General features: G+C 27.5%; 2 protein-coding genes and 1 non-coding gene across 3 annotated transcripts; 1 reads left to right on the forward strand and 2 right to left on the reverse strand.

Moving 5' to 3' along the window:
* Positions 1-236: 236 nt before the first annotated feature.
* LOC129968972 (squamous cell carcinoma antigen recognized by T-cells 3-like) lies at positions 237-109,155 on the reverse strand. The gene is made up of 24 exons (XM_056083357.1): positions 109,047-109,155; positions 39,751-39,993; positions 36,593-36,719; positions 35,821-35,925; positions 33,171-33,364; positions 30,938-31,025; positions 29,417-29,550; positions 28,473-28,628; positions 25,324-25,462; positions 24,033-24,152; positions 21,905-21,970; positions 20,312-20,367; positions 19,476-19,585; positions 17,349-17,461; positions 17,192-17,268; positions 16,497-16,574; positions 14,127-14,340; positions 12,714-12,838; positions 9,186-9,269; positions 8,764-8,877; positions 6,907-6,996; positions 6,349-6,432; positions 2,064-2,227; positions 237-1,467 (listed from the first exon to the last, which is right to left on the reverse strand). Exons 2-24 carry the CDS (start codon positions 39,874-39,876, stop codon positions 1,284-1,286), a joined length of 2,748 nt encoding a protein of 915 aa, XP_055939332.1. The 5' UTR covers positions 39,877-39,993; positions 109,047-109,155; the 3' UTR covers positions 237-1,283.
* Positions 40,801-41,742, reverse strand: LOC129968974 (nicotinamide riboside kinase 1-like). Its single transcript, XM_056083358.1, has one exon. The coding sequence runs from the start codon at positions 41,658-41,660 to the stop codon at positions 40,941-40,943; it is 720 nt and encodes a 239-aa protein (XP_055939333.1). The 5' UTR covers positions 41,661-41,742; the 3' UTR covers positions 40,801-40,940.
* Positions 41,848-41,920, forward strand: Trnaf-gaa (transfer RNA phenylalanine (anticodon GAA)). Its single transcript has one exon. It is a non-coding gene; the product is annotated as a tRNA-Phe (tRNA).
* Positions 109,156-133,496: the final 24,341 nt, after the last annotated feature.

The raw sequence follows: 133,496 nt of genomic DNA on the forward strand, positions 1-133,496 counted from the left end.
TTATTATCTTAAATAATTATAAATCCAAATTTTTAGTTTTCTAATAAAGAGTACAATACTGAATTCATAAAACATCACAAAATAAAATCCTCTTGATGTAAATGTATGTATTGAAACTGCTTAAAACATTTAACAAATGTTCCATTTAACCATTTATGTACCTATCCAACTGTAAAGGTTGCAGCTAAATGAAATGTTGAATGGAAAATAATAATAATAAATGAATCACACATATAAACAGTTGAAACTTTACTTTTAATATATATGTATATATGCTCACAAACCTTCCACGCCATATAACAAGAAAAATGCTTTTAAATCACATATACATAGTAGGAATGGCTGTTATGCATTGTCCACAAACGAAGCATAACCACACTTGTGATATATGTATCCAACGAATGAATATATTAACTTAGCCAAATGCACGAAATATGTAACAATGCCTTTTAAAAATTTATCAATATGTGTTGATGAATCAAACTTATTAACACAACAAATATGAGAAATGTGATGTTAAAACACAAAATTATATACAAATATGTTCTTTATGTAATATTATAAATAAGAAATTATTCACAAAGAATATTTATTTCAATTAAAGAAAGCAAGACCATTTTTTTTCTATTACATTACTATTATATACCAGCAATATTATTAGTGACTTTGTATTTTTTTTCATTTAAAAAAAGGGCTTATTTTTAGTTAAAAGTTCTTAGAACTCAGTTGTAATCCAAATAAGATTTAAAATCAAATCAGAAAAGATAGTATAAAATAACAAAGCCCTAAGAATGCATGGTAACTATATATCACAGATATTTCTCTAATAGTTAAATTTAAGTTGCTTGATATCTGAAATACTTCAGAAATATTTTAAGAAGTGGGGGAAATTTAGCTATTTATTACTCAGTTCATAGGGTTTGATCCAACATTTTTAAAAAGCAGTTTTAAGTACTTCAAAATAAAATGGGATATTTATGAATAACATGCAGTATCAAACTGATTCAATTAGTGATATAATAATGGATAAAAATAGATTTTTAATCATCTATTTAATTTTCAGTCATTTTTTTATATGTTCAACAAATTGAAAAAGAGTAAGTAAATTGAAAAAATTGTTATTAACAAAATCAATGAATGAAGCTAACTTAACTTCTTTCAAAATAATATCTTGAATGATCAATGGCATCTAAAAAAAATGAAGAAAAATGTCACTTCTTCAAAATAAAATGCTGCATTGTTTATGTGCAATGAATATGCAAACAAAAAATAAAAATTTTCTGTTATTTCCTTAACATCTTTGCAAAATCACTATTACTGAGTGGCTTTTTGTCTTCTGAAGTGTCCATTGACTCAGAAGATTGACCATTCTGGACAGTCCCATTGGAAGCACCAGATGTCTTAACTGCAGGAGACCGTGCAACAGAACGAGGAAGCAAAGATAGTTGGGTTCGACCGCGTCCACGTCTGAAATATTAAATGTATTAATCCATCTACTACATAGCTGTTATCCTTCAATTTAACCTTAATTTATAATTCTATATGCAAAAAAATGGTCATTTTGCATTTTAGATCAATAACAATTTTTAAAAAATATATATAAGGTATTGGTGTTTAAAACTATGAAAAAAATCTACTGACACAGGAAGAATTTCAGAATCAACTATGAAATAGGGTAAAATAAGAAAAACATGCATATTAATCTTTAAAAATCAATATATTTTTTACAGATATTGCAATATTCAAACGATGTGTCTAGTGTTGCATCACCATTAAAACTAAAATTCCACCAACTGATTTATAGGAAATCTCTAAATCTGTGATTATACACTGTGCTTATAATGGTATCATAAATTATAACTGGTTTGGGAGGGCGTATTAGTATTTTTTCAGTTATTTGGCAATGATAGAATCTCCCTCATTAAATCTAGGCTGCCTTATATGAGATTCTAGGAAAATTGCCTGTACTACATGCCTAAAAATATTCTTTTATATTCGACAAAATCTATTAATTTTTTTACATGTATAACAATGTAAAAGAAGTGTATAAAAAAATCACTTACGGTCCTTTGGAAGAACCTCCTCCTCCTCCCAGAGAATCAGCAATAGTCACACTAGAAAATTCTTTTTTGGGCTTTCTTGGAGGTGGGTTGCTGATTGCAACTGAGATTATTTTATCCTCAATTTGAGTGCCATCTGTCTTCACAACTGCATTAGCAGCAGCAGTCTTTAAAAAAATAATAATAAATTGTTTTAGTTATATATAATATACAAATAAAGACTGTATATACATATATTTATAATATTATCCCTTTAAAATAAAATGTGGTCTCTCAGTATCTAATAAACTATAGCCAATCTTGTCTTAGCCTGATTTGTTCTACCATTCAATACTGAAAGCCTCGATTTTAACTGCTAGTCTAGCACTTCAGTTTTACTTTCAACCAAGGAAAATTCCCTTTCCATATACATAATATTTTTGTATAGCCCCCCCCCCTCCCTTCTTTCCTCTTCACCAGTGCTGTGTTCACCTAACTCACTGTCCCAAAAATACAAATATTAATAATTAAATATTAACTAAAGGATTTAAATTCATCTTTTGTTATTTAAATATTCGAGTCCTAAGAAACATTATCATGTTTCTTGTCGCTCAAGTGCTTTTTTTTTTTTTTTTTTTTTTTTTTGTAACAATACAATATTTATAATATTAAAGGATAACCATTTTCTTTATTCTTCTTTTTCCATATATACACATATAATCTATTCAGAATGTTTGATATTTAACCACATAATCAGCATTTAAATAGTCAAATATATTACAAGATAAAAATAAACCCATTTTTTTTATACATCAATAACTGGCAACTCTGTTTTTAAAAAATGGTCTCCAGTATGGAATGATGATTACCAACAAATGAATCTTCCATTTCATATACATTCATATATAATATTGTCAATCAAAAATTTCAAATCACAAGTAATAAGAAAATTTAACACAAAAAACACATTTTTGTTGTTGTTGTTGTTTGTTTGCTTGCTTGAGTTAAATACATGCAGAGAACTCACTTTTTTTTAAAAAAATAAACTATAGAAATCTACCTATATTTCCAAAAAAGAGACAAAACTATTCAAGAAATTTAGAATACAAGTAGTGGCAATGATAATTCAATCCACAAGACCAAATTTTAAAATTCAATTTAGAACATTTATTTTATATATTTTAAGTTATTTTGAGTCATTTTCTCATTATTTGTCAGTGATATTGTTTCTAATTATTATGAGGGGGGGGGGGGGATTTATGTGCTACTTAAAATTCAATGTAGGACATTTATTTTATATTTTAAGTTGTTTTGAGTCATTTTCTCATTATCTGTCAGTGATATTGTTTCTAATTATTATAAGGGGGGCTGTATTTATGAGCTACTGAACAGAACAATCAATTTCATTAACAAAAAATTTGTTTTGTTATTTTAACATAATTCTCAAAATATTGAAAAAGTTTAAGAGTTAGAATTAAAATTTTTGCATATGACACTCTAGTTTTGTTACCTCTTTCAAATTTTTGCGAAGTAATTATTCTAACACCTTCTTTGTGTCCCATTAATTTTAAATCAATTGTAGAAAGATTTCCATCGGGTCGGAGGGGTGGGGGGTCCTTCTTTACAAGCTGGCATGACATAATGCGACATTCTAGAAGAGGAAAGATGGAGGAGAGGGGAGGAAATGTTGATACGTATCTGGTGTCAAACTTATTAATTTCAGAATAAAAAATGAAAAACAATGTTAAGTACTAATGTTATTTATTCATTAATGTCAAACATAATAAGATAAAGTTCCAATATCTTTGATAACAAAGCACAAATTGAGTGAAAGAAACAGGGTTGCCACACAAAACTGAAAAAAAAATCCAGTGTTTCCCTGTACGCATATTCAAGATACAAGAAAATGCGCAAATAGCGCTCATGCTAATTATAATGCAATTTGATTTTACACAGTAGAAAAAGCAAAGAAATAAAAGAGCAATTTAACATTATTTGAAATAATAGCGTATTAAAAGATGATTTATATTTACACACAAAAAAATCTTTATTATCTACAATTTAAAAAGACAAACATTTTTGTTATCATGATACAAATTATTTAATGATTACTTTTACAAAGCAAGATTTCTTTTTTTTCATTTATTCATTTATGACCATTCATGTACTTAGGCATCTATCTATTTATGCAACTTCTGCTGATTTTTCAGCCATCAGTTTCATGAAGCTTATCCTTAAAAAATAAAGTAAGGCATATTTGTACACGCTAACCCTACATTACTACTGTGCATTAGTGATTTCGCTATCAGTGAATAGATGTTAAAATATATCATTGCATACATTAAAGAAAGAATGTGATGTAACAAATTTTAAAGCCCATCAAAATTCAGCTTTAAATTATAGTTCTTGAATTAAAATATTCGAAATCCGTCAGACATTCAATTTGATGTTTACAGTTTCGACATGCCATTCCTTCCTGTATTTTCCTCTTTTGACCTGACTTCCCATATTACTCTGCCCTGATATCTTCTTACAAAACGAGAAGTATCCAACAAATGGATTTTGCAGAACTTCTCGAACCCATTCAGCAAAATAGGGATTGATTTTTTTATCTGTCCAATTCGTATTAAATACAGATTTTAAGGTGCTCAATGTTTTAAATAAATTCTCTAATGTATTTTAAAAAGCTCACAGTTTCTCAAATAATAAACAAACTATTCAATAAACTCAAACATGGTAAACTTAACATCACTGTGCTGCTTCGGCATATTAGCCAGAGAAATGTGTTGATCTATTTTTTTAAGCAGTTACAGAAGTCTTGCACATGCACATTAGCTGCAATTCGGGAATCTCATAGAAAAAGAACAACTGTCTCACAAATAGAAACTGAACTGATCAATTTTGTACTGAGAAAAAAAGGGGCGAGTTTTCGCGTTACCCAATCGCGAATGGAATTGTTATGTTTCAGAAGCTGTGATTACAATCTTTTATTATTACAACTGTTAGAGATTGGCATTATCTGGAGGGGGGGGGGGAATTATTAAGAAACTTGAAATTCCCTGTATTTTTCCGGTTTTTATAAAAATTTTGAAATTTCCCTGCATTTTTCCTGTTTTTTTTTCAGTTTTTCTGGTTTTTCAGGTTCTCCCAGTGGCGTGGCAACCCTTAGGAAACAAATAATTCCTCAAGACAAATTAAACAATTAAGAACATAAATAATTAAACATTTAAGAAATTTTTTTTTATGTCATGTCACTTTCACCTAAAATCTTCAAATGAAATCAAGAAAAGTTTCATATGGCTTATTTGCATAATATGGTTTCAAAGATTTTGATCAATCTGAAAAATTCAAATTATCAAGTCAGGATTTTTTTCTTCATGTTTATCTTGGTTAGATATATAAATTTTATAGAACTTATAACTGAATTTGTCTTTTGAAGTCTATAATTCCATTTAAAATCATTTAAGATTTTATTTGGCTTTATTTCTTGAATGTTTTACTTGGTTTTATAAAAGTTATTCCTATAAATCTTAAGAATACCCCCCCCCCCTGTTCCTTATTTTTTTTTTCAAAAATAATTTATGGGTACAGTTATCTCAATTTGAAATCATTGTGTTAAATGGCCTTAATATAATATAAATATCACCAACAATATTAACTATTCTAAGCAACTTGATTTTACAACATAAAGTATTAACTATTTTATTTAATCAACTTAAACTGAATCATTAATCCATTTTAAGGTCATTCTAAGAGTTCAATAAATTTTTACATAATTTAATTTTTAATTTTATTATTTGCAGTAAGCATTTCAATTTTAAAACATAACTTCATATTCAGTTACTCATTTTGATTTTTATCTTTGCATGATATCAACATCAAGAGGAAAAATAAAAGAACAAAACCACTAATATTTTCTTTATTTTTGATTATATTACCATAAATGTATTATATGTTGTGATTTTACTGATATTCATCTTGTCATAGAAAACACCTTACAGGTTCTGCAAGTATGTATAGGAATATATAAAAATTGTTCAACTTAATGTTCATGTCAATTTGTATTTTCTCTTCGCTACTTTCAGATTACCTGTGTAATTCCATTAACTACAGTTACCACATCATTAAATTCTGCAGATAACTAAGTTTTCAGTGTATATATAACAAAAAGTTTACATATTTCTTTATTATGCAAAACTTTGTGTTAGATATTAATTACAAAAAAGGGGGTGGAATTTTCGGATTAAATTATCCCATTCTCATTCCCTCCCCCAAGAAATAAAGGAATCCAAGAAAATTAAGTACTTACCTCATCTTCAAATTCAACATATGCTAAGCCCTTAGAATGGCCATTTCGATATGTTACTATTCGCACTTCTTTTAGAGACCCATACTGAAAGAATGCATATAAATAAAGATAAATTACATATATGATAATAGATTAAAATAAATTATTAATAATGGCAGGTATAATTGCTTTAAATAATAAAATAGGTTTTACCATATTAATTTTTGTTCTTATTAATACAGAATTTTTTAAATATATCAATTTTGGATTAATTTTTTAATTGTTTCATAATTTTATTATATTTCTATATATTCATTACAAAATATATATAATTCGTTATAGCATTAACAACTTTCAACTTTTAAAAAGAAAATTTGGAGAGAGATCTATCATTTATAATTAAGAAATATTATTCTTCCAATAAAACATTTTAAAAGTCAACTTACTATTAATAAAGTAAATAAAGTTTATTATTCTTCTTATGAAATATTTTTATAGTCAGCATATTATTTAAAAAGCAGACAGAGTTTCTATTCAAATCAGTTTTTTTAAAAAAAAAATTGTAATGGTGAAAATTACCTCTTTATACATATTTTCCAAATCTTCTTTGGTTGTAGAAAAAGGTAAGCCTTTAATAAACAGTTTATTCCTTTCCAACCCTGTTCCAAACTATAAGAAAAATCAATACTTAACAATATGGTGATAGAAAAAAAAAATCAGATCACGCTTTTTTCACAGCACACATATTTCTCAAATCACAGAAAAACTTCCAAAATGGAAATAAATCAGAATTATTTATTGTAGCAAAAATAGATGATTTATAAATATTTATAAGCAATAGCTTAGAAAATAGTTGATTCTTATATTAATGATGAAAACTTTTTTAGCAATCAGTTTTTAAAATATAAGAGATAATGAGCAAATTTCATTTTCGTTTTATATTATAGGATTTATTATCATGCCTGGGGATACAAACAAGTGCTTAGATGCTGAATACTCATTATACCCATATCAGAAGAACAATTGGCATTAAACAGATGTTAAGACTAACTATTAAGAATGTATATATAGATATTTGAATTATCATTACTACAGTATAAAAGTAGTACAAAAAATTAATTATTTATTTATTAGACTTCTATTGAGTAATCAGTTTTCTTACAAAACTGTTGCAAATTACTAGTTGATTAAGAAATAATTTGGATAGTGATTACTGAATAGATTATGACTTTTAATCAATCACACTGTTTAATTAGCCTTGAGATAATTAGGGAAACCTTTTTTAAATAAAACTAAAAAATTATCTAAAATGCCTCAGACTGAAAAAGTTGCACATTTAGAGAAAATGAAAACTACTTTAAAAGGCTGTGCAACCAAGTAAAAAATATATTCAAAGAGTACAAAAAGTATATTTCATATCATACTTTCTTACTAAAATGGCAAGTAATAAAGTAATAATGCATAAAGATAGTAATTTCTAATTGCTTCAACAAGCATTTAAAGTAAAGAGCAATGTTTGAATGATTATAATTCTAAATATTCATATAAAATATTGCTAACCAATATAACTGTAAAGTTCATACAATAGATGCACACTAAAGTATTCATCTTAACAATAAATTTTTACACAACACACTACAATAGTTTTTTTATATAAAATATAACTTCATGTTGGAAGCTCTAATATAATTGATTTCTATTAAACTATTTCAATCAGTTGAATTCTGTTTTTTTTTTTTTTTTTTTTTTTTGTAGTAATATAAAAAGAAAAACAGAAAATATATCGTTTTTTTTTTTTTAATCTTATTCACATGCATTATAAAATTATATCCAAATTACAGAAATTTGCAGTTTTAACTCGAACTTCTAAATACCTGATATGTTAGCCTGCTAGTCTTATGAATGTTGCAGTTATCCATTAATCTGTTGAACAGATGAAATTCTATAATATAACATATTCTTTAAAAGCTAACCTAAATTTTGATGAAATTAAATGCAGACTGAAATAATAATTTATTTGAATTCTAATTACTTCCCCCACCAAAAAAAAAAAAAAAAAAAAAAAAAAGGACTCTTTTTAGCATTTACAGTAAATGTTTAGATTCATAATTGTGTATCTTTTATTACAATGTTCACTGTCAATCATTATAATGATGAGAAAGAACTTCTTTGCATAGAAGATAACAAAGATTGCCAGAAAATTGCTAGTTCCTTAACCTTCTTAAAAATAAACCTTACTCCTTAAAATTATATACACATTATTAATCTCAACTGAAGTGAAAATGTAAGAATATTTCTGATATAAAATTAGAAGTAATTACAATTATTTTGTTTATCACAACAATTTCAATAAATTTATATAAAGAAAATTGTATTCATCTATTTCTATATAATACACTTGATGATTTATTAAACTTCATCAAAGAATTAAATTACCTTAAATTTAGACTGAGGAATAGGATTGTTTTTCCTGTCTTCACACGGTGAAATTAAAACTGGTCTGCCATCCAACATTTCTCGGTCTTTCGCAAGAGCTAATTTTACATGTTCCTGAAACAACACAAAATTAAACAATTAGCAAGAGTAATTAGATAAAAATTAAAAACAATTATTTGTATCTATAACACCCACAGTGTAAATATTATTCCATTTATTAATGAATTATTCCAAATAATAATTTCAGAATTGAAATGAATGAATTGTCATTCATTTCAATTTCATGTTGTTTTTTAATTAGTTCCAGAGAAGTACAAAGATTCCACAGCTTTCGTTGATTGAAGTTACACAAAAAAATGGCTAAATATGCAAAGCTGATTTATTTATAAATAAAACAGGAGGAGAAAAACATTTCTTATCACCTGTGATTTATAAACTACATAGCAAAATCCTTTTGATCGTCCTTTATAATCTTTAACAAGCCTGACTTCTTCAAGCTCTCCTATCTGAAATGTAAATAATTTTGGTAGAAAGTATAATAACAAGTTAGCATATTACATTATAAATTCAACATACAAAAAGATTTACTGAAATTTGGAAGAAAGAAAATAGGGGAGGGATTCTTATGAAAGTGTAAATTTTCAATTTAAAAATAATTCTAATAAAAATATCAATCAAACAGTATTTAATTCACAGTATAAATGGGAATTATGAATGCATTCTGCAATCTACAATCAAATTAAGTCTGCAATCATACAATTGACAAATTTAATAAATAAATGAAGAGAAAATTAAATAAAAATATCAATTTATATATTGTTCATTTCAGTTGAGTTTGATATCATATATTTTGCTTTAAAACCATTCTTAAAATTGTTTTTAAAGATCTTTTAGAAATGCATAATGGATTAAAATTCAAGAACAAAATTCATACACGAATTTATAGAAATATGATGAATAATTTTATTTCCAAGAGAGATAAATGGTAGCAAATAAAATAATTTTTACATAATTAAAATGAATTGCTTTGGCAACAAGCTAATTTGCTGTGAATATGTGCATGTCTAAAATCAATGTTCATGATTTTCCCAACACTTTTAAGCAATAGTTACAGGGGTGTTTGTGGGACCCCAAAAAATCCCCTGAAACTTTTACGGACTTACTACCGGCATTTTGGAGTTTCGAGAAGGGGGGGGGGATGAAAAATTACAATTATGAAGTATTGAATGACCTAATTATAAAAGTTCAATGAATTACTTTTTTTGCAAAATTAATAACCATAAATTTTCAAACATATAAACTACTACATTTTATGCAAATCTTTTAAATTACCTGAATTAATTCTTTTAAAAAAAATTATCTAATTTCTGCTGCTTTTTTTTTATTTTCTGATGTTTGTGGGCTTGTCTTTCTTTTGTGGTGAACTTCATAATTGCAGGAAGGTTGACTTTTATTTTCCTCATTTACAGTTGAAGAAATTTTCTCGAGAACTGCACTTGCAGAGGTAGAAGCAGTTTGCTTTTCTGCTAATGTAGAAGGTTTTTCAGAGACTTTTATAGGTGACTCATCTGAAATACATGTTTTTAAGTCCTCTTGATATGTTTTCCAACTTCTGTTCATATTCAGTAAGAGATCTTTGTGAATTGGATCAGTCATTGGATTTTTTAAGCCATATTTTTCACATGAGGTTTCTTTAGAAGCCATTAAATCATATTTAATAGTCTGCACTGCATCTAGGGAATCAATCTTAAGAGAGGTTCTATAGTCAGTGACAAGTGTATCCATTAAGTTGAATGCACTTTCCACTAATGGGCCATGGAAGCAGCTAAGGCAGGCTTTGACCAATTTAGCCAATGTAGGATACTTATAATCATTTGTGAAATCATCTTTTAAATTAAAAACTTTAGACCAATATTTATCAATTGTACACTTGACTTGATTTCCACTTTCATCAGATGTGTAGAGCATTTCTTTGGTGATATCAATATCACTCTGGTATAACCTTATTTCAGCTTCTACTTTTGACTTTTCATTATCACTAAAAATATGGGACATAAAAGATGATAATTTTTCAAAAGCTAATATTGTACTGGTTTTACCTCTTAGCTCTGGATCTAATGCTGTAAAACTAATTAGATATGAATTTTTAAGGGGTAATTTCTGTTTCATATGCTGAAATTTCTAAATGAAATTCTCTTGCGTACATAAATAAAAAAATATTTCAATAAGCGAAACGAAAAATTTACACGTGCATCAATAAATGAAACGAAAACTTTACACAGCGAAGAAAAAAAAGTTGTGAAGCGATCAATGACAAATAGCTAATACGGCGAAAAATCCCCCTTCTCTACTTATTGGCGCCACGCCAGGAGAGATAAGACCTTTGAACCCAGAGTCACGTGATCGCACATCTGGTCGAACGAAGTCTCCCCCTTTTTTTTCTGCCGCGCCTACTTGCCGAAAAGAATCCAGAAGAGAATGTCCGAGAACCGGGGGAATGAGTCATAACTCGCAATAAGGAAAGAACAAAAAAGAAGTTTTGTCCCCCTTTTTACGCATTATCACTGCCTTTGGAGAAAGAAAGCAAAAGTTTTCACCACACACACTGACCTTGCGTTTTCTGCTTTAAAAGCAAACAAAATTACCCAGATCAAAATAAATAATTCATTATTATTCCTACTTCCTTTTGAACGACGATCCCCGGATTCCGGGGTTTCCCCGGAGCACAAACACCCCTGTAGTTAAATAATGTTATTTTATTAGCTTTGGGTTTGTTCTGCTCACTTATATGAACTTTTCTAACAGAGTCAAGTATCGTGACATCACAATGCTATAAAAACTTAATTCTTAAGCTAATTTTATTTTTTATCTCTTAATTTTTTTAACTCATTCAGGATCACGATTCCGTATACATGATCATACGATTCTCCCTTCAAAGGCCACCATATCGTATATGAGATAAGCCTTCCTCACTCCAGGAGCCCACGATAATTTATGCATGATTTCAATTCAGAACGTTTTATTCAAAATTTTAAAATGGCACTTGATGGCAGTTGAAGTCTTATAATTTTGAAGTATATCCCACAGAATGTTAACTTTCAATATATGCTTTCAGTTCTGGGCTTTTTTTTTATTTAATTTTTTACTTGATCCAGGATATTTAAATAATTGCAAGTGTTCAGTTCTTTCAAGAAGATTGGGCATTTAAAATGCCATTTTTTTATTTTGCTCCGGATTTTTGTTTATATTTTTGCCTTCCCATTACAAAGAGTGAAACACTTAACAATCTAATTATATGGCATTGGACCTTCATATGCAAAAAGGCATTGGTTTCTGTTCCGGGTTTCTAGATTTGATAGATTTATTGGTTTAAACAAACTGCTCTCTAAAAGTGCATGTGTGATTTAAAGGGACTCCGCCATTCTTGTTGATTGCTTTGGTTTCTTTTCATAAGGAGAATATGGAAAAGTGCATTCAGATAACTGTTGCTAGAGGTGAGAGCGAAATATTATAGAATTTTTAAATTTATAACTTCGTTTTCATGAGTGTATTTAAAAATGAGTGTTCTGCTTATTTCATTTGTTTCTATCAATATTATAGCATTTATATTCATACATACTAAGTAGTAATATATTGTAAATGTTACTTGTAAAATTGAAGTTATTACACTAAAATAATGATTTTATATGAATTCTTTTGTAAAATTTGGCTTAACTGCGAAGCCCATGGTGACGAAGCACTTTCACAGGACCGAACACTCCCCTTCAGAGCATTTGGTCCTGTGAGAGTGCTTCTTTCCCTACGCGCTGGACCTGAAGGGATTAAAAGAATATAATTTCACTTTTTTTTATTAGATAGGTCGATAAATTATTACATAAACATCTTTTATAAAACATTCGCAACCACTTTACATCAATATATAACCTTTCAAATATTACAAAAAAAATTACCTGTGAGAAGAATTCCTGGATTTTATCTTCTTCTGTTTGAAATGACAAATTACTAATAAACACAGTTCTGTCATCTTTTGAAGAATCATGCCTTACAGACATTCCATGAGAATCTAATTTTTCAGCTATGAATGACAACCAATCAATCTTATTTTTAAAAAATTAACTTACATAAGAAATAATTATAAAAATTTAATAATAAATCATATGTTTAGATATCCAAGAGTAAAAAATTATCTGTTTCATGCATTTCATAACATTGATCTACAGCAAAGTCACTTTATAGTCCTAGTGAGAGTATGTAAAAGCCCCCCCCCCCAAAAAAAAATCAAACCATATTTTTCAACTCAATATTTGCACAGATATAAAAGCATGCGATTAATTATGCTTATTAATATCAGTTATCATGAGATGCATAAAAGTGATTACAGTGGTATTTACTACAATACAAATGAATTTATTCAAAAACATGTATTAAAAAATCGTATTTGAAAATGAGTGAACAAGAGATGTTTATTTCTTAATTAAAAATGGCAGTTAGAGATTTATCTTCATGTATAATAATTTTCAAAAAAATAATGTAAAACTAAAAAAATAAACAGATAATTTTTTTAAAAAAATTTGGTTAAAATATAATTATAGTAAAAAAGTGCATTAAATTTTAAAAATAATAACTTTAATAATACAAAAAATGCATAGCTTAAATTATTTCAATATTATGCAACAGTAAATATTATGAAAAAATTGAAATAAAAGATTTCTTACATAAAATCTACTGCATTTACATGTTCAAAAAAATTCAATGTGCTTTAAGTGCCAAAAAAAAATTAAATAAATGTGTATTCAAAGGATAATCAGCTTTTTAAAAAATCAGTATTGAATTTTAAATGTGATAATGCCCTTATAAAATTATTTAAAAATTTAATACAGAATGCAATGTGTTAAAAATTTTATTTTTAAAAAAGATAAGAATTTTTTATGGGTATTTTTATTGGATTAAACAAGCAGCAATAAAGCAATTGGTAGAATTAAAATTTAAAAAAACTCCCTTACAATCATTGAACACACAAGATACTAATAAAAACAGTTATATAATAGAATATTCAACTAGAATTATAGATCCATTTTAATAACATGTTATTAGCAAAATCAAGACAAACATTTGTCACTGCAAGTCAATTCATAATGATTAAATATACATAATTTCAGACATATCATTTTTTTTTTCATGCTAGAATCATGCCGAAGAAAATATTGTGTAAAAAACAAAAAGTATAAACTTAGAAATGCATTACAATTACATGGAATAAATTACGAGAAGTAGGTCTAAAGTCACACAAAAATGAAGTTTAACGCTTATTTTCATTCAAAAAACAATTTCTTAACTAATATTTAATTAAACCATAGCAGTACCTTTTCTTTTTTTCGATTCTTGTGCTTCCTCACTAACTTCTGAGGACAAAGGTCTTTTTCTTTTTTCTGATTCTGGTTCAATAAGAGAATCATGCCTACTATTTGATATTAGATGCAACTTATTTGGCACAGGGGGTATTTTGAAACCTTCTGCATCCATCTGAACATGTGTTTCAGACTCTTCTGTTTTAGAACTTTGTTCACTCTTTGAACCCTAGAAAAAATTTGAAAAAAAAAATGAAAAATGAATTTGTATAGATAATACAAATAATACATTCATAAATAATAATAACTAGATTTATAAAAAACTTAAACCAGAAAAATTTCTGTAAAATTATATGAATAGAAGTAGAATTACATGTAGTTGTTTAATGACAATTCTCTTACATATGTCACATTTATATGGATCACATAAAATAATAATTTCAAAATAAAATTAAACCTAAAATGCCATAACAAACATATTGTTGTGAAAAATACGAAACGAATAGAGACATATATGTGTATGTGCTTAATTCCAATATCAGTTCTTTTATCAAAAACAATGTATCATAAAAATAACTAACAACAAGACATTACTATGGTCAACAATAAATAGGGGGAGAAAACAAGAGTATATGAAATATAAAACTGAAGTTTAAGAAAATAATTAAGAAACGATTTTAGAGAAAAGTAGGAAAACAATTCATGAGCTTAGACTAATGTATTTTGAATGTATGATACTCTATTAAAAAACAATATTTTAAATTTTACTCGAAATGGGGAACAAACTTTGAGTTATCATCTTACACTTAATATATAACTCTAATGGAATCTAATTGATCTTCTTATTTATAAGTAGATATAAAAAGCAAGAAACATTGATGCAGGATGAAAAATTATATAAAAATATATGAGGAATAAAAAACAGTTCTTTTATCAAGAATAAAATATATATAAAAAATATGAGGAATAAAAAACATCAAAAATAAAGAATACAAATAAAAAAATTCAATGAGGAAGAAACAAAGAAAAAAGTTTAAGAATACATAACAATACTTGGTTTCTGACATAGTATGTCCAAGTTGAAACATTCCTTGCAAATGTTAAATTATGTGACAAGTCAATAGGAAGATCATTTTTAAATAAAGGTGAGAGGAACACACAAAATAGGAGAATCAAATTCATCAATTTCACTCATAGACAAATAAATAATGGATATTTCATATTCTATTATTTATTTTCATTGCCCATTTCTGCAGGGGGAAGGGGGGTTATGTTTTTAGTTCATTTGAATAAATGATCTTTCTGATGAATGAAGCACATAGTAATAATAAAACATCTTGAAAACAGTAAAAACATTTTAATTATAAACAGTTTTTTAAGCATTAAAATAATGACTACTGTTCCAATCCATAGATGAAGAATATATAAAAATAACTCAAATAATCATGATTTTTGTTATTACTTGTATTTAGATATTGTAATTATAAATCATTAATAAAATTTATGTATATTTTATTTCTATTATTTTTCATTGTGTTTTCCTCAATATAAATAACAAATTTATTTGATATAAACACAGAATATCTAATCTAAATGAAGTTAAAGTATGCATTTCAATTTAAATTGTAGCACCTTCATGTCTTATTTGCTTCAATTGAATTTCGCATAGATCCACTATATTCAAAATCAGCATAAATAGTGAAAACCTATGCAAATCTATTTTCTTCCAAGAGTGGACACATTAAATGCAACTTTACAGACTTTCTTCTACTTAATAAATCTTATTGCTATATTTTTGTTAATTCTCACGGGCAAAACATACAGCAGAGAAAAAAAGTTTACACCTTACAATACAGATATTAAAGAACCCAGAATTAGAATAAAATTAGAAATTTGAATAAATAGTAAAACAACAATTATGAACACTATACTTCTACAAAAAAAGTAACCAAAAACAACAAATAAAAGGTGGGGGATATAACAATAATATAAACCAGTCATTATTGTAAATGAGAATTTATATTTATTTATTGATTTATTATTTATTTTCATCATGTTATGGTTTTACAAACTGACATTATTTAAACTTGCAATTTACATAATTTTTTTTATTCAATTTGATGCTTTAATAAACTTATTGACACCATTTTTAATTTTTCAGTTTTAATAACTGCTTATCACATTTTTTTATTTAATTAGTTTGATTTAAAAATTTAAATTATCAAAGTTAGAAAGCTGTCACTGAATGTCATCTAAATTTCTGCAACCTTGAAAAGTAATATTTGCTTTGAAAATGAAAAAGCATTCATATGTAACAACATACATTTAAATAAATATACCTTCAAATTTTAATTGAAGTTCACTAAGAATTTAAACAGATCTTACCTTAGCTTGATATTTAGGAATATTCTTCCTTTTATCTTGTTTTTTCCCTTTTTCATAACTCGCAGCTTCTTCTAATTTCTGAAAGCAATTTTTATTTCAATTCTTAAAAATTTAAAGATAGATCTTACATAGCATTATAATACTTTATTAGTTGACTCTTTATACAAACATAAAACTAATTATAAAATGCAAATAGCACTGTTTAAATTATTTAATGATTCATACAAAGAGACTAACTGTATGAATCAATGAAAGATGAAAAACATATCTTCAAAAAAGAAACGTATAAGACAAAGATTCAACGTGTTTGAAGAATATATTATGCTGGTAACTAAATCCTTTAAGCACATTTAACAAATCCCAGTTCATACATAGATTTTCATACAATATATGTTTAAACATATGTGCCTTAATTTTTTTTTTTTTTTTTTTGTAATATTAATTCCCGGAAATTATCTCAATATCATATAGTAGTATATATATATCAAGAATAATAGAAAATAAATTAATTCTTGCATAAAATCTCCTACTTTTAGATGCCCAAACAATTAAATGTACTCCAAATGCAATTTTCTACAAATGAAGGTGCATCATAATTCTAAACACAGTATAAATATTTACTAAATAACTGCTTGCATAGAAAAAAAGTGATTCAAATTCAATAATTTTAATTACTATGAATGTGGAAATCTTACCTTCATACGTTTCTCAATTATATGTTGCATTTGAGTTTCACATTTTGAAATAGCCTTCTCTAAAGACTCTAAAGAACCTATAAAAAATTACTTTCTATTAATTTAAATTCTATTTACAAATCATATTAAACTACATTTTGAGCATCATCAGGCTTACCTTCTTCTTGTTCAAATGCAAGCAAAAGATCGACAAAAGTTTCTTGCCAGTCACTGACACAAGAAATAGCTTGAGATAGTAACTTTCGATAATGTGTAGCATCCCCATGCAGCCTAAGGAATCCAAAAGAAAAAATTTAGAAAATCAACAACAAAGCAATGTTTAAGACAAAATAATGTACATATTTCTATTATTATCATATGCAACAATAGAAAATAATATTTCAAGGTCAAGATGTTTTTGCAAAACAATATATAAAAAATTCTAATCCACAATTTTCAATATGAATTTTTGCATTATAAATAATCCGTAATACACTAGACTGTAATAACTTACATCTTACGTAACAAAATTGCCAACAGAAAATTTTAAGAAATCCATGAAATTATAATTGATTCTCAAATAGACTGCTTCATCTAATGTGTATAAAATGTTTTTAAAAAAAAGACAGCAGGAAAAAAAAAGAGGCTAATTTCTTCTTAACAGCAGTAAGAAGAATGACACCAATTCATTTTGATTATAAAACCTGTAGCCTCCATCTGCTAAGAATATTTTGCTTCTATACTCTGTCTGGAGTAAAACAATATCTTCTTACATGCAAACACACACATACAAACAAAAGAATTAAAGGTGAGGAATTCACAATATTTTTTTGTAAAACACAGGAGAAAATACATGCAAATGAAATTTTGCATGAAATGAGTCAAGGAAAATCATCAGAAGAGAAGTTAGGCATAGGAGAATACCAAAACAGATGTATATCAATGTCAAAATATACTAAGTCAGCATAGGGTAAATTGTATGAACTCTCAAATAAAGATGAACATATCATATTCAAAATAGGTAACTATATTTTTATATAATAAATAACTGACAATGGTGTATATTTCTTACAACATGAAGAATCTTTTTCTTTTGATTTCAAAGATTATCTTATTAATTTTAGTATTTTTATATATATTATTAAGTATACATAAATCTAAGAATCCATACAAATATAAAGATTTTTCCATGACTGACATATTATATAGTAATATTATTATATGCCGTCTTACAATATATTTATTTATGTAAACTAGTTGCTTTTGTCAACCACCTACTACATAGAAAATACTGACTACCATTAATTTCAGCTAAATTGTTTATTTACAACATCATATTCATAATACTGTGAAACTGATAGACATTCAAGATGTGTTACTTTAATTATCTTAAATTATCTTACATATATATTCAATTCATTACATCACACTTTCTAATGGAAGCTAGTACCATATCATCATGGCGCTCTTAAAAATATAAATGTGTGGTTCATCTGTTATTAATTTTCATGGTACCGTAATTTTACTTGCTTATCCAACTCATAAATAACACTGATATTATACCAAAGCCTTCTTTAATTTTCAACAAATGGGAAAAAAAAATCATGCAATCAGATTGCTGAAGAAACAATGAATATGAAGTTCAGCCCAATTTAATCTATTGTTGGAAATTATATAAAAAAAAATTAAGAATTGCAAAAACTCAACAAAAAATTGTATGATTATTAAATTAGCATAATTAAAAAGACAATTATTAAATTTTCAAATGGCATAAAATTCACTTTTGTGTAATAGTATTTTAAGATGTTATAGCAGAAAAATGAAAAATTCTTTAATAAAAATTCAAATTCAAATTTTTTAAAAGATTGCTCTGGTACACATTTCCTTCTGTGCCAAATTTGGTAGCTGTAAGTGAAATAGTAGAAAACCTATACATGCACATTCATCTTTATTATTATTAATGTATGTATATAAATGAAGGTAAGACAGAGACTTTCACACAATATCAGCTAGTTCTCTGAATATCCAGTTGCACTGAAAAAATTAAGCAGCAAATTTGTGCAACTAATATAATTTATTTCTTAATCTAGCACAAAAAAAAAAATGGTATATTGAGGAATTTTTTAAATACATCACTTCATATATATCACTTTATGTTTTTCATTTTTTGAATTTTTATATTCTAAAAACTATAAGATACTCTGTTTAGCAGTTATAAAAATGATTCCCTTGGTAATTAGAAAGCAAATATATTATTATAATTACTATGTATTAAATAAAAAAATAGTTGTTTAAAACTGGTTACCTTTCAAAATTAGCATAATCCAGCCATACACGTGCTTCTTCTTTATGGCCATGATCAATCAATTCCCTCCAAAGCTGTCGAGCACCAACAATATCCTTTTTATATCTTGCCTTAAGAAAATTTAAAGGCAAAAAAAAATTTATTAAAAAAATTAATTTCAAGTTTCATAGTTAAAGTTTCATACACACTGATAAATTTTTTTTATAAAAACTTTCAAATATGAAATATTAATAAAATATTAATTGAAAATTTATAATGCTTTAAAAGGAATGATTCAGATGATTTCCTGCTGTAATATGATTTGCAATTGTGTTAAGAATTTATTAAACAGTGTAAGCTCTAGAAATGTAAAATATATAAGTAGATTTTTTGTTTTATTTCTAAAATAAAACTTAAGATTACTCTCAGGAATTACAATCAATTATATATTAATTTCAATCAATCATTTGATATTGAATAGGAATAAAATCTGAATTTAAATTCTTAACACATTTTTTTAACACATTAACACATTCTTTTTATCATTACTTATTTGAAATGCTTTTTCATTTTATATATATATATAATTGAAAATAGTAAAAACAAACAAAGAAAATCAATTTATTAAAAAAAATTTAAAGATTAAATAATTTTAAATTTTATTATTTAAATATTATGAACATGATATGCAACAAAACATTTAAACCACTTTTAACTTCTGGAATTGATACTACTCCATACTCTTTTTTTATGATATAAAAATAAGTATTTAAAGAAAAAAGAAAAAGAAAAAGGTAATTTTTCTCCCCTCAATTTAATGAGAAAAAGAAAGGATATGCATTCTACTGCAAACTCACAGTAAAAGAAATCCAAAATTTCATGATGGCATATTCAGATTCACTTCCAAAGCAATCTGAAATCAAACAAAAACATCATTAAAGATCCAAATTATAATAATTTTTATATAAAATAATTTATTCTCATTTAAAAATAGGTAACATTCTTGCAGTTAAGTGTTTATAAAGAAATCACTATTTATTGCTATGATAATTGTGGATAAAATATATTTTATGGATATTATGGGTCAATAGTCACACTGTTTCCAATACAATTACTGCAATTACACAGTATCAAGTTTAGTATTTTGGATGGTGTCCACCAGAGAATATGCTTTTTGAGTCCTTGATTCTTGATCTTTACTATCTATGTTCAATGAAGTAGGTTAATTCATAACAATAGTGCCTGAGCATAAAATATTATTTGTAGGTTAACAACAAATAAATATTATGCTAGGAATTTTTTTTTTTTTTTTTTTTTTTTTTTGCTTATTTTGATCACATGTCATCATAGAGAATTTTTTAAAAAAAACTTATAAATTCTGTAATATTTATTATAAAGGATTATAAATTAAGAATCAAAAATTAGTAATCATTAAAAAGCTTTAATTTTTAATTAGACTAAATAATGTGCATTTATAAAAAAATATTTACTCTCTTTAATTTAAAGCATTTTGAAGCATGGGATGAAAGAAAATAGAATAAAAGCTATTTTTAAATTTATTGAAAAATAATAGGTTTGAAAAAAATTAAGTATTGAATTTCATAGATGAATATTTTAAACATGATTTATTCAAAATTCTTGTTCTCAAAAAAAAATTAGTCATGTGACAAAAAGGAAGGACTAAAAGCTGATCATAAAGGGTAACAAGAATTTGTCACCTGCAAGACAACTAGTAAATACTCTAAATGGTATGACAATCTATATATAGTAATATATAGTAATCCTGTGGGAAAACTTGTAACTACAGTTGTTAATAGCATTGTCTTAATGAAAATTTGCATTGGCCAGTGCGATACTATTAAGTTTTTTTAATTTTTTTCACTTGATTTCCTTTGTGATGAAAAAAGAATCTTTTTATAATAATATGATAGTCAGATCTGAAAACTTAATTTTAAACTAGAAATGCAATCATTAAATATTTTACCTCTAAAAAATTAAATTCAGGAAAATTTTGCATTATATGTTTTCAATGTAATACTGAAAAATGTAACAAAGTAGCATTAAATTTCGTTATATCAAGCACAAAGGAACAACCCTTCAATAAGAAGAAAAAAATAAATGGGCAGGACTGGAAAAATTAGGTAGTATCTGCAAATAACGTTTTATCTATAGGTATTGTACCTGCAAATAATCACTTCTTTTAAAAATATTTACAAAGTGCATTGATTCAGAAAACTTTGACAAAGGAAAACAGAAAGGGAATACTAATGAATTTGCAATTCATAAGAAATTTCAAAAGAAAACAGAATTTTCTAAATTTAATTCAATTAAAATCCATATTTTTTGCAAATATTTAATTTTACTATAATATAAAACAAAGCTTCATATGTTAAAATATGCATCATTGAAAAGCAGATACTTTAATATATATATATATATATTTTACTTACATTCTTGCATTTGTGTTGAAGCTCTATTATATACATCTGATATTTCTTTACAGTCACTTAAATTTTCTGAAATAAAATATTGATAAAATTAAACAGTTAAACCCCAATAAAAACCTGCAAAATTATTTTATTTTATTTTTAGCAGTATATTAATAATGAAGTTGAAGACATTTTGTTATAAAAAGTACTGTGCAATTGTTTTAATCTTTTTCCAGTAGTTTTTCTCATGAAGCTTCCAAATTCATATACTTCAAAACTATTCAACATCTTTCAAGTCAAGGTGTAAATATAATTCATTTATATTTAACTAAAATACATATTTTTTTTCTCGCATGATTATTTTAATAAAAAAAACCTCAAATTAAGTAACATATTCATTCCCTTTAATTTTTAAAAGGAATTACGGATCATATCTCAATAATTCTTAAATAATAATCGATATGGAATTACAAAAATTATACATTATTTATTGCATTAATTGATTTATTTGCAATTATTCTTTAAAATAATTTATACCATCACCACTGAACAATTTTTGCTTGTAAGCAAATATTTTTTTTTATAAAAATTAAGATATGTGAAATGACTAAAATGATTCTTTTGTGTATTTTACATAGATAGTGAGCAATAAAGTCTAACTTTATTTGATAACATTTTACACTACTAATATATTATTCATTATAACTGTCCTATCCTATACGAGCACTTAAATTTTAAATTCATGACATTTATAATTTTTTTAAAATTAAAAAAATTTTTGCAGCATAATTTTTAAAATTATTTGCAGAAAATTTAAGCTGATATTATTTTGGATTACTTCCAATATCACAAAAAAAAGAAAGCTCATTTTAATTTGAATATATATATATATATATATATATATATATATATATATATATATATATATATATATACAAAAAGATTATCTATTGATTAAAATATCAAAATTTAAGAAAAAGATTGCTTTCTGCTCTTTAAATGAGCAAAATGGCTTCCAAAACAATGTACAATTACAAATAAAAAAAATGCAGATTTTTTTTTTTTTTTTTTTTTTTTGATTATACAGCAGTTTGAATAAATCTCAAGAATATTTTTTTAACAATTATCCTTTTATTACTCTAAACTCAGAAATGCTTCAGTTAATAAAAATACACATTTCCAAATAAACTGATCAAAAGAATGTTGGATTTTATAATTAAGGATTCAGATTAATAAATAAGTATATATCAAACTGAAGTTTCAAAATAAATAATTCACATCAAACTCATATACTATTAAAATATACATTACTGAATACAAAAAAAAAAAAAAATAAGGAAAATATAATAAAAAAAAAAAAAACGAATATGCAATTGATTTTAATACCCTTTTCTCACTGAAGCCAATATGAACAAGTGATATAAATTCTTTTCCCTACTCTTTAAATTCTAGTTTCATTTAATAAAATTTATAAAGGAATTTTATCTGCAATTTTCTACTTCATCACATCAATTATTATAAACATATTTTGCATTTGGAAAAAATATATTATGCAATTTCTATTTCATTAACAAAAGTTATTAACACACAAAAAAGTAAAAGTGGTTCAAAGTTGTAATAAATTTAATGCAATGATAAAATATTTTGGATTAAATTCATTAATATTTATTTTTAAAATTTATTCATGATCATATAGCAGCAACAACATGTGCATATAAGAAAAGTATTTAATATTGTCACAAATTGCATGAGTATAAATCCAGAAATTAAAACAATGAAAGTAATTTTGTAATAAAAAATTTATTAAAAGGAGAAAAGAAAACAGTGTAATAATAAAACTGATATCATTAAATAGTTAAACTTTAAACTTTGAAATGTTCCATTCCATTGATTTTTGAAAATTCCATTGATTTTTAATTAAAAATTTAATTACAATTTTTGGTATAATGGTGAGCTCTGTAAAGAGTTTAGCACAGAAAAACATCAATTTACAAACAGTATGTTATCCTATAAATATTATTATATTAAAATAATAAACTAATTGTCATTGCAAATTATATCCATGCCATTTTGCTTGATTTAAATCAAAACATAAAAGATACCATATATTGTAACTATATATAAGTACATTAAATCAGTTCAGATTTACCTAAGGATTCAGCTAGGTCTTCATCAAGCTTTCTCCTTAAATAACTCAAATAGGCTAGCCAGAATTCTTTAAAGTCTTCAGCCTTTGGAAAACCCATACCAAGAGCTGTTTCAAATACTCCTAAAATAATTAAAATAATGTAGAAAACAAAAGCCCATTCATTTTTCAAAAATAAGAAACTAAGCCATTTCAAACATTTAAAAACTACTATTAATCTATGCTGATATTATACTAGAAAAATAAACAAAATTTCAATACAAATTTAACAATTTCATTTAATCATATCTTATTAGCTCATAAACATAATTCCTCTTTCCTAGATAACATATATAATTACTGGCAAAAATTCCTTTTTTCGTTTCATTTCATTTCATTTTATATTATTTTTTTATTTCTCAAGAATATAAATGCTTCATGATTGAAATTTGGCATTTTTAGTCAATATTTTTTATTTATTTATTTTATATAAGTAGCCCTTTATTACTTTTTTGTTAATGGAGAGCAAACTACATTTGTGAAGAGTTCAATTTTCTGTGCACAAAATGCTCACAGAAAAATAATTTATAACAATTTTTTTCATTTAGATTAATTTTGCCTTTATTAATTTAAGCTCGTTGTTCACAAAAAATTAAACTGCCTGTTCTACTGAAAAATAACCAAGAAAATTAATTATATCATTTATATCATTCAAGATTATTTGTAAAAAATATTCTCTATATACATGTTTATTAGTACAGAATGCTCATACTTAAAATACTTTGTTTTGATGCCAAATTTATATATTAAAGGGACACATCCAAAAAAAATATTCAATGCTTGAAACATTTGTCAACAGAAGAGATAGTAATTTTTATACTAATAAATATAGCTAGGAAAATATAATGTTACCAAAATATAATTACAAAAGGTTTCCCCCCCCCCTAGGAAAAACAAAAAATAAACTTTTCAAAATACTTAAATTTCATGTAATCTACATAGCAGATCCTTGATATTAAACCCAGAATCTGGAATAACAATCAAAAAAAGATCAAGAAGTTTAGACAAGCATTAAAACATAATGCCTCCACTTTGAATTTGTTAATATTAATAAAAAAATTTAAAACACAATTTTTTTTTTAGTATAAATTTAGTTGATAGTGATCCATAATCAAGACTCTACTGCACTTCATAAAATATCTGCATTACAAACTTGAATACTTAACATATGCACTTCTTAGTTAACAAAATGCTTAATAGATGATGCATGACAAGAACACTTAGAACAAATTTAGAAGAAAAATAAAACACTTACTTATAACCTCTTCATGTGGTTCTTCATAGCGTTCCAGAGACCTGACATACGAAATCCACAACTGCACACACCATGGCAAATTTCTAACAGATCTTTCATGGACAGGAAGGGCCATCTCTTTAATTTTAATCACTTGGTTCTGCAAGAGAAAAAATCAAATCAAATACTTATAACTAATTGAAGCTCAATAACTTATATAGTGTAATGATGTGTTTGAAAATTTTCTTAACTAAGTGAAATCTTATATATCAAATTGCATCAAAATATAAAAACTACAAATATACATCTGTTACTAGTTTTCATGCATATTTTTAAAAAAATATTTTTGACCAGAGCAATCTTTGATTTTAAATAAAATATTTTATCTTCATTTTTATTTTCATTTTTTAAGGAAATGTAAAATGATATGATTAAATTATTTCATTTCTTTTTTGCTATCCAAAATAAAAAATATTATTTAAATGTAAGTCCAAAGCAAACACAAAGCATAGGAAAGTTCAGTGAAATAATTTTAGAAATGCGAAATTCGTCCAATGTAATTTTTTTTTATCTATAAAAATAATTCTCTGATGTGGCTTTTAAAAAACACATTATTTAGTGAGAAGATTTGGCAACACTTACAGGATTGATCATTTGATTTCTCTTCTAAAATGTAAACACATATGGGCTTGGGTTTAAGCATTGTTTCAATTGTTGCCATTATAAACAAAAATCTCAGTCATGTTGTTAATAATATGAATAATATGTATGAGTATTTTATACAGATAACCTGTATGAGTATGTATGCTCAGTAAGTAGTTTTTATTTTAATATTAACTATCAGTGTTGATTTTTTAAATGCCTTCAGTTATTTTTGAGACTCGATTTATTGATTATATATATAATCACAAGTATGTTTTTCATTTGGAAACCAGCTCTACACTTTTCTCTCACATTTTTATAATTTTCTCAGATAATTTCATTTGCTTCTTGAATTTGTCTTTATTAAACAAAAATGGCCCTTTTCAGAGCCAAAAGTTTTGTTTTGTTTTCCTGGATTGATTGAGGTGAAGACATCAAAAGAAAATTAATTTAGAATTTTTATTAATTTATAAAGTGTAGGCACACTTGTCTTGATACACTAAAACCTATTCATGAAGTTGTTGAGGATATTGCCGTATTTGATGATGAATTAGATCTGTTTCCTTTGACTGTAAAAGATGATAGTAACAAACTTAAAAGCTATGAAGCTGCCTTAAAGTGCTATCATCAACATTTCCAAGTGTTGGAATAATTTTGAAAATTTTGATAATTGTTCCCAAAACAAACTCAACAGCAAAGACTTTTTTTTTTTTTTTTTTGCTTTAAAAAGAGTCAAAAATTATTGCAGAAGTTCAAAGTCAGAAAACAGATTAAATAGCATGGTACCATTGTATGTAAAACAATTAAATATCAATGACTTGTATTTAATAATTAAAGCTCTAAAGAAAAATCCAGGAATTTTAATTATTCTTTTATTTATCATTAAGTTTAAAAACACTTGTAATAGTTTTCCATCAAAACACTGTACATTAATTTTGTATAGCCTCGAACATTGTTATTTTCCACCATTTTCAAATTAGTGTCACAAAAAATGAAAAACAATCTTTTTATTGATTATAATTAAGAAACATTTTAATTTTTCTAAATATATTAAGAGTTTTATGTTATTAATTAATTGAAATGGTCATGGTTTAAAATTTGTATCTTTATATAACAATTCAATTTTATTTATTCATTTTATACAAAATGAACTTTGAGACATTTTAAAGTACAATATTTTAGATATCTGAAAATTACTGATTAATGATTAGTTGAGCAAAATACTTTAGCTTTCAAAAGAACTATTTAATAATCTAAATAAACTTCAGGATGGTCCAAAGTTGCTTTCCATCACTCATTTATTTTTATATGCTTTAAGAATAACATTTTTAAAAAATGTTCCTTTTTGTATGTAATTTCTAAAAGTTTACAAAAAAAAAAATGATTTCTATTAAATTAAAATTAATTTTATGAAGCACAACAAAAGAAAGGAACATATGTATCAATTAAAATGGTAAGAAAATTGAAAACTTGTAATTCTTGTCTTTATTATTCTTCCTATATTACATCTAAATAATAAAATTAATTATCAGTTCATCTTAATAATGCACTGGATATATCTATTTCTTTGACAATTGTAATTAAAGTAATTTTGCTACAAAAGGGTTTTTCTTTTATACAATGGATGGTAGTAAGTCATTTCAGTAATACTTAACTAAAACATTTGTATATGCCAATAACAAATATAAATTTCATAAATTCATCCACTGATATCAAATTATATTAATTATCATTAAAGATTAATTAAACTAATCAACAATTAAAATCAAACTACAATGCAAATTATAAAAAAATTATTGTTAGTAAAAATAGTTACTATTAATTAAAATATACAAAATGAATTCAAAACATTATATCTGAGAAGTCAAAATTTACAAGTTCATATGTGACTCTTTCAGAGATAGCTCAAGAACTTTAGCAGAAAAGACTCCCAACATGCTTAATCCAACCCTATTCATACACTAACGGGTTTCTTATTATTATTTATTTTTAAATATACAAATCATTGCTAAGTTTAATTAACTTTCAAATTAAACAATAATTTTTTCAAATTCAACACTGCAATGCAGCCAACCAAGAATCATATTATTAAATATTCAGTCACTAAATTAAAATCCTTATAATACAAACATCCAAAATTTAATTTTGATTACAATTTTCACTTTGTCTTTTCACCCCTTTCATCATCAATTTTAAGATTTTCACCAACAGAATAGGAAACAGTATTGCAGTTATTTATGCTAAGCATCTGGGTTTTAAAAAATGAATGATAGTCAGTGTGACATCAGAAGGCAGAAAATTGAGGTGGGACTTCTACCAGGCATTTCCAGATATGGCCTAACCACTTCAGTAGAATAACTTCCTGTAATTGCAGTGTAGGTAGCTTGACCCAATAACTTTGTCATGCTCACCAGGAAAGTGCGAGTCAGACACTGAGACAGTGGCTACTTGTGCTGCCTCTCTTCTTCAAAAAACATCAAATTGGAAAAGAACACATATAAAATTAAAATCAAAGTAATTATTCTTACCATATATTTTGTATAATCCAACCATAATTCTTCTTTTAAACAATTTTCAATCAAAGCTCGTTCATAAAGACCTTGTACACGATTTGGTTCACCCGCATCTTTTTCAAACTGAATATATTTTTTGTATTCTTCATAATGAGGAGGTTCACTTTTATACTAAAGAAAAAAAAATAGATTGAATAAGAACACCAACATATGCTAGGAGAAATTCATGTTATTAGCAATAAAAAATGTTTTAATTAGTTTTACTAAATATGAATGTATGTTCTCCCACTAAACAAGAAAATAAATGAGAAAGCTAGAAGCTGATTATTTCTATGAATCTAGGAGTAATGCAGTGATGGCTAGACTAATTAATGCAGAAGTGTTACAGCATTTCTCAATTATTTCAAAAATTTATCGATTCTTTCTTCAAAAATATGTTGATATTTTTCACTGAGATTTCATTGGCTTTATGCAATTAAATATAAACATATATTTAATCAAAGCAAAATTTTAAAAGTCGTTTTATCAAATTAAGGCTGAAAGATATATATACAGGCTAGGTAAAGTTCATTTAAGCCCTTCAAAGCCTACTATATTGTGGATTCATCAATGAAATAGAGTCTTAGACCTGGAACGCTCTGATCCCAAACCAAGACATTACCATAAGACCACCACGGCAGTTCAAATACATTTTTAAACCAATATTATTGCGCTAACTGGGTATGAAACAGATTAAATAGACAAATTCTGAATGATTAAATGTGATTTAAGACTGAATATAGTGATAATCATTCAAACATTTAAATAAATTAAATCATTGAATTAATGGAACAAAAAATAATTTTATTTCTGTGAAAGTAATTGATTTAAAAATGTTCATTTCAAAATTATTCTGGTATACAACATAGAAGACTGTATCCTGTTTACTCGAAAAAAGAACATATAACACATACTCATACCAAAGCATCTTCATAAGGCAGAAGCTGTTTCAATTTATTTAAAGCTTTGTTAAATGCATGGTCCTTATATAAGTCATCAGGTTTAAAATGTTCAAATGGAAATTCAGTAAATTCTGTAAATGTTCTTTCCATATCTGTAATTCAAAAAAATAATTATATATTTTTTTAAAAAAATTGTTTTTCATTATAAAATTTCACAAAATTAATATTTTACAATTTCATTGACAAAAAATTTTAAATTCAGATAAAAATGAAGAAAACTGAAATAATGAAGAAATTAATGTAATGTAAAAATTTTCAAATAAGTATTTAATATTCTCCATTCAAAAAATATTGAACAAATAATAGCTTCACAAATAAATATTTAATTTGTAATAGATTTCACTGTCAAATAAGACTTCTTCAAATTAGTTATAAAATTTCAGATTAGAGTATGCATACAAAATATTCTTAATAATAGATTCATAGACTTAAATTCATAAATTCAAACAAAATGATTTTTAATGTCAATTTCTTAAAAAATCATTTTAAATCTTGTACATATTCAATATTGAAAAACCAGAAACCATTGTGGTTTTTAAGTGTTTGTTTAGTTTTGAGCAAGATGAGATAATAAATTATAGGAATAAATAATAAGAATATAATTTTAATTATAAGCAATAAGCCAAAATTTCTCATTTAATTTAATATTTCAGAACAAAGTCATATTGTTACTTTCTTATTAAATAGAGTATTATCTTCTAATACTACAGTGAAAAAAAAACTAATTACAAAATATAATCTAGGATTTCCTTTATCATTTTCTGAACCAAAAAATCAATGTATTAAAATTCAGTGATTCAGATGAAATGCAAATATGATTTTCTTTCTATTGGCAACAGCAAATAAATAAAAAGTACTTGTCTTACAAGCACAGTCTGTAATTAAAATTATAACTTGTACATGCATGTATTATAAACATGCATATAAAATATAAGTTAGCTACAAATGTTGAGATCTTTTAAGAGTAAATATAATAATACTTTATTTGATGTTTTGGAACATTCTTAATATTAATAAAAAAAAAAGGTATTTTTTTAAATCTTCAGAAAATACATAAGAGGAATCTAAACCATGATCAAAGTTGAATTTTTAAATACAAAGAACATGGACAGAGAAGTGTCCAAAGCAAACAAAGTGATGGAGGCATGGGAGCAACTTTTTTGTTTTCAAAACTGAAAAATTCCAAGATTCTTTCAAAACCAGCAGCTTTTGGGCGTTCTTGATATCAGTTGATTCAAAGTTTTGTCTCAAATTGTGAAAGTTACAATAATTAGATCGAGAAGTATGAAAAAAAATCTAAAGGATCAAGCAACTCACAAGTTAAAAAATTTTTATCTTTGAAATTAAAGTAGAAATGTATATATTTTTTTTAAATAAAGCAACATTAAAAAAATTATCACACACACACATATATATATATATATAAAAACTAAATATAATGAATCAATAGTCATATGCTTCTAATAGCAACCAACTTACCTAACAAAGGAATAGAAAGCTGACGTTTAAAAAGATTGAAAATCCTCTTTTCTTGGTCTTTAATTTCTTCAACTGATGCCCCTTTTCCCTAAAACAAAATGCAATATTCTTTTCATAGCATGTTCCAACCATTTCACAATATCAAACAAAACTCATACAACCTCACAAATAATAACTGGGTGTAAATGGTACATTTAAATATTTATTTCACATGATCAGTTATTAAACTTAAAAAAAAGATTTTAACTTTTTATCTTCCAGCTTACAAATTTTTAAAAAATGGTTGATTTAAATCATTTTATTAAATTTAAAGTCAATGAAACACTTTTTTTTATTTAATCATAATTCAGAAATCTTAAAAAATACCTTATTTATATATGTTTAAGAAAATATACATACAAATATGGATTATCTGCTTTTGAAATTAACTTGATTTGTGAAAAAAGACATACCTATCATAAATGATAAAAATGGAATCTGGAAGCAATATTCGAGATTTTAATTATATCATATGTGCATTGAGTAGAATTGATAAAAAAAAAATAAGTATTAATAAAAAAAATTATTCATTTTTATAAATAACATTAAAATTCTTACCGTTAATGAATTGATTACAAAAGAAAGAAAAATAGGATTACAAGAACTGCATTCATAATTTTTCTTAAAAGGAATGAAATTATTATTTCATTATAAGCTTCTATATCGTTTAAGAAATTAATCTCCAGTGAAAAATTATGAATACGGTATTCTTTAAAAATTATGCAGTTACTTTCAAAAAAGTCAGCTGTATTAAAAATTCATAGCCAAATTAATATAATACTGCTTTAAACAACTGCCTGATAATTATTTCAGGATATCAAAGAAAACACAAATACAAGACATTTTAATTACTTTCAAACGATTCTCAAGCTTTTCTTCAAATATGTTTGGGTTTGCACAATTTCTTTCAACTCAAATTATTAAGCTCTTGATTAAAAAAAAGGTGTTCATTTGAACATTTGGCTTCAATTTTTTATAATTGTTTTTTGTTTGATATGGTCTGAAAATCGTTTATCAAAACAACTGAATTAACACGTGATGAAGTCAAAAGTTCTTAGTTTGAATTCTTTTTCTGGTCACTTGAATTTCCTATCAATATAATACTAAATAATGCTTATAATCCAAAGTCAAAGGAACTGAAATATGGCAGGTTTTATAATTAAAAGAAACTGCAAACTACTGCATAAAAATATGCTGAAATATTGCAAAATGAAATCATACATGGATTTTTTTTTTTTAAAGAAACATGCATAACAAATTTATGAGAAAGTGAGATTGTTAAAAAAAAAAAAAAAACTGTGAAAATGTTGTGCAATATTAAATATTATAACTTCATTCAAAATGAAAAAAATAATAAATAATCTTAATAAAACATTTATGATTTCCATGTAATAAATTATGAAGAATTTATAAATAAAACATTAAAAATATAGCTAAATGTCTCTTTAATGCCTATTATACCAAAAACTGGTAACAATATTTCAAATACCATAAAAATCTGAGAGAGAGCATAAATAATTAGTTATTCCAGAAATAATAAAAACTTTATAGCATAAATAATAAATTATTCCAAGGAAATATAAAAAATTTTGAAATCATAAATAGAAGGCTCAGAGACAAATCAATTAAAGATAAACATGAAAACCCCTCTTATATCATTTTAAACTAATGATAACATACACACACACACACACATTTTTGTAGTACCATCTGCAATTACAATATAGAGATAGCAATTTGAAAGTTTTGACAACTGAAAATTAGCTACATCAATGAGTCTTTGAGCTCTCCACATAATGTTTCTTTAGATCAGTAGACTCGAAATCGATTTTTTAAATTAAGGTTTGGTGTGCAGCAACTTAAAGATTAAGAATTTCTGGAACATTTGGAAAATGTCTTTAATTATATATTATTCAGAGGGAAAAAAACAAAATACAGAAAAAGATTTAAAAATTAACAGAAATGCATCTTTTTTTCAATATGCTTTTTTGTTTTGGAGAGCATGAAACTTCAAACAATACACAAACATCAAAACTAAATAATAAATAAAAGTAGTATAATAACAAAAGGTTTCTTAAAACACAAAATTACTAGCGTTACAGAGCAGATAAAATTTCACAAAAATCTACCACAAAATTAATATAACCAATAAAGTATACTGCAACTTTAGCATAAATAGTAGGAAAGAAATTACCTTTATATACATCAGATAAGCACTTTCAAACTCTCTATAAGCTTCCCATATTAAGCATCCTTGAGCAACATGGATGCCCACAGCTGTAGCTGCTTTTTCAAAAGTTTCCCTGACATTATTCAAACCATCATTATCCCAACTTTCACCAATTGTACCAATGGAAAACTGTACAAATTCTAACCAAATGGAAACAGCTAGATAATGACAAAAGAATTTATATAATTTCATGCAATGGAAAAAAAGAATATATATAAAATAATAATCAACTACAGAAAATATATTAAGAAGCTTTAATATAGAAAAGGCTTATTTTTTTATCGGCAAACATTTCAAGCTTAACCAATATTTCCTCCTTTCTATATATTTGCTTTCAGATGCAAAATAAAAATTATGAAACAATGTAATTATACATAATGAACGAGCAAATCATCAACTAACAAATTATACAAATTATTTCAATTTTTCAAAAAGAAAAAAAAATTATTTTTTTTAATCAATTATTTTTGCTTTTATTTGTTCACTAAAGCGATCATACAAATTCATATTCGTAGCTGAGTTAAAGGAGGGAGTAAATTTCCTACTGGAAGCAAACAATTGTCTTTTCATTTTTGTTGAAAAATTTTAAGAATTGCAATATTAGGAGTTCTGTGTTAAGCAATGTAATAAACATCTTGAGTTTTGTATGATAAAAAAATATTTAATATTTTGTCTCATTATAAAATGGCAAAATACAGAAAATTGGGAAAAAAATTAATTCATACTAATTTTTTTTGAAGAATTAATTCATCATAATTTTAGTTAAGTAGAGTAATTTTAATTCAATCATAGGATTTTTAAAGGAATTTTTTATAATACACAAGTCAATACATATTTTGATTCCAAGAAATTTTTTTAACTAAATTTACGTGAATTCTATTTCTATAAACTGAATGTAAATGAATCATTATTGTAAATAGCATTATGACAATAGCATTATTTACATTAAAACATTAAATTAGGCTTAGAGTATAAGTGTTGCATTAAAAAAAAATTATTTACATTAGCACATTATAATACACTTAGGCTGCAAGTGTTGCATTAAAAAAATATTAAATTTTATAAAGCATTCTAATTATTTGAAAAAAAAACACTGTTGCAAATCTGCAATAGAATAATTAAAAATTATGATATACAATAAAAGATAAAATAAATGAAGAAAAAAATTATTTTGTTCCATTTCGAAAGCTTCAGTTACTGGATATTTTTAAAAGAATTTTGTTTACACTATTTCCTTGTGCATTTCAACAATATCCCATCAACATATTAGTACCTGTTTCACTTGGTCTCAAATCTTCACTTCTTTGTGTTTTGTAGAATTTATTACTCATTACTATAGCTAAGAGTTTCAGGAAAGCTGTCTAAATGGTTGTGCAAATAATGAATCTTTAAGCTCATATTACAACCAAGATCTTTAAGCAATTCAGCATGCATTTAACAAAATAAAACTTTCAACCTTATGGTTGCTTCTAATAATAGACAACAAAGATAAGTCGGGCCCATTTATTTATTTTTTTTTTGTTGTTGTTTTTTGTTTGTCTTATTCAGGGAATGCATAAAATGAGGATTTTCTACGAGTTGTGTAATTAGAGGACCAACGGACTTCAAATTTTTCAGTATTTTTTCAAACAGTATTTTTTGCCTTGTACTAGCCTAATCAAAAGTTACACAAACTGTTTCATCAATCATAGTTTTATGAATAGAAAAAAAAAAAAGAAAAAAAACATAATTCTGTCTCATTCAAGTAAAAGTTCACAAATAAAATTCTTTTTCTTCAACAACCAAGTTATCTTAGATGGGCAACTCTTAGATCGCAACTTTTTTTTTTTTTTTTTTAATTAGCATCATATTTTGCCCCTGCTAACCCAGAGGTACAAAAAGCACCTTCAAATAGACCTTCAAGGAGAAGGTTAACTATTTTCATATCCACACACAAATTACCCATTCAACTTAATTTAATGAAACTTAAATTTCTCCATCATCAAAGTTTTGGCACCATATTCATTCTTAGATCAAACAACTTCCTGTGTAAGAACAAAAGTTAAAATCGTTCCTTTGTTTTGCCCTTTTCATTCAGTTTGAGAAATAACAAGTTGTTTAAAGTTTTAAATATATCATAATTTAGCTACACTGAATACCTCATAAAGTAGGATAAGCTGCTTCCTTTTTAAAATCAAACAATAAATATAATTAAAATTAGGTAAGAAATTTTAGGCATTAAACATCTTTTTGTCAGACTTATAAATTCTAAATATATAAAAACTTCTTTAATAATAAACCCAAATTAAAAATTCAGTAAATTCCATTTCTTAACTGAAATACTTCAATTAATCACAATTAAGAAACATTTATTCAGTTTATTCAGATTGAAACAAATCTATTTAACAGCTAAAAGAGAACAATAAATCAAATTTTCTGCTGAGGACTAACCAAAATTTTGTAAATGTGCACTGTAATATTAATAGGTTTTTAAAAATTTTGTAGTCCAAAAAAACACAAGTTCAATAACTAAAGTAACTGACTGATTATTTTAGCTTTACATAAAAATTGTTATAAAACATAATGCCAAATATAATAATAACTAAAAATTAAAAAGGAAAAGTGTGGGGCTTACAATAATAATCTCTCAAGGCTCTTTTAAATAAATAAATCATTTTCCGTTCTTGTTCTTTGGTTGTAGCAAGTTTTCTTTCATCTGTTATCCAATCAAGCCATAATTCTACAGACAAAAAAAAAATAAGAATAAATATACATGATAAAAATTTTATTACAAAAACTGGTGACTCTTTAATTATCAAAGAAAGAAAAATCTAAACAGCTTTAAAGGAAGCAATTGGACTGAACAGTGCAATGATTACAATATAAATATATTCAATCAGTTTTGCTATAAAATGTCATGGTTTAATAAACTCATAAGACTGATTTTGAATTTGGAAGAAAGAACCAATCCTCAGATTGAATCAAATAAATCCATTAATACATCCAAATGCAGTTAACTTGGTTTAGTATCACTAAGGGAACAGTTTTATGTACATCATAATTCACAACTAAAGTACTGCATTCAGTTTGTTGATAGCATTTGCAAAAAGATTAAAATCATACATAAAATGAAATAAAATCATGTTTCATTTCAAAATATCAAAAAATATATATTTCATTTATATCTAATTATTAAAGAAGGGTTTTTTTATTTGATTTAATTATTTACTTAATTAAATGCTCAAATATCAGAAGTTTAAATCATTTATTACATAAACCTTCTAATTTCTTAATTACAAATTGACAACAATAAATTTCATCAGCTAAAATACTTTACACTTCAATTTGTACTGAAAACAATAGTAAAAGAATTTGAATTTAATTTTTAATACAATTTTTCAACAAACCTGGAGTTAATGGAAATAGTTCACTCATCTTCTCTCTAGCAGCACGAAGTTTGTCTAAATCTCCTGCCTTTCTGCATAATGAAATTAGCTGAACATGAAGGTCATATGTATAAGGGTTAGCCTCGATCTGAAAGAAGATTTTGATTAATCAAATGTAAGAAAAAAAGAACTGCAAGTTTAAATCAAATTTAGCATGGGAAAATCTTTAATTTCCATAAAGATGAAAGTTGTGTCTAACAGATATACCAAAAATTCAAAGTGTTGATTTATTAATTTAATTAATATGTTCCTTAGAAATTCAAAAACTTATATCATCTTGAACTCCAACTTAAAACTGGGAATTGGAGCCAAGAAAATTTCAAAAACATATTTTAAGCACACATCTAACAATTGATTTTTATTAATATGTTAATTACAAATTAAATGTTATAATCTTTTTTAAAATGAATGCTCATATTTCAGAATACCAAAGAAACAACATGGAAATTTTTTTTTAATCAATGATTAATTAATAACCGAAGTTTTAAAAAAAAAGGTTGGATCATATAAAAGCACAACATTTCAAATCAATTAATAACTTCCCTTAAAAAGAAAAGAGAGAAGAGAAAATTATTTTATCATGAAAGAACAAAATATTGAGAAATACCATTGCACTAATTTATTAATACAATACCTGTATTTTTCAAATAAAGTAATCTTAGGGAAAAGAATAAATTGCTTAGACAGATTGAAAATGGCTACTGCTAGATTGTGTGTAATCCTTTTATCAAGAATCTGATATTCCCTGGCATATTTCATACCTACAATATCTTATTTTATTACAAACCACATTTTAGTCTAGATCACTTAAGTTTTTATCTTCAAAACCAATTTTAAATGAATGTGAAAAATTACAAAATTCTTTGTCTAGCATTTATAAAATACTTTAAAAAAAAAAAGAGCATTAATATGAAATAAAAGAATGAAAAGTGGGAAGACTGAAAATGCATTATTGGACAGTGTTCATTTAACAGAATCATTAACAACACTATAAACCACTAATTACACAGCCTTATTTATAATTTCTATTTCTATTTTTCTTAATTATATTACTGCCTAACAGAAAAAACTGAACTAATTAGACAATATCAATTTTTAATGTTTTAGATTAATTTATATTAAAACCTATACTATAAGTCATTGAAATAATTCCACAATATCAAAATATAATTAGATTTAAAGCAATTCAATTAGCTGTTAAAATCTGTCATGAATTGATAACCAAATATTATAAATGTTTAGATTAAAAGGAATATAGTTTGGCAAAAATTGGAGCTCTTTTAGCAAAACAGTGCCAGAAATTTACAAGAACTTTAATGAGCTGGAAAAAATGTTAAAAAGTGAAAACTCATTTTTGAAAAAGTGATAATGCTGTATTAACATTCTTCCATCCTTGGAAGATAACAATTGATAAATTATTTCAGAAATTATTAAAATAACTAATTATTAAATTACTATTATGTTCACAGAAAAGTATAAAAATGTCTGTAACCACATATTCTTAATACTATGATATTTTTTTTCATCTTGGAACAGTAAAGTCGTATGCGTTAATAATTCAAATTATCACACGGATAATTAAAAAAATCTACAATGATGAAGGTAATGCAACACTTAACATTATTCACATATTTTTATAGATTTCTTAATAAAGGCCAATAAACCAGAATATTGTACTTTTCATTCAGATTCTATGCTAATTTGATATCAAACTAGACTAACAAACCTTTAAAAAAATAATATCTTTCATATCAGAGTAAACAAGGGAGTAATAACTTCTAAAATAGGAAAAAATGAAATTTATAAAACATAAAATGGTTCTAGGAAGTAATATCATAAAATATTGTAGGTAAATTAGCTAACCACTTATATAAATTTTTAATTATGGAAATACCTTGTTTATATATATTTCTTAAACTCCCAGGAAAACTATTTTAGATAATATATAATAACATTAATATGCAATACAAAATTAATGAAACAGGGAAATATTGAAATTAAAATAGAATAGAAATTCTTAAATTTAATTTCTACCTTTCAATATCATTCTACAATTAAAATCATGGTTATTAAAACAATAGTCAATTTTCTTCCTCGATAAAATAAAGTTATGAGAAAATTTTAGAGCATTTTTTTTAAAATTATATTAATTTCTCTTTCCTATCCCTCATTATAACTAAAATTTCAGTTTTTTATGATTTCGAAGAATTTATTAAGATTTTAATTTTTAAAAAGTTGTGTCTGAATTATTATATAATTTCAGCTCAATTATTCTATAAGTTTAACAAATGAAAAATTAGGAAATTTAAAATACTGCTTTTAACAAATTATAATACTTGCATATTAACCACATGCAATTGGTGATCATTTTATTTACAAAAGAACTTAGTGCAAACCCTTTAACAGTTAATTACTCACATGTGGTTAAATGCTTAAATTGTAAATCATTCTTTTAATAATATGTGACAACAGATTCTCTGATTCTTAATAACATTTTTAAAATTTGCAGCTACAAACTAATGGCCTAATGAACATTTTTCACTTTGCATTTTGTGGGTCTTCATATTATTGTGAAATTTTATCATTGCACATAACATTAAAAGGAAAATCATTGTTTTCATCTTGAGATTTATTTTCTAGCATTTGTTACCAATTACTAAAAAATTCATACCTTGAGAAAATTTTTATAATTTTAACAGAATTTCTAGGACATTTAATATTCTATAAAAATTATGTTTTTCTGTTACAATTCTGTACAATGTATTACAGAAACTAAAAACTGTGTACTTTGACCTGCCATCATGCTATAGCAACTGAAGGAATTCAGTCCAATGTCAACTTAGAGAAAGACATCTTCTCTAATATTAATATTTAAATTTTTCTTAAGCTAGTATGAATAATACAATGACCGATATCAAGGTAATGACAAAACCACAGGTGACAAAACACTTTTAATAAGAAAACATTATCAACGTTATTTCTATTTAATTAAGCAATCCTACAAAACAAATTGGAATATGCCTAAAATAAGAAATACTTTTTCCCTCAATTAGAATATAATTGCAACTATCTTGATCAACAAAATAAGCATAAAAGAAATAATAATTATAATAAAATACTTCTTTCTGTTTCTGTCTGATGTTCTCTTCATCCACATCTTCATCATCAGATGAGCCTTCAGCAGAATTGGAAAAGTTATCCTCTTCTTTCGTTTCTATCTCTTCATCCACATCCATTTCAGACATTGTAAGACAAAATAATGAAAATGAAGAATTTTCGAAAACAAATTCAAAGCATCAATCGGTACGATTGAAAAATGATGTCTATGTGAAACAGTACGGGTACAGTTAAGATGTAACCATCTATAAATAACAGAAAATATCTAATTTGAAAAAAAAAAATTGCAAAAACTTTTTTTCTGAACATTCGATTAAATAAAAATCTTTATCACACGAACTGACAAAGCTGTTTTTTTAACACAAATAAAATTTACTGGAACATGCTGAAAGATAAATTTATTTCAAAAGCAATTCAAAACAGACAAAAGCAATTTCATTACAACTAAACTTCTTTTTGGTTTTGTTTTCTTTTGGTTTCGATGTGTGTATGCGTTGTCAAAATTTAATACTATTCACTTTGTCAAATTTGTTTTCTTTGCCAAAGGAAGTTTATAATTTTTCCCTATTTCTTTCAAAAGCAGGAATAATCATAATGGTTATATTTATAATGCAATATTTTAGTTGGATTAATTCTGTCTTATATTATATATTACTTTTGATTCTCAAAAAAAATCTTTTAAAAAATATAAGGAACCAAAATAATACAAGGTTTTTTAATTCGCTTTTTTTTCATTTAAATGAGGCTTAAAAATTTATTAATATAAATAAGTAAATTTTAATTCAGGAGTAATAATGCGTTTAAAAATTATGGAAGGCATCTGTAGTACTCATTTATTATTACTTTGCATAAAATTATTAACTTTTTGAAATGATAAAACTTCTAGATTTCAGTTATTTACTAGTCAAAGAGCTTCAGGTTTTCATTACCGCCACCGCCATCCCCCTCCAAAAAAAATAACGGATAATTTTTAGGTTTTAAATATAGGAAACTGTTTGTGCTGCCATCTATAACACAAAAGAAAAACTACTATTGAGAATATTCAACTTTATTTTGAAATTTTTTGTTCACATACATTTCCAAAAAGAAATAACGACATTAGGTACAAAAAAATTTTTTAAATATATAATTATTTCACAGATTTTAATTTCTACAGGAATGCTATTTCGATTAATTGTTAATTACAAATATCCTACTTTTCAGACATTATAGATTGAATATCACTTAAAACACATTCTAATATTTCCTCCTTTCTGCTATTACCATCAAAGTATTTAACACCTGAACAATTTTCTTGTACATCTTGAAGATTAAGCAAATACATAGGCCAAACACACATATCAAAGTAACCGGGTATATCAGGAGGATCGTAAACTCGCTGAATTCTTCGTCTGATACATTCTTCTCTATCTAGTGTTAAAAAATATCTTTTGTCAAATATATTTCTCAGTTTCGGATGATTAAAAATGATGTGCCCTTCCACAATTAGTAACGAATTCTTATTAGGAGGCTTTGAATGAATAGTTTTTTCCAAATCGGCCATCATAGCGTCCCAATCTACAGCTTCAAGTCGTTCCCAATTTTTATGATTTAATTCTGGAATGATAATATGTTCTTTGCTGTCATCACTTCGAAAAAATTTATCTTGGTTCACAACTATGGATCCAGGAAAATGATTTGCTAATGCTGATGCCAAAGTTGTTTTGCCACCGTTGGTACAACCTGAAATTCCGATTAATGTCCATTTTGAATCCATCTCGCTAGTTTGTCCTTGTATCTTCATATCTAACGACATAGTGGATGATGAGAGATTCCTTTTTAAATGCAAATATATTTTTAAGGTCGTTTGCTTTCTTACGCAAAGTGCCGAGTAACGACTTACGACGCTACTGAAAAGTCTTATCTTGTACATTCTAGAACTGATAACAAAAATGACCTTGACTAAATATGAGACTACAAAGACATAATACGAGTCCTCGAAAATTCGGGGTGCTTTGATTGGTGTTTTGGTAAACAGCTTGCTGGTATTTGTTTACGCGGGGGGTGGACAGGGAAATTTCTGTATTCAACATATTTCATAGTTTGCCTGTAGATTATGTGCCGAAATAGCTCAGTTGGGAGAGCGTTAGACTGAAGATCTAAAGGTCCCTGGTTCGATCCCGGGTTTCGGCAGCTCAACTTTTTTGCGTTTTTTTTTTTCTCCAATTCATTAATTATTTATAATTTAATCAATTTTCTTTTCTTCGATTAATGTAACAGCTGCAATGCATTATTTTTCACTAAAAAGAATATTTAAAAAAATGTTTACATTTATCGATAAAAAGGGAATTGTTTGGCTTTTAATATAATATTTATTCGCATCTTGTAAAAATTCAACAAATTTATATTGCTTCATTTTTTTTTTTCATAAAACTTCTTTTTCAGAAATGAAACAATTTTACTTTTAAAAAAGAATGACTTGTATTTTTTTGTATAAGAATATTTTTTAAGTTTATTTCCGAAATTCTTAAGGGTTATATCATTTTAGCGTTTTAAATTCATACATTTTTATCCAAAAAGAGAGACAAAAAATTATCTTTAGAATTTTTTTAAATTTCTTTAAAGACGATTCGATGCTGCAGTATTTCAAATCCAACATTAATTTCAAGCACTTGAGATAGCAGCAACTTCAAAAATTTTGAAGTAACAATTATATTTGAGTCGAGCTATTAAAAATAATATTTATTACCAGTAAACCCATGGGAAATTTTTAAGAAAAATAATTTAATAATTCTTGAGGTAAAAATACTGAGTGAAGTACAAAACCGAAAAGGTGGATTATTGCTGTGAAACATGTATAAAAAACATAATTACTGTGTACGATTATATGAAATATGGTTAAAAAATTATTGATTACAACATTTTTCCATAGAGTTTCTACGTTTTACTAAATTAATTGGCAGAAGTGAGGTTAAATTATGTGATTTATATTAGTTAACTCTATAATTTATTTTTTTTTTAAAATGAGATAGCTTGGATCTATAATATCGCAATGTCTATGATGTTTTAATTTTTTAGTTACATTTTAAACAAGCATTTTTGTTTTAATATCAATTAAGTATGTTATTTTATTAAGTATTAGTAAAAAAATCTTTCACACTGATATGCTATTCATAATTGTAGGCTTAAGTATCATTTGAGACAAAGGAATAATGACTATTGAAATAAGAAACAATTGAAGAGAATAACAGAAATAATCAATTCCATAAAAAAAAAATCTTTAAAGAATTTTTCAACATCATTGAAAAATTTGAGAATAGAAAATAAGAAAGAGAATAAAAATCTGATTGAATGAATGAAATGTCTTTCATTTTAAAGCTCAATTTTCTAGAGTTGATTCTTGGTGACGTCATGAATTTTTGTTTAAAATTGAAGTTACTTGCTTAATAATTTATATAAATTACTTTATAGATAAAAAAATGTTTACAAATATTTATCGCATAAAAAAAATGGATAACAAAACCTTAGATAGAAAATTTTTAAAGCCATAAAACTAAAACGTATCGCACAGAAAAACTTTTATCCTATTTTACAAGCTAAAGTTATAATACTTTTGAGATAGAAAAAAAAAAAAAAATAGTTAATTGTTAATTCATAAAATTTTTTACCCTGAAAATTTTTTTATTTGTTTGTTTGTTTAAATCTGCATGTGCTTTTCCTAATCTCACTATTTGCGTATCTTATCAGGAAACTGAAAATCTATTAAAATTTAAAATTTCTCGTTTTTTTTTTTATATACTGTACAGATTAAACAAAAACAAATGAATTTTAGAAATACATATTCAAATACTCTGCAAAATCTGGTGAAGATAAATACATCTATCTATCATAATTTATCATAAAATGAAAAGAAATATTATATTATATTAGAAAAAAAATCATATTATGATTTTTGCTATTAATTTTAATTATCATTAACTATTTTGTTATCAATAAAGATTTAAGACTAAAATAAACATTTTGTCTGCGAGTAACGTATAAATTGCATCTAAATGTGTCCATGCAACTATCCTATGTGAGATTATGTATATAAATGGTTTCTTTTTTTCTTTTTTTTTTAGAGATGCATATAAACATTAAAGCGCTTCATTGCATATTTTTAAATATATTCAAAAGCGTTGCTTATAAATAGCATAGTTATTTCATAGTGAGTGCCCATTTAGTTTTTATTTATTGTGAAAGTCCAATGCATTGATTACACCATTTCAATCTTTAAAAAATTGTCTTTAATTTTCAATCTTCATTATCTTTCAATCTTTAATTATCAAAATTAATCTACTTAATTGTTACTAAATAATTTTTTATATTTTTCATGCAGTTAAAAGTATAAATTATGTAAGTTCATACACAATATCTTTTTGTTGTTATTATTGTTCCGCCATATTTAATATCGTTTCTGATCTAGTTTTCTACCCGAGAATCAAGAAATAAAATGAAACAATCAGGAAAAAGAATGGATTATTGTTATATCGTGCAATTTTACTTCAATTTTACGAAAATATAACATCAATACATAAAATTCTTCAAACTAATTACTTTTTCTCCTGTGTGGGACGTAGACCGCATTATAACTGTAAGAAGAATCGTCCACCAGATTTTGAAAAATCTCCAAGCTTCAAACCACCTTGCAGACTTTTCTCCCTTCAGATCTTTTGGGGCCATCTCAATAACCCCAAAATGGAAATAAGCTTGACAAATGAAATTTCATATGTGATATATGTACCAAAATTTGCAGATATTTTCAAATTTCATACGAAATCTCTTAACAGAAAATCTGTCTGTACACTATACTAGATCTCAAAATCGCAACAACAGATAAAGTTTGGTATATGATTTTATTACCAGAAATGTAAATCTGTAATCAATCTTGAACAAAATCCGTCAAAAGGTTTGCCGGTTTCTATTTTTGTATATATGTATGTGATAAAATGCAACAAATTAGATGAATGAATTTTAATGCATAATCTTTATCAAAAAAAATAAAAAAACTTTATTAAATTTTAAAACTCAGTCAAAGTGAAGAAGTTCGGAATGCATTTTCTACTGTCTTCGCTGAATTAAAAAGCTATAAAAAAAGAATCATTTTATAAAATTGCACGAGGAAGGCGAGAACATTTGTGTTAAATTATACGTGAAAGAAAACATTAATTAATATTTCTTTTTTTATAAATAAATCAAATTAATTATATTAATTAATACGTTTTCCAAAAAACAAACAGAAAAAAGCGTGAAAAACAGAAAAAAAATGTGGAGTCGTTGAAACTTCGCCTCCCAGAAACCATTAGGAACACTCATATAAGGAGAGGCATCAAATTTTTTTTTCTTCAGTTTTACAATTATATTTCGATTCTCAAAAAATTCATATGAGAGCTTCATTTTTATTGAGTTTTTACTTTCTCCTGCCTATTTCTCAATATAACAAAAAAATAATTTGCTGTTCGGGTAATATAATTATAATACCCATTCTGAAGTATAACTGCTTTTGCCAGACATTATATTTAAAAAATTAACGCACCCTTAATCCGAAACCTCGCAGCGTAAAAGGTTTAGTTCAAAGGTTAAGTTTATGCTTGATTTTCTCATCTTTAAATTTATATACTCTTGATAATATAGCAGCTCCATCGTGCACAAAAAAAAAAAAAAAAGTATTTAATATTATCAGAACGAATTTGAGTTTAAATCCAATCAGTAGAACAATGTGTGTGTGCGCGCGCGCGTGTGTGTGTGTGTGTGTGTGTGTGTGTGTGTGTGTGTGTGTGTGTGTGCGTGTGTGTGTGTGTGTGTGTGTGTGTGTGTGTGTGTGTGTGTGTGTAATGTGTGTGTGAACATACATATGTTTTTATTTGACTCATGGTTGTGTAGAATCCACAATAGTATAAAACTTCATTTAAACAGATATTCAGTATCTATAAATATCATAATTATAAGGTGGGAGTAATGGAACATATAAGTTTCCGATTAACTAGACAAAGTGTTAATTTTTTATGATTCATTAAATTGATATTTTTTAAAAATTTATTTATCTGAGAATTTGTTTACTAATATTTTTTAAACGAAATACAAGCACCAACTTGCCCAGACCAGTTGTTCTAGATAGCTGTTTTATCAGAAAATTACGACTATTATAATCACACTAGTTTTTTTCGAAATCTTTTGTAACAAGATTAGCAATGCTTTGGACTTTGAGATGAGTATCAGGCGGAAGTACCGGGAAGGTCGGCGCATCTTCTTTCTTGCCTAATAAGTCATCAAAATCACAAATTTATTATCTCTTTATATCATTTTGTAAAACAGTTTTCATTTATTCTTTGTTAATAATGTAATTTATTATGTAATATAAATTATAAAACAAAACAGTAGATTTCAATAAGAAATAGACATATGCCACAAAATACTATATTGGTACCCTGTATTCAATCTATTGCATATTATCCAATAAAAAAAGTAAAAATTAAAGAAGTGAATTTTTTAATTAGAAATAACAGTGCTAAATCATGGGAAAAAATTATATTAAGTTATACAAGATATGAAAAATGAATTTTTTGAAATGGTAATTTAAAAAAATGAGGAAAAAAACACAATAACAGATACTGAAACGCATTAAATTAGAAGAACTTGTTCATTAATTTTTCCATAATATAATCCTATATATTTCTTATTTCAATAAATAAGAGAAATTGATTCATAATATTCAGGAAATAATTTTTGAAGCATTTCAAAACAAAAAAACGATCTGTCTCCGCTTTCATAACAAATCGACATCGATTTCAGCCAAATTGTAATTTGGAGAAAAATGAAAAAATAATCAAAGAATTTTTATTCAAATGTTTGTAAAACGCAACATTTAGAATTTTTTTCTGATTTAGAAAAATGTTGTGATATTCTTAAAAAAACAGAATCCCTTCAATACTGACAATTCTGAATTCTAGAGATAAAGAAAATTGAACTAAAAACACTGCAAAAAAAGACAATTCGTGTAAATGATTCTGTTTATAAATTTATTCCTTTCTTTGGCTAAATAAGAAGCTGATAGCAATTCTATTTAATCTTTTAATTCAAAAAAATATTATTAACTTAATAATATCGTTTTTTTTTTAAATATTTAAATCTTAGAAAATCCAAGATTGTCACTGGTTTTTAAATTATTTTTTGTTCTAATTTATTATAATCTTTTTTTTTTTTTTTTTTTTTTTTACGATCCCTGCGTTTTGTGATGTTTATTTGCTTTTACACTTCATTTGGCTATTGTTTTCATTCATTTTCTATCTAACTTTTTTTAAAGGAAAAAAAGTAAAGGGGGGGGGAGATAAGTTTCTGTTAACAAGTTTGCAGAGAATTATTTAATAGGGAAGAAAGTCGCGCTTCTCTTTAAACAACAAAATACTTCTCTTTTTAATCTTTCTCCGGCCAGTTTTAACAAATGCATCTCAAATTTGAGGATTGGCCACCAAAACACATAGAAGAAAAAATGAAATTTATGCAGAAGAAATTCCCCAGAATAATGTCAAATGTCCCCTAGTGTATCAAAATTGTTTTACTGCATGATGATCTAAAAATAGACTTCATCATAGATATTTTTAGAAAAATTTTCACCAAGCTCGTAACAAATAAAAACCCTACAAATAGAAAACACGTGCAATATGCACAATATATAAAATACAATATGTAATCACAACAATATAAAAAGGCCTACTCTTTTGCCATCATCAAATGGTTCCATCGAAAGCACCATAATTAGCTGTTCGCTTCTTTGACACCACTGAAACTTCAATTTGCAAATACTTTGCAACTTATATCTCCTCAAACTATTAAACTATACTTAGCACATTTTCCCCGTTTATTCCCCTGAATGTTAGCACTGATTCAGAATAGAAGTGCTAGGGCTCAAAAGAGCCCCTGATTTCAGTCAGAAAATTAGCTATCAACCTAGCACTTCGATTTACGTCGAGTAGATTTTGAGGCGCTATCCCTACCTCCCACAGTGAACAAAGCTACTGCCTCCAACGCTTGTGTAGAAAAACGTTAATTTTTATTTTTATTTAACATTTAATGTTACAATCAGTAACTTCTTCACTACTTTCGAACTTGACTTTGTTTATCTTTTAAATTATAAGAGCATCAGTAAATGTTGCCAAAACCTTCAGTAATTGAATTTCCCAGCATTTCTGAAACAAAAACAATCAACTCAAAATTTCTAGCCACAACGAATTCTATTCAAAGTAGAAAAATAATAATAAAATAAAAACTTCTTAAAACATACAACCTCGAGAATTAACAATTTTTTCAGAGAAATTCCGGTTTGAAGAATCGGTAAGAAAGGGAAGTGCAAGCAAACACGTGGCGAATAAGATCGGGGATGACATATGTGCTTCCCTCACCATATCCCCTCGCATCACACCCCTCCGTGTTCCCTTGGGTGCCCCGGAATTCCGGCGGAAATTTTTTGTTTGTCGCCAACGAATTTTCATACCATACTGACATATTATCAAAAGAATTCCTCCTTCGAACACCCTCCTTCTTTCATAAGAATTTATAGTTGAGCATCTGGCAAGAATGGGATGGGGTGTGATAACCTTCAGAGATCTAGGATTAAGTTAGATCGGGGATAAAATATAATTATTTATATATATATATAACTAATTCAAAGCGTTATTGGTATTTTTATGTTCATTTTTAAAACTCATTTTAACTTTTTCGTATACGTAAAAAGAATTTATAATTATTAGAATTTATATTATTTATTTGTAAAAAAAAAATCCTACCTTCAGATTTTAATAATTTTCTATGTTTTAAACAATTATTTAAAAAAAACCTACCTTTTAATAAAATTTAATTATAAAATAGTTTCTCGTTTTGAAGCAATATGAGCTAATTTGAAGTAAAATTCTTAATTTTTAATAGAGTTCAGATAGCAACGACAATACCAGAATTGGTACCTCCTCACGAAAATTCCATGCCTCACCAACGGTAGAATGTGGCCTTGATACCACAAATCACACGTACTAGATACACTTCTAGATAAATGGAATTTGGTTGCCGTTCTGGCTTCAAAATTGCAAAAATTTCTATCGATATCTGGGTGGCATTCATCCACTAGAAGTTTTCTTCTGTACGTATAATTCAGAAATCCAACCACCAAATTGAAAAATATTTGACAAATGATTTTTATAAGCAGAGAAAAATTCTGATTCATGCAATAAATATTGCTGATTTTTAAAAACAAATATTTTCAAAGTGTCTAATTTATAAATGCGCTTGTACTATAAAGTAAAATAATATCTTCAGTTGACTTTATTTTTAATGAAATATTGGAAGATTATATTGTAAACAAAGTCTATTTTTGTATCATATATGATTAAATAAGTTAGAGAAGCAATGTAACAACAGGCGGAACGAAAATCTTGAGAAGAATTTAGAAAAAACTAATTTTGTAAAAGCGAAAAAAAAATCATAAATGATAAAAAAACAAAATATTTTATAAAGATATAATTTATTTTTATCAATAATAATAATAGATCTCATAAAGTTTTCCTTTAAAACATATTTTGATCTACAGCTTTAGGGAACTTTAGTTGCGACCATTTGTTTATAACATCATGAATATCAAGTCTTTTAAAAAAAGAGCAGCATTAATTTATCCAAATATTCTCAACTTATGTTCATTTGAATACGGTTAAAAATTAATTTCAGTACACTACATAATGTTTTATAATGTTCTGAAGATAAAGAACAGCATTAATTTATCATTTTATTTATCTTTATTATGATTTTATTTATCATTATCAGCATTTTATTTATCTGAAGATAAAGAGCAGCATTAATTTATCCAAATATTCTTAACTTATGTTCATTTGAATACGGTTAAAAATTAATTATTACGGTTAAAACGGTTAAAAAAGATTCAATAAATAATGTTTTATAATGTTCTGAAGATAAAGAGCAGCATTAATTTATCATTTTATTTACCTTTATTATGATTTTATTTATCATTATCAGCATTTTATTTATCTGAAGATAAAGAGCAGCATTAATTTATCCAAATGTTCATGACTTATGTTCATTTGAATACGGTTAAAAATTAATTTCAGTACACTAAATAATGTTTTACAAGGTTCTGAAGATAAAAGTGATATTAGAATGGCATAAATTTAAAAACTGAAATAGAATATTAAGGAATATAAATATTATTTTTTGAAATATCTACAAAATGTAAGATTTTTTACTAAATTTAGAAGCATTTTTTTTTTATTTAACCTACCAATATTTTTATTCTTCAGAAGAAAAAAAAAAATCTTGAATCGGATTCGACATCAATTTTACATACTGATTCGGTTGGAGTGTTTAAATTTTTGTTATTTTCTTTGCTAAAAATGACAACAAAAAAAAAAAAAAAAAAAAAAAACTGAAAGGCTTAAAACATTGAAACCCAGAATACATTTATTCGAATCTTAGTAAAAAATCTGTTTCATTGTTTTGATAATGCATTTATATATGATATACCATGGGATGGCAAACCAATGGCACGCGGCACAATATTTTGGCCAAGCCACCGATCAAAACGGTTTGCATTTTTGTTCAAAATAACAAAGTTAAAAGACAGAAATAAATTGTTTTAAAAGACAGAAATAAACAGCCGACGTCTATAATTAAATAAGTTAGCAAAAATTGTCATACGAGCGAGGCAAGTTAACTCGGCTGCAAATGTTATTGCTCGGCATAGTAAACCTTTTCAAGAAGGAGAGTTTTTGATTTCGGATTTGGATTTTCTGGATTTTATTGACACAAAAGCCATGATGTTGGCTATGGCCTGGTTAGCATACGCGTCCTCACTTTTAGTTGATTTTGATTTTAAAAATTTTTTTAAAAAAAGATAAGTTAATTCAATGCATCAAAGGTATTCCTCTATCTAGAAACACAATAAAAGAAAGAATCTTAAAACTGGCCGGAAATGTAACAGATAAACAAAAAAAAAAAATGACATTACCTCAGTTCTTTTTATATCGCAATGTCCTGACGAAAGTACTGACGTCACTAAATCTGCACGTTTAGCTGTTTTTGCTCGACATTGTGTAAGAAACATCATTAAGGAAGAATTAATTGCGACAACATCGTTATTAACAACCACAAAGGGCACAGATATTTGTGCGGCTGTTAAAAATCGTTTGCCGAGAAAGAAATTGATTTGAAAAGAATTGATTCAGTAACAACTGATGGTGCTCCAAATATGTGGGCAAAAAAAAAAAAAAATGGTTTTACTAGTTTATTTCAATTTTAAACAGACTTAGGACATTCGATTCTTGAACTCCACTGCATTATTCACTAACAAGCCTTGTGTTCCAAGAGTGGTTTAACATCTCCTGATAATGTAATGGCGTTAGTCACAAAAATAGTCAACTTCATATCGTCGCAATCTTTAAGTAAGCGAAAGTTTGATACTTTTTCAGATGAAGTCAACTCGGTGTATAATGGCTTACTAATGTATAATAATGTTCGCTCGTTGAGCCGCGGAAACGTACTTCAAAGATTTGTTGACTGCTTGGAAGAAATCAGACTGCTTTTGCAAAATGCGTGGAAAAGTGAACAATATCCATAGTTATTGGATGTTATGTGGCTTTCAAAATAAATGTTATTTTACAGACATATGCCAACATTTCAATGAATTGAAAGTAAAGTTTCAAGGCACAAATAAAACAATTACAGTAGACTCCCGATTATCCGCGCCTGCCGCACTAAGTTTTTATTTTGCTTCCAAGCAAAGAGAAAATGCTTCCAAAGCAAGAAGCAAACACAAATGACTGATTTCTTCAAAAAGGTGTAGTTTTACAGTTATGCTTTTGTAATTACATAATACATTACAGTATTAAAACAGTAAATATGTATTAATTTTTCTGTGTATCCTTGACGCCTCTCGTAAATACAAAGCACTTTTCTGTTTTCATTAATAAAATGCATTTTAGGTTAGTTTTGAGTGATATACTAAAATATCAAGCGTTAGTTAAACATTTCCTGCTGTTTATTTTACGTTTTATTGTACATAAAACGATTTTTCAAAGTTGGAATGACTGTTTTCTCTTTTGCTATAACCGTTTTTAGCTTTTTTCGGATTATCCGCCATTTTTGTTATCCGCGGCTGCCGCGCCACCCAATTCCGCGGATAATCGGGAGTGTACTGTATCGTCATAATGGATCTCGTTCTCGCATTTGATGCTAAACTGAATGCTTTCAGAAACGATATTATTATAAGAAATTACACGTATTTCCCAAACTTGAAAAAAAATATCAGACTTAGATGTACATGAGAAGTTTTTAAAGAATTTATCTCCCAAAAGTTTTTAAAGAATTTATTTCCGTAATTGATTCTTCAGTCAAGGAATTTTCAGCGAGATTTGCTCAATTCAAAGAATTATTAGAAATGCTCAAGTTTATTATATATCCTGATGTGACTTCATTTGATGAACTGAGCTTGCCCCAATTCGATTGGTTGGAAATTGAAAAATTTCAAATGCAAATGATTGATTTCCAGTCTAGTCCAATATGGATTCAAAAATTTATTGAAGCAAGGAAAATGTTGGAATTGATTAAAAAGAAAGATTAACAAGCAATATAAGCAAAAATGCCAGTAACCAAATTTTGGAAAATTGGAATTCGATTCCAGACATATTTAACTGTTTTTAAGAAGCTGGCTCATGCTATTTTAAACATATTTTCATCTACCTATGCCTGCGAATCATTATTTTCAGAAATGAATAACATTAAAGACTCACTTAGAGACCGTTTGGCAGATGTTTCCAATTCAGCATGCATTCTACAAAAAGTAACATCTTACAACCCTAATATAAGTTATTTGTCATCTAATCTGCAAGAACAAAAGTCACATTACTGTTACTTTAATTTGAATTACACGTATAACTAAAACATTTACTGCTATACAGTGCAAAATGTATTTTTTCATAGTAAATAGGAGTTTTGAATTGTTAGTATTTAATTTTATTATTTTCCCAATAATCACAAGCCAAAATTATTTGATGGCACGCCTATACCTCATTAAACATATCTTTAGAAAAAAATGGCACCTTGATCCATAAAGGTTCGCCACCCCTGTGCTATACTTATTTAAATGCATCAATTCTACAGAGGTAATAACATTTTCACAGAGTATCATTTTGCATAATGTTTCCATAAAGCATTAAAATTATTATTAGCTTTTCTCTAATATAGTACAGTTGAAAATAGCGAATTAACATGCAATTTTCTATGACTATTAAAACACATAATTATTGAAATAAATATTTAAAAAATAATATTTATATAAGAGAGTCAACTAATTAGTTTGCTATTAGCCAGAAAAAACTAAAAGCCTCGCGAGAAAAAACAAAATTTCATAACAATTTTTTAAAATCCAAAGCGGAAATGACTGGTGCAAATATTACATTTTCCAGTGACAACTTTTGTTGATATTATTATGATTCATCAAAAATTCAAATCATTCAATCATAGAATCATTTAATAATTTCATATATCCAGTATAATATAAAAGTTTAATAAAGTGTAGAAGTTTTTTTTGCTCAATTCTTTTGTGTTTCCGATGTCTACAACCGAAAACTTTCTCTTTGGGTTTTATTGGATCAAAAGCAAATAGATCTTCTCTTTAATTAAATTTAATATAACTAAATTAAAACTCAATTTTGAAACATATCTGTAAAATGTTTAATTTTTTATCAATATATTAAAACCTAAATAAAAACTTCAAATTATTAACATCAATGGAATTAGAAACAAATTAAACGAAGTTAATTAAATTAGAATTAGAAATAAGGCGGACGAAAGCACACTTCCAAAATAAAAAATTTCATCAGTCAAGGTTAACAACGATTTTTTTTCTCTCTTCTTTTTCCGTAATAGTCTTTACTAAAAAGAATTTAATGTTTGTAATTGATAAAAACACAAAGAATGATTGATAATAATGATGATAAAATTCTGATAATGACACATTCGAAATTAACTTCAAAAACAATGCACAAGTTAATGATACCATAATAATCCGAAATTGTTTCTTTAAGAAAAATGTTTTATTTATATAAATTAACTGCAACTATTGAGAATTTATAAAATAAAATTTGAAATCTCATTTCTTTAATTCTTAATATTTGTTTCGCTTAACCCCTTCGCATACATCGAATTACTGAATTTATAATTTTAAATCTTCAATAACGTGAAAGTATTAAGTAATTGAAAAAGCAAAAATCACTTAAAAATGCTTTAATATCTCAAATGCCTTTGCATTAATATAAGAATTAAAATAATAAAAAATGACCCAAATAGGATATGTCATTGAAGTTAATAAATTCCTAGATTAAGATGTTAATTTCGAATTAAAGACCTTCTTGATAATGATTTTATATAAAATTTATATATTTAATTACTAGAAAGTATTTTGAATTATAGACACGATCTTAATATAATTTTAATAGAAAATTCAAAGGACAAGAAAAAATATTCAAATTACTAACGAAATTGTACCACGTGAGAATACACGAACAAATTAAGAAATACCACGTGAGATTGTAAATAGAATCCTTTGAATAATTTCTAGGAATTGAAAATTGCCTCGCCATTTTTAAGAGTGAGGAAATGCAGGGCAGCACCATAACTAGCGGTGGTGGTGGGGATAAATTGGATGCATATAAGAGAAAGTATTTTTTTTTTTAACTTACAAGAATTAAAACAAAATTTTGTATAAACAAAACTGATTTTTCCCCTTCATTTCATTATCTAGTTTATTATTGAAGTTCCAAATGCAAACATCGGTTCAGACATTGACAATTGATTCACGACGCACAATCATTTTTTTTTTTTTTTTTGAATAATCAGCAAAAGGAAGATACATCGTAATAACATAAATGAATCACGGGAGTAATGCTTGATTAAACTAGAGTCAGTGTGAAATCAGACATAATATAAATAAGCTTTGAAGGTCATATTTCTAATGAAAGGTCATATTTCCAGCAGCAAAACAGCTGCTTGTATTTTGAAATAGTTAATAGATTGTTTTCATGCACTAAACTGAATGAAAAGAACTTGAAATAATAATGGTGCCAAATGCAGATAACAAATATGAATACTTATGTGTGTTGGCGTTCTACGGACCAGACCGTTTGCCCTGCATTTATCAAATTTTGCACAGGGATACTTTAGACGGTTGAAATGTGCGATTTTTTTAATTATTAATTATAATTTTAATTAATTAAGCTGAATTTTGGTGTTTTTCCACGATAACTTCCGAAAATATTAATATAATTAAATTTAATCTTACACCATTTAAAATTTTTAAAAACCAATTACCAACTTAATGGTCGGGTGAATTTTACTGAAATTTTTTTTGTCTAATTTCCTATGACAGATTACATTGTTGTCCAGAAATTTAAACCGTTTCTGTTGTTTCATTAAATACTTAATCACGTGATTTTCGCCCATTGCTGAAATCTAGAAGAAGGATTCGGTTTAATATATGTGCCGTTTACGAAACAAATAAAAAAGTGACATTACAATATCGTGAAATTTGGAAAATACATGAACCGATTGACGTTTTTAATAGAGCTACAAGGTTTTGGCGCTGTTTTTATTAGAAAGGTTCAGGTACGCGATAAAAATGGAAGTTAATTAAATCAAATATTACCAATACTTTTGGCGGACCAGTTCGTCACCTGAGGTGACTGGTACACAATAAAAATATTTGTGAAGTAGATAAAGTGAACAGGTCACAAATTATTATATATAATGTTTTTTTATTTATTTATTTTATTTTTAGAGGTTCGAATGAACTTATTTGGATGTAAGTTCGAATCAAAACACCGAAGAAAGAAACCTTCATAATTTTTTGCCCTCTAACATTAACATTTCGTTAGAAACCACATTTTTCGATGGATTCAGTTTGAGAAATTCTTTCAGCCAATAATCATGTAATTGTTGTACAGTAAGGTAGGCATAAACGAAACAAAAAAAAAATCATGTTTCCGAGCTACAGAAAATATGTCAACTGGCAAAAAATATAAAGTGCAAAACGATTTATAAAATTGATTGATATCTTCAGTGTCCGAAAGAGGGTGAAAAGTAAAAAAAAAAAATGATGAAAATCAACTATTATTATTATTATTATTTAAAAGTTTACTCTATCTGCTTATCTAAAGCATTAGCTATTAAATAGGCTTAAGAGTAATACATTTATTTGATCAAAATCGGACAATAATTTACGGTCGCTTAATCCTAAGAAATTCAGAAAAAACATGAAATTACACACTATGTTTTTTTATTCCTCTTATCATTATCACAATCTTCATGTTTCATATCGTCGAATAAATATTAAATGTAAACAAAAAAATAATAATGAGAATATATAAAATACATTTAATAAACTTGTTATCAAATAATGATTTTTCAAATAACTATAAAAATATTTTAATCAAAACAAACTTTTCAATGGATAATAATTTTGCTGCAAACTGATATCAAAATTCGAAAATGAGGAACCGTTTAACAAGAATATTACTAAACAAATGAAAGAAACAAAGCACATTCAATACGTCGAAAAAAATGTGTCTAAATAAAAAAAAGGACGATTAAATTGTGATTGAAGAATAACATCAATTATTGTTCGCAAACTCGAGAACTTCTAGGATACATATTTCAAAGTCATCGAACAAAAGGGATATAATTTATTTTTAACTATGTTTCATCTTTAAAAGGAAACTTGCATACCAAAATAACTATAAGGCATCTTTAAAACAGCAAGATAATCTAACAAATCAACTATAAAAAAACAGTAATCTTTCTTGTCATTCATTTTTATTTCTTCTTTTACTGGACTTAATGTCTTCTTCATAATTCAATATCTAATTGCAGCATTTGTTTCATTTAACTGGTATACAACATTGTTGTATTTTCAAACATCTTCATAAGGCGTTTAGAATAATGAAGCTTGCTACGTTTCACAAATATAGCTATTCATGTTCAAATTAAATCAACAAGAACTCCAACAATAAACAAAAACTTTAAAATGGATCTTGAAAAGAAAGTAAATAGAAGAATGACGAATACATGAATTTAAAAGTAATTAGCGTGGCAGACGATTTTTTTAATATGCCGTTGTAAACAATCAGCAGATTTGAAAAAACTACGAAATTCTCAAATTAGGAAAAAAATATTTAAAAACTAATAGCCATCTGCTCATTTTCATGATAAAATACTATAATTATTCTCCTTATAGGATATTTTAAGAACACTCGTTAGTCTTAATTAAACAACTTTACCTAAGTCAGTAGCTTAACTATAATTAATAGTTATATTATGAAAGTTAAAATGTTTTGTTACGTTTATAATTAATCATTAGATTTTAAAATGTTTTAAAACCTAAATCAGAAATTCTTCAACATGGTTCGTAGCTAAAACCACTTTCATTTGCTTAATATTAAAAATTAAAAAATAAATAAAAAGGATCATTATTATTAATTAACGAAAATAAAATCAACTTTCAAATAGCTATTGAGCAAATTTTAGAGAATTATCGGGTGTAAATTCATTTTCTTAAAAATTCTTGTTAACAAAAATTGATCTCGAAAAATGTGGAAAATCTTAGCTGTCGGGTAAAAAATTTTTTTAAAGCCTTAGTTTAAATTTTGTCTATTATTTTCAAAACCAATGGTAGTGTTAATAGTAGTGCCAGCAAGCTTACATTATTAACTTTCCGCAGTACAAATATAAATCCAATATTTATGTAATTGGAAATTAACAAAAATTTTGTCTTTTTTACACTTTGAAATATTTTACGGCTATATTTTTAAATTTCTCTTTTATTTTAATATACCTTTTGACGATTTTTATTGGTCTTAAAGAAGTGATTTAAGCATGGTTAAAATCGAAGGTATCTGGGCAAGATAGCTCATGTCTGAAATATAGCGATTTGAAAGTTAGATTAAATAATGAAATCAAAATACTATATGTCATAGGTTGTTTTTTTTTTTTGCCAGTTTCTTAGTAATATTTGAGCTATTCTGGATAACAATATGGTATTAGTAGAATGATATTATTATTATTTCCTTTGTAATTTAGCTATCTTCACCAAGAAACCTTGAAAATTGTGTGGCTTGGCAATATTTTGATCCAATGTTAAAGATATTCAGTCATGAGATTTGACAAATTATATTTCTCAATATGAATTTTCAAAGTTAATGAGATGATTTTATTGTCTTCTACAGTATTAGTTGTGGTTATGAAAATATATTATTTGTTATTATGAAGAATTATTATGTAAGAGAAATTATGATGCTTTAACTAAGAACAAATAAGATACATAAACGTAATACAAATCAGTAATACGAAGTCTTATTTAATGATATTTACTCAATTTTTCCTGTTTCTTCATGCTCAACAACCAAATTCTTGTAGTAATTGTAATCGATTGGTGGAATGTAATCCAGAAGTTTTAAAACATCTTTAATTTGATTTTCCTAAATTTTGTTTGAGCATTTTATCTTTCTGAAATTTAAAAACATTTGAAATTCTCTTCTATCTTGTACTGTATTCCTCAAATTACAGTAATTTAACATCAGAATAATTATCCTAAAAAAGGAAAAATAATGATCAAATAATACATTGTACTGTTGTGTTAAAAATAATTGCATGCATTGTTTTCACTTACTATAAACTTCACGTATTTTAAAAGTTTATAATAATAACAGTAACAAATTTGAAAATTGTTGATTAACTATAATATTCTTAGCACATTTTAATGAAAATATCATGTAATAATAAATTATAAAGTATTGTAAAACAAAAACAGCAATGATTGTGAAATTATGTTTAAAGTACTTTTATTTCAGTGAAAATAATGCCAAGCCATAAAAACATATTTTGGCTTTTCTAAATTTCTAAAAGTAACTAATGCCGAAAATAAAACAGTTTTATGAAACAACGTGCCAATTACAGATGCATAAACTATCGTATAAACATAATATAGTACATGAAATAAAAAATACTATCACTTTAATAATATTGAAGAACGAAAATATTTTGAATGAAAATAATGAATGCTAAGTCACATTTATTTTAATCTAAATTTCAGTAGACGAAACATTTTTTTTTCTGTAAGCTAATAATCATTATACAAGTGCTTCATTTACATAAAAATCATCAGAATTACTATTGATATTCATTTTCTCCTGCATTACAAGGTTATATCCTAAATTCCTGTTGCTTAAAATTTTCTTCTCTCTAAAAAAGTTCCAGCAAATCATTTAGTTAGTTGTTCAAAAAAGATAATACTTCTTATACTTCAGAATTTATGAGCGAAATTTGCACTACTATTATAAAAAAATATTAGCTAATGGAGAAAATTAGCTCTTAGTGGTTTTTAAAAATCGTTTGATTCATATTCTGATTCTAGTTCATATTGATATTTCTTATTTAAAAGTAGACAATAAAATGATTTTGTGTATTGTATTATTTAATACAGAAGTTGGTTTTGCGTTAAAAATATACATGAAATAATTTTAGTTCTGAACAATGACGAGTATATCATCTAGTGTCATATATGAATGCATATTAGCAATATATATATTGCATTGTTTATACAGCTTTCAAAACATAAGTTACAATTATGTTTTCCAAAATTCAAGTAATACGCTTTACGAAATTATTTAATTTTTCTTAATTTTAATTAAATGTTGTTGTTGTTGTTGTTGTTTTTGCTTACACGTTGAGCATTTTTTGAAAACAAATGATATATTTGATATCATTTTGTAGTATAATAAAATTTATTTATTTTCTTTTAATAGTATCAGTAATAGAAAAGATTTCATATTTATTTGTATTTATAGAAAAACATAAAATGTTTAAAACCGAAGAATATTTAAAATAAAAAAAATTAAACTAAACAGATCCATATGAAATTTAATTTAATCTTATTTCATTTTTTGTTGTATTGTTTACTTCTATTAATGTATCTAAATATAGCATGTAATTTTTTAAGTCCGCCTAAAATAAATTAGTTCACTTTAATCTGTTAAATGAAGCAAACAATTTACTTGATTAAATTGCCTTAAAATCTTTTAAATGCTATTCACTTTTATTAAACCTGCTCTGTACTAATTTTTAGCCTTAGTTGTGTTAATTTATATATGTAAATGAAAGAAATAACAGAAAAACAAGCTTTAAAAATTTGAACTGAAAGTTTTAATTAATGTTTATCAATTAAAAGCTGTAATTACTTAATTTTCTTTATTAAAAAACTTACCTACTCCAAAGCAAAAATACAATAAGAAACTTATCAATTTATTTATTAATTGATTCTTGATTACAACTTTTAAGAAGCCAAAAAATTATGTATTGCACATTACTGTTCTTTGTTGAGTAAATTCTCTTTCTTTAATTGTAATTTTTTTTCGGAAATTATTACTGAAAACGGATGTTTTTGTTTGATTATTATTAAAACCCTATTAATTTAAGAGGATTTTTTTTTAGTTTACTTACGATAGTAAATTTTTTCCTGTTTTTTTTTTTTTTAATTTCTATCTATTTTCTTTTTTTTTGTGAGAGAGTTCTCTGTCATTTATTTAAACTTTTACAATATAAATCATTTTAACTGTAATTTATTAAATTACAAATAAAACAATTAAACTAGATCACTTTAAATTCTTTATTCTTAAATTTCTATCTATTTTCTGTTTTGTTTTTCGTTAGAGTTCGCCATTAATTATTTAAACTTTTGCAATCTAAACAATTTTAACTAGAAAACATTTTACAGGTGGATTAACTGGCTGAGAACTTAGTAATGGATGTAGCAAATGCAATATATTAATAAGTAAGAAAATACTCTGAGTTTACAATGTTTCATTAAATTTTTAAAGCATTTTTTTTTTCATTCAATCATTTTTAACAAATGCTTCCTTTTCTTTTTCGTTTTTCTATCTGAGGAGAGGTGTCAAAATTTTTTTGAGAAAAATAAGTGCTTCAAATACATTTTTTTTAACTTTCTTTTCGCCTCTTTCCTCCACTCCTCAAAAACTCCGTGAATTGCATAAGTAGAAGTAATTCTTTTCTGCAGTTTTATAATAACTGTTGTTGAAAAAGAAAATGAAAAGAAGGAAAAAGTAATGCAAAAATGATCTAAGAAATAGAAAATATTAAGAATTCCTTAAATGCACGAGTAGTTAAAATAATGAAATTAATTCATAACAAAGCTAGCAGACGAGTAGCTAAATAAAATTAGTTCATGACAAAGAACTTGACTTGTAAAATATTTCATTTGAACTTTCCGTAAAAGAATACTTTGAACTTAATCATTCTTTGAATTCACTCTTCATTCTTTAAATAAGTCATTGTTTTGAGTATATTTTAAAACTGTGAAATACCACCGCGGCCTAGGACTTGCTAAAAGAAGTTTGCATCGCGTAGGCTGCAAGGCTCCAGCTGAGGTTAACGCGGACTGGGTCGTGACGTCACAGTGTAGAGGTACTTCGCCAGAATTTCCATGGAGCTTCTTTAGGAAAGGCGCTCTGATTGTATCTGCCTCAGAATATTATTTTAGATTACAGTTAAAGCAAAATTCTGAATTACACCAATTTAACAAATTTATTTTCACATTTCTTCTGTAAGCAGACGATAAAAAAAACCCAATATCGTGTGCTAATAAATTATGAGAAAAATAAATGATCTAGAATAAGGCTTCTTAAATTATTTACTTTCAAGAAAATACTTTAAGTCGATAAACATTTCGTGCATTACAAAAAAAAAAATAATAATAATAATAAAACAAAATGTTAATTAACTTAAGATTTAAAATATTTTTTCCTTTAAACATTTTTAATTTTTGTAAAAAGCATTTTAGTTTCATATGACTTTCCGATCAAATTTTGCCAGACAAAATATTAAAAAAACCCGAAAGAATCTATTGCTGTTCCATACGCTACTTGTTCGGTTGTAATTTTAGAACAAATTCTCTAAGCAACCGGAAATGTATCGTAAATCATATTATGAAATTTATTTCAGTAATTCCAGATAAAGATACATTTAAAGTGTTTTCCACTTGTATCTGCCTAATATTTTAGTGCTTCGGTTGATAAAAAAAAATCAGAAAATCTTCACTAGAATCATCCTTTTATCTCAATAATTGTGATCAGAATTTAAAGTATTTAAAATGTGATAAATGTGAAAAATATTTCATAGCTATTGATAGCTATTAATGTAAACACAACACGAAAGAAGTAAAAAATAAATTTAATTTTACAATTATTGGAATATATCAACTCGCGTATAAATGATCTCATTTTTAAAAGTGCATATAATATTTTTTCAGCAAAGCATATTTTAGCATAAAAAATTTACACAAAATCCTTTCACCACTTGTAACTTAAATTTTTGGTTAAAATGAAAATGCCAATCTTGCCAAATATTAATTAGATACATAATTTCTTAAAAATGCAGATTGAACAAAAAGATTTTTAAAAATCAAAGAAAGTTCATTTTTTTCATAAGTTACTGATAATTTTTAAAGAATGTTACAACATTAAGTTTATTGTTTGGTTTGTTTAGTTCACACTCAAACGTAATTTTTAAACATAGGAATTTAAAGCGTTTGTTCGTATTATGAGAATGGAGATTTGTGTCGAATCTGTCAACAAATTAATTGTGTAAATGTCTTACTATCCGTGTATAAATGCAAGAGATAATTCTTAGTCCTAACAAACTAGGAAGAATTTTCCAGGTGATCGTATCGTCAAAATTTTAAATTTGTTTAAAATTTTGGACGAAATCTATAGAAGAGTAGACTGTCTTTCTATTTGCTTATATTTGTCATGAAAAGCGGTAACTGAAAAATGCAACTAGAAAAATGAAATTTTGCGTATGATCCTGAGATTAAAACAAGAGATTTTTATTAAATTTTCGATTCAACCAGTCAAAGTGAACAGATTCTTCATGCATATTTAAAACACTCTAATACAAAGGGAAAGTAAATATAAAGATTCGTATATGAATCAAAGGGAATGGTCTGCCTGAAATTTCTCGCATATTCTCTAATAAAGATTACTGCCGACCCCCCCCCCCGCATACAGTTACAAGTGTTGTATAAGGCCGTGATCAGAGTTTATTTTCAGAATACCTACATGAGCGTTTTGTGCTTCGTAGGCTTCTTTTAGGCGCCTTTTTTTTTCGACCGATTGACCCACACCTAAAATTAACACTAAACTGTATTATTAGTAATAAGATTATTACTAATATCAATTTTACTATTACCAATTTTCATTTATATAAGCTGTTGCATTTTTGAGTTTCCACTTTCACATGTAAACAAAAGTACCAACAACAATCAATCCTTAGATTGATTTTATTCAAAATATCATATGGGCTTATACTTCAGACGGGCTTATACTTCAGGGTGAAATTTCATTTATTTAATCTTTACGTTTTGTAATCTTTGTGTTCTCTTCTACCTGAACAGCCAACCAAATAAATTTTTTGTGAATGGGTTTCATTTTAAATTTTGACTAAAACCTTCTAATTTGTTATAAGATTATATATCGAATTTCATTCATCTGCTTGAAATTGTTTTCGAATTATCGTATTAACAGGCAGACAGACAGACATAATTCGAAAAATGTATTTTTTTTTAAGTTCATTGAGCTTTGGAATGTGAATATTTGTCAGGGTGTGGAACATATATTTATATAGCCACAATGATTTAATTGGCATTAACCCTCCGAATGCGTACTTCTTTAAAATCACTATTTAGATGCAATGTTTGCAAATTTCAAATATTTTTCAAACAAAGTGAACTGATACTATACGTTACACGATGTTAATATGATATAATAAACATCTGTAATCGTAAACATAAACACTCTGAATTGCGAAAAACGTGGGATGCAACAGAAAATGGACTGCTTGCCAACCCGCGGAAATTGCGGGATAAGCAGCTGGAGGGTTAAGATAAATTAAGGAATTATTTGAAACCAATAAAACATATCAACATTTTTCATTAAAAATCTTACTTTAAATGCATGAAATTCAGGTTCTAAAAAGCAGATTCTTCAAAAGCTTTTTCTACGAAAAAATAGTTTGCCTTGTAACTTTCTAAAAACTGTTAATTAACAAATGTTTTTGTCAAACAGATTACGAATTTCGAGAGGCATATTCTTTCTTCTCTTTGTTTCCAAAACATCTGATTTCATTAGACGTCTTTAAATAAATCGCACCCAGCTATTTTTAGATTTTGCCATTTAAATGTATAAACAAAACAGTTTTCTTCAATCTCCTCTCATAGCTGCATATTTTTCTAAAAGAATCTTACACATCTTATTTTTTGGGTGTTTACAATACTTTATCTTTGTAAACTTCGCATAGAAGACAATAAATAAAGATATGAAAAAAATTGAGCGAGGAGTACATACTCTGGCACCTATTGTCACAGTAAATAAATATATAAAAAAAGTTATTCTTAGGAAAGCAAATTGACAGATTTGCAACTACATTTTATAAAATAAATTATACTGTAAAAGAAATTGAGGATTAAAAGCAGTACACCTTTTTAAGTGCCAAAAGTAAAAAGATTAAAATATCGTTAAAAAAAAACAAAAATGCACCAACGATTTTTTTTACATATTTTTCTTTTTTTATTATTTATGCTTTTATTATCTTTTTCGTATATATTGAGCTTATATTTTATTTTTATCGTTTGCAAGAGAGTAGGATAATTGTAAAATGTAAAGAGCTACATATATAATTAAAAAATAATCCTTTAGATTTAGGATCTAAAGTTTAAGTCCATATGAAATTTTGAACTAAAATCTTCTCAAGCAGTTGATTTTCTGTTGGTCAGTACTTTCGCGTGCCTGTAAACGCGAAAAGCTTTAAAGCATGACTTATATAAATAAAAATTCCTGCGTGTTCTTTTCATTGTAGTTGTAGTTCGTACACACTTTTCTGTATTTTTTTCCCTTTTTCTTTCTTTTTTTCATTATTTTTTTACCATATTTTTAATTTTTTTTACTATCTATTGTTTGATTCTATTGCCTGATATTTCGAATGGCCTAAGAATAAACAATCCGGCTGCCGGTCTTCAATCTTAATCGTGTCGGGCCCGTCTATCAATTTGAAAGGAGTTTGGATTTGTAGATTTATAAACTTTTCTAGACTACTTAAGTGGATTATCAGGCTCTTTTTACGTTTACAACATTTTGATGCGTTAATCATTAGATTCTTTAATCTGAAAAGTGATATTTGATTTTCTTTTTACATTTTAGATATCCAACCTAGGTTCAAAGAAGAATTTTCAAAAAAAAAAATTAATGTTTATATTACGTTTTTTTATTAATATAAGGATAACATGATGAATAAAAGTGAAATTATTTAAATATATATATATAGATTTTGTAGTAAAAGCATATTTTACTGTAAGTTTTAGCATTTATTTACAAAAACTAGGATTGTTCTAGAAAAAAAAAATTTACAGTTTTTCATTTTTCTTTGTAACATTACATATGTAACATATCGTAGAATGCAACTAACTATTATCTAAGAATTATATTCAAAAATAAAATTTTTGTGTATAATATATGAAATTATCTGTGAATTATCTTGAAATTTTTTTCTACAGTAGTTACATTAAACAATCATAAATCCACTTCTAGAGCGTTCATGATCAAATTCATAATTTATTACATTCTGCATAACATAACGAGCACTAATTATGAATTTCATTAAGATATTTTGATTATTTTTTGAGATATGATGATACTCGTATAATAGAATTACGAAAAACTCGTTTTTCAGGAAATGCATTTAAAATTTTTACACGTGTTTACAAATAAGCATCATTTACATGTCAATCATTTGCTAGAACTTGGCTTCTAATTGATATAGAGACAAAAATAAAGATATCACTGGAAGCAGAAACGTACCTAATTTTAGAAACTGCAAAAAAAAAAAAAAAAAGGAAATGCGAATTTTCCTCCAAATTTTCCAAAACCTAGTTTGATACCTTAATCGTTTACCATTATTTTTGAAAAATGATTTGGATTGTTAGTTAATTTAATTTGAATGCATAGAATCCTATAACATGGACTTTTTTTACAGCCATGTGCATAGTAAAAAAATGATCATTTTATTTAAACAAATGCCCCCAAAAATATTCTCCAAAAAAGGGGATGTGAAAGAAAAGTGTATTTTTTCTCTGGCACATTTCTGCTCTTTAATAAGCAATATAAAAATTCTCTTGCAGAAGTATTATTCTTTCTAGCTTAACAAACCTGTTTTATAATTTATGAAAGACTATATCAGATAAAATAAAATATTATAATCGCAAGTGAATCATTATTGAAAATGCTCATATCCCGTTTAAAACTATAGATTTCTCAACCTTCTAATGCTCGATTTTTCCTTCCCAACAAAAATTATTTAAGTTTATAGTTCATATAAAAATATTGAGAATATAGTTAAAAATTTAAATTTTAAACTTCACTTTTAATGAAAACTAAGTAATTAAAAATTGTATGATTACTTTTTTTTTTTTAACTGAAAAACTTCTTTATTTCAAGATAAATATATAATATGTAGCAGCTTCACTTTTTTAATACATAACATTTATGTCTTTAAAAATAAATTTAAATAATGAAAACCATTGCTTCTTCCCAATACTATGAATTTCTGGATAAATCTCGCATTTTATTGCTTTTTATAATTTTTTCTAATTTTTATAAATATTTCATCTTTATATATAATACAGCAGAATTTGACTTAATTCAACATGAATAAAACTACAATATCATAAATAATTTTATACCACAAATATTGTTTTGATTCATCATTTCTTTTACCTGATTATTTCTTCACAAATGTAAGGAAGGTTTCATGGCAATTAATTAGAAAATTAAATTTTAAATTAATTAAAAATTATAATTCTACGTATGTAAAAGATTATCATATCTTTAGTGTTAATTCTTATATCTAATGAAAATATTATAGATATTTTAAATAATTTTCTTTGTCTGATTCCGAATTGGCATTCGCGAATGTTTCATTAAAATATGGGCGAGTCTTTAAAAATTATGCAATAATTTCTGCAAGAACATTAAATTTAAGCTTTTTTAAAAATTGTTTGGAATGGAAATAAAAGTCATTTTTCATTTTAATTAAAAATCTAATTGCAAACGATAACAAAATTTTGTAAATTATAATATGTGAAGGTTCCGAGATAAATAAAAGAAGTGAATCTATTTTTATTCAAAACAGCGCTGGATAAATCAAAATATAAATAAATAAATAATAATAATAAAATCAGGGTCAAGAAGACAGAACCTCTCGCTCTTTTTTCTCTCCTTTTTTTTTAATGAAGTATTGGAGAATATTTAAAATTTATTTACAAATTATTTAAAATTTTATATAGACTTATGCATGAATGTGTATAGATTTATGTTAAGCACAAATCCAATCAAATATTTCAATCTGAATGAAAAATAAAATTAATGCAGAATTGATCAATCATATTGACCACGTTAAGCTTACGCGTGAGCTGCCACGTAATGCATATTTAAGTGCGCTATTCAAATCTGTCAGCATGTAGATGTAGTGCAGGCGACAGCCAATCCTGCGGCCCGGTGCGCTATTCGAATGGACACTTTGCTAAGCTCCAGGTCACGTGGTCAGGGGCCAACGTCCTTCGGCCGCTGGGAAGGAAGCGAAACCCAAATAACAGCCATAGTTTCGGTACTCGAAAGTTTTCCAGGAGAATAGAAGGATTTAACATAACATTCCCGCTTGGGATTGTGATTGCGCAAATAGTATTTATTCAAATGCATGCAAAACTGTTTTTTGTTTTTTGGGGGGAGGGAGTAGTCAAATGATAAATTCACTCTAAATGACGCACTCGTAACTGAGAAGTTTTTTTTTTTTTAATAGCATTCTTACTTGGAAAGTTTTCAAAAATTGGATATTGTTTTTTTTAAAAAATAAACAAATGGTTTTAACTGCAACGAGTTGAAAAATATCGATTTGATTTTTTATCTTCTTTAAACGTTTTAAAATCTACAATTCTGTAGAACAGTACGAGAGTATCAAATAAATGAATGGTTACGTTTAATTTTTTCATATGCAAAGACAAATTAATTGTAATTGTTTAAAAATGTAATCTCTTGATTATGTGAATCATTGTGTTTGGACTCATTGAATTCAAAGAGAGGGAAAAAAAACCATGTTTGAAAATATACCTGCCGGTCTGTTTATCATGTTGTCATAAAATTTATATATATCTGACAAATTTTGGACAAAATCCGCTTAAGAAAAATGTGAAATAACGATAATTCAAAAACCAGAACAACTAAAATGGAGAAACTTGGCATACCATTTTATTACTAAAATTATACAACCATATCAAATTTTGGACAGAATCCATCGACTGATGATTCATGAATACGTGAAAAAATAACTCAAAAAATACCATTCTAAATGTTAAAAAAAAAAAAAAAAAATCTGGAGGTCGATAACAATACTTTCTCTTTTATGAAAATATATTTTCTCTTTAAATAAATTCTAAATGTTTAATCTTAAATCCTTTCTTTCTATAAATTATATATTTTCTCTTTAAATAAATTCTAAATGTTTAATCTTAAATCTTTTCTTTCTATAAATTATATATTTTCTCTTTAAATAAATTCTAAATGTTTAATCTTAAATCTTTTCTTTCTATAAATTATTCTCAATTATATAAAAAAATGAAAATTTGGAGGTCGATTTTTTTTTCAAGATTACAATACTTTCTCTTTTATGAAAATATTATATTTACTCTTTAAATACATTCTAAATGTTTAATCTTAAATCCTTTCTATAAATTATATATTTTCTCTTTAAATAAATTCTAAATGTTTAATCTTAAATCCTTTCTATAAATTATATATTTTCTCTTTAAATAAATTCTAAATGTTTAATCTTAAATCTTTTCTTTCTATAAATTATATATTTTCTCTTTAAATAAATTCTAAATGTTTTATCTTAAATCTTTTCTTTCTATAAATTATATATTTCTCTCTTATAAAAAAAATGAAAATCTGGAGGTGGATTTTTTTTTGACGATTACAATACTTTCTCTTTTATACTTCGTATGAAAAAACAATGGCAAAATACTATCAATAAACATTTAGAAAATAAGGTCATCCTAGTTTTGCTGTAAAATAGGAATAAAACTTTTTCACAGCACAGGATTTTATTACTTTAACAATTCAACTAAACATAGAGTATAATTTTCCAACATATATTTTGCCATCATTTCACTGTAATATAAGATGTTTCAAACCTTATTATTAATTTTCATATATTTATGCAAATACAGAAATCTAAGATTTAATTTAATAAAGCCTGAACTTAATATGTGAATGAATATTTGAACTAAGAATTCTTCTTGCCATTTATGAAAATTTATTTTCTGTTGCCATAAATTTTCTTTAAACTTTCTAAATTTGCGTAATAAATATATTTTAATTACTTTTATTTATTATATTATAATTATTACTTTACTTTCTTTATTAATCCTGATTTTTTTTTCTTAATCCTGATAATGCTATATCGCCATAATGAACAAAATAATTCAGAATATTCTATAGGGTAAATTATTGGACCTGGAACTATCAAAATTGGTATGAGGTTGCTTTGGAAGTAGAAAGGGCTTATTAAGAAAAGGTTTTTCAAAATTTGAATTGGGTTTTTAACTGAAACTTATTCAAAATTTCACATTTTCTTCAGTAACTTTGAAACATATAATTGCACGAAAGTTATTTTTCATCATTTAAAATACAAAAACTAAGCTTTTTAGGGTGAGTAATTTTAATTATATACAATGCTTTAATTATATACAATGTTTATATAATTAATATATTGTATATAACAATATAAGATGCAGGGTGTTGCCGCATTCGACAGACAAATTCAGAATGGTGATAATAGGCATCAAGGGGATAAAGAATCACCATACAACATGGGGTCCCAAACGACGTTTAGGGGGTGAAAATTTCAAAAATATAGGAAGTCGGAGAATTGTTGAAAACTGTAAAAAATTTAAAAAATATAACAAATGGTGTTTCAACTATAATTTTTTTTGAGTGAAAGCACATTCTTAAAAGGTTTTTTTTCCCATGTAAGTAAGATGCCCATTTGATGATCTAAGGGGTCGTAAATTACTGAAAAATAAAAAGTAGTTTAAAACCCATATTGGCAAAGAAGAACTTGAAGAAAAGTAATACCTAGAAAATTAAGGAATTTTGTATTCTATAATTTGATATAAGCGTGTAGTGTGAGAACTAGTGAGTTTTAAAGATATTCAAGGAAAACTAACATGGGAACCAGGAAACATCGCTGCAACATCAGTTCCGATGTACGCAGAAAGCGTTGTCAAATTCGAACGATAAATTCTGAACAAGGATAATAGGCATTAAGTAGATGAAAAAATTACTAGAAAACATAGGGTCGGAGGTAACGTTTTTCAATGAAATCTTTAAAACTCCCCAGTTCTCACACTACACGCTTATAAATTATAGAATATAAAATTCCTTACATTTTTAAATTTTTATTTTTCTTCAAGTTTTAATATTTTTGCAAATATGAGTTCTAAACTACTTTTTCGTTTTCAGTAATTTAGGACCATTTAGATCATAAAATCCGCATAACACCAACAAGAAAAAAAAATTTTAAGAATGTGCTTTCACTTAAAAAAAATTCATACTTGAAACACCATTTGTTATTTTTTATTAATTTTTTACAGTTTCCAACAATTCTCCGACTCTCTATATTTTTGCGATTTTCACCCCCTAAACGTCGTTTGAGACCCCATGTTGTATGGTGATTCTTTATCCTCCGGATGTCTATTATCACCCCTTTGAATTGGTCGGTCGAATTCAGCAACACCCTGTATATAACAATAATTAATATATACACATATATATAACAATATAATTTATTTTTATAAATATGTGTTAATTATATACGATGTTTAATTATGTACAAAAATTATTTTTAATTTTAAATTTATTTTACAGTATTTTTTTCATTTATTTAGTTATTATTTTTATGCACAAATGTGTTGAGGTGATATTAAACTGAACATTTTTTGAGTGCAAGCAATCATTGCTATAGTTAAGAATAATTTTTAAAAACAATATAAAAGAATAAATATTTTGAAAATCAAGCAGACAGTACTAGACAAAAATTTGTTTAAAAATTAATGAGAAAAGAAAATAACCTTAAATATAATAATGGTCTTCGAGGATAATTTTCCCTCATCTCCTGTCTTTTTTTTTTTTTTTTTTTTTTGAAAAACTCGGTGTTGTAAAAATTGTCTCACACAGAATACAACGGCTGAAGCAATCAAACCATACAAGAAAATGACAGATGAATAAAGCTTAAATTGGTGCTGCTATGATGTTTCGGCTAAAAGTTCTTTCCATTTGCACAATTTTTTAAAAAATGAATGCTACATTGCAAATAAAAAAACTATAATAACAAAATTGTTTCAGAAAATTTCAAATAGATACTTTAATGCTGCATAAAAATTCTAGAAATCTACAGTTACAGTTGAATACTTAGCATTAGTGCTCTTGTAATAGTGTTTCAAAGTATATTTTGGTAAAAAAAAAGGGGGGGTCACAGCAATACTGAATTATTTTATTGTTTGCATTTTTGAGGTTTGTTACTAAGAGACAAAAACCGATAACTACAAAAATGAACGGCTGGTTTTAGAATATTTTTATGGATTACAAAAGAGATAAATTATTTGACATATCACGCAAATATATAAAGGTAACTTTATATATTTGGTGCTTAATCCAGAAGTTTCAAAATAGCCTGCAATTTTTATTGATTTATTTCTAAAATATGAGCGCGGACAAGATGACCAATTATTGTTCTTCGTCTTTCTTCTGCTTCTAGTGAATTAATTACTTGAACAAAATTAAATTGCTTTGAAAATACCGCCAAAAAATTCTGAAGATCTCTGGAATCTTCGAAGTTGCGGAAAGCATAATCAGTTGACAATTAAATAATCTGGGTTTTTCAAATTGTATTTACCTCTTTACTCTCAAGCATTCAGCAAAATACTACAAATTTTTTTCAGGCATTTTGATTCGTAGTTTTTGACATTCGGCCAGTAACTTCATCACTATTCTTGTCAAATAGCTACTTTATAAAAATAGATTGTTTAATTGTTCTATTGTGTACTTTGAGAAGTAAATAATGGCTTGAAAAAAATCAGGACATGCTAACGATAAATAGGTCATCTTCTGTTTAATAACTTACTACAACAACAACAAGTGCTCATAACATAAAAATCCGACATTAAACTTAACATAAACTGCTGAGTTGCTTTAAATCGCAAGCATTTTTTCGAACATCATTTCCAAAAGATATTGCTATTTTTGCAAAAATTCAATCAGTAATATCTATTGTCATCCAAATAATTCAATTTTAGTGATTTTAGTAATTAAAAAAAATCTGAAATGTTGTCTCACTTTTATCGCATACTTCCAATAATGATGCCATATATAATTCATTGATCAAAACTGCTATTGCTTATGGTATAGGCAACCGCATCTGGTCAATTGATATTCATAAAATTAATTTTCTAAAGCTAGTATGTAAATTGCCTTTTCTTTTTATAGTTTGCCACTGAATTTTTTATTTCTAATTAGGTCATTTTACAAAGAAAAGTGGATAATAGTTGATCCGAAAAAGCATCTAAGAATATAAAATAAATGGCAAGACTAAAGAATAATTTTCAGAGCCCTAACCATTATCGTTTCGCCAATTTTTATTTTATATTATAGTTCATGATCCTTAAATAAGTTATCAATGACCCCCCACCACCATCACTTTCTATTTCCTAGAAAAATTTCAAAAACACTACTTTACTAAACAATCTTCTTGTGAAAACAACAACAACAACAAAAAACCAGGATGATTCCCCAGCCTTACCATTTGTCTGAATTTCGCTATTTTTTATTTTATGTGAAAGTTCATGAGCTCTCAATATATTATAAATGATCATCTGCTCCACCGATTTTTCAGAAATAATATTAAAAAAAAAAATTGAGAAAGTCCCCACTTTTTTAATTGGATCGATTTCATCGTAATTTTGCCCCTTTATAATGTAAACATAGCTAACCAATAAGAATGCTGCGTATTTATTCAACAAGTATAATTAATTTTTTTTGTTGCTGTATTAAAAAGTAGTTCATAGAATTTCATTGACATGACTAAATTGGTATTCTAATATAGTGAGTGAACAGCAGGTCATAAAGGGTGGGTAATCTATATAATTTTCTAAAATTATCAGAATACAGCAGAAAAAAATATGCACTAATGGCATTTTGAATTCACGTTTTTTTTTTTTAAATATATATATATATATATATATATATATATATATATATATATATATATATATATATATTTAGAGCAGAAGTTACCAAATTATGACACATGTGCTCTAAGAGGTATGTGAAAAAATTTTTTACGACACACAAAACATAAGGAAGTGAAATCTCAAATGAGTAAAAAATTGTTCAATAATTTAAAGGATAAAAGTCGTCAGACGATTTTTCTAAATGAAATGATGAAGATAAATGGCTTTTAAATTCATTCAAAGAACTACTTCTTTTAAAGGTGGGAGGAGGGAGAAAGAAAGAAGCCAATTCTGAAAAACAGTAATGGTTGACTAACCTTTGAATGGGCCTTTTTCTTATATTTTGAAAAATGAAATATCCTTTACTTTTGACTACTTGCCAAGGGAGAATTTCAATATTACTGCATTGAAATATGTAACCTTAACCATATTTACAAAAGTTTGGGGAAAATATTCTCATCTTACGCAAATACAGCGGAATGTCGATTCATGAGAATTACTAGCTCCTGAATCTTACTCGAAATAGAAATCCTTCGTGAAAAAAAAAAAAAAAAAAAAAAAAAAAACAATTTTTTTTCCATGGGAATCCAAGTAAAATAGAACAATGTATTTCATTTCGAAAAAATACTCAAATTTATAATAAACTAGCTATTACCCGCGACTTCATTCGCGTGGAAATTTTGATGTGTATGTATGAGAACTGACGGTCTGATCAGCACACGGCAGTGTCTGTCTAAAATCGCCGACGAGCAAAACGACAACGCCGCCCATCACCGCCTGGTTGCCGCGGATGTCCTGTAGGCTGCGGTTGCATGCATGCTTGTGCGCCATAATGCACTCGCCCCATACTGTTAACTTGCACTGCTGCAAAAGGACTCCCCAGCCGCTACTTTTGGTGACGTTTAGGGTTTATACAAAAATCGACTTTTTGAAAAACCGGTTTTCGAATTCAATATTTCCAAAAAACCGGTTTTATCCGGTTTTTGAATTTTTATAAAAAAATAGAATAAGGAAAAATATGTTATTTAATTTATATAAAATAACAAAAAAAGAAATCAATATCAAAATCAAAATATAAATAAAAATTAAGTATTGCATATACATATTACTTACACAAAATAACGAAAACTCAAACAAACATTTCGAATAATATTTATATTATTTTCATTAATTTTAATTTCTCCTAAGAAAATAGGATTTTTAAAAAAATAAAATATTCACTGAACGGTGGCTAAGTCTTATTCTTATTTTGGACACAATATTGCCTGAAATTGAAAATTGAGCTTGATTTTAGAGTTTTCATGGCATCAAACAACAAATCTAATTTTTTTGTTCTTTTATTCGTTGCCGCAAATGATGAAAATAAAGTTTTCAGTGTCTTTGAATTTGTAAATTTTTGTTCAGTATCTTCAAGAAACTTAAGAATTGATTTTATTATGGCTTCTTTTAAAAAAGCATTACTCTCATGTAGTATCTTCGGTTTGCTCTTCATCAGAATCGGTTTCCACATAAGAATTTGAAAATATTCTAGACAATATATTTGCAGATGACTTAATAATTTCGGTTTTTGAAGCTAAAGAAAGTGCACTACACTTCTTCGCTAAACTAGAAATGTTTTGTGGATTTTTCAAATACAGCAAAAGAGTTGCTAATTCTACTTGTCTTCTTTCTTCGATTGGTTCTAATATAATAATTTCAAACTTACTTCAGTGTTTAAATTTTTTAGTTCAATTAACAGAAATTTAAATATACCTTCACTTATTAATAAATTGGCATCTCATCTCCCTAATCCTTTAGCTGCTAGAAATGCCTGCTTTAGCTATCGGTATCAATCGATAAAATTAATTTTTATTTATTTATTTTGAAGACGAGGAATATTCAGGCGTTCAGAAAAACCGGTTTTCTTAATTTAAAACCCGGTTTTCGAATGTGACAAATTTACTTTTAAAAAAACGTTTTTTTAAAACCGGGTTTGAAAACCGACAAACCCTAGTGACGTTGCATGTTGGGATATCTTCGCTTGCAAGATTAAGCGGCAATTTGAAAACGGAATGTGCAGTCCGGTCACTGTTAAGCAAAGTTGCGGCAATGTCGGAGGAAGCTACAGCCAGAGCTTCTTCACAACTTCGCCTGATAATTTCCCTCTTCGCTGAGGTGGGGGTAAGCCGAAATCAGCGAGACATTTTCCAGATATGGAAATCATTTTATCCTCAATCAATACCAAAGCTTCGTTAATGATTAGGTCATTTGAGTGCACGATATCTATTGATAAAGCGTCCTTGTATTTATCCCACAGCTGCAGGGGATTTGACAGTCCGCAAATGCTCACTAAAATTGCAAACAGGTCTTCTAGCTACTTTCATAGCCTGAGCTTTATTACTCCTCTTCGAAAGGTTAGACTTGCGTTTTCTGGGCATTTCGAAAAACTATCAAATAATAACAAATAAAAAAAATTAAAACTAACCTAAAAAACGATGCACTTAACTATAAGCATATACGAAAAATATATAATTAACATAAATACAATTTAATTACAAAAGCACACAACTAACCTAAAAACAATTTATTTACATAGTATACCTGAAATAAAACAAAACAGCAAATCAAGTCCGTGTTTCTTTAAAATCAACTTAAGTCTATTTTATTTATATATCGAGATTGAGATAGCTACAACAGTATAATACACATAATTTTTAAACTTTCAATGATGAAAACACAGTTGTCAACAATCAGAACACACTGTCCATGCATGAATTTTCAACGCAATTGGGGTAACGCAAATGCGTGAATTTTCTATGTCAGTTGGGATAACGCAATGCAGATTAGAAATTTTCAATTTCCTATGTTCATGTTTTATTTTAATTAAAAAGTACTTTAGAATGAATCCGAAAGATCAATTAATTAAGAATTTTTAATTTTAAATGCTTCAAACACTAAGAAAATAAATACAATCGTTTGAAATATTCGGTCGAAAACATGTTAAGCCTAATCTCGTTAACGTGGGGGGAAAAAAAACTGAAACATTCATTTTTGGAGGGATTTGGCCTCAGATTTTTGGCGAAAAAGTTAGTTTTTAATTAACAAAAAATTAACCACTCAATTAACCTGAATAAATAGTAGCCTATGCCCTATTCCAGATTATAATCTACCTCTGTGCTTCACTGGAATGTTATTGCTCTGTTGCGGTTCTTAAGTCTTCCTCTCCTGACCAAATCTCTTCCGCAGCTTTGTACTGTGACGCAGAATGCAGCTTCATAAGCTCTTAAGTATGTCTAGATATATTCTTCCATCACATCATCGATGTCGTTGTTATCCACCTCTAGTCTCAAAATCTTGACCAGAGACAAAATCCCGTTGATTTAAACATGACAAGTATTTAATATTATCCTTTAAAGTCGCGTTCGACAACGCTATCTGGCCAAAGTTTCTTCCATCCAGAAATAAAGATTATTTTCAAACAAGCGCTCAATACAGACTGATAACCGAAATACAGGCAAATTCTGTCTGGATAGCTCCTTGTCAGTGGTTCTGCATCATTTTTTAAACATATCATTTTTTTTTTTTTTTTTTTTTTTTTTGTACATTATACGAATCATGTTTTAGGGAAGATTTTCTTTAAGCGAGGTGTAACTGTATTAACAAACATAGTAATAAACCTGATTTGGCACCAGTTAGGTGATTAAATCTGTTTTCATTTGTGCCAAATTTTATAAAAATCAATGCCATGGAATAATTTCAAGGAATGTTAAGATTGTCTTGAGCAGTTGACTATAACGATAATAAAAAATGAGGGCAACAAGTTAATGAGAAATTATTCAATGCTGTTTTCATTTGTTTTAGTGTTGAATGAACACTATATTAAATCATCAGGAGTTGTCTCCACAAAACATTCTCGCATACTCTCTAAAAAAGTATTATATCCCTATTCCCACATAAATCTGCGGAGCTTAAGTGAGGTCGCATTTGGCGAACTTTGGCGACCACGGCATTGGCGAATTTTAGTTGCGAAATAAAAAACTTTGGCATGAATACAGCGAATGATTTTTTATTTTGTGGATTAATCTTTGATATAGGGTTTGGATATACCCGAAATATATTTTGGACACTTTTCTTTTGACGGGTTGAAACCAAAATATGACACAGAACTATAATTTTAGTCACAAGATCATATTATTTAGGTCATTGTTTTTTGGAATTACTACATTTGCATGCAAGCAAAAGTAGAGATTCACAGATGGTAAACCGCTGGATGAAGTTTGTTCAAAATTCGATATGGATTCTACGTTTTAGATGCTAAACTAGTGTACCAAATCTTATTTATCTAGCTCTGTACTTTCCGTAACCATTGTGTTCAATTGTATTTGGACAGACGGACTGTTTCAGAATGGATTCTATTCAAAATTTGCAAATTTGGCATAAAATCCATACACCAAATTTCATTGCCTAGATCCCAGCATTTATGAACTATCTTTTTCATAGAAGGCATGCAGACAAAATTTCAAATATGTGTTTTTCCATCTCAAGGAGATCTGAAAACGTGGAGATTTGTCAACATCTCGAGGTCATCTTTTTGACCTCGCAATATCTTCTCTTTGTTAAACTGTATACGAAATAATAAAAGTGAAATAAAATTTAACATCGGTGATAAATCCTACAAATGTTATTAAAATAAATCGAGGCTTTTAATGTTTAAGGTAAGCTTTAACGATCTTATTAAAATCTGCTTCGCGAGGAAAAATAATTGCTTGAAGTATGCTTGGGAATATGACTATATGGTGTACGCAAAACAGACCAAGAGCTCTCGGAAAGCAAAAAAAGAAATTTCAGGAAGTAAATGGCTTAAAACATTCATATACGCTGTGAGGTCCCACGATAATGAGGCAAATACTTTTCCTCTCCCTCAATATATAGCGCTGGAAAAACAAAGAAAGAAAAAAAAAATTGAGGAGGGTGGATTGCTGACTTGAGATGTCTGAGTGAATGACAACGAACGACAACAAGCAAATCTCAAGAAGCTGACGACGAAGATTGCAGCTAAAAGAGAGAAAAAAAGGAGTTGCGTATTTATGTGTGTTTAATTTTTTAGAACTACTTAACAACCATAAGCTGTTCTGACAGAAAAGAAAATTCAATGGTGAATGTATATTTCACTTGCAGCTGAGTGAATCATACATTTAGATTAAGAAATTAATATATATATATATATATGTATGGAATAGAAGGAAAAAATTATTTATTTAAATCTTATAACTTTAAACGAGCAATTCTTGTATATACTGTTCGTTGCAGTATTCTAAGAAGACCACTTTTCGGCAGATCTATCCATGGTCGTCGTGAGATAGACGTCTAGTATTCTATTTTATTTTCTAGACGTATTTCTAGACGGCTATGATCTATCTCAATAAGGGGTGACACAAGAAAGGATGTGTGCAATTTCTGAAATTTTCTTTATTGTTAAATGTAAACATCTCCTCCTTTCCTCTTACCCCTATTTTGCAGAATTAAATCCATCCTAATGGATATGCAAAAGTGCGGAGGGTTTTAAAATCCGTTGACAAACAATATACAAATTTATTTCTTGTATTTCGGGAACGGCTCTAACGATTTGAATCAAATTTTATATTTAGATAAGGGTTTAGATATTTATATAAGGATTAAGTATTTACATAAGGTTTTAAGTTTATCTATACAGGTGTCTTTCCTAAAAAACGCGCGATTTTAAACACACACACACACAATATATATATATATAACTAAATTTTGAGATGTGGCTATACACGACGTGCATAAACGATTCAGAGATGAAGTAGTGGTTAGAACTTCGGACTCCTATGCATTTTTCTAATGATAGATTCCGCGTTTGCAATGCATTTAGATTTCGCTGTAACTTTAAACGAACCATACGATAGGATCCTATCTACGATTTTATCTATCTATCTATACTTATATAAAGCTGGATGTGTGTGTGTGTGGGCGCTCTACAGGCCAGGCCATTTGACCTACAGCTACCAAATTTGGTACATGTATACCTTAGAGGTCGGGAATGTGCACCTGGGGTCCCTTTTTCTGAATTTTTAATTGGAATTTTAATTATTAATTAAAAACTAACTTTCCCGCCAAAAAAAATCTTCCATTTTCCCCACCGCCAAATAAGTAAGGCTTCAGTTTTTTTCCCCACATAATCAAATGAAAGCTTACACACATGGCATTTTTTAACGTCTACATAGAGTTACTTTTTCACAGTCAGTTTTGCGATAGTATTTGTGTGAAATACAATTGTCCTTTTAACATCATTAGGTTTTCGTCTGTTATGAACATGAGGGAATTAAATATTGGTAATCAAATTTTAATTGCTTTAATCCAAGAAAGGCCTGTTTTGTGGAATAAAACTCACGATATATTTAAAGACAGAAACGCTACCAGAAATGCTTGGTATGAAGTTTGTCTAGAAATTTATAGCGACTTTGATGAATTGGAAGAAAATGGGAAAAACGATTTTGGTTAAGTCCATATTTTCTCATACACTTATTAGAAAAAAAAAAGGAAGTCATAAAAAAAAAATCTATTTTGAGAGTCTAGAAATGACAGTGATAACACTCTATAGAATCAGATAATTTTTATTTACCTTGCACTATAGTTTCTGGATTTAACTATCAATTCTTTTTATTTCTGAAGCAGTCATGGCGAGCTATATTAGCAAACGCTTTATTTCTAAAAATAAAAAACACTATTGGAAAATCAGTAACAATATAATATTTCTCAAAAATGATTTAATATTATGCTTCTACTTTTTTCTAATAAAACAAATATTTTACAAGTAAATAAAGGTTATGCAAAGAAAAATGTTTTCACTTGGAATACTTGTTTTAAGTGAGAAAGCGGCATATTTTATCTATCGTCGATATCATGGCGTCCAGAAAGTTTTTATATCTTGGACATCTGCCTGGAAACCTTTACTGCATTTGAAATAAAGTATTTACATAAAATGTTTCTCACATTGTTTGCTTTGAGCCCTCCTCTTGTAGTATCCTGTCCTTGAATATCTTCCTTGGCATTAATTATGAAGAATGATACATGCTTTAACAATATCTTTAGCAAATTGCGGTTGAACATTAACAGGTCGATGAAATATTCTCCATTTATTGCTGAGGATGCCAAAAGCGCATTCTAAATACCTTCTTGCTCGACACAATCGATTGTTGAAGATTCTCTTTTCGACTGTCAAATGGGTTCCACCATATGGCCTTTATGCAGCCCAAATGCTGAATCGCCAACAACAAAATTATGTCACTTTTTGGCTTTCTGTGCCTGGTAAGCACTTCTCATCAGGTAAATTTTTTGCATTACTTTCTATTAATTTCCAGTTTGCGTTAATATCGACGAGTCACAATCTTTTCCACAGCTGCCAATACGCACAAAACCAAAACGGTACTTACTGTCAGCAATGCCCATTAGTACAATTGAATTGTAATCTTTATAATTAAAATACATAGAACCACTTTCTATTGGACTCGCAATGCGTACATGTTTCCCATCTACTGAACGTATACAATGGGGAAAATTTGCTTCATTTTCAAATCCCTTTGCTATTGACTTCTACTTTTCTTTAGTGAGGAGAGGTATGCATTTGCTTTGCATAACCTTCCACAGTGCTTGACGCACATCTCTAACCTTCACTCTAGCTGTTGATATTCCTACTCTGAAGGAATAATGAAGGTAGGTGAAAGTACATCCACTTGCTAGATACTTGAAAAACAAAATATTTTATTTTTTATTTAGTTAATTTAGTTGAGGCATAGTTGTTTCTTTTTAGGTAAGGAAGATATGAAACGATGGAAACATCTGCGTGATGCCTTCGTCAAGGTTGAAGAAAAGGCAAAAGAAAGTAAAACTAGTGACTCACAAGCTATTAAAAAAAGAAAATACCTATTTAACGATAAGTTCCATTTTTTTTTAAATATACGAAAAAACAAAGAATACTGAGAGTTTCATTATAGATGACGAAAAAAAAAAATCTGAAAGTGGCATGAAAACTCACCACATGAAGCAAGATTAGCAACAGGAATAAACGGAAAAGCTGTTTGAAATACTCAACTGCGAAAGAAACATAAAAAAATAGATGAAGTAGATTTGAAATTTTTAAAAGCATTGGAGGAAACGGCACCTGGGAAACAAAACGCCCAAATGTCTTTCTATCAGAGTCTGCTGCCCCATAAGGAGAATTTTGACAGTAATCAATGACTCCAATTTCAAATGGAAGTTCTTCAGATCATTTCTAAAATTAAAAGTCAAAAAGCTGCAGTTCCTCACTATGAAAATTACGTTGCGCAGTCCGGTCAGTTCAAGCAACAAAATCAATCAGCCCCATATCAGCTTCAACCACATTCCTTTTCACAGCCACTTCAACAACCTTTCACTACTCCTACGACTTCGCAATACTCACAACCTCCGCATCTTCCCCCTTGTGCTCCGTCATCCATTTCTTCAGTTGCAACTCAGAATGCATTGCTATCCCAACTAAGGCAGAATCGTTCAACAACTCTGGATTCACTCCATCCTCATCAAGACCCATCATCATCAATCTCGATGAAAGATAAAATAACAACAGCTGAAAACTATGTACGTTTTAGTGTGCGACGATATGCGATGCGCGAGGATAGAACCTGGGATCTTGTGGTTCGCAGTCCAGTAACATGACCACGATACAAAAGCAATTGCTCGTGCAGCGTAGTTGTTAACTGGCTAAAAAGCTATTCACCACAGACTCTCCCTCCAGTGAGTCGGAGGTGAGACGAACGATATGGCTAATGAGTGGTGATGTATTAGCTGTTGATTCTAATGCGCCTGTACCCATTTGAGTAGCGCCAAGCGTTATGGCAAGAGTGTGTGGGTGAGTGGTTGCTGATGCTGCGTCAAGTGAGTCTGACAACTTTGGTTTGCTGCGCCAAGTGAGTCTGACGACTTTGGGTTGCTGTGGGTAGATGGCGCCACAGCAGCTGTACGAAGGTTGAAGGATCACGTCCGGGTCACCAATGTGGCAATATGTGATGTGCGGGGATAGTACCTGGGACCTCGTGTTTCGCAGTCCAGTAACATGACCATGATACAAAAGCAATTGCTCGTGCAGCGCAGTTGTTAACTGGCTTATAAGCTATTCACCACAAGTGATTATGTTGGCGAAGAAGCTGGTGAAAGAAGTTCAGTAAATTCTTATGATTCATCAATAGACATTATTTTCTAATCCCATATGTATATAAAGCTTATCTAAGTATCTATAAGTTTCTATTAATAAGGTTTGTTGGTTGTTTCCAAGGTTGTTTGTTTTCATGGAACTCCACCAACAAACACAATTACCTTCAAAATTTCATAATACCAATGTACGAAAATAATTGTAAACAACACATTTATTCTATTTAATGCAATGTAATATTCCAACTTTTAGATTTCAAAAGTTATTTTCTTACCTCAGTGTTATTGCCAGCCTTTCTACAGGCTGATAACAATTCCTCATTTTAGTGTTTTTGCGCTGAATGGTATCTTTTAACCACCCATATAAATTCATCAAAGGACGCTATCGACATTCTGAAGTAATTGAAGAATTTCGAGTCATCTTGCCTCAGATCCTGAAATAAAGTGTAAAAAACTCCCAACTCCTCTCTTTTCTCATTAATTGGATGAATGCAAATAAGTCGATTTTTTTTCTTTTCTTCTTCATTCGACGATGGAATAACTATAAAGCTAAAATTTGCTCTCTATTCATTTCAAAATACACGAGCAGAGAAGAGTTTAAACAACACAGTTATAATAAATTTATTTATAGATGAAATTATGCTGCTTCTTACGACGGCGACGGAATTTAACCACCATGCGTGTAAACATTCGATTTCTGGGAGTGGTAACGGTAAAATAACCGCAGAGATAATAAAAACGCTGTGTGTGCAATTAGCATTAGAGTGGCGATCTCTGACGATTTCTTTTTATTTTTGCAATTTCTGGGAAGCGGTTAGTAAGCAATTAACAGAAAATCGAATTATATTTTGGATATTTTTTTCCCAAACGAATGAAATTAAAACTTGATATAGAACTACAACTGAAGTCGAAAGATCACATACCAAATTTCATATATTTAAGTCATTGTGTTTTGAGTTAACGCGTTCACATCGTTGCAAAAGATGACAGACTGTCGACCCTTTGAAAGGTTTTATTCAAAAATTTATAAAAATTTACATTTTAAGAGATAAAACTGTAAATCAAATTTTATTTCTTAGCTATTAAGTTTTTCAATTATGGTGTTTATATACATGCAAAAATACAAAGCGACAAACAGTCAACTCCTTGACAGATTTGGTTCAGAAATTTAATACATATCTTCAAATTAGTTAAATCTATATACCAAATTTTATTCATCTAGTTCTTTTCATTTATAGTTGTCGTGTTCACTTATATTTGGAAAGCTGGATAGATAGATTTCTTCGACATAATTTCGTTTAAAACTTGACAGAAATCTACAGAGTTGTAATAAAGACCATATACCAAATTTCATCCATCATAGAATGAATTATAGTATTTACAGACAGATAGGCATAATTCCAAAAATGTGCTTCTCGAACTCTTGGAGGTCTGAAGAGATTCAAGAAATTCTGGAGTTCTATTTTTTTTTTTTTTTTTTAATTTTTATCGTAGCAAGATTGCTTTTTTGAAGAAAAGCAATTTTATATTTTAATAAAATTGTATGTAGTTTTCTTATAATTTTTTGTTATAATTATAATATAATTATAATTATATTATATTACATTTATTATATATGTATTATATATATATATATATACATATATATATGGTATACTATACAAAATGAACATAAGGGTTAATGATTACCATACTTTTTGTTTGTATATTTCTAATACGAGAAAGTAAAGTGTGTCATTTTCAGACCAACAAATTATAAGTATTGATGAAAATGAAATCATCGATTTAGTTATATTAACGTCCCGTTGTAAAGTAACACTAGGACTATTTTGGGATGGACCTCGTCATTTTGAACCGCGGTCAGATGACGAGGACAACGCCTGAACTGGCTCCCCCTCTCCACACCACACCAATGGAAGGACGTTTGGCCGTGACGAATTTAATGTGCAACAGACCCCCTTAAACGACGTTTCTTCAGTCGAATCGGGTCCCGAACCTGAAACCCTACGGCCCTACAGAGACCTTATCACCAGGCCATCGTGGTCCTGCAATGTAATCATCAAAAAGAAATCAACTGAAATTTATTTTAGGCAATAAATGTCTTTTTTTAATGAAAATTATGCAAAGATGTTACAACATAAATATTTTTATTAATACAGTCAAAACTCGCTTTGCAAACACCTCGCATAAAGAGGAAAATAAAATGTAAAAAGGGGATTCAGGTATCGAGCGATGTTTCACAAAATGAGTAGTGAGAAGATACCTTGACGTAACATATTGGATTGGCCTCTAACAGTCTGTGTTGAGCTCTCGTTTGAAGATAACCTTTACATATAAATGGAAGTTTGGTTAGATAGCGTTGTCGAACACGACTCCGAGGAGTTTGAGCAAGTGCTTGTGATGCTTCTTTAATCGAGGAGATTTTGTCTATGATCAAGATTATGGAGTTAGTGGTGGATAGCAAAGACATCGATGAACTGATGGAAGAACAAAATCAGAAATATCAAAGAACGTATGGAATTGCATTCTGCATCACGGCAAAAAGTTACTGAGGAGATGTGATCAAGAGAGGAAGAAATAATAGACGCAGCAGCCTTTTAATAAAATAAGGGAGATGCTGAAAGCATGGAAAATAATTGCATCTTGCTGCTGAGAAGCATCACAATGATAAGACAGTATTTGTGCGAGCTACAGATTAATTTAACGATAATACTGTGCCTCATTTTCGCTAAATTTTGAAGCACTTCCAAAGACAAATGTTTATACACTGCTATTGTAAAAAAATATAAATGATAAATTAGATTATGATAAATTTCCTTGAGCTTTTTTTTTTCTCTCAATGAAACGCATTGTCTTATGGATTCCTATGGGAAAAATTATTTTGCATTGCGAGTAAGATTCGAGAACCAATTATGTTCACTAAGTGAGATTCCATATAAATAATTTGTCTTCAGGATTCTGTTTATTTGTCTTAAAACTCTTCTTTTTTTTATTTGTGCTTTTGATTTTTAATTAAATACAAAAATTAATAAAAAACCAACAAATTTAATTCCGTGTTGATTTAAATTAAAACATCACAATTAAATCGATTAATCTTAATAACAATTGTTTGTTCTAAGACGCACTCTAGCGAGCAAAATGTGTAGTCACTGCGCAATAGTCCTCCAGAAGATAAACGGAGGGTCACAGAGTTATATTTATTTTTTTAAATTTAAGGGGAAAATGTGTAATAATAAAATTTACTGTGCAGTCTTATAATTAACTTTTCACTGAATAACAAACTCATAAGATTTCACACTAATTATGAAATAAGTTAAAAGCTATAATATTAAAAATGCAAATTAAAAAAAAATTTGTGTAGTGATAAAAGTGTGCTTTTTAGAAAAGTGTTTTCTATATATTCCTTAACTTATTCCAATGTTCTTTCTGTAAGAAATGAAATTCATTCGTATGGCGTAATAGTCCCTTGAGAAACATAATATACTGGCATTATGCTGCGATATGGCATATTATTTTCCCTAAAAAAAATTACACAGCGGCTTCTAAAATTAAATTGGCGCTAAATATTTGACGTTTGTCACGTGGACATAAATAGATCAAACAATTTTTATCAAAAATTGAACTTTAAATAATTGATAAAAAAAACACTTACCAAAGCAATTTTTTTAATGCAAACAACACAGCGAAAAATTATAAGTGAATAAAGTCCTAAAATTCTGCTGATTGAATGTTTACCGGGCGTATTCTTCTCAAGAAAAGAATAAAGTATTCTTCGTAGATGTTTGGGAAAGCCTGTTTTTATTTTGATGTCGTTTCTATTTCTGGTTGATGAATTTCATTCTTTCTTTCTTTCTTTTTTTTCAAAATTATTCTATGTTGTTTGTTTCAGAAAGCCACGCCTGTCTCTTTTCTACGATTGGCCTCTTGAAACGGGTAATACACATTAAGCAAGAACGTTTTGCCTAAATGAAAATGTGCACATACAGAATAAATTATTAATTATATTTTTAAAACGTTCCAATTTTGTAGCAAATTAGTAAAATAAATTAAAACGTATCTGTAGTTTATTTTCAAACTAGCCGCCTTTGGCGACCAGCCGGTTCGCCAATCTTAATGTTCGTTAAAATTTTAATAATTAAATATTTTATGCAATTTCTACTTTAATAGCTTCTTCATCAAAATATTTTAAAACTTCAAATTTTCATTATCATATAATTCATTCATAATATTACAAAGGCCTTCAGTCATAACGTAATATGTATCTCTCTCATTTTCTGTTAGCACCCGTAGAATTTATGCTTTAAATTAAAGTGGAAAGAATTTATCTTCAATTGATATAATAATATTTTTTACTGAAACAAAGCATTTTTTTATAATCTGATTACTGAAAATAGAGTCACTCAGCGTTTAAACTTTATGGGCACTAAAGAATATCTTTTTAAATTTATGCAATATCTCAAGAGTTGGTCAACAAAATTTTCTTAGATTCATTATGAGCAGATCGATTCATTAACAATGTTTAAATTTAAATGCATCAAACACTAAGAAAATAAAACGAATCGTTTAAAATAAACGGTTGAAAACAGGTTTTAAAAAAACTACTTAAAAAACGATGTACTTAAAACTATAAGCATATACAAAAAATGTATAACTAACATAAATACAATTTACTTACAAAAGCATGGAACTAACCCAAAAATAATTTAAATCATCCATTGATAACGTTGTCATGGCAACCATCAGAACAGAATGCGCATGCGTGAATTTTCTTCGCCGGTTACGTAACGCAAATACGTGATTTTTTCTACGCCAGTTGGGGTAACGCTATGCGGATTAGAAATTTTTAATTTCCTTTATTCTGTTTTATTTTAATTCAAAAGTACTTCAGAATGAATCTGAAAGATTGATTCATTAACAATGTTCAATTTTAAATGCATCAAACATTAAGAAAATAAACAGAACCGATTGAAATAATCCGCCGAAAAATGTTAACCCTAGCCTCATTACTGTAGGGAGAAAAAAAAAACTGAAGCCTTTCTCGTTTGGCGCTGGATATAATGGAAGATTTTTTTGGCGGAAAAGTTGGCGGTGGGGAAAATGAAAGATTTTTTTGGCGGGAAAGTTAGTTTTTAATTAATAATTAAAATTCTAATTAAAAATTCGAAAAAAGAAACCCCAGGTGCACATTCCCAACCTCCAAGGTATACATGTACCAAATTTGGTAGCTGTATGTCAAACGGTCTGGCCTGTAGAGCGCCAACACACACACACACACACACATTGAGCTTTATTATAAGTATAGATAAGAAAATTCTCCGCACTTTTGCGCATGCGCTAATCGACTTCGATTTCATCAATTGATCCAATGGAAGAAGTTTAGTTTTTGTCAAGCAATGTATAGAAATATTACCCAAGTTACGAATTGGAACAAATAGGAAAATGAATATTAATATTGACAAAGAACAGTTGAAGTAAAAATAAATTATAAAAAATAATAAATAAATAATATCTTCATAATAATTCAAATAATAATAACATAAGTAATAATTCAGCTTAATAAAGAATTCTTGAAAAGTGCTTTTCTTACTCACAGCGGATTACCCCTCTGACGAATAAAATCGTCTAAAAGTGATAGTTTCGGGGCTCTGAAATGAACTGAAAGAAAAGGTGTAATATTTTTTATCCATTACTATGCATAGTTGGAATTCTATTTTATAAAAGTGTAAGTTGATAGTAAAATTAATTGCTTTTAATTCCTAAGGACATATAACATAAAAATAATAACATAGCTCGTGAAAAAATATCCTCTGCCTATTTGGTTCGCGTCATTTCTGGAAGTATAAATCTCCATTTCTGTTTAGACGTCAAGAGAAACGGGAATTTTTTTTAACGCATAAATTGACTCATCTATGTCTAATAAAGCTAAGCATAAATTAAAATTAGTATGCAATCGTAACCTTGGCATTCTATTTATATGTTTAACGCTAATGAGTTGAAAGCTGCGATTTATTCTAATTTCGAGGCCAGTTAGAAGCTAATGCAAATATTTTATTTCAGTACTTTTTTTATTTCGTATTTGGCAAGGCATCTTTTTGTGTGTTTAGTTTAATTTTAGTTATATTAACGTCCCGTTTTAAAGCAACAAACACACTAGGGCTATTTTGGGACGGACCTAGTAATTTTGAACCGCGGTCAGATGACGAGGATGACACCTGCTCTGGCACACACCCAAAATTAAAATGATAGAGGAACTCTACTTTTTAACAATAAGGGAACAATTGATAAAGCGCAATTTTTTATAATACTAGCTCTATTTCTAACATGTAATGTTATAAGAACTTAAACTATTAACTCGAAGTTAAATAAAAATCTTATTCCTTACGATTTTCTATCGAATATTTATGCGAAATAAATTTCAAAGAAGGCGAAGTTTTTAGATTGTGCAAATTTGAATATACGAATTTTTTTTTATATAATTCTGAAATCTTTCCCCGCGTTTTTGAGAATTAGCTTAAAATTACATTCTACTTTTATAAGGAAGTATACAGAAAAAGTCAGATACTAAAATTTCAACTATAATTCTAGGTCATTAACAAATATTTGAAGTTCTATTGCTTTGTTTCATTTGTGTGTGTGTTTTAATTAGAGCACTGAAAGCAGCTTCTTGTTCATGTACTTCTTAGCACTGAATATGTTAACCCTTTAAAGGACCATTTTTTTTTCTAGCATATTATGTTAAAATATTTTATGCTTGAAATTAGAATAAGAAAAGAGATTCATTTAGCTTATTAGATAAATTTAATTTGATTACTTAATTAATTTGGTTAATTAATAATTAAGTAACAAATCAAGACACATCATTTTGATTGAGATAAAGAACTGAAGCATCTAAATTTCTGTCTTTCTAAAAGAATTTGTCAGAACTTATGCCAACCTACAAAACTTCATACAAATATTGATAAATTTGGTGGGAAGTATACTTCCCACGGCCCTAGAAAGGGTTAATAGTTTTCCTCTTTTTAATCATGTTTAAATTTATCATGTCCATGGTTTGTAAATCAGTGAGTCAACAAAATAATTCGGTGAAATAACGTTTATCTTTAACACAATTCTTGCTTACACGGAAAAAAGATATTTGAACTTGTTGTGAAAGAAATTAATTCATATTATTACACTCAACGATTCAAAATCTATTCCTTGATAATGCAAAATAAAATTTTATCTGAATTCTTAATTCATTTTTCCATGAAAAGAATGTCAAATAAAATATTACGAGAAATCTAGAAAAAATCTGTGATTGGATTAATCTATAAAAAATTTAAAATCGTGAAATCAAAATACAATTTTCTATCTTTTTCACTTTAAAATAAACACTTTAATCAAAAATGCGTACTTGGAAAAAATTTTAATTCATTACACCAAAAGGAAAAACTATACTTAACAAAATTATATCTTTTCAGTGATCACATTTCATTTTAAAAAATTATACGTTGGATAGTAGTTTCATTTGATCACTACATTTATTTTCCTTTCTAAGTTGAATAGCTAAATTTGTCAAGATATTCATCGTCATATAATAGCTTTAATTGAATGGAACAATTTCCTTATCGTTTGCTAGAACTTTCCAAGAAAACTCATTCAACAAAAATGAATACATTTTTTAAAAGATGATAGATTATTAAATATCATTAAAGTAATTTATTGATGCCAGATATTCATTCATTGCATATCTATATTTTAAAAATTTTGCAACACTTATTTTATATCGTTTGCATCTTTGTATTTATAAGGATTTTTATATTTTTCTTTATAAATGATGTTGGAAACACCGAATTAATGAATATACTACATTAATTCGCAGCATGATAACGTTTATAAGCTAACATATTATCGATAAATTGCAACATGCATGAGATAAAAATCCTTTAAAATTCTATGCAGATTTGACCTTTGGTACTAGAGCTAATATATGTAATCCGTAATTTATTGTTTATTTAGAAATATCACAATCCATAAATCATTTTAGTATCCTGTAATGTTTTCTCCGACGTGTGATGTCATAATCTATTTCGATTTGTCACGCTTTACTTTGATTGGTTAATTTCTGCTTGGTATGCAGGCATATGTTTAATACATTTTCTTCCCATCATGCTGTTTAAGTGTGAAATCCTTTACTTCAGGGAGCATGGTTAGATATTTTCATGAAATCAGCGAGGTTGGTCTTCTTAAAACTGTCTCGCATACTCTCCAATGAAGGTTTTATCTCTTTGCCCCGCATAAATTTAAATAAAATTTTGCCAGTAATAGCGAATAGTTGGTAAAAATTTGTTTTACCTATAAAAAAAAATTAAAGTAACAAGGTAAAAATAATTTTTTTGCCTTGTGTTAGAACGCGAATGCCTTGCATAACATTGATCTTTGGTATTATAGATCTTAGTATGAGTAGCATTTTTTTTTTTTAATACAAATGTATTTTTATAGAACAAATGTATTTGAGGTCATTTTTGGCAACCGATTGTAAACAAAATTTGACACGGAATTACAATTAGGAAAGAAGTTATCGAATTTCATTGAATTAAATTGTTACGTTTATGAATTACTAGCCGCCTTTGGCGACTAGCCGGTACGCCAATCTTAATGCTCGTTAAAATTTTAATAATTAAATATTTTATGTAACTCCTATTTTAATAGCTTCTTCATCAAAATATTTTAAAGCTTCAAATTTTGATAGTCATATAATTCATTCATAATATTATAAATGCCTTCAGCCATAACGTAATATGTATCTCTCTCATTTTCTGTTAGCTCCAGTAGAATTTATGCTTTAAATTAAAGTGGGAAGGATTACTCTGCAATTAATATAATAATATTTTTTACTGAAACGATGCATTTTTTGTTTAAAATATGAATACTGAAAACAGAGTCGCTGAGTATTTAAACCTTATGGGCACTAAAGAATATCTTTCATAATTTATGCAATATCTCAAGAAGTTTTCTACTAAATTTTCTCAGATTCATCGTGAACAGATCAATTAATTACCAATGTTTTGTTTTAAATGCATCAAACTCTAAGAAAATAAACAGAGTCGTAATAAAATAATCGGTCGGAAACATGTTAAGCCTTTAAAACCAAGACCGTATCCGTTGAAAATAAAGTTGTCAACAATCAGAACACAATGTGCATGCGTGAATTTTCTACGCCAGATGGGGTAACGCTACGAAGATTAGAAATTTTTAATTTCCTTTATTCTGTTTTATTTTAATTCAAAAGTACTTCAGAATGAATCTGAAAGATCGATTCATTAACGATGTTTAATTTTAAAGGCATCAAACATTATGAAAATAAACAGAATTGTGTGAAATAATCGGCCGAAAAATGTTAAGCCTAGCCTCATTAGCGTGAGGAAAAAAACTGAAGCCTTACTGATTTGGAGGTGTAGAAAATAAAGATTTTTTGGCGGAAAAGTAGTTTTTAATTAATAATTAAAATTCAAAAAAGGGACCCCAGGTGCACATTCCCGACCTCCAAGGTATGCATGTGCCAAATGTGGTAGCTGTAGGTCGAACCATCTGGCCTGTAGAGCCCCAACACACACACGCACACACACACACACACACATTGAACATTATATAAGTATAGATTGCAAAAGTACAGAAAGACAAAACTTTGACAAATTGGTTCAAAATTTAATATGAATCTTAATATTAATGATAAGCTTCTATACCAAATTTTGTTTATCTAGTTATTTATATTTTGTATATTCGAGTTCGCTGGTATTCGAACAGCCTGGCAGACAGTCCTCCTATGACTGAATTTCTTACAAAATGCAATCGAATTCTACAAATTTGTTCTAAATTTCGTATACCAAATTTCATTCGTGTAGCTGAAAGAGTTTTTGAGTTATTTTGTTCACAGACAAACGTACTTAATGCCAAAAATGCATTTCTTGAAGTCAGGGATATATCCAGTGTAAAGATTCGTCAAAATTTCAATTTACTTATATATATTTTCTTTTTTGACGATAACAATATTTTCTCTATACTTCGCATATGAGAAAATAACAGAAAGATGTTCTGTGAAATAACCGATAAATGATAGCCAGTTATTTTATGAAATAACTAGCTATCACATCTATTTTATATCAATTTGACGGATGGTGATGAATTTTCTGAACATAGTCTTTTCTTGGGTTGTAAAGCGCTCACGAAAAAAAAAGGATTTTCCTAAAATTGAACTAACTTTCTAATTAATAATTATTTGAAATTTTTATTTTTCCCCTTAATAACCTCAAGGTATATAATAAACATCAATTTTACATCACTTGAAAATTCAAAAAATAAGCTTTATAATGACACCAATTTATTTCAGTATAGTTAATTTTAATAAGCTTTTTTAAAAAACATTTAAAAGCTGGCATATTAACACTTTTCATAAATTTAGCTATATGATTTATAACACAAGCTCATTGCAATGAGACTGAATACAATCTTATGCGTAAATTATCTTATCATAATTAAAAATAAATTTAAAAGAAAGATAAACGTAATAGCCTAAACTTTTATCGTATTGTGAATTAGAGACTCAAATCAGATTTAATTTTTAACATAACATTTGAAAATGCTATTTAAATTATTACAAATAATTAATTAATGTATAACTTATATTAATTTTATTTTAATATAAATAAAAATCATTGTAGCTAAGAATGTGTATTTGTATGTTGCATATCTTCTCCTAAACAATTGAGCCAAATTCAACCAATTTTGCATGCTTCTTATCTAAGACAAAAGCAAAAATATAACCGATTTTTCAAAGATTAATTAAATATCCAATTAATTAGAAATTACTTCAAATTTCTCTGCTTTTCTGCAATAATTTCGGAACAAATTATACCATAAGAAAATATTTTTACACCATCTTAAAATTCGACGTTTACTTTTTTCAATAATACCAATTTCAATCTCATACAATTCTTTTTCTTTACTATTTATTAATTTTTCAAAACTTAATAAATATTGGGTTAGATGCAGACGATTTTGAATCAAGGAAACTTATAGATATTACGCTTCTAAGCAACGGAAAAACTTTGAATTATTATACTTTTATTATTTTTTTTTATGTTTCTGTTTTATTTTTATTTTTTTAAATATTTTAGCAAAGTTTTTTTATTTGTTCGAAAAGATTTCTAATTAAAAAATTATTGATGCTGAGATTTCCTTGATCTATGAAGATCTACTATGTAATAAATAAATAATATAATTAAGAAGCGAAAAGAGTTTGAGTAGTAAGAAATTTGGAATAGCGATTTAATGATGCTTAAAGGAAAATACAGAAAGCTTTTGTTAACAAATGAAGCAAATGCTCGAGGGAAGCAGCGGCTTTATGTTATTAGGGAACTTGCCAAAGTATCATGAGTGGTTGAGTCGGAAATTTTTAATTAAGTAACTATTTAATTACTTGTGACAAAGTGTTCATTAAAATCTTTCTTAAATTTTAGCACTTGTACAAAATTTGAAGTTTTTCTATACAAATATTAATAATTTACGAAGAAAATTAGCTAACATCGATTTTGAAAAATCGTCTGGTTCCATTGATATTATCATTTTAAATAAAAAGTGTTTCAGACGATAAAAGTATTTAGTGTGCTACAATTATTTATACAAAAGCAATTTTTATGTTAAAAATAATATACATGAAAATATTTTTATCAGGGGCAACGCTGGGTATATCAGCTTCTTTCGTACAATAAATTATTCCAAAATCTCTAAAAAAAGTTAAATTTAAAGCACCGTCTATTCAACAAATGATTTTTTGCCTTTTAGTGCATCCATATTCTCACTGCACTTAAAAATATGCTTTGATATTCCATTATTAATTAATGACTTCATTTAAATTTTTATTTAAATTGTGAGGAAATGTAAGAAAAACAATTTTTTTTTAAACTTCGATTTTGCTTTTTGAAAAATTGTATACATATCTTAAGGTTTACTTTAAATTTCAGAATTCTCATTCAGATTTTATTTTTCTCTGTTATGTAAGCAACATAAAAAAATACTAAATCGCCCCTTTTACTACAAAAAAAAAAAGAAGTCAGAAGCAGTTTATCCAAACGAAATTTTAAAAAAAAGTCAGATTACTCGCTGTTGAATAATCCTTGAGTTAAATAGATTTTTTCAAGGATTATTATAGCTTTTTTCAAGGAAAATAATCAAGGATTATTTAATATATCAATAGTACGAAATGAGCATAATTTTCTGTTAAACAATAGAAACCTTTCCGTGGGCAAAAACGTAAAAGAAGAAATCTTAGTAGATATTTAAAAATGACATTCAAAAATTCTTTTCTTTTTTCTTTTTTTCTTTCTTTAAGTTCTTTTTTTTAAAAGACATTTATCCATACTATTTTGCAGTGGCGGATTTGTGTAGAATTATGCAGATTTTGTTGACTTAGCGAAGGCATATTATGTGACTTCTTTTTTAATAAAATAATCAATTTAGTTTTACATTTCGATACATTTTAAATTTAATCAGCAATTAATGATTTATGTTAACTAATGCTAAAAATACATTTTTGCTTAGTTTTTTTTTCTTTTCATTTTATTGACTTTGGGAAAATGAATGGAATAAAAAGGAGAGACTTTCATTTTGACTTGTTTCATATAAACTTCATATGAACGCTTATAAAGTTTTTTTTTTTCATTTACTAGCATTTTATGAAGGAAAAAAAAAGGAATGTCTGATATAAACTATTTTGAAATGATTAGACACCCCGAATTCAGGCTTGGCTTTAGGTTTATGCTAAAGAATGAGAAAATATTCTCGTTCTGTACAAAGAAAAATCATTTGGCGCTGAAAATTTGAGTAAAACAGTTAAATTAAAACATTAGCTTTTGAAATATACTCAATTCCAACTAGTAGAATATTGTCACCTTAGTTAGATAAAAGAAATAGAAAAAAAATTCTTCCTATGGTTATACTTATTTCATTTTATATGTGTGTGTTACACGAAACATTAACCAGATTAGTCTTCCCGAAATTTTCTCGCACATTCTTTAATAAATGTACTTGTGTATTTTTGACACAAAATAATGACAAAACAACCTAATAGCATGCGAAATGTGATGATTTTTTTGTCGATTATCACTGGGACGCTTTAAATATATAAATATACCAGTAAATCGAATGCATACATTATACCCCTTTTTTTCCGACCAACAGAAATTGAAATTTGACAAGAAACTACATTTAAAATCACAAGATCATATACCAAATTTTATATATTTAAATGATTGCGTTTTTGATTTATCGCATTTACATGCTTGTGAAAGTACAGACCGACAGACAGTCGATTTTTTGACAGATGGTTTTCAAAATATGATAAATATCAACACATTAGATGTTAAAACTGTGAACCAAATTTCATGTATCTAAATTGTTAAGTTTAAAATAATCGCGCTTATATGTATGCACAAGAAAAAATCGACATAGGTCAATATCTTGATGGATTGGTTCAAAATTTGATGAAAATCTACACTTTAAGATGTTGAATTCGTGAAGAAAATTTTGGCTATGTAGTCCTATTCGCTTCTTTTTTTTTCTTTTAAGTCTTATTAACTTATATTCAGACAACTAACTTTTAGACAGATTTCATCAGAATGGATTTCGATTAAAATTTGACAAAAATTTACAAATTTGGAGAAAAGACCATGCGCCGAATTTCATCTGCGTACCTCAAATTTTTTTTTGAATTACCATGTTCAAAAACAGAAATTGTTTCAAAAATGTATTTTACCGACTCAAAGAGGTCTATAACATGGAAATTCTTCAAAATTTCGAATTTACATTGTTTGATGATTACAGTTTGTATACTTCGGGTACGTAATAGTAAAACGGGAAAAAAAAAGTTACCTTGAAAATATCGCAAAGAAAGTATCAAAACCTCCCCCCTCCCCCCTCAAAAGAAATTGTTGGGTCCCGACACATTTGCCTACTTTACCTACTGAATATTCCGTCCTCTTTACAACCCAGCAAACTAAGTAATATTTGAGAAAATTATTTTTAAAAACTGTAAAAAGCAGCTAAAAAATGACGATTTAACGCGCTTTCTGTAATAAAAAACAAACTGAGAAAAAATTGCATATTTACTAAAATATGCAGAAACAAGTTTTAAGCTTGAAATGTGAATTTGAAACAAAATTTTAAATCTTTGAATGGAAATTTCTTTTTGATTTTCTCCGTAGATATAGCAACAATACCTAAACACATGCAAATTGAAATTATCGGATGTGATGCTGTTTAAATTGAAGACCAAACTCATTGAAATGGGATGTCTGCAATTTAAATTATCGGATGTAATGCTGTTTAAATTGAAGACAAAACTCATTGAAATGGGATGTCTGCATTTTAAATTATCGGATGTAATGCTGTTTAAATTGAAGACCAAACTCATTGAAATGGGATGTCTGCATTTTAAATTATCGGATGTAATGCTGTTTAAATTGAAGACAAAACTCATTGAAATGGGATGTCTGCATTTTAAATTATCGGATGTAATGCTGTTTAAATTGAAGACCAAACTCATTGAAATGGGATGTCTGCATTTTAAATTATCGGATGTAATGCTGTTTAAATTGAAGACCAAACTCATTGAAATGGGATGTCTGCATTTTAAATTATCGGATGTAATGCTGTTTTAATTGAAGACCAAACTCATTGAAATGGGATGTCTGCATTTTAAATTATCGGATGTGATGCTGTTTTAATTGAAGACCAAACTCATTGAAATGGGATGTCTGCATTTTAAATTATCGGATGTGATGCTGTTTAAATTGAAGACCAAACTCATTGAAATGGGATGTCTGCATTTTAAATTATCGGATGTAATGCTGTTTAAATTGAAGACAAAACTCATTGAAATGGGATGTCTGCATTTTAAACAGCCAGCTATGTTTTGAAAACATTCAAAAATTGACTTATGAACTTTTTCTCTGTTTGAGATAAACATATGAGAACGAGTAATTATTTTTACATTTGTCATATACGTAGCATAGAGAGAATATAGTAATAGTTAAAAAATTCGCTATCGAGATTTCAACGAATATCCACATTTCAAACCACTCTAAATTCGAAAAAGAAGGGGAAAAATTTTTTTGGAATATGTCCGTCTGTCTGAAGATAACGCAAAAACACTTTAAGCTGGACGGCAGAAATATGGTATACGGTCTTTACACCAAATTTGCAGATTTCTATACAATTTTAAGTAAAATCTATTCAGATGAAATCTATCTGTCCGGTATTCTAATATAATTTAACACGATAATTACAAAACGAAGAAGGCTAGATAGATAAAATTCGGTATACAGATTTAACATCGATAGCGTAGACACCTGTCGGATTATGAGCCAAGTCCAACAAGGGGTTGGCCGTCAGTCAGTCTGTACTTTCAGAAAAATGTAAACGCGATAACTCAAAAATACAACTTAAATATATCAAATTTGGTATAGGATTTTGTGACTGCAAGTTCAGTTTGGAGTGAAATTTTTGTTTCAATCTGTTTAGCAAAATGTGTCTAAAACGCAAATTTGAGTTTTGGATACTATTAACCGCATGTCAGGGATTAATTCCCTGAAAACTCGCCTTGGCGCAATAAATTTAGTAAAAATACTAAATTCACGCCAAAAAATATTTCGTAATTATTATAAGCCAATTACAAGTGAGGCGTTCTTTGGCATGACAAATTTATTAGAGTATGCGAAAAAATTTTGGGATGACCACTTCCGCTGGTTTTCTAATGAAAATAAATAAGACTTCAATCAGAAATTTAATGAAATAAATTTCCTTTCCTAAAAAAACTTCAGTTTTTAGGAAAGGTTTGCGGTTTACATAAAACTTAAATTTTGTATACTTTGCCTGCTTAATATTGGGGTGGGGGTGATCTTGTTTACATTGTTAAGGACGAAAGTGCTTATCCCCTGGCAACCTCTTTTAGAACATAACAACACCCATGCAGGGAAAACCTGGATGAATGCTTTATTCTTACTGTATTTATGAGTGTCTTGTTTAGTGGTATGAGTCCTTGCTAGCTCAATCAATAGAACTTTATAATTAAATATAGCCCATTTCCCCCCCCCTTTCAATTTCGACATAACATGGCCAAACATTTGAGCTCTATAAACTTGCCATTTTGTCCCCCCCCCCTTCTTAACATCTAGAGAGTTCCTGGTTAAAGTTCAAAATCATGATCAATTAAATTATATTCAAGTCCACACATGAACACACCCAACAGTGATAAATTTAAGATATAAATAACGATCTAACTGCAATCTTTTATTCGCATACTCTTCCCCCCCCCCTCTCTCTCTCTTCACATTTTTCTTTTAGCCCAATTCGAAATCTATCTCCAAACAGATAAAGAATATTTTACATTTGAATTTTATCGCCTATATCTCTTCCTTCAAGAGAGAAGTTAGATAAGATCGAAACCGCCAGTTACGATTCGATGCGATACTAATTTCACATTTTAAAAACAACAAAACCATAATTCCGCCATTCAAATTCAGGAGCGTTCTATTACGGGCTCAGTGCTGCAGGCTTGGCATCGTGCCAGAAAGCTCCCAAAACAAATCGCGATGACCTAGATTCATTTTTATTTGGGATGGCATGCGTCCAGAGCACTTGTAGCGCCAACAACCATTGGACGGCCCAAGCAGGTCAGGGGGGCGACAGGTCGGATCTTGCGCCCGAACAAGAACGTTTTTGTTCCCGCCTCGCCCGGATTCGGCGCGAAATACGGACGTAAAAGCAACCACCAGTCTCGTGTTTTCAGCTGGAGGTGTGGCTGTTGCTAATGTCATAGACTTCGAACTTGGGTTCAGACGATAGTGATTGGAGAGCAGATAATGGAATCAAATATTCCTTACAGACTGAAAATTTTATTTTTGTGTGGCATTTGATTTTTCAAAGAGTGGCAATAAAATAAAAAAAATTGATAAGAAAATTTTTATGAAATTTTGATTGATTAATAATTTATATCGGGATTGTAACGGTTTTAACTTTGGAGTGATAATCTCAGTCGTGTGTTTCATTGGTATCAGCCTGAATTTTAAGATTAATTCGTTTTGAAATGCTAGCGATTTAATTAAACAAGAAATATTTTTTTTTATTAAAATGCAATTGTTTACCCATAATGCATTGCAGTTTAAAATTACAAGAGTTAAATGAATCACATTTTCGCTTATAAAATAAATATTAGGCGGAATAAAGATGAACTGAACAGGTTTTTTTTAAATGATTGTATGAAATATGTTTAAGAGAAAATTAAGTGAATTGTAAATATAACTGAATATCTGTTGATCTAAAAATTTCACAAATTCGAAAATTCACTTCCTGTTTTTAATGAAAAAGTAACTTAATATATATTAATTATTAAACAAACCTGCAGGTTATAATTTTATGGTAATAAATGAATTGACAAAATAAAAGACATGACAATATTAGGGATTACATAAATGAAAGAATTCCTAAAATGTATAAAGTAGAAACTTTTACTTAAAAAAAATAATAAATTCAAAGCGTTTATTTTTTTTAGAAAATATTTTTTTAAAAATTACTAGCTAAATTGAAAAGGATAGCAAGCATGTTATGTTGATACATAAATGAATTTAAATAAATAATAATGGCGAGAACTGTGATGGAGTACTACCAACCACGTACAACCCCTGGCGTAAGAAGCACGTACCCTCGTTGGTAGGGGGTAGCTAACTCCAAACCATTCTGTATCCATTGGGCATTGAAAAATAAACGTTATGCCAGAAACGCATCTCAATTTCTGAGGTGCAGCTGGGGATATGTAAGTTAGATTAAATAGGACGAGCAACTTTAGAAAGGGGCAAGTGTTTACCAATTCTGGGAAAAGGATAATCACAAAACTAACACAATATTTAAATCAATACAGTTACTGAAAAAGATACGAATTAATACATTTTTTTTTCATTTCATGTAAGGATCAGGTTTAGCTATGATTAAACGAATTTAGTCGAGCATAATGTTCCAATTTTTAAGCATGTTAGTTTTTATGAACTGGTATACTACCTATAAATCGTGTCCAGCGAAAAACATAATGAAAAAAGTCATTCGAAACTTTCTATACTATAGAGTTTCTGCGCTGTAGAGCTACATGCTATCGCATCTGGCACCTAGTTTTGATTGGGTTGTAGGTACTCACTAATTAGATTTTTAATTAAAAATGAATTGAAATCTTTATTTTTTTCTTAATAATCCCATGACATATTATTGCACAAATACCATTTAAAAATACAATTTTTTCAAATAAGTTTTTTAGTGATATCAACTACATTTCTATACGATCTTTTCTTCTTATTTTAATAAGTTTTTAATGTATTTTACAATACTGATTTTCATTGTTTCAATTCCTGGATTTATATTCGCGGCTTGCAATAATATAATTTTCTGTACGTGTGCACTTGCTATATAATTAAATGTAAAATTTTAAAATAAAAGGAATATAATCAAGTTGGGAAAAAATTATCTACTACAATATTTCAGATTAGAGGTCCACAACATTGCAGTGACAAACATAATAACGCAACCCCTGCACACCTCAGACACCAAGGCAAGATGCATTTCCGGAGAAAAAAAAATCACATTTTAGAAGTCTTGCTCCTCCTCTGGAAGGTCCTCCCGGGTTGGACCTGCCTCCTGCTAAAGACCCAAGACTGCATACACTCCAACATCGGACCAAGTTTCCATTCAAGGCTCAGATTGCATCCACTCCAGCTAGGGATTGCAACACCGCGATATCGAACACCGGTATTTTGAGTCATTCGTACAATTTTGTAATACCGGTATTCGCAAGTTTAAATACGGTTTTTTCGGAATTTACTAGAAATTTTTTAAATTGTCTCCAGTATATGTTTAGGGATCGCCAATGATGTGTGGAAGTGCTTAAATCTAAATGAGCGAAACATGGATTATCCCTGAAAGAAGATATTGTATCCATAACGACTGATGGATCAACAGTTATGAAAAAAGTTGGAAAGTTGATTGGTGCAAATCAGCAATTGTGCTCTGCTCATGGAATTCAATAAGGAATAATAAATGTATTGTATTAAAAAATAAAGAGCAGAATAATCCAAATACTGTGATATAGAAACTTTGGATTCCAACTTTGTAAAGAGTGAGAGTGATATTGACAATGAAGATAATGGCAATGTAATTGTTGAAGAAGATATTGCTAATAAGGATGAAATATTAACCCATCAAGAATTGCTTCCTATAATTTATAAAGTTCGAAAAATTGTTATTTAAACGTCCTCCTTCAAAAAATGCCATACTACAAAAATATATATTAAATGAAAATAAAACAAAATATATGTTAATATTAGATTCTAAAACACGTTGTAACAGTTCACTCCTAATGATGGAGCTATTTTTGAAACTGTGAAATTCAATCTAAAAAGCAATAATCGATTTAAACTGCAAATTAATTTTTCAGATAGTGAATTGACTTGGCCATTGAGGCATTATGTTTCAGAGATCCTAATTTATTAACCGCTAATGCAACAATAAATTTCATGTTGCAGTTATTGAAAGAACAGCACACATCACTATCTGAAGAATTATATATTACATTGAAAAATTGCACAGAAAAAAGGCATGCCGAAATAGAAAATGTCTCACTGTATTTACATAATAATAATGATTTTAAAAGTGAAAATGAAAATGAAGAAAAGAGACTAACCAATTCAAATCTGATCAAGTTTATAATAAGCTTTCTAAAAATTTTTTACCCACAAACCTATCCTCATTCAGAAGAATTCGGTACAGTTATCGAAGATTATGATGACACTAATGTCAACAGTGAAAAGGAACAAAAACTCTTGAACAAAAATTAGAATTAGCGATAAATAAAAAAATTCAATAAACCAAAATATAATACAGAAATCAGTTATATCCATACACAATCGAAATATTGAGATAGTCAAAAATTCGATTTATTTGAAGATGAGGAATTTAGAGGTAAATACTTCGAAAAAGTATCTCGCGCATTGCTAACAGTACCACCAACTAGCTTAGATGCCGAAACAGCGTTTTCGATAGCTGGTAATTTTTGCACAAAATTACGTTCCAGGCTTAATGACAGTACAATTGATGCTTATGTTTTTTAAGATCACATTTCAAAAATTTGTAATAGTACCACAGAATGAATAGTGATATTTACATTTTTTTATGATTTAAATAAATAAGATGTTCCTTAATTTTTGTGATTCTTTATATACTGTTATAATTTATAAGTTACAGATTATTTTTTGTGATATTTACACTCTCTAATAAAATTGGCAAATAAAACAAAGAAACACTTGTGTTTTCTTTCGTTTTCTAAAATTTCTACTACCGGTATTAAAACCGATATCCCGGTATTAAGATCTAAAAAATACCGAATACCGGTATTGAAATTTTGGTCCGATATTACAATCCCTAACTACTACAATGCAATGTGATAATTTTTCAACTACTGAATATCTGATATCTAGTCCACTGAGATAGTCAAAAATTTGGGTTAATGATCTTTAAAAAAAAAAGGAAAAAAGAAAGTTTGTTTAACGTGCTTAAAGCTATTTACAATTCAAATGTTTCGAATTAATTTATCATTACATTTTTCTCTTTTAAAAGTAATTTTGACATTTTCCAAAATGGAACATATATATTCTCAAACACACAAAAATATAATAAGACCTGAATGAATAATTAATTCAAATGTATGTATAAAGAATGAACTGTAAAGTAGTTCTTAAAAAGTGCTCCGAGTTAAAAAAAAAGATTCAAATTTAATTTTAACAAAATTTTAAGAGCATTATTATATATTATTACGACTAGCCACTACCTATAATGCAAAGCGATTCATTAGATTTGCCATTACCTATTTTGCAATTTAAACTCTAGCGACTATCCTACCCACTATGCCAACTGGTCGGCAGGAACATAATGTTTTTCTCAGTTCCAGGAAATTGCTACTACTTTCCTTAAAAATCTTTCTTCCTTAAAAATGTTACTTTTTTTATAAAATAAAATGTTCTTGCAAAAATCTTAGCATTGAAGATCTCAACATCTAATTAGAGGAACTTCTCTAATCCCTCACACTCATGTCAATTATCTAGCGAGATATATTTTTTATGCCATGGATAGATACACTGGATAGATTTTAATTCAACTGAATAAACCAAACACAAATGAACTATTTTCTATCATCGATTTATTCTTTTGGAATAGATTACAATTTCTTTCGAAGTACTAGAACGCAAGCCTTTTAAGGGCTTTTTATAGTTGTGAATTTCGTATTGAACTGTAAAACAAACCAATAATATAAGGGAAAAAAACCGGCATATTCCTCGAAAGGTTTCCCACTTTAAAAGTTAATTAGATCTTTCTTTCCTGTGTTAAATCAAAACACGGTTGGTGATAGGAACAAAATAAACACCTGCCCCAGCTTGCAACAATGTAAAAGCTCGATGCCATTCTATTAAGAAGCAGAATATTTGTTCTTACCACAGAAGTGAAACAAATTTAGTTACCATATAATATATTTATTTACACAATACATTCTTTTTATTTATATAATTTTAAGTATCAAGTGAATAAATATTGTACATGTGTTTTTGGGCTAAATTTTTGTGTATAAAGAGCAAATTCACTGTTGTCTCTTAAAACAATAAAACAAACTTGTAAATATTAACATGATTTGATCTAAAATTCGCAATAGTGAATGAATAAATTCTTAAAATAACGAACATTCGAATTAAAATTCAGATCCAAGTTAAAATTCCATAATCGCAGCGAATTTTGAGCCTCACCAAAGCAAACTGAGCAACTAAGTACGTCATCATTCTTTAACATCCTTTAATGGTATCTTCTAATCTGGAGTCAAAACTCAACCCCTTTATAAATTTAATAGATGTGATAGGTTAATTAACCTGAAATGACTATGGAAAATTCAGATCAGAAATATATTAAAACATTAAATTATATATTTAATTCTTGAATTAAAAGTCACATCGCTTAACAAAATAACACAGCAATCTAGCGAACTACAACACTCTGTAGTGATCTGTACAAGATTGTTCCAGTGTGAATCGGCGCGACTTGATTATAAAAGATGTTCTCTTGAAGATTTTACATAGAAGCATTATTAAAATGATCTGTGGATCCAGGTTCGAATCACTGTATTCGAAACTTAACTCCAATTACATGGTCACTAAAATCTCAAAGCTTAGGTTCTTGGAGCAATTTTCTTGTATACTAAGATACCTGTTTCGTACCTTTTTTGCTCCAATACTTTCGCAGTCTTTTGCATTGTTGTTATTCTATTTTCGTCTATATTTTAAAAGTGTCTTTCGATGCACTTTCCAAAATTGATCATAAAAAGAATTTCAGTTTCGAAAAATTTGTATTTTTCAAAAATTGCCTGTTCATTTTTTCAATATTTCCAGTGTTAAAATCTGCTGCACGATTCGAGTTTTCTTTGTGATATGGACAAATAGGGTTTAAGAAATAATGTCAACCAATTTTTAAGGTTACTTTCATCTATTTGTTGAAATAAGTTTTGATTTGATTGGGTTAAGTAAAATTATAAGCCAATTTTCGAATTTCAAACTGGTCGATCTCATAAAATAGCCTCTGCTATCATCAAAGCGTATGCATATAGTTCTTGCTCTTGGAAAATTGAAAAAAATCGGCTTTGAAAGCGTATTCCCAAAAGATTAATTTGAGTAATTTTGTCTCGTAAGAAAGGTTCAAGGATTCTAAATGATTTCCTTGATTTTCTAGGGTTTCCTGTAATACCACCTCAATGACTACTTCCAATTGAGATTAGTTCCAAGATCCCTTATTAGTATATCGCGAATAATTTCGAGGCACATATAAAATCTCCATTACAGAAAAGACTGTTCGTGTGGATTAATACAGTGAACCAGTTGTCATTTTGCGATGAAATAAATTCATTCAAAGGATTTCTTTTCGATTAGATTGACTAAAAAAAATGGCTCATTTTAATGAAATTTGCAGGTTAACATTTAAAGATGGAAATTTTTTTTTATTTCTTACAAAATGAGGCCTGCTTTAAAAACAAGAAGCCTTGAATTCCAATAAAATCATCAATTCTTTATGATGTCCAAAAACCTTCTATGGTGAGGGTTCCTAAATTTTTAAGCATTGCAACTTACTTCTTAAAAACGGAATTTTCGTCGTTGGAATATTGAATTTTTCCATTGACTAACAACATACGTTCTTTTCAAAAAGTTTTATAGATTAAAAAAAAAAATTTTTGCAAAAACTGTTTCGTTTAAGGAATGTTTCGATTTACGAATAAAATTCAGAAACGAATCCTTTAGAGAGATTCCACTGTATTTTGCAACTAATAGATGCTATCAGAAGCGGAATAAAGTCTAGAATGCGATCAGGAAATCTTAAATAAATATTTTTGTTCTTCTCGCTTTATCATCAAATGCAATTAATTATTCTCGAAACTTCTAAGATTCTATATCGATTGCATATACGAACTGTGTCTCAGACATTGGACAAACATTTCGTAAGCGTTAGACAAATTACTGAGCAAAGAAAATATATAGCTGTTATACAGGGTGTCTCAAAAACCTTGACCACTGTTTTTATCCCTAAAATACTGATCATAGACATATACTGTAGATTACAAAGTTGCTTAAAAAAGGTGTAAAATGTTATGAAATCAATAAAACTTTTCAGGGGATTAAACATAAAAAAATACAAAATTTAAATTTTTATACGGACCCCGTACAAAAAAATTCCCAATGTGTAAAATTGTCTAATCAGGTCATGTACAAAATTTCAGCAATTTATCACAAAAAGTCTCAGAGATACGAAACTACATAAATGCTGACTTAAATCACTTTTCGATGCCTGGATATGAGTTCGCAAAGAAGAAAAATCATGTCGGATATTCGTGTTTTAGGGGTCGTACACAAATTAACAAAAAAAGTAATGATTGAATAAATAAATGATAATTTTGCTATTTATTGGTTCAAAAGTATTAAAAATTTGTAGAAATAAAGGAAAGATTACAAACTTATAGGAAAGATTACTTAAAGGGAAGATTACTTAAAGGAAAGATTACTTAAAAAAAAGATTACACAAGTTTTTTTTTTACAATTTCATTGATTGCGCTATTTTTAAGTTATATTCTGTAATTCATGATATAAAATGTTAAAGTATTTTTCAGGAAGCATAGATTTTAAAATATGTATTTAAAACTAAAGATATGAAGCACATTTTATTTCCTTATGATACATTCCTGCGTCGCGTCATCTGCACTGAAGCTGTAAACATTTGCATTTTAATTTGTGATTAAAATGCAAATGTTGTCACCAACTTTGTTTTAACATATCTTTGAGACTTTTTGTGATAAATTGCTGAAATTTTGTACATGGCCTTATTAATTGATGGGACACATTTTGCTCACTAGGAATTTTTTTTGTACGGGTCCGTATAAAAATTTAAATTTTGTATTTTTTTAAGTTTAATCTTCTGAAAATTTTAATCGATTTCATAACATTTTACACCTTTTTTTACACAACTTTGTAATTTACAGTATATGTCTATGATCAATATTTCAGGAATAAAAGCCGCGGTCAAGGGTTTTGAGACACCCTGTATCCATGAATCATCTAAACTGTGAATTTGTAAGAAAGCTCGCGGAGTGCTTGAATTCGAATTTCTTCATCTCCAGGAATTTCATTTGGATGGAGTAATAATATGATAATGAAATTACTTAGCAAGTGATTGTACATAAAACATTTTTAAGTGTGCTTAGTAATTTAAAATTAGATTTAAAAAAAGAGTTTTATCGACATATATTAAAAAAATATGAATAATAAAAAAATAGATAAATAAAAAAAATATTTATATTTTGTATCAATCTATAGATAAGTATAGATTAAAAAAAGGAAAGAAGGTGAGAAATTTCTACTAGAGTTTTATCGACAAAGTTTGGTTGAGACAAGTTGATGTGGTGATACTATTGGAATGTTCTTCGGAAGCTTGAGATTACAAAATTCTCTTTTCGCCTACAATGATTAATCTGATTTGTGCATCAAATTCTCGAATTTTAAATTTGCTAACAAGTGAAAATATTAAAATATTTAGCATGCAAAAATCGCTTGAAAATGCTGCTTCAGTATCTCAAATGCCCTTATATCATTATAGAAATTAAAATAATAATAAATGCCCAAATATAATGTGTGCCATCTATTAGGGAGTTTAAGTAAATTCGTAAATCAAGAGATTACAAGCGATATTGACACTTTTATCTAATTTTTCAAAAAAAAAAAAAGGACTCATGAACAATTTCTTGTGAAAGTGTTTAATTGTTTAAAAATCAAGTCTTTTCGAATATCATTATTCCAGTCAAAATTACTTTCATATTATTGAATTGTCAAACCGTTACATTTTGTATTCTTTCCAGTTCCGTGTATTTGAACATTATTTGATAAAAATGATTTTCTACACTTTTAATTTAATTTAAAGTATGAAGGAGAAAAGAAACAACATGATATCGAAATGGATTATAGCGCTAAAAAATCGTATTTTAAATAGATTGTAAATTCAACTAAGAAGCAATTATATTTTGAGCGAGTTATTTGGTATTGCTATAAAAAATAAATAAGAAGAGCTAGGGATAAATTACTTAAATAAATTCTCTACTTTACGTTAAAATAGCATAAGAAGCAATTGCGAACAATAAAAACTATGATGTGATGAAAGATGCTGCCGATATAATAACTAACAATTATCCCGATATTTTTGCCTATTATCCCGATATTTTTTTGAGACTGTACGAAAAAGTTTTGGACAGACCACTTCCGCTAGATTTAATTAAATATATGGGCCTACATCATAAACTTCATTAGATGCAAAAATTCAGTAAATTTAATTTTGTTCATGTATCAAAATTAAATTCAACCAATAATATTATTTTTCTTTAATATTTTTTTTTAAATCTTTCTTGTTTGTAGTAATTATTACTTTAGCATACCAAAAATTAAATAAGTCTAGTAATCATATTAAAATTACTGACATTAGAAGGTTTTTTTCAACCTCTCACCGAAAACGGCAAGAATTAATATTAGTTAAAAATATTTTACAAATTATTATTTAGCTTTAATTGCAATTCCTAATATTAGCACAATTAGCATAAAGTTTCGGGATGGAGGGGGAAGTAAAAAAAGGAAGATATTGCTATTGTGATATTTACCTAGGAAGCTATTTTATGAAAATTTACTGAATAGGGCCATTTCACGTCAAGTCATGAAAAAAAGACTAATGTAACAGCGCATATTCATCTAATATCTAAACGCAATGACGTCACATTTTTCTTCTTCTAAAAGCTGAACAATTAGATGCAAATTTAAACTAGAGTGGCACATTTCACGTGTATCATGGAAAATGATTCTATTAAAATTGGTTGTTCTGACTTCATTACAGTTGAATGATGACGAAACATCAACTATTATTAGCGTTCTGGGTTTTCAAAATAGAGAAATCATATATAAAAAAAGTCCCATCAATTATTTTTAAAACAAAACAAAAACTTACAGAAATATCTGCATCAAATATATACAATGAAACAACAAATCACAGTCCTTTTTTATCCCATTCCAATTTTTCTTCGTCAAAAAAAGAAAAGAAAAAACATAATTCTTCTCCAGTGCATAGAGTATTTATGGTTCTATCTACGTTCATGCTATGAATTTTCTAATTTTTTTTTCCATCGAAAGCAATCTTCGAAAAATAATGTAAACAAGTCCCGCTGTGAAAAGAGCCTATAAAAAAAGAAACAGAATGCCATTTCAAGGTTATTCCTGCAATCGTCCGACACGTGTAGCCGTCGTAATACTTGCCACGTTTGAGTGGTTTCTCTTTTTCAGCTGCTTTCAATTTCAAATTGTAAACAGAACGAAAAGCGTCTGACGTATCATTCGGTTTATAGCGTGATCTTGCGTACTTCTTTTTCTAATAAAATAAGATGGCAGTTAAATGTGAACATTTTATTTTTTAATACAGCTAAAAAGATAGGCTGTCAAGATATTTTTAGATGAATCTTAACTATTTTAGCATTTGAGGCAATGAAGGAATATTTAATAATAAATATTTATTGAATTTTTTTGTTTTTATTGAACGTTAAAAATTGAGTTGTTCTGATCGTTTTTGGTGAATGAACGAATTGATCTAATATTTGTTTGTAAATATTTTAACAAACTTCAGCTTTTATTTATCTATGAAATTAAAAATTAATTTATCTAAATAGAAAATTAAGAATACTCTGAACATAAATTACAACCAACTTAAATATAATAGCTAAATAATACTTATAATATAAATATATATAATATAGAAGATGAGGTTTGTTAAAATAATTACGAACGAGTTAATCATTTAAAGATCAATTCTGTTCATCTACCAAAATGTTAAGAAAAAAATCATTTTTAACATTCTATACTGAGAATCCCACAAATATTTATTATTAAACATTCCTTCATCGTATTAAATGCTGAAATATTTTAAATTCATCTATTTATAAATGAAAATAAAAATAATTTTATCTAAATAAAAAATTAAGAATACTTTTAACACAAATTACAACCAGCTTAAATATAATAGCTAAATTATTATACAAGAGAAAAGGGGTAAAAATAGATAGGATATGAGTTCTAATCGTGGCCCAGCATCTAATTTCAAAGCCATTAGCGATAGACATATATTTAATTAGACAATCAGAATATTAATAATGTCATATCAATCAGAATATTAATGGTAAAGAATAATTTTTGTATTATTTGGGTCAACAATTGTACTGTTGAAAATTGGAAATTTAATACATTATTTCAATTCTATTATTTATGTTTCATGAAATATTCTTTACACTCTAAGAATTTAAACAGAAAAAAGTGTCACTTCTAATTTCATTAAAAGATTTATTACTTTAGCTGTCTTATTTGCTTTTTTTTTTCTTGTTCAAGGTTAGAGGTTTGAATTTTAAAAAAATCAGAGTTCTTTATTTATTTAATCGGAAATGAATGGAAAAATACGAATCTAAATTCTTATATTGCATATTAAGTCTACTACAATACATAAATATACTTGTGATATACTGTGTCATTAGCACTAAATCTAAATCCTAAAATATTACTTAAAAAAGCATTTTTTTTTTTTTTTTTACCATTTGAAGCAAATTATAATGATTCATCCAACCCACACGCCTTCCCAATATTTCTCATATCTTGAACAAGTAATATTCCTAAACTTCTACATTTGTAAATAAAGAGGAAAAAGAGAACACAAAATCGAATATGATGACCTAATTTGTCGATTCCAATCAGGAAACAAGACGGTTAGTTATGCATGCATATGAAATTAAAAGATGCATGGTTCAATATCTAAACTTAATATTCCTAAATTTAATTTTTTCCTTTACTCTATTTAAAGGAAAAAAGCAAAAATAACTTCTAAAGTTCGATGAGGAGTGTATTAAATAGCTTTTGAATGAAGAAACACATTTTTGAATTATTATTTATGCAATTGTTAGGAATCCATTAGCAGACGATTTATTTTGTCCTAAATTTTATCATAAGTTATTGAATGTTATAAAATTTCCCAGGAAATTTATTTTTAAATGAAAAATTATCATTTTCCTCGAAAGTTTTCTGAATGAAAAGGAAAAAAAAGAAATGGGAGTTTTTCGAATGCTACTCTTTTTTTTTTTAAATTGTTTGAGATTGAAATTGTCTGATTGATAAAACATTTTTAATCATAACACGTGAAGCTAATTTCACAAATGATTAAAGTTTCGTTTGCTTTATTCATTTCTTCAACATCAAAATAGCCCGTAGCTTGAGGCAGCGAATTTACACGCATAGTTTTAGTATCTCTTTAAATAAATTTTCATTAAAATAAAACTCTTTTTTGATCTGAAGACGGAAAATAGAACTAATGCTTTACAGATAAATGTCTGTTTGTAGTGCTTACTTATAGGTGATTCTCAAAAAGCAAAGCCTTTTTAAAAAAAGCCTTAAAAAATCACTAAAATACGATATTTCTTCTTTAAAAAATTTGCAGAAGCTCGAGGATGTCTCGATGCCTTGATTCATAATCTAGGATAAAATGTTGCCCCGTATACCGGGTCGAGAACTGAATATTCGAGACCGATGTTCCAAACATCTGTCGCATTAGTGGGTTATGTGTGTTATTTCAATTAAGGCGAAATATCCTGTAGCTGGAATGGCATGGAAGTGTGAAAAGTGGGAATGATGAAGTAGATGTTTTTCTCGTCATCAGACCTCAACTCAAAATTTTTTCGATTTTTCCCAAATAAGCCTTTATAGAATTTCGAAATAGAATATTATCTGAGTAATTAACTTTAAAAACAGTTTTAGAATCAAGAAATAAGCTTTTCTTTAACTTTTTTTTATCTACTCGAATCTGTATACTGTACTGTTATCTTTATTAAAAATGGAGAAAAGTGACATATTTGCTTAAATTGAAAAAAAATACCGATTAATAAAAGGAACATCATAATTTTTTTTATTTTTTGAAATTTGAATTTAAATTTGAATTTTGACTTTTTTTTCTTCTTCTAAATTGAATATTTTTTAGGCATCGACTTTAGATTTAATGTCGATATATATTCGACTGAAGTATTTATTTTTAAGAATATTTAGACAAACTATGAAGAGCACTATATTTCAGTATTAGTTCATACAAATCCATATTACTCAAACATCTGCTTTTGTACATGCACTTCAAGTGACTCACAGCGTGTCATTTGTGAAGTATTAAAATGAAACGGCTGCTTTGTATTTTGCCTGGATCACAGAGAAAGAGATCTTCTCTGTGGCCTGGATATTTATTAGAGGATAATTTTCTTATATTGCCAATAACAAATGTGAAATTATAACAATAACTTTTTACAAAAGTCGTTTGCTTTGTTGCATAACTAATCGCCTTTTCCAACCAATCAATTGGCAATGAATATTAGTTGCTATTATTTTCAATTAAATCTCTTATGTAATGTTCGCACTTTCTTAACAACATCAAATTGTTACACATCTAAAAACTGTATTATTTTAATAACCTTACATTTGTTATGTTAATTTTGCTCATGGACATTGACTATGATATCATTGTGAGTAAACATTCCAATGATATCATCATGCCATTAAAGCCGTATTTATTCCATCTTTAATTGCATGTTGTAGATAATTAACAGAATCTTTCTTCTCTATCTCTCAAAAATGGAGGAAAATATCGCGATTAAGAATTTCATGAAACTCTGCTAACGGTTTGAATTTAATTGCAGCAGTGAAATCTTTTGTTCAAAATCACGCGGAAAAATATTTTTAAAAATTTGAACGAGCGTTTAACTGTATTATTAAAATCATAATTTTTTGAGATTTTAAAATGGTGAAAAATCAATTTCGAACAATAATACTTTCAGGATTACCACTGAAAAACGGCAAAATCTCGCTTAATTTATAATAAATAAAACTTTAGTTAAAATTCCCATAAAAAATCATTTTTTGAAGCACATTTCCACCCCTCCAAAATATATTTGTTAATCGTTTGGTAACTCTAAGCCAAACAATTTATTCTGTAAAGTAACAACACACACATTTTTCTTCTGTTGTTGAATAGATAAGCATCGGTTGCGGACACTTTATCGATAGATATTTAACCATCCATCCATAGATGGACATCAAGACGTCCTTTAATCCCTTGATACTTATTCTTATAATTATGTTTATTTTTAAATTTTATCATCGAGTGTCGATTTGTGAGATTGAGATGCCTTGATTTCATACAAATATTTAATAATCAGTTTTGGGAGTAATCGGAAACCGATAACTAATGCATTTAGTTTGATGATCATATTTAAAAACAAAGCTTATAAATAAAATAAGTAATTTTATTAAAAAAATTAAGGAATTTTGCAGATTTTGATATATATTTATACATGCGTGTCTTATCGGTTAATAAAGTATCGTGGAGCCATAAATATTTAACCGTAACAATCAAAATCTGATTATGCTATTTAGAGACCGTTAGACAATGCAAGCTTGGACGCGTCCTTTTTTTTCCCCGTCTATAAACCAGAATATCTTGTACTGATTTTAATTTAATATCTATAGAAGAAACATTTTCTAAGATATAAATATTACTAGAAATTGAAATAACAAAATATTTAATTGTGGGTCTGCCACAAGAAAATTAAATTCAACGTCTTGCGTATAAAAAATATTAAAGATTGAAATTTAAAAACAAGTTTAAAGAAAATAAGAAGCAAAATACTGAAAAAAAAGGTTTGTCAGGCCTCGTCAAATTTGAATCAATCAACGAAACATTGAGAGATTACATTGATTTACTACCAAATTTAAAAATATGAAAGAATGAAAGAAAAATGTTCTAAAATTTAAAAGATTTTTATAGATTTTAATTGAAATGCGTGTGAATACTTGGAAATGATAAATGAAATTAAAATCGGAAAATTAAGGTGCTTTGAAAATACCTCAAAAATATTGAAGTCTCAGGGTCTTAAGTACAATGACGTAAGGGGAAGAGCAAGATGAGCCCGTGTTGTGATGATATTATATGCATTTTTTTGTATGTGAATCTTATCTCTGTTATATAAATTTTAAATATTAGAAATTTTTAAATATTAAAATTGTAGTCACTTCAGGTGATCAGCTGGCTCACCGGGACTATTTGTTGTTTTGATAACAGATAAATGGTTTAGATATAACTTGATGTGCATGATTCCACCAAATTGTCTAATATTAAAGCAGTATTACTTAATTTTTTTTTAGTTCAGTTTTAATTTTAATTTTTTTTAGTTCATACATACACACACTCTTTCATCATAATTATTAGAAGAAAAGAAGAATAGACGAATCAAATCTGAAACATTAACATGCAATGGTGTTTCGGATTAGAATTTGGAATTTCCTTAAAATTTTTTTTGGTAAAAATGGAGAAAAAAAATAATCTTAAGATTTTAGTTTTTTAATGAAATGATTTTCTAAATATTATATATATTATTTATTTCTTGAATTCTTTCAGATTTTAACCAATGGAAGTGGTTTCTCCAAAAACTTTCTCGCATATTCTGTAATAAATTTGTCATGACAGAGAATGCTTTGCATGGCATTGATATACAATAGTTACGAGATATAACTTTTGGCGAGAATTTAGCGTTTTTATTGAATTTATCGTGTTTATCCTTGGCGAGGGTTTTGGCGATAAATACCTGGCATGCCGTTAATAGTATCCGAACATCGAATTTGTGTTTTAGATGCGTTTTTCTCAACCGACTGGAACAACGAATTGACACAAAACTGCACTTGTAATTACAAAATCCCATACTAAATTTGATATATTTAACTCATTAAGTTTTTGAACTATCGTGTTTACATATTTATGACAAACCGACAGACAGTCAACCCTTTGTTGGATTTGATTCAAAATTCGATAAGTTTCTACTCTATGGATGTGAAATCTATAGTGTACAAAATCTTATCTATCTCGCTCACTTTGTTTTGTAGTTATCATTTTAACTTACATTCGAGTAGCCGGACAGGCGGATATCTTTTGAACAGTTTTTACTTAAAATTATTTAGGAATCACTGCTTCCTTATCATGAATATTGTTTCTATTTAGATTAAATGCTCCGTGCAGTATTTAAGAATTTTAATATATAAATTCACTTTAGTATGTTATAAAAATAAGTTATTTTCTATTTTCAAAAAAGGGATTCATTTAGTGAATTAAAAATTAAAATGATCACATCACCCTATTTTTTTACAATTCAAAAGACATTTTTCTACTCATAAAACGCATACAATTTCAGTCAGAATTATCTAAAAAATGTTATTCCTTAATGAGATATTTATAAATAATAAAGAAAAATATTTAATGATTTCTTTATATAAAGAATAATGACGTCAGAAGAATAAATGACGTCAGGAATTAGAAGAATAATGACGTCAGGAAGATAACGATGTGTAACGAATTGTATTTTCATTCTTTTGAAAACAATTTTTTTTCTTTCGTTATTTTATTTTAAAATTCCAAATTTATATTTCACAAGAAATGAAAAATAAGAATTTGTATTCAAGTGAAATTAAAAAGTAATTCTTGAATTACTTTTCAATATATATATATATATATATATATATATATATATATATATATATATATATATATATATATATATATATATATATATATATATATATATATATATATATATATATATATATATATATATATCTTCATTTAATTACTTGCATTTGTTTTACCAAAAGTATTCACTCCTTTTCGAATTTTATTGAAATAATGCTACATGCACTATTAGGGAAAATTCATATTTTTGGACTTTTTTTTTTTTGACCTTTTTTTTTTTTTGGACTTTTTAACAATATCTACATTCAATTTTTAAAAAAGAACTACTTCAATAATTTTAATAATATATAAATTTATTTTTAATCATATATAATATCTATTCTAATTAATAAAGATTTTTTTCTGGGAAATAAACAATCAAACAAGTCCGAAAGAATATCTCACAAGATTTAAATTACATTCAAGAACTATTAAAATCAATAAACGTTTTAAAAATTTGATAATACAGAACCGAGAACTTCTCAAGCTTTCATAACCGGTTTTGAAAGTCAGGGCAAACCACCAGGGAGGCCTTAAATCGATTGGACCTGTTAATCTCAATTGGGCCGCACGTAAGAATGCTATCTTTTTTTCAAGAAGATAAGAGGCATAACTTGGATGGCAAGATAGGCGCCATCTTAGAAATATCTAATTTAGTTAAAGAGTGCTAGAGTTACCTTTTCTTAAATTTCTTGAAAAAGAAAGCATTGTAATTGTACCCCCCCCCATTAAAAAAAAATCTTGAAATTTTGATGAATATTTATGTTTTAGATATCCTTGAATATAAAAATATTAATTTTTGCCTGTTTCTCATTGGCAGTGAACGCTACGACTCAAAAATTATTAGATTCAAATTAGCTAGACAACTGAAACTAATCGCGATATCCAAATCCTAGATTTGTACCGAATTTCGGTGAAAAACTATCAACAGGAAATCTGCCTACTCATCTCTATCCATAAAAACAATATAACAACTCAAAAGCATAAACAAAATTAAGTAAATCAAAAAATGTTATGTTGTATTTTAACAAAATTGAAGCTAAATATCACACTTTAAAATTCTCTCCCTCTCTCACACACAACCAGCAGGAGTAGTCTCCTTAAACTTTTCTATAATTTTCTTATTTTTTCTTCCACCCCACGACAGACACATATAACAAACATATTACATTTCTTTTCATTTCATACCAGATGGCAACCAATAATACACTCCCAAATTTATAATCGATTTCGAGAAGGAATTTCTGCGTTTTCTTTCGTTTGCATACATAAATATTTACCAGTTTAGCTGGCGGATCTCAGCATTCTTAACAACTTCAGATGAAATTGAGGAGAAAAAAAAATCCTTTCATTTGAATTAAAGAATTGCAAACAATTTTATCATTCTAATATGAATTTATCACAAATTTTCGAATAACCATTCTTTGTTCATATGAAATTAATGTCACTTCTTTTCAATGAATTTCTTGATTAAGCCCTTTTATTACACTTCTAGCGTCAATAATCAACATTGCTCGGTATGAAGTGCTCATGTTCTTTACTAATGAAAAAAATCACTGTTTAATTGCTTGTTGCAAAATCTCCATCAAAATCTTTTAATTATTCTCTATAAGTCAAAAGGTCTATTTAATATCAGCAATGGACAGAATCCTAACATGTCCTTAAGCAAACGCTTTTTCGAATGACACAATTTTATTGAAAAGTATTATTTTATATAAAATATAATAAAAAAACTCTTTCTATCGTCTGAAATTTTCTTTTTATATGTGTTATTCTCCGTTGCCAAGCGAAGGAAAAAATACTTTTTTTTAATTTCAAAATCGTCTGCATGTATATAATTATTTATTAAATCTTGAACAGAAGACATTATTAGAAACTGAAGGTAAAATTAAATGACATTATCATTGAATAGATAACACTTTGAATTGTTGGATGATATTAATATATTTCTTTTGAGATAATTTGCTTGGAAGTTATTGCGGAAAAACAAAAAAAATGTCGGTTAATTTCTGATTAATTGAATGTTAATTAACTTTTTCACTTCAAAAAATTAGTAGTATTCTTTCTATTATCTTAAATAATAAACACACTTAATTTGTGTGTTCCACACAGTAGTTTAGGACGAAATGAAGAACATATGTATATATATACTCGCAGTGATTTTTATTCATACGAAATAGTATAAAGTTTGTCCATACTTATATAGAAGATTTATTTTTCTTAATGAAAAAAGGGATGTCGGTCAGTAAAGGGAATGATTAATGGACTGATAAAGTACTCCAAAATGTAACATTGTGGAGTATGTACTTATCTAAGCCACTGCATATTATCATTCGAATTCAATTTGATTTTAAATATAAGGGTGGTTGCTAAGCAACCGATCGATATATAAATTGATTGTCAAGATATCATTTTATAAATTTTGATTCCTTTTGTAGTTTTCCGTGAATAAAACACTGACTGGTGTGAAAAACGTTGCTTGGGTTAAGAAAAACAAATAGATTGTTCTTTCTTGATTCTTTTTATATGAGTTATAATTTATTGTCCAGATCATTTTGTTAAGTTTAATGCAACTAAATATGCTCGATTGGCCATAATAGAAATTGCACAAAAATATCGATACTTATTTTTCTCAAAAATATTTTGTAGCTGATATTTTTTCAAAATTTTGATATTGCTAACAGCGACGGTTTTCCGTACAGATGTTGGAAGCAGTCATCTCCTGACCTGAGGGGCTATTCTACGTACATCACAATTCAAAGCCGACGTCAAATTTTCCACAATGTAGTCTGTTTATAGAAAATTCGATTACTTCTTCTTTAATTTTGAAAGAAAAAAAGAAAATGAATGCAGGGGAAACTAAACACTTGACGAAATATGGAAGAAAATTCAAATCAATAAATAATATCAAAAGCATTGATAATCGTTTAAAACTAAAAGAATTCCTATTAGTCTCTTAATTATCCAAATGTTGTTTTCCGATGTTCGTTGTGAGATTTTTTTTTCGACGCTAGAATCTCTGTTTGCTGATATAAATGAGATGTTTTTTCTTCATTCAAAAATGTCTTTTTCGCTCAATTCGAATACTTTTGTTTTCAATAATGTAAGATCATTTAAATTAAAAGAATAATCTCATAATACATTTCTAAATCAGTGAAAAATTCTAAATGCAGTTAATTGCAATTAGTAATCAAATATTCAAATCAAAATTCTCCATTAATATTTCTCCATTCACATTTCTCCAAATTTAAATTTGGCAGAAATTTATGCCGCTTTATAATGCAAGTAGAGAGAGATCGTTTTCTTTTCAAAAATGCATCAAGAACGATTTGTGGAACAATATGAGTCAACAGCATTTAAATGAACTATCGTTCGTATTTATTAAAAATGACGTAATACAAGAATTAGATTACGAAAAATCATGGGCAGAGTCTTCTGATTAAAAACAAGAAGAAAAAAAAGATGTTTTAGTAATTATACCTTTTTATCTCTGTGCTTGTAAAATTTTATTCCTATTTTCTTTTTCTTGTTTCATTTTTTTATGTTCAGTTTATTCATTCATTTTTATTTATTTTATTATCACGGAAAAAGTATCATGGTAATGCTATGTAATGTAAACTCATGTGCAGTCTTTAAAATTTAATTTAATTTTTTATTAGTTAGCATCATAATTTCTATCATTATTGTTAAAAGATATTTATTTTATTTCATTTTCTGAAAATACATTATTAAACTTTTATTTAGGATACCAATACATTTTATGGCATATTTTTGTTTTGATATATTATATCGGAACTCCATATTTTGGTTTATAATTTATATTGTATAATATAGCTACATTATATGGTATCATTAACGAGGCGGGGGGAAGGGGGGAAGAAGAAAATATATTTTTTGAGTATTGAAAACTAATAATTATCACATTATTTAATGGCATAGAAAATTAGAGATGCACTGACCCTTTCATTTCTTAGGCCAGATGTCTAAGGATCAAATATAAAAAGATATTTGAGATTTCAAATAGAAATAATATGAAGTCTCAGACATTATTTATTTCATTATAAAAAAATTTCGCGAAAAACTACAATAATTTGAAATGATGGATTTCCAAATATGTAGGTATCTTGGGCCACTATTCTAGGGGAGGTTGGAAGTCTATTTATTAGCCGAGTTTATTTGCTTAGTATCGTTCGTTTTAGGATCCCCGACAAGCACTTTCGGACGATTTAATTCCACAGAGGGGTGATTGTAATAAAATGTGCAAATTTTGAAATTGTTAGATCTTGATTTTGAGTTCCGTCCCGTTAGTGATGCATCATTTATTTCACCACTATTTTGGAGAAATAAACACATCCTGGAGCATGCGCACTTCCATATCTGTAATTGACATCAGATATTATTGACCTAATTACCAAATAAATAAGTTTTGAATTAAATAGATATTCTATAAATTGTAAAATATTAGAATATAATTTCTCCTATTTGTCATTATTTTCATTTTGCTATTACAGTATTTATTGGCACCAAACAACTGTTTAAATAAAATCGTGTGCAGACGTGGGTACCATAAAACTGAATTATAATAAATAAAAACATATGCATTTCCATAAAGTTATTAAAATAAAAAAAATCTTAATATGTTGAGAAAGCTAAAAATACATTGTCATGTATAATTAAATTGATTTATTTATTAAATAGGGAACTACATAGTATGCACTGCTTAGGAACAAAATTGTTTCAAATCTACATATATTCAAAAATAAGGGGAAGTATTCCTTAAAAAAAGGCATTTTAATTAACCCCTCTCGATATCCATTCGCCTTAAACGGACAGTGAAATAACGTTTAATTGCAAATTATGCTCGTTCCTTGGATGTCTATAATTTGAAATTCATAAGGTGTTTGAAATTAGCATCTCTTAACATCAATTTTTCTAATATAGCTCGTGGATCAACAGGTTATTTTAATTTTTAAGGAAGTCATGCGTCTGATGATTTTTATTTTAGGAACAAAAAAAAAATGCCGCGATATTTTTATCAAGTTTCAGATTACGCCGTGTCCAAAAAGCATATGTCTGTGAAAATGTTGTGCTGTTTAGCATGAATTTTGGCATGTAGTCTTCACGTCAATTTTTTGATTGTAAATTTCTATCAAATTTTGGATGAAATTTGTCCACGAAAATTCGGAAAAGTTTCAAGTTTATAAATCTTTGAAAGTTCTTGTATGAGTTTAGTACCAGAGTTTATTTTTTTTTTATTTGTACAATTTTTTTATTTGAATTTCCTGTTGTACAGGGTGAAAAATTTGGTAAAAATTTTAGATCATAGTATTAATATTTTAGATTTATTCAATATTTTAATATTTAGCGTCAATTTAACTAGCAATTTAACTAGGGAAAAGATTCGAGTGTGCTTTCCAAAAAATGACTGTAAATTATTTGAATTCATGGAGTGGGAAAAAAATTATATTCGAATATTGTTATTTCACAATTTCAAATGATGGCTGCATGATCATTCCTCAACATTAAAGTGATGAAAATAAATTTTATGGTATCTCAAATATATAACCGAGAAACAAATGTAATAAGGATAAATTCTTTTTTTTCTAAATCAAACATATATATCGTTTAAAAATGTAAAACAGTAATAAAAAAAGAGCATTTTTTTATTCTGACAGAGAGAAAAAAATAGTAATAGACATTTTCCGATAAGAATTCTTTCAGAAAATAATGTTATCTAAAATTCTTGCTAAATATTAATTCCTGTATTACACATACATAACACGTATAAAGTATATAAGTAAAGCAAAGTAGGTAACAAATGAGGGGAAATAAATATTATAATTGTATGAGTAGCATTGTCTTCAAACTAAACAACAAATATTAGAAAACTAACATACAAAAATAATTAATATCGCAAATAATTTATTTCGCGTAACTTTTTTGCCGTAAGTAAATTTTTATCTTGAAAGTATGTACAGCAAAATAATTTAGCACTTGTGATCACGTATTATCAAAATCCGCCACTGGTTTCTCGGCGATAGTTAGGGAAATTTTTGTCGAAAGGAAAATATCTTTATGACATCTTAAAATTGAAAAAAAAAAAAAAAATCTCCTATTTCATTATACCAGTTTACTTGATGGATTTATTTTTTCTCATTTTTTCCCCCTAATATTTTGAAAAATCCACCCTTAATTACAGCCACGATAGCATTCCTTTATCGGTTTAAAATTAGTCATTAAAATAACTATTTAATCAGTTAGGAGCGTACCAGAAAAGAAAACGATAATAAAAAATATTTTTTTTTAATTCAACGTGAATGACAAAATTTATATTTAAAAAACATAAATAAATATGGCTCATTTTTTTTTACTGAATTTCATCGGACAATAAAAAAAATTAACATTATCCGATAAAAAAAACGCGTTCCATTTTGATAGATTTAGTAGAAATTCGATATATATTTCTAATTTTGTTCTTATATAATAATTTTAATCCAGATCTTACATCTTTATCATGTTCAAATACACATCAATTGAGATGTGACCAAATTCCATGCATTTTTTATAAAAAAAACACAGTGGTAATTGGCTCCCCAAAACTTTCTTGTTTACTCTCTAGCAAAGATGATATCCCAGAAAACATCTTGCATGGCATTACCGCATAAAGGTTATGAAATATTAACCTTTAGCGGTGAATATAGTACTTTTACTGATTTTATATGTAATCCTTGGCATGCGGTTAATAGTATCTGAAAATCGAATTTGAGTTTTAGACGCGTTTTACCCAACGGATTGAAACAAAAATGTGACGCAGAACAACAATTGTAGTCACAAAATCCCATACCAAATTTGATATATTTAAGTCAATGCGTCTTTGAGTTACCCACCTTTACATGTTTCTGAAAGTACAGATTGACATATAGACAGCTCGTAATTGGATTTGGCTCAAAATCTCTTCTAAAGATTTTAAATCTTATCAGTCTAGCTCACTTCGTTTTGTAATTATCGTGCCAACTTATATTCGAACAGTCGCACAGACGGACTTTATCTGAATAGATTTTATTCAAAATTTGACACAAAAACCTTATACCAAATTTCATCAGTTTAGGTCAAAGCGTTTTGGAGCTATCTTTGTCACAGATAGACAGACGGACATTTTCCAAAAATGTGTTTCTTGAAATCAGGGAGGTCTAAAAAGTGGTGGGTGATCAATATCTCCAGTTCGAATTTTTTGACTATTACTATACTTTCTTTATACTACCTATACGTATTGTTAAACGTGTCAGCTAGCAAGGGAAAATATTCTTTTGAAAACACCCTTAACCCTCCAAGTGCTTATAACGCGATCTGCACGGGTTAAACATTAGGGTAATTTTTTTGCTGAAACCTGTGATTTACATAGACCAAAGTTTTATTATTTTTTTATTATTCAAGAGTTGCATTATACTATTATAGCATATAAATAATACATAGTTTTGTTTTAAAAAATTTTCGAACTAGTTTGCAAACGTCGCTCGCATCTAAATAGCGATTTCAAAAAATCTGTACTTGATTAAAGAATTATTCCTATTGAAAATGCAAAGGAGATAGCTAAAAATTAATAGCATTCTCAAATCCTCTCTAAGGGTGGATTTCCAATTTGGCAGACTAGGGTCGCTGAACTGAGAGGACGCTGCAGATAGATCGATTAAGGAACTATTATTAGTCTAGTTGCCAACTCAATTAGTTTGTAAAAAATACATATTCTATGAATTATAAAATGTTAGGTTAGGTTAACACTTAATCTAGTAAAATGGGTCGTTTCTATCTCTTTCTTCATGTTTACTTAGTAAAAATAATAATTATAAACATAAAGCATTTATTTAAATATAATTGTATATAAATGTGGATGCCCTGCAATCATGAGCTTATAAAAATAAATAATCAGTGGGAATGGTCACCCTGAAACTTTCTTGCATATTCTTCAACAAAGATCTTATTATCATATCTCCTCATAACATTTTGGATATTGGGCAAGTTCCAAAGGCTTTGTATAGTATAGACGAAAAATAGTTAAGTAAAATAGAACTTCGGCATGAATCTAACATTTTTACTGAATCTATTATGTGAATATGTATTATCGGCGCCATTTTATTGACCGATTAAAACCTAAATTTGACTTGAAACTACAATAGTAGTCACTGCATAACATTGTGAATTTCATTGATTTAACAATTCCTTTATGAGTTATTTGATTTACATGCGAACGGAAATATACATCTTCAGATGGCTATCCCTTTGACAGATTTGATTTAAAATTTGATGAGAGTTTGCACTTTAAATACTGAACCTATATACCAAATTTCATTTGCCTAGCTGTTCTCGTTTCATAGTTATCGAATTCATTTTTATTCGAATTGGCAGACAGAAAGATTTCCTGTAAATGGATTTCGCACAAAATTTGGTCTTAAGTCCATATACCGAATTTCATCCATCTAGCTCAAAATGTTTTTGAGTTATCGGGATCCTAGACAGACAGACAGACAAAGTGCCAAAAGTATATTTTTCTAATTCAGAAGTCTGAAACGTGGAGATTTGACAAAATCTTGAGTTCTAATTCTTTGACGATTATAATATTTTTTTCGAATACGAGAAAATAAAAACGTACATTTTTACGAAGTTACTAAAATATTTTTTTAAAAATCAAGCAAGTTAAAAAAATATGTTAATATGTAAAGCTAAATTGATAAACTTGCTGAAAAATGGGGCCTCTTAATGTGCACTTGTTATGGCCACAAAATACCAAAAAAAAAATTACCGTTGACTATGCTTAAAATTTTTTGATATTCATTTCTTTGAATTTTATTTGTTGTAAGAAACAATATCTTCCAATGCAATCCAACGGAAATAGGAGCTATAATCTATGATAGATTGAAAGACATAGTCCGCCTTCCCATTCCATGAGATTGTAGAACGTTCTGGATCCCAAACCAGAACAATATGTTTATTTGTATAAGATTTTTTTTTCTTTTTTTTTTTGCAATTTCGTCTTCAAATTTTACGTATATTAACTGAGTTTTTGATATCTGAGGTAGCTATGCTCACAATAAGCTTGGAAAACGAAAATTTTGAGATAATTGCTAGAATGGTTTTCTCAGACTTAGGGATATCAGTCAGTTAAAATAAATTCAAATCAATTTTTTTAATTATAATATTTTCTTTTTTTTTTAATATAATTTTTGCGAGCAAAAATGGAAAAACTCGTTATGCATAGAAATATAACCAACTATTCTTTCAAGTCACACCGGAAAAACGTGTTCTTTGGCAAAGCAAACAATTTCAATGACAGGTACTGCAAACTGTAATTTGGTAAGATTTATCGAGTTCATAGTAATAAAACAGAATTTCTGTATGCCAATTGAAAAAGGGAGGTAAAAAAAATTGAAGGAAAAAAAAAAAAAAGAAAAGAAAAGTAAAAAGAATTCGCTTGTGCGCTCATAATTTGGACCTCATAGAGAAACTAAAAATGTTCCCCAGAAATGTCTCAAAATTGATAGAGACAAAAGAGAACAATACTTTTATATATATTAAAGTTAAAGAAACATCTAAGTCCTAAGGCTCGGATGTATTGAATCGTTTACATCCCTTAGATGGTTGTCCTTGCGTAAAAGAATCTCAAAAAAGAAATTTCAGTGCGCTTTGTTCTTTTTAATGCCGAATATGACGATAGGCTGCGTAAAAGTGATATTATTCTCCTAATCATTATTTGCGCTTTGTTACGCCACTGTTAAATAGTTAAGCAGTTTTACCTCTGTTTAGCTGAATAAATGATGACGTAAGGGAGGTTGAATAAATTGTACTAGTCAGAAAGCGTCGCGTATATATTCGAGCAACAGGTAGAGAAGAATACATTTCTTTTTTTTTTGTAAATATTACTTGAATAAGAAAAGCTGTTTTTTCAAAAAATGCATAGGAGAAAAATGTTTATGTGGATAAATCCAGATTTATAGAAATAAAAAAAGTAAAAGAGAGAAAGGATAAAAAAATCTATAGAATAAAACGTTTGTAGAGACAAATAGTTTCTAAAAAATAAAACTTAAATACGAAAAAAAAAAAACATTCAAGGGAGGAAAAAAAAAATGAATCAACCAGTGAATATCATGTTTTGGAACTTAAAAACGGTTTTCACCCCATTGCCTTTTTTTATATCTGTACAGGACAGGATTAAATCATATACGGGTGGGGTGAGGATAAACAACACGAATTTCTGAATTCCCTCTTTACACACTGAGCTTCCAAATTCATATATATTTCTATAAATTTTAAGAAATATATATGAGATTTGAGCAGATTTGAAGTAACAAATATTATGACAAACTGTATATTCACCCTTATCAGATAGAAATCCTAGCGAAAAGATCATGGCTTCGGGGGTTGAAGGGTTTCGGGTTCGAAAGTCGATTTAACTGAATAGCCCATATAAGAGCGACTACTGATGCCAAATCCATTGGAACCAATTGCCCTTCAGCTAATGTTAAAAGGCTTAGGCATCACCTTTTAAAAACTTCCGCGGAGAAATTTGTTAAAAGGCTTAGGCATCGTCCTTGTCTTCTGATCACGATTCAAGCTTAAAAGATCCTTCTCAATCTAAAGGCTCTGTTGTTGCGTATAAACAAAGCGTCGAGCGTAAGCTAAATTAAATCTTTATGCTCTGCAGTATAAAAAGAAATTAAATTTGAAAGTAATTTGACAAAAAAAAATGGTAAAAAAAAAACCATAAATTTTAATGCAATCGAAATACTTTAACATAAAACTTGTCAGAGTATTGTTACATAAATCATTCGTCAACTGCAAAAAATTGAAACAAACAGCCCGGCAAGCACGAACCCCCCCCCCTAAGAATATTGCCCCGAAATCTAAACAATGATCGATTTTAATTCAATAAAATTCAAATATACAGCCTTTTAAAGCAAATGAAACCATAAAATAAAATTTCCCTGAAAGTACTAATGCTTTGCTAAGCTTTTAAGCAGTTTTCTATTTAATAATCCGATCCTAAATCTATTTCTGATTGCCAATATATTAAGTAGTTTCAGTCTTTATCTTTAGCTGAAATGCTGTGGTTTTTCTTATTTCTTTTGCGGTAAAGAAATGACAAATTTACTTCAAAAATTTGCTTCTACGTGACGGATTTGATAAATGATTTCAAACTGCTTTTCCATCAAAACATTGTGCAAATATGTGAATTCCATATCAGAAATAAAATAAAATTTAAACAAAACTTTAAAAGGGGTTTCTGAACATTTGAAACTTTATTGACCGACATTATATTTATACTTTTTATGAATATATTTTATGTTTAATTCCAAGAATATGTTCTAGTAAATGTTCAATTCTTTTTCGAAATTTCTTACAAAAAAAATACTTCAAGCAAATAATTTTATAAATCTAATAAGATTATTTAGAGTAACTAGAAACGAATTTTGCAGAAATTGTTATTTTTATTTGACATAAAATGTTCTTATGAAAAGGAAAATAAGTGATTTATGTCAGTGTATAACCATGTTTTGGAATTCTCATTGAACAATTCTTTTCTTCTAAATTAATTTATTAATTAACTAGTCTAAATTATAAGCATTCATAAATTTCTCATTATACTCCCAATTACCCCTAGAAGCTCCAAATATGGGGTAATTGGGAACATATTTTGGTTTTAACTTAAATAGGAAACTGAATTTAGGAAAATATATTCGCAATAAAAGAAGTTTATTGTTCCAGAATTAAATGTATGATGAAGAAACCATGCAAAACTCGCTACCGGACAGAGCACTCGGTTTAGAGTTATCAAATTTGGCACACAATTATTTTTGATGTAGTATATCATAACTAAGAAGATGTTTTCAAAGCTTTAGATTTTTTAATTATATTCAACTCGTTTTGGTTTCGTTAACTTCTTGTTTGAAAGCAGCACGAGGTTTATATAAGTACGAAACTCATAATCCTGAACAGTGGTCATATAACGAGGACAATATCTGAGCTAATTTCTCCCTCTTCAAGCTTCAGCATCAATCAACAAGAAAATGTCCGAACTTCATTTTATTTTATTTTTATTTTACAATTGCTTTTTTGATCGGAAGAATTACGACGAATCCGAAGCTAATAAATAGCAATAAAGCAAAAATTTAATTAATAATAATAATTTAAAAAATTGAAATCTGCTGCTTAGAAGATACAGGGTAATTTGGAACACCATTTTTTGTGGGGTTAAATATGTTCTCAGTTACCCCATATCTTCTGGGGTAATTGAGAACTTATTTTGCGAAGAATTGTGACGAATCTGTAGCTAATAAATACTAAGAAAGCAAAACATTAATTAATGATAATAATTAAAAAAATTGAAATTTGCGACAGCAAATTTCAATTTATCATGCGAGAATAATTTTATTTGACAATACCAAATTAGGGAGAAAAGAATACGAAGTTTAATTCATCGCGCCTTTCATGAAATTCATTGATAAATTGAAACATCAAAGTCATTTTGAAAAAAGAAATTGAATTTCGCACCATGATCACACTGCAAAGATATTTTTAATAAAACTGTTAGATAGTTTTGATTCAAAAACTGATCTGAAACGTTCGAAATTTGGAATATTTCCCCATTTTTAGGGTGCCTATCGGAAAAAAAATTCTCATAATTTATGAGTTCTAACAAATCATACTCTATATTTTCTACATATTCATTTTGAAGCTTCGAAAATCCCAAATGAAACAACATCATATTCTCACATGAAAATAAAAAAACTAAATTGAAAATTATTATTCATTTTAATAAAAGTATTTAGATAGTTTATTCTTTTGTAATAAAATGTTTTAAATCAAGATAATTTTCTGAATATTTTTTTGTACCGATAAATATTGAAAAATCTAAAATAAACCAGCTGGCGTGGCTGAAATTTGTTGACATATTCTGCAATAAAGATGTCACCCCCCTCCCCTCAATGCACGGGAGGAGGAAGAGGGGCCAGAAGAATGCAGGGCCAAGAACGTCATGCATTCTTCTGGCGCTGTCAGATTTTTATTTTCTGAATTTCGCAGTGAAAATTTTATGTTCTGAAGTACAATAAAAAAAAAAAAACGAATATGAAAAAAATTGGGCGCATTTTTTTCCTCGATCGATTGTAACTAAAATTTCATAAACTACTACTAGTTATTAGATCACACACTAAATTTCATTCATTTAAATCGCTGCATTTTTGAGCAATCGGGTTTCATTCATTTAAATCTCTGCGTTTTTGAGCAATCGGGTTTCATTCATTTAAATCTCTTCATTTTTGAGCAATCGGGTTTCATTCATTTAAATCGCTTCGTTTTTGAGCAGTCGAGTTTCATTCATTTAAATCTCTTCATTTTTGAGCATCGGATTTCATTCATTTAAATCGCTGCATTTTTGAGCAATCGGGTTTCATTCATTTAAATCTCTTCATTTTTGTGCAATCGGGTTTCATTCATTTAAATCGCTTCGTTTTTGAGCAGTCGAGTTTCATTCATTTAAATCTCTTCATTTTTGAGCATCGGATTTCATTCATTTAAATCGCTGCGTTTTTGAGCAGTCGGGTTTCATTCATTTAAATCTCTTCATTTTTGAGTAATTGGGTTTCATTCATTTAAATCGCTGCGTTTTTGAGCAGTCGGGTTTCATTAATTTAAATCGCTTCATTTTTGAGCAATTGGGTTTCATTCATTTAAATCGCTGCGTTTTTGAGCAGTCGGGTTTCATTCATTTAAATCTCTTCATTTTTGAGCAATTGGGTTTCATTCATTTAAATCGCTGCGTTTTTGAGCAGTCGAGTTTCATTCATTTAAATCTCTTCATTTTTGAGCAATTGGGTTTCATTCATTTAAATCGCTGCGTTTTTGAGCAGTCGGGTTTCATTCATTTAAATCGCTTCATTTTTGAGCAATCGGGTTTACATACATACGGGAGTACAGATCAGCAGATGGTCAACTCTTTGACGAATTCGGCTCAAAATATAATGCATTTAAATGCTAAATCATGGTGCCAAATTTAATTCATCTAGCTCTTTACTTATTCTAATTATTGTGCTCACTTATATTTGTGTAGCGAGTCAGTTAGATTTCTTGTGAATAAATTTCAGTCTGAAATTTAAGAGAAATTAACAAATTTGGTGCATGAACAACATATCAAATTTCATCCGCCTAACTGGAAGCGCGTTGAATAATCCTGTTCACAGACAGACAGACATAATTCCTAAAATGTGTTTTTCGGATCCAAGTAGGTCTGAAACGTATATATTAGTCAAAATCTCGAGTTCAAATTTTTTGACGATTTTCATTTGAAGATTCAATACTTCATTTAAATTCCATTCTTCATTACATTCTACCTATTTGGAATCGTGAAGTAATTTTTAAAAAACCATTCTTAGAACGATACAACGATCAGTTAGTTGCATCGGTCCACTCAAGGTCTGTTAATCTACAAATGTCTCTTACGGAGCATTCGTCTTCGAAATAAAATTTTTAGTGTCAGTTAAAAAAACAATAAAAGTGATTTGAACAGTACAAATAAATTATTTTTACTTCCTCGTATAAAAAATTATTGTAAACGTAAAAATAAATAAATAAAATAAAATAAATGTGAATTCGAAATTGACAAATCTCGGCTATTTAGACTTTTCATAGAAAAGCATATTTTTGGGATTATGTTCATATTTTTGGAATTATGTTCATTTGTTCAATTAATTCATTCAACAAATAAATTATTTTTACTTTCTCGTATAAAAATTATTGTAAGCGTAAAAAAAAAAAAAAAAAAAATGTGAATTCGAAATTGACAAATCTCCGCAGTTTAGACTTTTCATAGTTAGAAAAATATATTTTTGGAATTATATTCTCTCTGTCTGAGAACACGTTAGCTCAAAAATCCTTTGAGCTAGACTGATGAAATTTGGTACGTGGTCTTCACACCAAATCTGTAGATTTCTATTAAGTTTCGAACGAAATCCATTCACCGAAAGTCCGTTGCTGTCCGAAGACGATTGAAGACTATTAATGACAAAATGTAAAAAGCTAAATGAATAAAATTTGGAATGCAAATTTAACGTCTAAAATATAGATCTGTATTAAATTTTGAACTAAATGTATCTAAAAATTAATCGTCTCTCTCTTTCTCTACATTTTCGTATACATACAAACAAGATAACTCAAGCAGGCAGAATAAATGAAATTTGGTATATAATTTCCGTTCTAACATGTAGATTTTTTTTTTCCAACTTTGAATTATAATCATCAAGGGCTGTGGAATCGTATTTATGCAAGCATTTAAAAACAACAACTCAAAAACGTAACATCTAACATAAATAAAATTTGTTATGTGATTTATTATTACAATTTTAGTTTTGTGCCAAATTTGGGAAAAATAACTAACCGTCCAAAATGCATATTCGATATTCATTCCAAAGCTTGATACTTTAGAATTATTATTCGCCATTGCCATGCAATTAATACACGCATACCGATTTTCTTTAGTGTTCTACGAAGGACAGAACTCTGTAAGCGGAACTCGAAAAATAAAAATCTGAGTACTTGCGTTGCTTCACGGCTATGCTCATGGCCCATAATTTTAAGCAGGAGAAGGGGGATAATACAATCATACAGAATTTTCGAGGTGACCACACCTGATCAGATTTTATAAAACGGTGTAAATCTGATTAAAATGCAAGTGGAAGTGTGGCATGTTTTTTGTTAATATACTTAGCTCTAGGGTAAAATAAGAGACTTTCAAGAATTATTAAAATATTCCGGTTTTAGATAATTTGGGCAACTTGGTCAAAAAAATTCTAAATTGTTCAGTTTGCCTTTTTTTTTTTTTTTTTTTTTTTTTTTTTGTTAAATTGATACAAAATATTAATGTAAATAAAAACATCTTAGAAAATTTCAAAAATTTTAATATTTTTGATATTAAAATAACGTAGACAAATTAGCATATAATTTTTTTTTCAACTAATATAGAATATAATCGCCCTAATTGAGATAATGTTCCTTATTTTGGTTTATAAAACACAGAGCGATTTGTCTTTATTTTATCTTAATATAGCGATTGAAACAGAAACTCCCTCCCCCCCCCAAAAAAAATGTAAATTCCCTCCAAAAGACGTGAAAAGCATTAAATATTATTGATAACCAAAATAATTATGATTTATAGTTAATCTCTGTGATCAACAAAATTCTACAATTTTTTTAATGATAAAAGGTTTTTTTAAACAATTTTTTAATCAAACAAGTGTGAAATGAATATACTGTACATAGCATAACCAATTTGATCAATGAATACTCGTAATATATGCACAATGAATTTTCTTTGACGCATATTTTATAATACGTTGTACGGTAAAGATTGAAGAAAGAAGAATCTATATATGGCCATTAAAGAAGACATTGCAATAAGAATTCTGAAATTAACAATATGAAGTGCTGTTAAAATATTTTTAAAATAGCATTTATAAATTTCCAAAATAATAGAAATTAAAGAATAGAAAGAATAGAAATTAAATACATATAATAATAGATAAAAATAATAATATGTATAAATATTATATTTCCTGAAATTATCAAATAATAAATTAAAATGATTATAAAATATCATTAAAAATAACTCTATACCATTTAATTGTATCTATGAAGTAAATAATTTATTACACTTTGAAACCATTTTCTTTTATACACCTTTTTAGTAAATTAATTTGTTATAAAACATCATCTGAACGATATACTAAGAAGTTTTTACTGAATATTCAAATATCTCTTTATCTCAACCTGTTTTCTATTTATAATTTTGTTTTAATTTTAAATTAAATTTTAAAAAGTTGATGAGATTTTGTTCAGTAATGATACAAATATTTTCCTAATATCTGCTGCATCAAAGATTGAAGCTTAGGAAATAAAATCATTTCAAATGAATTGAACACAAATATATTGTTAATTAATTAAAATGAGCCAAATGGTTTAAAAATATAAAAACAACTGTATATCATATTAGTTTCTTAAACGGCATAATCGCTAACATTTTAAAAATAGCAATATTAATTAAATTTTACATTTTCTTCATGAGTGGCCCTTATGAATAATCAAAAAATAATAGTAATTGTAATAATGTAAAGTAATAATTCATAGTAGTAAGGATTGCTCCCTCTCCAAACTGAACACATATTAAGGGAAACAAAACAATGCAATAACAAATAATAATTTTAAAAACTGAAAGCAATACAATTACATGCTTCATTCCGATGAAGTATTTTAAATCAAGATGATTTTTAAATTCATTTTTACTCTCATTTTTAAATTCTGACGAATTTACTCATTATCAAAGTTTTTCCAGCATAAAAATGCTTAAAATTTTTTTTAATGCCTTTTAAAATTAATTAGCATAAATTACATTAATTTGCAGTTCTAAATGAAACTATATTCTATAAATATGCTTTAAAGTGAAATATAAAAAAAAACTAAATAAATATACTTTTTTTTCGTTTTTTCTTATGTACGGGCTGCAAGCGAAGATTTTTTTAAATTTAATTTTATGAAAATTATCTAAATAAATAAATAAATTCGTAAGTATTTTAATTATTATATTTCAACTTCGTAGCTAGAAAAAAATTTAATGGAAAAAGTCCCATGATTAAATTTTAAATTAATCCCTTCGTATTAAGTATTTTTATAATTCCTTAGTGTAAGGTAATGTAAGAATTAATTAGTTAATTATTCCTTAGAAATAACAAGTGAACTGGATTTGATATTTTAAATTCGTTTAAAAATTAGTATTATTAATAAAATTCACAG

Source organism: Argiope bruennichi, chromosome 5 (genome assembly GCF_947563725.1).
Source record: "Argiope bruennichi chromosome 5, qqArgBrue1.1, whole genome shotgun sequence".
Lineage (NCBI taxonomy): Eukaryota > Metazoa > Arthropoda > Arachnida > Araneae > Araneidae > Argiope > Argiope bruennichi.

Bases quoted from the DNA above. Each gene is read 5' to 3' on its own strand.
- LOC129968972 (XM_056083357.1), bottom strand. From the start codon at position 39,876: ATGTCTGAAATGGATGTGGATGAAGAGATAGAAACGAAAGAAGAGGAT. The intron at 35,926-36,592 runs GTTTGTTGAAAA...TTTTGTCTGTAG, and splicing joins ACTATTTCCATTAACTCCAG to AATTATGGCTTGATTGGATA. The intron at 17,269-17,348 runs GTAAGCCTGATG...AATTTTTTATAG, and splicing joins TGCATTTGAACAAGAAGAAG to GTTCTTTAGAGTCTTTAGAG.
- LOC129968974 (XM_056083358.1), bottom strand. From the start codon at position 41,660: ATGTACAAGATAAGACTTTTCAGTAGCGTCGTAAGTCGTTACTCGGCA.